Here is a 144,179-nt window from a genome sequence, read left to right as displayed (position 1 = left end):
GAGCCTTACTTCCTTGTGTTGTTGAGCTGTATGTGGGAGAGGGGTCAGAGAGGGAAAAATGCTGCTTGCTCAGTTCTCACCCCATTTTCAGTTCCTATAAGCAGATTTTGCCCTTTCAGGTGCTGATTCCTGTATAGGTGAGCTTGTGCAGGTTCTTGGATCCCATAGTCCCATAGGCCCCTCCTATATTTATTCTTAAACGTTTAAACTTTATTCACCTTCAACGTACTCTCCATTTGATGCATTACACATAACAAATGTTTTCTCCACTGCTCAAAATTTTTTAACTCATTGATTTTGATTTCTCTTAGTACTTCTGCCATTTTTGTTTCATCTCTTTCACATCAGCAGAATGTTTCTTTCTGAGAAATGTTTTCATCCAGGGAAACAACAAAATAGTTGCTCAGGGTGAGATCAAGTGAATAGGGAGTGTGGGGCAGAGGGATCATGTCATGTTTGATCAAAAACTGTTGCACACTCAGTGCAGTGTGGGCAGGTGTGCTCGTAAATCACCCATCATTAAATGGGCCAATGCATTGAAAGAGTTTTCCAAAAAAATTCACAGAAGCAGAATGCACACTTATACAACAATGCTAGCTAGTACACTGATACAGATGGGTTCCTAGAACTGTCACTTAGAGGGGGAAACCTGTACTACAAGGAGCCATCCCAAAAGATGATAATTCCACTTTTGGGCGATCTCCCCTTGTATGCTTAGAGTCCCAAACTTAGACCAACAAACTACACAATTTTCATCATTCATCATAACTTTACTAATAAGTAAAAGTACTACCAAGAGTGTTGGTAGAAGACGAAGAGACCTAATTCTTATCCTGGTATATACCCTATTCTCACCTTCCTCAGCCATTGGCTGTGAATCTATAACAGGGAAGGGAAAAGCCACTTGGGGGTTGATGTTGGTAACAGAGATCCTCAAGTGTGAGGATGCTCTAGATTAATTCACTTTGGTTTTCCATAGTAATATTTTTGGTCTAATAAAAGACATTTCCCTTCCTTTCAATTTGGCCATACTAGTCCCTTCATCTGAACAAAGGTTCACTATCCATACAGGACAGCCCTTCTAAAATATAGCACATTCTATTCTAAGGTGCAGGTGGGTTAACTACAGGCACATGCAGATTTGCTCTAAGAAGTTACTGGTATTGGTTTTTCAAATTACAGTCTCAGCTGTGTGAGAGAACAAAAAAATTTTCTTTCTTTCTTTCTTTCTTTCTTTATTTCTTTCTTTCTTTCTTTCTTTCTTTTGTTGAGGGCTGGAGGAAAGTCTCAGGCTACATGCTCCTATATTTTAGGAGAGAAGAGAACCACAATTTATTAATCATCAAATATTTTATGTGTGTTATTTCACATAATCCTCAAAACAGTCTGATGTAGTGGTATTTTTACAGTTCTGCAGAAGAAAAGATAGAAAACTAAAGAGGTAAATAGCTTGCCTGAATAATTCTGGTATTCAAACACGGGTCTGTACTGCTAAAAATCCTGTTTTATTGCTATTATGCCAAATGGCCTGAAAATTAAACAGCAGATATAAATTGTACATATCTTGGAACCATTCCCCATGAGCTGATAAAGTACAGGTAATGAAGACTACCTGATCAAGAAAACAGTCTGGTCCAAAGGAGAGAGTACACACAGGGGAAATAAATCCTTTAAGTTGGTCACTTAGGAGAAAGTGTCATGGCAGTGTGTATGCTACAAATAGGAGAGGGTCTATGGGTTGCCCATTAATTAAGGAACAAAGTTTACATGCTGGGTATGATGGGTTGAGTCCACAAACATGTGCTTCTTCGTCAAAAATTTCCATTGCACACAAGTCAGGAAAGGTATTCAGTAAGAATGGGAGTTTCTGCAAGTGGAGAGCTCAAAGTTCATTGCTTCATTCAGACCCTGTCCTGTCACTACCTGGCCTCTCCCCTATGTCTTCTCTTAATAGAAGGACACCAGCCCTATGGGCCCACTCTCCATGAATATGACTAGACCATAATTGCCAACACCCTATTTCCAAACAAGTTCATATTCACAGGTACCAGATGTTAGGGTTTCAACATATCTTATTGGGAAACAATTCAATCCATAACAAAGTATATTTCTAAAATTCATGAAATGCATCCATAGATCATAGTCCCCATGTTGCATGTATATCCTGATATGCCGAGAGATCATTTTAATAGTCTGTCAGTTCCATGTACTTCACTAGTATAAACATATTTTTAATTACTATACCTGGTTCTAAATAAAATTTAATGTATCATTATTTCTATTAATCAAGAAATATAAAATCATATTCTCCTGACTAAATTTACTAATATATTTAAAATAAATGAGAGGTAGTATTTTTCAAATATGACAGAATTCTTGAGATAAGTTTGTGAATATAAACAGACACACTGCAACCTTTTATATTATTGGATTGTGAAACAGTATAACACTATTATCAGTATGTTTCAAGTGCTTTTTGAACATCTTTATTTTTAAATGAAAATCAGCTTTTGAGCACATTCTAATTAATGTGTGTTCAAATTTTGAAGATTGTTATGTAAAAATTTTAATATAATGCCTAGCAGAATTCCTGGCTAGTAATCAGCCCAAAATAATAGTTAAACATTGCCTGCACTAATTTTGGAGTTAAAATTTTTAAAGTCTTTTTTATTATAGAGATAAAGTTTTAAACTGAATTCTAGTGGAAATAATTTGTTTCCTTTTTATTTTTTCCATTACCATTTAGCCCCCTTATATCCCTCTGTCCCCTACAATCACCACACTGTCATCCATGTCCTTTATCTTTTCTGTTCAATCCTTGTACCCCCTACACTCCCCACCTTAGCTGTCATCCTACTCCCTGAGTCTGGCTCCATTTTCTTGTTAGTTCAGTTTATTCATTTGATTCCACATATGAGTGAAATCATATGGTATTTGTCTTTCCCTCACTGGCTTATTTAATTTAGCATAATGTACTCCAGATCCAACCATACTGTCACAAAGGGTGAAATTTTCTTCTTTTTTATAGCTGAGTAGTATTCTATTGTGTAAAGATCCCATAGCTGTTTTATATACTCATTTACTGATAGACACTTGGGCTGCTTCTTTATCATTGCAATTGTAAATAATGCTTCAATGAACTTAGGGGTGTTTCTGTTCTTTCGAGTTAGTGTTTTAGATTCCATTGGATATATGATGAGGACTGTCCGGAAAAAAATCTAGCCATTGTTAATATAATGAGAACAGTTTATATGATATTGATGTAACATGACAGACAAAGAGAGTGGACTTGAATATGCATGCATTAACAATGACAACTTCACTATATTAGTCAGTGGGGGCAGTAGACACCATTAAGTGAGAATGTGTACTGTGTGGTCAATGCCTTCAAAATGACTGAGCAAGTAGAGCAAAGAATCTGTATCAAAGTTTGAATTAAGCTTGAACATTCCTCCATAGAAATTATGGATCATTAAGAAGTCAGTAGTTATGGGCAGCTGGTGATTGGAAACTTCATCATTACAATAAACCTGCTCATAAATCATGTCTCATGCAGAATTTTTTAATGAAACATCATATTACCCATGTGACTCAGCCCCGCTATGGCCAAGATTTTGTACCCTGCAACTTCTGGCTTTTCTCAAAACTAAAATCACCTTTCAAATGGAAGAGATTTCAGATCATTGCTGAGATTAGGGAAAATATGACAGGGCAGCTGATGACAATTGGGAAAACTATGTGAGGTCAGTTCCAAGATGTTTATTTTTAAGGGTACTGAAGTGTCATTGATCTAGGTACAATGTTTCTTGTACCTTGTAAGTTCTTCAATAAATGTCTCTATTTATCATATTACATGGCTGGTACTTTCTGCACATGCCACATATTCCCAGATGTGGAATCACTGGATCAAACAGAGGATCCAGAGGGAAAAAAGATGGTGGAGGAGTGAATGGGAGTCACGCTGACCTCCTCATTCCAAGATCAAACTGGAATTGCAACTAAAGAGTGGAGTAATCACCTGGAAAACAATTGAATTATAGTGGGAGAGGAGCCTTGGAGCCACGGACAGACAGTGGATTCGACTCTCACACATACCAACAGGTGAGAAGTGCGGTGGAGACTCAAGAGGGTGGGCTGGGTGCCCACGGGCACTAGCACCAGAGGGACATTGAAATGGCCAGTTAGCCCCCCCGCCCCCGAGAAGAATGGGGTCTGAATCATAAACAAGGACCTCTAAACGACAGCAGATAAAACCAAGAAATTGCAGACAAAACGCAACCCCGAAAAGCTTAGCAGTGATCTATGCCAGAGACAGGTGGCTGGGGATGCAAAGAGACATTTAAAGGGCCAACACAAAAATTGCAGTGGCAGCCACCCTCCTTGATCTCTGGGTAGAGGCAGCAGCAGGGTGGGCTGCTGCCTGGGAAAAGACTGGTGAGGAAAACTTTGTGAAGAGAACTGAGACAGCAGCCGATGGACCCTGGTGATAACTCACCTCCCACTCTGCAGCTGCCATCTTGTTCAGGCATAAGGGAATCAATTAACCTGCCTTTTGTGCACTCAGCACACAGCTTGTGTGAGTGTGAGCTGGGGGGCTGAGTGCAGACTGGCTGGGAGAGCCTTGAGGACAGACTGGAGATGGAGGCATTGGGGAAAGAATGGGAGGAGGAACCGGGGAGTCCCGACTCACTCCCCATTCTGTAGTCTCCATTGTGGGCTGGAAAGGCGCGCCCCCAAAGAGGCAGAAGTGGGGCGCGCATGAACCAGACGGCCTGTGATTGAAACGCAGTTCACACAAGGCGTGGATCCTTGGCCGAAGGGGTCACGGAACTGCCTGGAGACCCTTGAGGAGAGACTGGAAACAGAGGCTTTGAGAAAGAACGGGAGGAGGGGCAGGTAACTCCGACTCCTTCTCCTTTCCATAGTCTCCATTGTGCAGGAAGAGGTCACACCTCCAAAGAGCTAAAAGCCGAAAAGCACACATAGACACCCCAAAACCACCCAGTGCAGGTGTGCACACTTGTGCCGAGAAGCCTGCGAGGGTTGGCGAGCCTGTGTGTGCACGCACGCGGGCAGGAGAGGGCTCGCAAGGGCTGGCAAAGCCTCTCACAGATTGGCACCCATATCGCCTGCGAGGGAGTGCACAGAGCGGCAAGGGCAGGCGTAAATTGACCCGCACGGCCTGCAGTTGCAGAGCGGCTCACAGAATTAGTAGATCCCGGGCCAAAATGGTCACAGAGCTGCCCAGAGTCCCTGGAGGACAGACCGGAGACAGGATTAACCAGAGAGTCCTGGAGCTAACTTCCTCCCATTTCCGTAGTCTCCAATTAGCGAGGGCAAGCAACGCACCCAAAGAGACAAAAGCGGGGAAAAAACACAAAAGAAAACCCTAAACTAACCAGTGCCAGGGTACCTGCAGGCCAGTGGGGCCAGACGAGTACGTGAGGTCGCGAATAGGCCCCCTGGGCAGAGGCAAGCACGTGGAAGCCCAGGCTGGCGGGGGATACTGCCGCCGGGCAGTGCGCTAAAGGAGCTGGCACGAGAGTGCAGAGCAATCCAAAGAAATAGTCCATCCCTAAGGGAAGGGGTCACAGAACAGCCCCAAGCAGGAGTCAGACACAGACAGTAGACTCCTGGAGGCTGAAACAAATGACCCAAATCCATATAGGCTCAACAACTGAAATCTTCAGAGGGAGGCCCAGAAGAAAGGTAAAGTAAAAATTAAATAAATGAATAAATAAATAAAAAGACACACCTACTACCATAGAAGTTTAATCCACAAAGTCAGGATATCTAGACAGCCCAATTGAAGCAGAAGCAAAAATAAATAAATAAATAAGTAAATCACTTAACAAACTCTCACAAAAATGGGAAGAAAAAGAAGTTCCCCCCAATGAGTGGAAAACGGGACTCCCCACAGAGAGAGCTAAATGAAATAGAGGCAAGGGAACTATCAAATATTGAATTTAGAACAATGGTTCTAAGGAGGCTCAATGAGCTCAGCCAGCTCAAAGATAACTATGAGAAACTGCAGAGAAACTAACAGGATCTAACAACAAACTGTATAAACCTGGCAAAGGACATAGAAACTATCAAGAAGACACGAGAGGATATGAAGAACACAGTAGAAGGAATCCAAAGCAGGCTGGATGAAGCCAAGGATCAAATCAGTGATATGGAGGATAAGGTAGAAAGAAGCTCCCAGAAAGAACAAGAAATGGAAAAAAGGCTCAAAATAATGAAGAGGCATTTAGGGAAAGGCAGGACAACCTGAAACGCAATAATATCCATATAATATGGATACCAGAAGGAGAAGGAGAAGAACAAGGGATAGGGAACTCCCTTGCAAAAGTAATGATGGAAAATTTCCCTAATTTCAGGAGAGAAATGTTCTCATGGGTAGAGGAGGAGCAGAGGACCCCACTCAAGAGGGACTCAAGGAGGTCCACTCCAAGACACATCATCATTGAAATGGCAAATGTCAAAGACAAAGAGAGAATCCTCAAGGCAGCAAGGGAGAAAGAGAAAGTAACATACAAGGGGACTCCAATACACCTAGAAGCTGACTTCTCAACGGAAACACTACAAGCCAGAAGGGAATGGCAACAAATATTCTAAGACATGAAAAGCAAGGGCTTACAAACAAGGCTGCTGAACCCAGCAAGGCTCTCAATTAAAATAGAATGTGAAATAAGGAGTTTCCCAGACAAAAAAAGGCTAAAAGAATACATCTCTACCCAACCAGCACTCCAAATTATGCAAAGGAGACTGGTTTAAGCAGATGAAGGAAAAGAATGAGACAGAGAGGAACACAGATAAGAAGACTAAAGATGAGTAGGTTTCTATCAGTTATACCTTTCAATGTGAATGGACTAAATGCCCCAATCAAAAAAAACAGGTAGCTGAATGGATAAGAAAAGATGACCCATACAGATGCTGCCTACAAGAGACAGACCTCAGAGCAAGAGACCTACACAAATTGAAAGTAAAGGAAATGAAAAAAATATTCCAAGCAAATGGGCAAGAGAAAAAGGCCAGGATTGCCATACTTGTATCAGATAAAGTAGATTTCAAAATAAAGGTCATAAAAAGAGACCCAGAGGGGGACTTTATAATACTTAAAGGAAGAATCTATCAAGAAGACATCAACATTGTAAACTTATATGCTTCAAATATAGGAGCCCCCAAGTATATAAGGAAATTGTCGGACGACGTCAAAAAAGATAGAGATAGCAACACACTGATAGTAGGGGATTTCAACACCCCACTGTCAAATATGGACAGATCTTCCAAACAAAACATTAATAAACATATTGTGGAGCTGAATGACACACTGAATCAAAGAGACTTAACTGACATATACAGAACCTTACAACCGAAAAAAGAAAAATACACATTCTTTTCAAATGCTCATGGCAGTTTTTCAAAGATAGACCACATGATAGGACCCAAAGCAAACCTCAGAAAATTCAGGAAAATTGAAATAATACCAAACTTTTTCTCAGACCTCAAGGGCTTGAAACTGGAAATCAACCTCAAAGAGAAACTTCAAAAACTGCAAACTCATGGAGACTGAGCAGTACACTATTAAACAATGAATGGGTTAATAATGAGATAAGAGAAGACATCAAAAATTTCTGGAAACAAATGAAAATGAACAAACAGTCAAAACTTATGGGACACAGCAAAGGCAGTCATGAGAGAGAAGTTCATAGTAATACAGGATTACTTAAAAAGGATAAAAACATTTCAAATAAAAGACCTAACACTACAACTTCAGGAATTAGAGAAACAACAAATAACCCCAGAGCAAGTAAAAGGAAGGAAATAGTCAAGATTAGAGCAGAACTGAATGACATAGAGACAAAAAGAACAATTCAAAGGGTCAACTAATCCAGGAGCTGGTTCTTTGAAAAGATAAATAAAATTGACAAGCCTTTAAGCAGACTCATCAAGAAAAAAAGGGTGTGGACCCAAATTAATAATATCAGAAACGAAAGAGGAGAAATAACAACTGATACCGCAGAAATACAAACGATTGTCAGAAACTACTATGAACAATTATATGCCAAGAAATTTGAAAATCTTGATGAAATGGACAAATTTTTAGAAAAGTATAATCTTCCAGCACTGAAGGAGGAAGAAACAAGTAGCTTCACAGACCGATAACAGCTGGGGAAATTGAAGCAGTCATCAAGAAACTCCCAGCACACAAAAGCCCAGGGCCAGACGGTTTCCCAGGAGAATTTTACAAAACATTTAAGGAAGAGCTAACCTCTGTCCTTCTCAGACTATTCCAAAAAATCCAAGAGGAGGGAAGACTCCCAGACTCCTTCTATGAGGCCAGCATCACCCTAATCCCAAAACCAGATAAACACCCTGCAAAGAAAAAACTACCGGCCAATTTCGCTGATGAACATAGATGCTAAAATCCTCAACAAAATATTGGCAAACCGCCTCCAGCAATACATTCAAAAGATTATGCACCACGATCAAGTGGGATTCATCCCAGGGATGCAGGGATGGTTCAATATACGCAAATCAGTAAACGTGATACATCACATAAATAAAAGAAAAGACAAAACCACATGATCATCTCAATAGACACAGAAAAAGCATTGGATAAGGTACAGCACCCATTTATGGTCAAAACACTTAGCAAAATGGGAATAAACGGGGCATTCCTCAATGTAATAAAGGCTATATATGAAAAACCTAGAGCCAATATCATACTCAACGGGCAAAAACTGAAAGCTTTCCCACTAAATCAGGAACACGACAAGGATGTCCGCTCTCACCGCTTCTTTTCAACATCGTATTGGAAGTCCTAGCCACAGCGGTCAGACAAGCAAAGAAATAAGAGGCATCCAAATAGGAAAGGAGGAAGTAAAGCTATCATTGTTTGCAGATACATGATAGTGTACATAGAGAACCCTGTAGACTCTACCAAAACACTCCTCAACCTAATAAGTGAATTTGGCAAAACAGCGGGATATAAAGTCAACATTCAGAAATCAAAAGCATTTTTGTACACCAGCAATGAAATAGAAGAAGAAGAAATCAGAAAAAAAAATACCATTCAATATAGCATGAAGAAAAATAAGTACCTAGAAATAATTTAACCGAGGAGGTAAAAGACCTATATGCAGAAAACTATACAACATTGAAAAAAGAAATCAAGGAAGACACAAATAAATGGAAGCATATACCGTGCTCATGCATTGGAAGAATTAATATCATCAAAATGTCCATTCCACCCAAAGCAATTAATAGATTCAACGCAATCCTTATTAAGATACCAATGATGTATTTCACAGAAATAGAACAGACATTTCAAAAATTTATATGGAACCATAAATGACCCCAAAGAGCCGCAGCAATTTCGGGAAAGAAACAGAAAGTAGGAGGGATCACAATACTGGACATCTATCTATACTACAAAGCCACTATAGTCAAAACAATCTGGTACTGGCACAAGAACAGACCCATAGACCAGTGGAACAGAATAGAAAGCCCAGAAATAAGCCCAGGTCTCTATGGACATCTAATATTCGACAAAGGGGGCAGAAGCATAAAATGGAGCAGTAACAGCCTCTTCAACAAATGGTGTTGGGAGAGCTGGAGCACTACATGCAAAACATTGAAATTGGATCATCAGCTGACACCATACACAAAAATAAACTCCAGATGGATAAAAGACTTAAATATAAGTCGCAACACCATCAAAGTCCTAGAGAAGAACATTGGCAGGAAACTCTCAGATATCCCACGCAGCAATTTTTTCAGTGATATATCTCCTAGAGCAAGGGATATAAAGGAAGGAATAAACAAATGGGACCTTATCAAAATAAGATGTTTCTACATGGCAAAAGAAAACATCAGCAAAATGAAAAGGGAGCCAACCGTATGGGAAAATATATTCGCTAATGATACATCAGATCTCCAAGATATTTAAAGAACTCACTTCACTCCACTCCAGGACAACAAACAATCCAATCAAAAACTGGGAAAACGATCCAGGCAGACGCTTTTCCAGGAGAAGATACAGAGGGCCTAGAGATATTTGAAAGGATGCTCAGCATCACTAGCCATCAGAGAAATGCAGATCAAAACCACCATGAGGTACCACCTCACACTGGTCAGAATGGCCATCTTAAACTGATCAACAAGCAACAGGTGCTGGCAAGGCTGTGGAGAAAAGAGAACCCTAGTACACTGTTGGTGGGAATGCAGACTGGTGTAGCCATTGTGGAAAGCAGTGTGGAATTTCCTCAAAAAGCTGAAAATGGAACTGCCTTTTGATCCAGTGATTCCCCTGCTGGGACTATACCCTAAGAATCCCAAAACGCCAATACAAAAGAACCTCTGCACCCCAATGTTCATAGCAGCACAATTTACAATAGCCAAGTTTGGAAGCAACCTAAAATCTCATAAGTAGATGATTGGATCAAAATATTATGGTACATATACACAATGGAGTAGTATGTAGCAGAAAGAATAAAAAGAACTACTAAACTTCGTGACCACCTGGACGGAACTGGAGAGCATTATGCTATGCGAAATAAGCCAGGGAGTGAAAGACAAATGCCATATGATCTCACCTATAAGTGGGACCTAACCAACAATACAAAGACGTAAGGAAAAGAAGACCAGCAACATTGAAAGGAAAAGAAACCAACAGAGACAAGAGGGAAGGAGGGAAAGGGGGCGGGGAACAGGAAAGGAAGGGAAAGTCAAGGAACATATAGCAAGGACTCATGGACAAATCCAAAGTGGAAGAGATGAGGGAGGTAATGAGGGAGGTGGCATGGGAAAGTGGTTCGGGGTAGGCAGAGACAAATGTATTTGAAAAAATAAATAAAAAAATAAAATTAAATTAAATAGAAAACATTTAAATAAAGTTCTACAGTTTCAAAAAAACAGAAGATCCATTTTTAATTTTTTGAGGTGTTTTCATATTGCTTTCCACAGTGACTGCACCAATCTACATTCCCACCAACAGTGCAAAACCTTTTTATTATTGATCACTTGCTTAAACCTTTATAGCTACTTATAGTCAAAATACTACATGGTGTTTCAAGTATTCTCTTTTGTTTAGAAAAAAATATATATAGAAAGCTCAGCATTTATCTTCTCACCAATAACCAGACTTGTAGTTAATTGGAAATAAAACTGTTGAAATTTTTTAAACAAATGTACACAAGAAGCCAGAAACTTCAATGTTCCTGCACAGTGTAAGACAGATGTTTGCTGTTGCAAGGCCCTTGGACACTCATTTGACAGAAGCCAACATCAGCTAAGTTAAAGGTGCTTCCTTAATGTTCCATGATGCTAGAGCTCCCTTACAATGTGATACTATTAAAATATTGAGGTTGGGGGGAAATAAACCTAAGCATTTTTCCATAGCCAATTTCCATTAGACAGCTGTTCCAGAACATATTGTGTAATATCCTTAAAAGCTCTTTGCTTGGGGTGGGGAAGTGGAGGTGGAATTTAGATGAGTAAAAAAAACTGATATGAAAAGATGGGCAGATCTTGCTGATATTCAGAGATTTTGCTAGCTAATGATGATATTTGAATAAAGGGCTGTATTGGCAGACAATATTTTCAAGGTTGACACCATAGGAATCTAGAGAATATTTTCATTTTTTTAAACTAGCACACTATTTTCAATGGTCTGTAAATAAATGGCAAGTAATTCACAGGATTTTAAATGAGCTGATCTATGTACCACATGATGTGATTAGCATTAAAGTATTACAGCCTTCCATGTATGAAACAATTAGAATAAACCATGAACTTAGTTCTTTGAGGGTAAAGCAGGCCTAATACTTCATGCTGACCTGCTGTTTCCTGGTGTTTAGTATGCACTGCTGTGTGGGCCACCTGAAGAGCCAAGGAGCTCTGGCATCCAACAGCACAGTTTCCATTAGGGCATCAGATGAGTGTGTACATTAGTTTTGTAGCTGCCTATTGTCCAAAATTCCATGTAGTTTTAATTCACCTGAATCTTGACTCATAGGTTTATTGAAGGGACAGGTAGCTTTTAAGAATACCAAAATAGAAGAAGGTAATCTGCAAAACAGAAGTGTGTCCAGGCTGGGTGAATGATGTATTCTAATGTGGTTCATCCAGTATTTAGCCCCTGTCTTTAAATCAATGACTATCTGTGAACATATGGATGAATCTGTCATGTCAGGTGCTGCCAATAAAGAAGTGAGTAAAAAGGTAGGAACTTGAGTGAACTTTAAGTCAGGCTGTGACATCAACAAATAATCTCAAGAAACATAAAACTGCAACTCTGAGAAGTGCCAAAGAAGAGAAGTACTCAGAACAAGCTCACGTTTAATGGTGGGAGCTGGCTTCATCAGAGGAGTTGAAGAAATCATCCCTGAGGAAACATTACACAGAGATTCAAGTATATTAACCAGCAAGGTTGGGAAGGAAAATGTCATACAGAGAGAATGAAGAGCTTCTAAAACCAGATGCAAGTGAGTGAGCAAAACCAGTAAGAACCTCCTGGAGGTCCTGGCATAGTTCAGAGGCAGGGCGATAAGTCAGCACGTAATAACAGAAGTGACTCCATAGGAAGAAGTGAGAGATTCATTTTGTGGGTCACACCCAGACATGGCCAGCTCTGCCCTCTGTACAAATAAATCCAGGGGCATTCCAGGCTATCACATATAGAGGCCACAGAAGGAAATGTATGTTTCTTAGGGATCATGGAATATTAAAATAAGTAAATAAAGGCAAAAACCCATGAAAATAAAATTAAAATATTTTTAAGTCATAAAAAGATCTAAACAAATGGAGATACCAATCTTGCTGGAGGCTGTGAAAATCTATCACAATTGTTACACATGTGGCAACTCCTCCCACCACTGAGACACATATGGTCAGAGCTGTAGCAAAGGAGTAACCCTGTGGGCAGTTGTCCTGAACTAGGAACATAATATAAAGTTTAGAAATAGATCCTAGTGCCTGTGGAAACATCATAAATGATAGAGTTAAAGCACATGCTTAAAAATTCCAAGTATATTAAGAACTTAAAGTCATGTACTCAACTATTCACTCAATTAATATTTATTTAGAACCCATTATGGCTTTTTTAGCAACAGGGAATAAGTGACAGAAAAACTGATGAATCCTCTGTCTCATAGACCTCGAATCTATTGTGGGAGACAGACAATCATCAGAGACACAAGAAAATACCTGACATATGATATCACATAAGATACACAAAAGAATGTCAGATGAAGATTCATAGCATTCAGATAACCAGTTGGACCTTCCTGAGGATATACATCTAAGCTGAGGCCTGAATGAAGGACACGAACACTGAGAGCCTTTTGAGGATCTGAGAACATTTCAGCCAGAAGAAGCGGAAAATGCAAATGCCTGAGGTGCATTAGCTTGGCATATTTGCAGATCAGAAGGCAACATAGTGATCTGAGTCTGAGTCAAGTTGTAGCAGAGGCCAGGGAGAGGTTGAGAGGTGACATGGCCCTTCAGGAAGGACTTCCTACTACCTACTGCAAGAGCTAGGATTTTGTGCTAAATGTAAGAGGAAATCCCTGGAGGTTTTTGAACTGTGCTGGATATAATTTATGTGGATGCTCTGTGCAGGATAGATTGTGGAGAGAACAGTGGAAAAGGGGAAATTCATTTAGGGGACTATGAAAGCAAGGTGATAGCCTAGAAGCTAAGTGAAGAAATTCTTTCAAAAATGAGTGAGGGATCAATTCTGTTCAAGGCTTCTAATAGTTGATGAGGAGGAAAGTCTTACTGGAGTGGGTATTCAAGAAAGAAAGTAAATATAAAAGAATTAAACTGCAAATATTTCTAGAAGAAATATAAATAAATAGATATAGAAGCTATAATGGAAGATTGTTATATTTTAAAATATAAAAATAAAAAACAAAAACTTTTCAGAAGTATAATATAGCACACATCTAGTCAAAACAAAAACATTGAAAAAATATTTTCAGCATTAATACCTGTAATATAAAACGAAGAACTCAGAGGAATAGAGTCACACTGAAGGGACCCAACCCAGCATGGCTGGTGGGCATGAGGCTGTACAGAGTGAAGAGTTTGAACCCGAGTCTATAGCAAGAGAGCAGCAGGCTGGAGACTGGGCAATCAGGAGCCAAACACCTGAGATTTGCTGCAGCCAGACAGGTCCACTTACAGACAGATGAGCCCAACTCCCACCTGTGGGATTAGAGGCTCTTCAGATCAGCGAAGCCAGCCCCAGAAACCCCCTGCTAGGTGCATACCTTCAGGAGAAAGAAAAAAAAGCTCTGAAAGGGCCCTATACCAGACACTACCACCTACAGGGCCAGGTTCCTTGGACCCTGATCTACAGAAACCAATAGAGCAGAAAGATTAGAGACAGGTGCGACGAGGGGTGTTCAGGGTCCCACACAGTCTCAGCACCTAGACAGAGCTTCTATCTGCACCAAGCAGAAAAGAGCTGCCTATTTTATAGAGACTGGCCCCTCAAAAGAAACAGACAGCTAATTCATCAGAAACCATACATTATTAGAAAGAACCTGGGATGGACCAAGACACGTGGCAAGGGGACAGGGAAACATTGCCACCATCTTCCATGAAGACTGAAAAGTGCTACCTGGGTGTGACTCACAGTTCCCACCCTCATGCTTACACCAGAATCCCCCTCTGGAGACAAGTGGAGAATGTACTGGCAGTCCTCTTGGGTCATTATCTGAACCACTACTAGGCCATAGGATGATGGAAAGCTGGCGGGAAGAACAGTGGAGGCCAGCCAAATCTGAAGGAGAAAGCTACAAACTGTGGATCACTTGTAGTCTTGGACAGGCTGCCTAGGGCCAGACTAGGACACAAGTTGACATTACTGGAGCAGATCCAGAAAGAGAAGACTGTGTAAACATTGGATTCTACTGAGACTAATTCCACCAAGGTCTTTTTCATGATTCTTTTCTCTGCTGCATAGCTCTTCAACATTCATTTCTCTCCCTTCAAATTTGTGCCTATTATTTCACTAGTTTTTATATTTTAGTTTATTTAAAATATCATATTTTGCTGCTCTCTTCTCTTACTCCATTTTATCTATTTTCTTCCTTTTTATTTTTTGTTTTAAATTTTATTTTTCTCTTGTTATGGATTGTTTCTCTACCACATTCTTACTATTTCTCCCCCTCTAAATTATCAAAACCATTGATAATTTATGTCATTAGCCATTTCATACTATTTTTCCCATTCTTAAAATACCCTTATTCTCTCTCCACCTTTATCAATATTTGTTCATCAATTGTTGATATGGTGGTTGTCTTTGCATTTCTTCAATTTTATATATTTCCAGGTCTTCACTATTTTGGTATTTTAAATCTTAAAATTTACTGTTTCCCTCTCCTACTCTATTCTGCCTCCCTTCTGCCCTTTATTTTTTAATTTTTCTCTTTCATAACCTGGTTTTCATTCTGTACCCTTAGTATTCCTTCTCCCTCTATCTTCTCAAAATCACTTTACTTTCTGCTAGATATCTTATAAGCTTTTATTTCTTTCTTTTTTCCTTCTTATTCCCATTCCATCTATATCAATCCTTGATCAGTTGTTGTTGATATTAATGTGGTGGGTCTTTTCTTAAATGTGGTTCCTATTTCTACACTATATTTTTTAAAATTTTTGTTTAAACTTAATATTATATTCTCCCCTTTTCTTACTCCATTCAACCTTCTTGGTTCCCTCTTTTACTTATGATATAAATTTTATTTTCTCTCTTTTTTTTGCTTTGTTTCTATTCCCTTATCATTTCTCATACCTTGACCACCTTAAAATCATCTTTCTTTCAGTTAGTCATCTCAGAGTCATTTTTCCTTTCCTATACTAGTCTCAATCTCCTCACACCTTTATTAATATTTGTTCATTTGCTGTTGATAGTGTGGTTGTAGGTGGGAGTTATTTTGGGGGTGTGAGTTTTTTCATGGGTTGTTTGGTTTTCCTCTGTCAGTAGTGGTACAACAGCATACAAGACATAGTGGGTGGTGTGACTCATATAGTAAGAGGGAAGGACCCACTAAAGAATGACCTATCAACAACCAAAACAAATTACAAGAGAACCCACATGAACAGCATAAAGAGTATCCCAAGAGCATCCACCTCTGGAGATCAAGGGCTCTGCACCATTGAGTCCCAGAGGTCTGCTACCACAGAAAGTCATACCATGAACAGAGGGAGTCAAAGCAGATCAACATGTCAATATGCAGAAACAAATGACAGTCACCTAAAATGGGGAGACAAAGAAACAACCAAAAATTGAAAGGAAAGGAGGAATCCCTAGAAACCGAGCTAAATGAAATTGAGGCAAGTAAACAATCAGACATTGATTTCAGAATAATGGTTATAAAAATGCTCAAGGAGCTCAGTATCAACTACAGGGTCCTCAATGGAAGCTATAAGAAACTTACCGAAAACTATACCAGCAATACAAAAGACATAGAAACTATCAATGAGAGCCAGGAGGGAATGAAGAATACAATTTCTGAAATAAAGATTATATTACAATTATTAAAAACAAACTAGAAGAAGCAGAGGATCTAATCAGTGAGCTAGAGGACAAGACAGAAAACAATGCCCAGCTAGGGAAACAAATGAAAAAAGAATAAAAAAAGAACAAAGATAGTTTAAGGGAGCTGTAGGACAACATGAAACATAATAATATCTATATCATTGGGATACCACAAGGAGAAGAGGGGCAAGACATAGAAAACCTGTCAGAAAAAGTAATGACAGAAAACTTCCCTAACTTGATGGGGGGAAAAGTCACACATGTCCAGGAAGCACAGAAGGTCCCAATCAAGATCAACCCAAAGAGGTCTTCTCCATAATTAAAAAGGCAAAATTTAAAGATAAAGAGTGAATCTTAAAGGAGCAAGGCAGAAACAAGGAGTAACATACAAGGGTGCTCCAATAAGGTGATTTCTCAACAGAAACACTACAAGCAGAAGACAATGGCAAGAAATATTCCAAGTACTGAAAATAAAAGGCTGGCAGCCAAGACTACTCTACCCAAGAAGGCTCTGATTTAAAATGGAAGATGAAATAAGTAGTTTTCCATACAACATAAGGCTAAAAGAATGCACCTCCATCAAACCAGCATTGCAAGATATTCTAAAGGGACTGCTCTAAGAAGATGAAGAAAAATAATGAGAAAGAGACACAGGTACAAAGGGGGAAATGACAATTAATAAGTACTATTATTAATAAACTTAAATGTAAATGAATTAAATACTTCAATCAAAAGACATAAGGTAACTAAATGGATAAGAAAATGTGACCTGCACATATGCTGCCTACAAGAGACCCACCTCAGAACAAAAAATCTACACAGACTGAAAGCAAAGATATGGAAAAACATATTCCAAGCAAATAGATGTGAAAACAAACCTGGGGTAGCAGTACTTATATCAGACAAAATAGGTTTCAAAACAAAGGTCATAAAAAGAGGCAAAGGACACTACATAATACTTAAGGGAGTAATCCATCAAGAAGATAGAACCCTTGTAAATAAATATGCACTCAACAAAGGAGCACATAAATGTATAAGGAAAATCTTGGAGGACTTCACAAAGATATAGAGAACAACACACTGAAAGAAAGGGATTTTAACGTACAACTGTCAACAATAGATAGATCATTTAAGCAAAGAAACAAAAAGGACATACTATCATTGAACAACATTCTAGATCAAATGGTCTTAATTGTATTATATACATGACTTTTCAATCCAAAAAGGAAAAAACAAAACAAAACATTGTTTTCAAATGCACATGGAACATTTTCAATGACAGGCCACAAGGTAGAATTCAAAACAAGCCTCAACAAATTCAAGAAAACTAATATCATATCAAGCACCATCTCAGATGACATGGCTTGAAACTAGAAACCAACCTAAAGGAAAAAATTCAAAACATTCATGTACATGGAGGCTGAATAACATACTGTTAAAAATGAAGGAGTTAAGGACTTCAAGATATTGAGTGAGTGGAAGTCACATTGACCTCCTCCCAAACACAATTGGAATTACAACTAAATTGTGGAGAAATCACCTGGAAAACAACTGAACAGTAGTGAGAGAGAAGCCTTAAAACCTTGGACACACAGAGGAACTGGCTTTGGCATTACCTAACTGGTGAGGAGTGCGGTAGAGGTTTGAGAAGGTGGAATAGGCACCCACGGGTGCCAGAAGGACATTGAAATGGCCAGTTGAATTCCCCTGAGAAGAGTAGGCTCTACACCATAAGCTGGGATTACCAGCCTACAGCAACAGAGCCCAAAAAGGACACAGATAAGAGCCAACTGTGAAATGCAGCAGGGTGCCCTCTGGCAGAGACAGGTGGCTGGAGACACAAAAAGGCATTTAAAGGGCCAATGCAAACATTTGTAGTGGCAGCCACTTACCATAGACTCTGGAAAAGGCAGGGGCAGAGTAAGCAGGAGACACCTGAGGAGAGACTGGAGAGGGAGCCTTTGAGGAAAGAACTTAGAAAGTGGAGGGTAGGGTCCTGGTGATGACTCACACCCATTCTGAAGCTGCCATCTTGCTCAGGCAGACCACTCCCCTGAGCAGGAGCAGCATGAAAGGACACAATAGCCACGCCCTCAGTAAGTTAGCCTTGGCCCAATGTTGTGTAGGCATGGATACAGAGTAAAGAACTGAAGTCATAGATAGTATATGTCTGGCTAAAGAGGATGCAGAATGGTCTGGAGTTGCTTGAGGAAAGTCTGCGAGGAGGTGTTGGGACAAGAACTGACAGAGACTTTGGGGGTATCCCAGTGCTGACACCTCGCCCATACTGCAGCAGCCTTCTTGCACAGGCAGAACACTCCCCCAACAGCAACAGCATGAAAGGACAAAATAGCCCTGCCCAAAGAAGGGACTCTCCCCCACCCTGACTGCTGAGGACAGACTGACTAGATCAGTAACTACAGGAGACAGAAACAGACAGAAGATTCCTGGAAGTCTCTTAAAAACAGCCTAAGGTCAGCCTGTGTCAAGAGCTGACATCATCAGAAGCAGATATAGAAAGAAAAGGAAGGAAGGAAGGAAGGAAGGAAGGAAGGAAGGAAGGAAGGAAGGAAGGAAGGAAGGAAGGAAGGAGGGAGGGAGGGAGGGAGGGAGGGAGGGAGGGAGGGAGGGAGGGAGGGAGGGAGGGAGGGAGGGGGAGAGAAAGAAAGAAAGAAAGAAAGAAAGAAAGAAAGAAAGAAAGAAAGAAAGAAAGAAAGAAAGAAAGGAAGGAAGGAAGGAAGGAAGGAAGGAAGGAAGGAAGGAAGGAAGGAAGGAAGGAAGGAAGGAAGGAAGGAAAGAAAGAAAGAAAGAAAGAAAGAAAGAAAGAAAGAAAGAAAGAAAGAAAGAAAGAAAGAAAGAAAGGTCTCCTACCATAAAGCTCACATCTCAAAGTCAGGAGCTTAAGGCAGATCAATTTAAGAAGCATAAGCAAAAAGAAGAGTCTCAGAAATAATTAGAAGAAAAAGAAACACACCCCAATTGAAGGGAAAGGAGGGATCCCCACAAAGAAAACTAATGAAAAAGAGGCAAGTAAACTATCATATATTCAGTTCAAAAACAGTAAAATAAATGAGAATTACCAAAAACTACAGGGAAACTGAGGAAGTTACTGCCAACTATATAAGCATGAAAAGGACATAGACTTTATCAATAAGAGGCAAGAGAAAATGAAGGATACAATTTCTGAACTGAAGAACACAGTAGAAGGAATCAAAAGAAGGCTCAATGAAGCAGAGGATCAAAACAGTGAGCTGGAGGGTAAGGTAGAAAATACCTCCCAGAAAGAGCAAGAAAATGAAAAAAAGACTCAAAGGAAATGAACAGGTGTTGAGGGAAATGCAGGACAACCTGAAACATAATAATATCTGTATAATATGGACACCAGAAGGAGAAGAAGAACAAGGAATAGATAATCTGAAAAAGCCATGATGGAAAACTTCCTTAACTGGAGGAGAGAATATGTCACACAAGTCCAGGAAGCAAAGAGGGTCCCATTCAAGAGGAACTCAATGAGGCCCACTCCAAGACGCATCATCATTAAAAATGGCAAATATCAAAAATATAACAAACAGAGAATCCTAAAGGAAGCAAGGGAGAAAGAAGTAGTAACACATAAGTGAGCCCCAATACAGTTAGTAGCTGACGTCTCAACAACAACACTGCAAGCCAGAAGGGAATGGCAAGAAATATTCCAAGTAATGAAAAGGAAGGACCTGCAGACAAGACTGCTCTACCCAGCATGGCTCTCAATTAAAATAAAAGGGGAAGTAAGGAGTTTCTTAGACAAAAGAAGGCTAAAAGAATACATCTCCACCACACCAGCTCTACAAGATATGTGAAAGGGACTGCTTTAAGAATATGAATAAAAAAAGTGAGAAAGAGGATCACAGGTACAAAGATAAAACATGAATAAGTACCTATAAATAATAACTTTAAATTTAAATGGAATAAATGCCCAAATCAAAAGACACAGGATAGCTGAATGGATAATAAAACATGATCCACATATACGCTGCCTACAAGAGACCCACCTAAGAACAAAGAACCTACACAAAATGAAAGTAAAGAGATGGAAAAAAAAATCTTTAGAGAAAATGGATAAGGAGCAAAAGCAGGGGTAGCAATATTTATATCAGATAAAATAGACTTCAAAACAAAGGCATAAAAAGAGATACAGAAGGACACTTCACAATACCCAAAGGAAGAATCCATCAAGAAGACATAAACATGGTAAAATTCTATGCACCCTACATAGGATCACCCAAATATATAAGGAAAATCTTGAAGGACTTCATGAAAGATATAGATAGCAACACATTTACAGTAGGGAATTTTAACACCCCACTGTCAAAAATAGATCTTCCAAACAAAACATCAACAAGGATATTGTGGAAGTGAACGATGCATTACATCAAATGAACTACATATATAGCACCTTCCATCCCAAAGAAGCAAAATACATTCTTTTCAAATGCACAGGGAACATATTCAAACATAGACCACATGATAGGACACAAAACAAGATTCAAAAATATCAGGAAAATCAACATAATAACAAGCATTTTCTTGGACTACAAGAGCTTGAAATTAGAAAACCACCTCAGGGAAAAAAGTCAAAAACATTCAAACTCATGGAGTCTGAATGGTACACTATTAAATAATGAATGGGTTAATAATGAGATCAAAGGAGAAATTTAAAAAAGTTTCTGGAAACAAATTAAAATGAACACACAACAGTCCAAAACTTATGGGACACAGTTAAGGCAGCCTTGAGAGGGAAGTTCATAGCAATACAGGCCTACCTAAAAAAGATAGAAACATTTCAAATAAATGTCCTAACCCAAAAGCTTCAAGAACTGGAGAAACAACAACAAACAAAGCCAAGAGCAAGTAGAAGGAAGGAAATAATCAAGATCAGAGTAGAACTGAATGACATAGAGACTAAAAGAACAATTCAAAGGATAAACTAATCCAGAGCCAGTTCTTTGAAAAGAAAAACAAAAAGGACAAACCTTTAAGTGTATTCATCAAAAAAAAAAGGGAGAGGACTCAAGTAAATAATATCAGAAATGAAAGAAGAGACATAACAGATACCACAGAAATAAAAAGGTTGTAAGAAATTACTATGAACAATTATATCCCAAGAAATTTTAAAAACTTGATGAAATGGACAAATTTCTAAAAAGGTATAACCTCCCAACACTGAATGAAGATGCAGAAAGCCTGAACAGATCAATAATGGCTAGTGAAATTGAAGCAGTAATCAAAAACCTCGCAGCACATGAAAGCCCCAGATGGGAGAGTTTCACAGGAGAATTTTACAAAACTTTTAAGGAAGAGCCAACCCCTGTCCTTCTCAGACTATTCCAAAAAAAATTCAAGAAGAGGGAAGACTCCCAAACTCTTTCCATGAGTTCAGCATCATCTTGATCCCAAAACCAGATAAAGACACAACCAGGAAAGAAACCTACAGGCCAATATCACTGATGAACATAGGCGCTAAAATCCTCAACAAAATATTGGCAAACTGCCGCCAGCAATACATTAAAAGGTCATCCACCATTATTAAGTGAGATTCATCCAAGGGATGCAAGGATGGTCCAATATTTGTAAATCAATAAATATAATACATCAGAAAAACAAAAGTAAAGGCAGAAACCACACAATTATCTCAACAGATGTGGGGAAATCATTTGATAAGGTGCAGCACCCATTTATGATAAAAAAACACTCAGCAAAGTGGGAATAAAAGTGACATACCTCAACCTATTAAAGGCCATATTTCAAAAACCTGCAGCCAACCTCATACTCAATGGGCAAAACTGAAAGCTCTCCAACTAAGATTAGGAACAAATATGTACGTCCGCTTTCACTACTTCTATTCAACATAGTATTGGCAGCTCTAGCCAAAGCGATCAAACAAGAGAAAGAAATAAAAAGCATTCAAATTGGAAAGGAGGAAGTAAAATTGTCATTGTTTGCAGATGACATGATAGTATACATGGAAACCCCCTTAAAATCCACCAAAAAACTACTTGACCCAATTAATGGATTTGGCAAAACAGTATAATACAAAGTCAATATTCAGAAATCAAAGACATAGCAGAAGCAGATATCAAGAAAAAAATCCTATTTGCTATAGCAGCAAGAAAAACAAAGTACCTTGGAATAAATTAATGAAGGAGGGAAAGACCTATATGAAGAAAACTATACAACACTAAAGAAAGAAATTCAAGAAGACACAAAAAAAAATGGAAGCATAAACCATGTTCATGGACTGGAAAAATTAGCAACATCAAAACGTCCACACTACCAAAAGCAACTTATAGATTCAACGCAATCCTTATTTAAATAACAATGACATTTCACAGACAGAGGACAGACATTTAAACAATTTATATGTCACCATAAATGACCCTGAATAGCCTCAGCAATTTTGAGAAAGAAAAACAAAGTAGGAGGGAATCACAATATCTGTCATCAAACTACATTACAAAGCCACTATCAACAAAACAGCCTTGTACTGGCATAAGAACAGACACATAGATCAATGGAACAGAACAGAGAGCCCAGAAATACACCCATGTCTCTATGGTCAATTAATACTCAAGAAAGGGTACAGAATCATAAAATGGAGTAAAAATAGCCTCTTCAACTAACGGCATTCAGAAACCCGATCAGGGACATTCAAAAAGTTGAAATTTCACCACTAACTTATCCCACACACAAAAATAAACTCAAGATGGATAAAATACTTAAAGGTAAGTTGCAACACCATAAAAGTCCTAGAGGAGAACATTGGCAGGAAACTCTCGGATATCCCGCACCGCAATATTTTCACCAATATGTCCCCTATAGCAAGGGACAGTAAAGAAAAAAATAAACAAATGGGACTTCATCGAAATAAGAGACTTCTGCATAAAGATAACATCAGCAAAATTAAAAGGGAGCCAACCGTATGTGAAAATATATTTGCCAATGATACATCAGGCAGGGGTTTGATCTCTAAAATATATAAAGAACTCATGTGACTCTGCTCTAGGAAGACAAAGAATCCAATTAAAAAATGGGCCGAGGAACTGAACAGACATTTCTCCAAGGGGGGTGTACACAGGGCCCAGAGACATATGAAAGGCTGCTCATCATCAGGCATCTTCAGGGAAATGCAAGTTAAACCCACAGTGAGATACCACTTCACACAGGTCAGAATCGCCATCATTAATAAATCTACAAACAATGGGTGCTGGTGAAGCTGTGGAGAAAAGAGAACCCTAGTACATTGTTGGTGAGAATGAAGGCTGGTGCAGCCACTGTGGAAAACAGTTTGGAATTTCCTCAAAAAACTAAAAATGGAATTTCCTTTTGACACAGTGATTCCCCTGCTGGGTCTATACTCTAAGAATCCCAAAATACCAATTTAAAAGAAGCTATGCACCCCAATGTTCATAGCAGCACAATTTACAATAGCCAATTGTTGGAGGCAACCTAAATGCCCTTCAGTAAATGAGTGGATCAAAAAATGATGATACATTTACAGAATGGAAACTATTCAGCAGGAAGAAAGAAAGAGCTACTCCCCTTCGCTACAGCATGCAATGAAACTGGAGAGCATTATGCTAAGTGAAATAAGCCAAGCAGTGAAAGAGAAATACCATGTGATCTCACCTATAAGGAGAACCTTATCAACAAAACAAACATGCAAGAAAAATATAACCAGCAACATTGAAAGAAAAAGCAAACCAGCTGTAATCAGAGGGGAAGAAGGAAGAGGGAAACGGGGAAAATGAGGGGAACAGTCAAGTCAAGGAATATGTATAAAGGCCCATGGATAAGGCAAAGTTGGGAAAGATTCAGGATGGGAGGTGGTGTTGGATGGGACAGGGGAAAATGATGCAGGAAATGGGAGACAAACATATTTGAACAATAAATAAATAAAAGAAAAAATAATTAAAAAATAAAGAATGCAATATCTGAAATAAATAATTCACTAGAAGGAATAAACTGTAGGTTAGATGAAGCAGAGGATTGAATCAGCAATTTGGAAGACAAGGTAGGAAAAAACACCCAAGCAGAACAGCAAAAATAAATAAATAAATAAATAAAAATTTAAAAAATAGAGCTTAAGAAACCTTTGGGACAACATAAAGTTTAACAACATCTGCACCATGGAAATACCAGAGGGAAAAGAGAGTAAGCAAAGAATTAAGAACCTATATGAAGTAATAATGACTGAAACTTCCCTAGTCTGGTGAAGGAAAAAGACACACAAGCACAGGAATCTCAGAGAGTATCAAACAAGTTGGACCCAAAAAAGCCTACACCAGGACACATCATAATTAAATAGCAAGGAATAAACAAGGACAGAAACCTAAAAGCTGCAAAAGAAAAGTGGGTAGTTACTAACAAGGGAGCAACAATTAAGACTGTCATCTGATTTCTCATCAGAAACATTTCAGGCTAGAAGGGAGAGGTATGAAATATTCAAGGTGATTAAAAGCAAGGACCTACAACCAAGGCTGGTTTACCCAGCAAAGCTATCATTTAAAATCAAAGGAGAGCTGAGGGAGGGAAGGTGGGAGGGGGCAAGGGAAAGAGGGGGGGGGGAAGGCAGAGACAAATGTATTTAAAAAGTAAATAAATTAATTAAAAAAAAAACCCAAAAAAAAAAATCAAAGGAGAAATAAGGAGCTTCTGAGACCAAAAATAAATAAGTTAATTAATTAATTAATTAATTAATTTCAATTTATATTAATTTATACACATGAAAGGGTTAACATTTATTGCAAACCAGTACAGTAATAAATGTTAAAGGGCTTGCTTTAAGATAAAAAAAGAAGAATAAAAGTAGAGGAAAAAACAACAGAAGAAAATAATCTAACAAAATGAAACTAAATATGAATCTATCGATAATCGCCTTAAATGTAAATGGCTTAAATGCTACTATCAAAACACATATGGTAGCTGAATGGGTAAGAAAACAAGACCCACATATATGCTGCCTCCAAGAGATGCACCTCAGATCAAAAAGTACACACTGACTGAAAAGAAAGGGATGGAAAAAGATAGTTCATGCAAATGGAAAGGAAAAGATGCTGGGGTAGCAATACTTAGACAAAATAGACTTTAAAACACAGGCTATAGTAGGAGACAAAGACATTACAAAATGATAAAGGGAACAATCCATTAAGAGGATATAACTTTTGTAAACATTTATGTACCCAACAGGGGACATCTAAATATGTGAAGCAAATCTTGATGGATATAAAGGAGGTTACATAAATACAGTCATAGACAGGGACTTTAAGACCCCTTTGACTTCAATGGATAGATCTTCCAGAAATGAATTAAACAAAGAGACAGAAGCCTTAAAGGAAACGCTAGATCAACTGAATTTAATTGCCTACTTCAGACCATTTCACCCCAATGCATCAGAATATACATATATTTCAAATGAACATGGAACATTTTCTAGGATAGACCACATGTTAGGACACAATACAAGTCTCAATAAATTTAAGATTGAAATCGTATCAAGCAAATTCTCTGAACACAATGCTATGAAACTATAAATCTATCAAAACCTGAATAACATGTTATTAAACAATGAATGGGTCAACAACAAGATCAAGGAAAAAATTAAAAGTTACCTTTAAACAAATGAAAATGAGAACACAACAATCCAAAATCTGTGGGACACAGAGATAGCAATCCTAAGAGGAAAATTTATAGTCTTCCAGGCTTATCTTTAAAAGAGAGAGAGAGAGAAATCAAACAATCTAACTTTACACTTAAGGGAACTTAAAAAAGAACAACAAACAAAGCCCGAAGTGAGTATAAGGAAGGACCTAATAAAGATTAGAGAAGAAAAAAATTAAATAGAGTGTAAAAAAATTGCTGCAGTAGATCAATGAATCCAAGAGCTGGTTCTTTGAAAAGATAAACAAGATTGACAAACCTTTACCAAAACTCATCAAGAACAAAAGAGAGAAGACCCAAGTAAATAAAATCACAAATGAAATGAAAATAACAACTGACACCAAAGAAGTACAAAGAATTGTAAGAAAATATTCTGAACAACTATACACCAACGAACTGGACAAACTCGATAAAATGGATAAATTCCTAAAAACATACAATCCCCAAAAACTAAATGAGGAAGAATCAGAGAATCTGAAGAGACAGATTACACATAGTGAAATTTAAGCAATAATCAAAAAGCAAAAGTCCTGGGCCAGATCGCTTCACAGGTGAATTTTAACAAACATTCCAAGAACTAACACCTTTGCTTCTCAAAGTATTTCAAAAAATTCAAAAGGAGGGAAGTCTCCCAAGCTCATTTTATGATGCCAGGATTATCATAATTTCAAAAGAAGAAGAAGGGGAAGAAGAAGAGGAGGAAGAGGAAGAAAAGGAAGGAAGGAAGGAAGGAAGAAAAAGAAGAAAGAAAGGAAGGAAGGAAGGAAGGAAGGAAGGAAGGAAGGAAGGAAGGAAGGAAGGAAGGAAGGAAGGAAGGAAGGAAGAAAGAAAGAAAGAAAGAAAGAAAGAAAGAAAGAAAGAAAGAAAGAAAGAAAGAAAGAAAGAAAGAAAGAAAGAAAGAAAGAAAAAGAGAAAAAGGAAGGAGGGAAGGAAGAAAGGGAGGGAGGGAGGGAGGGAGGGAGGGAGGGAGGGAAAGTTAGTTACTGGCCAATATCCCTGATGAACATAGATACTAAAATTCTCAACAATATATTAGCAAACTGAATACAGTAATGCACCAAAAAGATCATACACCACCATCAAGTGGGGTTTATTCTGAAAATGTAAAGTTGGTACAACATTCACAGATGAGTAAATTTGACTCATCACATAAATAAAATGAAGGATAAAACCACATGATCATATCAATAGATGCAGGAAAAGCATTTGTAAAAATCCAGCACCTATATATGATTAAAAAAACTCTCAGCACAGTGAGAATAGAGGGAACTTACCTAAACATAAAAAAAAAAAAGCCATATATGACAAACCCACTGCCAGCATCTTACTCAATAGGCAAAAACTAAAAGCATTCTCCTTAACTGAGAACAAGACAGGGATATATGCTTTTACCTCTCTTATTCAATATAGTTCTGGAAGTTCTAGCCACAACAATCAGAGAAGAATAATAAATAAAAAGCATCCAGATTGGAAAGATAGAAGTAAAACTGTCTTTATTTGCAGATAACAAAATACTGTACAGAGGGAACCTCAAAGATTCCACCAAGGAACTACTGGAAATGATAAATGAATTCAGCAAAATAGCAGGATAAAAAAATTAATATCCAGAAATCAGCTGTATTTTTATATGCAAAAAATGAACTAAAAGAAAGGAAAAATAAGAAACCACCCCATTTACAATTACTTCAAAAAAGAATAAAATACCTAAGAATAAACCTAACCAAGGATGTAAAAGACCTCTACGCAGAAAATTATACAAAACTGAAGAAAGAAATTGTAGAAGTCACCAATAAGTGGGAATGAATACCATGTTCATGGATAGGAATAATTAACATAATAAAAATATCCATGCTACCTAAAGCAATCTATAGAGTCAATGTAATTCCTATCAAGATTCCAATGTTGTATTTCACAGAACTAGAAAAAGTATTCAAAAATGTATATGGAACCACAAAAGGCCCTGCATAGCAACAGCAATCCTAGGAAAGAATAAAAAAGTTGGAGGAATCACACTCCATGATATTAACTATAATATAAGATCACATTAATCAAAAAAACATTGCACTGACATAAAAACAGACACGCAGATCAATGGAACAGAATAGAGAGGCTAGAAATAACCTGCATCTTTGTTTTTTGTATTTTAAGTAATTGTTATTGTATTTTTTTACATTACCATTAAGTCCTTTATACCCTTCTCCCTCCAGCAATCACTACACTGTTGTCCATGTCCATAAGTCCTTTTTCCTTCTTGCCCAGTCACTACTCCACCAACATCCCCCCCCCACTAGCTGTCATCCTGCTCTCCATCTCTGAGTCTCTCTCCATTTTGAATGTTAGTTCAGCTTGTTCATGAGATTCCACATATGATTGAAACTGTATGGTATTTGTCTTTCTCTGACCAGCTTATTAAACTGAGCATAATGTTCTCCAGGTCCATCCATATTGTGCAAAGGGTAAAATTTTCTTAATATTTGCTGATACATCTGACAAGGAGTTAATATCCAAAATTTATAAAATATTTACAAGACTCAACACCAATAAAAAACAATAACCCAATTTAAAAAATTGGCAAAGGACCTGAATAGATATCTCTCCAAAGAAGACATAGAGATGGTAATAGACATGAAAATATGCTCAACATCACTAATCATCAGAGAACACAAATTAAAATCACCATGAGATACCATCTCACACCTGTAGGGGGCCTCTTTGAGTGATATCGGGGACTGCAGTCTCTCACAAGCTGGAGCCTGGGAGAGGAACCGTAAGACTTGGATGGAACACTGGTAATGCTGTTGATAAGCAGGACCCGATAATAGGTCCGAGGACCCCCAGGGGAAATCAGGCCTAGAAGTAAATTATACTCCTTGAAGCATGTTTTGTTTCTCCTTCAAGCTCTGTTAATCCTATACCAGATAACGAGCTCAAGGCTGGGGAGGAAATTTACAAAATTCCTGGACCCTGACCCACATCCCATCTGGCACCATAATGTTTGCTCAACTCAGACCATTGTCTGTGTGGTCCTGCCATTGTCTTCTTTGAACATCACCTATTCTCTGTAAGCTTAAATTACTGATGTAATTAGATTATCTATACATTCTTGCTCCCTGTCCCCCACCTGTAACCCTCTCAATAAAAGCCAGGGCATTCTCCTTGAGAGAAAATCACCTTCTCCTTTCCTTGACTTGCCAGTGGTGTCTAGAATGACTTTTTCTTCCATCCATGGTGAATTGGGGGACTTCGTGGGCCAGGCTCCCCCATACACACCTATCAGAATGGTTATCATCAATAAATCAACAAAAAGCAAGTGCTGGTGAGGATGAAGAAAAGGGAACCCTTTCGCACTGTTGGTGGGAATGTAGATTGGTGCAGCCATTATGCAAAACAGTATGGAGATACCTCAAAAAATTAAAAATGAATCTGCTTTTTGATCCAGTGATCCTACTTCTGGGAATATATCTGAAGGGACCCAAAACATTAATTTGAAAGTACATAAGCATGCCAACATTCATTGTGGCATTACTTACAACCACCAATATATGGAAGCAGCCCAAGTATCTGTCAATAAGTGAGTGCATAAAATAACTATGGAACATTTATGCAATGGAATACTATTTGGTTGTAAACTTACATCTTTTCTTTAAATATTTTATATATTTTATATATATTAAATATATATTTATTATCTATAAATATAAATATATAAATACATATAAATATAAATATTTATATTTATAGATAATATATATAAATGGAGATATATATATATGGAGAACATTATGCTAAATTAAATATGCCAGTTAGAGAAAGACAAATACCATATGATTTCACTCATACATGGAATCTTTATAAATATAAATATTTTATATATTTTATGTATATATTAAATATATATATCTATATATATATATATATTTAGAGACAGGGAAGAGAAAGAGAAAGAGAAGAAGAGAAACATCAATGTGTGGTTGCCTCTCAAGAACCCCCTAAAGGAGATCTGGCCTGCAACCCAGGTATGTACCCTGACTGGGAATTGAACTGGAGATCCTTTGGTTTGAAGGCTGGCACTTAATCCACAGAGCCACACCAGGCAGGGTTAAACCTACATCTTTATAGTCAGTTAATACTCTACACAGGCAGCAAGCACATACATTGGTGAAAGATAGTCTATTCAATAAATGGTGCTAGGAAGATTGGATAGATACACGCAGAAAAATGAGACTAGATCACCTTCGCATACCACATACAAGTATAAATTCAAAATGGATTAAAGATTTAAATATCAGACCCCAAAGCATAAAAATCCTAGAAGAAAACACAGGCAGCAAAACCTCGGACATAGCTTGTAACAATATTTTATCAGATACATCTCCCCAAGCAAAGGAAACAGAAGAAATAAACGAATGGGACTTCACCAAACTTAATGTATGTGCACAGTGAAAGTAAACATCAACAAAATAAAAAGAAAACCCACAGAATTGGAGAACATATTTACCAATGTATCTGATAAAGGGTTAATATCAAAAATTTAGAGCTTACAAAACTCAACACACACACACACACACACACACACACACACACAAACACACACACACAAAAACACGAACAACCCAATTAAAAAATTGGCAAAGGACCTAAATAGACATTTCACCAAAGAGGACATACAGATAGCCAATAGACATATGAAAACATACTCAACATTACTAATCATCAGAGAAATGCAAATAAAAACCGCAATGAGATATCACCTAATACCTATCAGAATGGCTATCATCAATAAATCAACAAAAAACAAGTACTGTCTTAGGATGTGAAGAACAGGGAACTCTATTGCACTGCTGGCGGTAATACGGATTGGTGAAACCACTGTGGAAGGCAGTATGGAGATACCTCAAAAAATTAAAAATGGATTCCAGCAATCCCACTTTGGGAATATAACTAAAGGAACCCAAAACACTAATTTGAAAGAACATAGGACCTCTATGTTTATTGCACCATTATTTACAATCACCACGATAAGGAAGCAACCCAAGTGTCCATCACTATATGACAACTATGGGACATTTATACAATGGAATACTACTTGACCATAAAAAAGAAGAAAGTTTTACCCCTTGTGACAGTATGGACGGAGCTGGAGAACATTATGCTAAATTAAATATGCCAGTTAGAGAAAGACAAATACCATATGATTTCACTCATACATGGAATCTAATGAACAAACTGAACTAACAAGCAAAATAGAGACAGACTCATAAATAACAGGATGACACCTAAGTGGGGGACAGTATAGGGTAGAGAGATTGAGCAAAAAGGAAAAAGGGCTCATGGACATAGACAACAGTGTGATGATTGTGGGGGAAGGATGGTATAAGGGGACTAAATGGTAATGGGAAAAATACAGTAAAAATTAATTAAAAAGAAATAAAGAACTCATAGGTATTATATGCATTTGAGAATGTGTTGCCATTATAAATGTATATATTTTAATTGCAAGATATAATGTTTAGATCATATATTTCTTATTCAAACCTTTGTGGGCATTGCTCTAATACCTGCTGGCTTTATGATGTTTCTATAGTGTAAGCAGATGTTAGTCTGACCTTTCTTCCTGAAGGCAATCTGCTTTTCTTGCTTAGAGATCCAGCAAATAATCATAACTTCATTTGGCATTTAGCAGTTATTATCAAATTATCCTGTGATTGTTGTATCTTTGGATCTTCTTTTGAGTCTGTAATTTTTTTTAATTTTTTATTGTTGCTCAACTACAGTTGTCCCTGTTTTTCCCCCATTACTCTCCCCTGCCCTACCCACCCCCTCAACTTCCACATTCAATACTCCCCCACAAATTGTCCTTTTCAATGGGTTCTTTACACATGTTCCTTGACTTGTTTGACTCGTTGACTTGTTCCTTCCCCTTCTTTCCCCCATTCCCCATTCCTCCCATTGCCCCCACTTTGGTCACTGTCGGTTTGTTCTTTATTTCCATGTCTCTGGTTCTATTTTGCTCACTTGTTTTTTCTGTTGATTAGGTTCCACTTACAGATGAGATCATGGTATTTGTCTTTCGCTGCCTGGCTTATTTCACTTAGCATAATATTCTCCAGTTCCATCCATGCTGTTGCGAAGGGTAGGAGTTCCTTCTTTCTTTCTGATGTATAGTATTTCCATTTCATAATTTTTAAGTAAGGTTTTCTTCTTCCATATCTTTTAATAGTATGTCTGTCTCACTTAACATTTCTCTCCTTCTGGGATACTACTGAGTATATTTATAGCCTTCATCATTCATATAATCACTTTCTTGCTACTGGGAGGCAATTCTCCAAGGATTTATCATATTTCTGCATGTATTTTTAAGCAGAGGTATTAATTTTCCTTTTGTTCCAGATGAACATGTATTATCACTATGCACTCTTATTTCTGGTTTTGGAGTTATGCTTACTTTTCTGTTTTAGATTATGGAGACATTGTTCACTAAAATCCTTTTCTGATGTCCATGGCTAGATTTTCTACATAGTCAGAAGTACAGAGCACATTCATAGCAAAAGAGAAATTCTGAAGGTTATATGGGAAATAAGAGTAAGCCAAATAACTGTGTCAAAACATTCTTATGGGAGAGAAATAGAAAATAATGTTGGAAAATATATTTGAGTTGTTTGTAAGAGAGAAGAGGGAGAATAGATTAAATAAAGTAATACATTGGATTTCCTGCTTGAGTAATGTGTTGAATGATAATACCAATCAGCACATTCAATATCAGAATCGGGAAACTGAGCAAAATTACTAACCCAACAATGAGAAATGCAAATAACATGTCCTGTAGGTCTGGCACCATAAGACTTGAAATGAAGAAGAAAATCACACAGATGGATACAAAGATTGGTCATATGTACATATCCCTAAATGTGAAAACATGACTCTCTAAAGCTATGGAATCTTAATAGCAATAACCACATGGCCCTGTTCAAATGAAGTTGCCAATCTACACCAAGGAGAGTACCAATGCAATTTCAAAGCAATCCGTTAGCAATGCAAATGCTACCTTGATTTTCCCAAAGTCAGGATAAACGAAATAAATGAGGCATCAAGCTTACAAGTGAGACACTAAGACTTCAAGAATCCTGCTTTGATTACTTTGAATGCAGAGAAAGGCAGCATAACACATTTTCTACTTAAAGAGAGTATGTTTATTCCACATGATGCTAGTCAGGGAAAATAGCCCTAATAATTTTGAATTGTTATAAAAGCTTGTATGCATTTGTCAGATTTATGTACTTGAGCCATAAAAGCCAAAAAGTCTTACAGAGCCATTTTATTAATTAAGCAACTTAGGTATAAACTCAGGAATAGAGAAATCCAGACTTCTCATACATCACAGTGTTATTGATGGAAGTGGAGTTTTTGCAGTATCACAAGGAAAAGAATTTCCTGAGACCTGAATGGGAGGATGGGGCTCTGTGATATGATTTATTGGTGATGTAAAATTAATGGGGTTCCTCTCCTGACTTTCCAATGTCCCATCTCCATTTGTCTCACCATGGGAAAAGTTCAGCCTTATCCTCAGCAAGGCCAAGATGAAAACCAGTGTCCAGAATCTCTGCTTCATATTACAGTCCAGTCCAGCATCTGGCTGGCTTGTCATGTTTTATCAGCTGCAGTCCATTGCTGAGCTGCAGTATTCAGGCTCCCTCCTGGAACTTGTGTGTGGAGTCCCAATGGCAATGGGTGATGTGGCCACTAAGACCACATAGTTATGGAGAGAGGATGCACAAGTGCTTAGGGCAAGTGTGAGTTCCAGAGAGAGAGAGAGAGAGAGAGAGAGAGAGTTTCTAGTTCCCCTGGGATTATAATAGCTTGGGCTTGGGACAGATGAGGTATTTTTTCAAAAGAACCAATCAACTTCCCAAATTTTCATGGGTTTTAGACGGGTTTTCACACCCTAATTGGACTGACAGGTCTCTTTAGTCTAGCATCTCTCTCTGCAACCCTCAACATCTGGTATCATAGTGGAGAAAGGGAGAAGTGTTAATCCCCTTGGCAGAGTACAATGCTGTGTTCCCCTGGAGTATGAAAAGCTATAGCTTCCTGGTGAAGCAAACAGTCTTACACTCCCCAGTATCTAGTTCTCTTTGCTCCCCTTTCCCAGCTAAATACTGATAATAACAAAAGTTGTACTCAAAAAAACCTCTCTCTGATTTTTTTCACCCTAGGATTTCCTTTTTAGCATTCCAGCTAAAAGACTTCTGCCTCAAATGGACACCTGAATACCTCTGCCCATCTCTTCTACCAACTAATGATGCAGCAACTTACACATACTTCTGTTGGGACATCACTTTACTTCATACTTATTTATTTACCTCTTTTTCCCCTGTTCTGTGATGTTTTCAAAGACAGAGATCATACATTATATATTTGTGCCACCAAACCTTTCATAGAAAAGATTTTAACCATTTCTACTCACAACCAAAATCAAGGCAAGAAAAGGGATGATCCTTAATTTGCAGGGGCAAGGGTGCATTTCAGTAAGATTTAATAGCTTTTTGGATGAAGTAGCAGTCAAAAAACATCCATGCTTATCTAAGACACCTTATCAAGGCCAAGAAAAACCTTTTGCAAAAAGGTACAGCAGACTTCTAGGCTAAAGTAGACAACACAAACTTTGCCCAATTACAACCTGTAGGTTCCCATCCCTAGGTTGCTAACTAGTTGCCATGAGACAGAATCACACTGAATCCATTATTCCATGTCCATTTCTGGCACTTTTGAAGAAATCTCACTTTTCACCCAAGGTACTGGTTCTGGTACATATGGATCATAAGTCCATTTAGGTAAAACTCCTTTATAGAGGTTCATCAGTACTATGTCCTGAGGTTTTACCTTCCCATCAAAACTGCACTTCATGTGACCATGAGTACCTACAGGTTCCTTGATGCGTCCTCCTGCAGTCCCACTTTGTTCTCAGTTCCACTAGTTTAAACCACAGCACATTTTGTCTGTTGAAGAACATGTAATGTACTACTGCCATCTTAGTAAAAATTTTGAAAGGATGACCACTCAGAACAACTCTCTTGATGACCATCCTGTCTGGATCCACTGACAATAGATGGTTTGTGGCAATGAGGCTGTGCATTCCATTGCTGTTCTGTTTGAAAGGCAGCACAGATGCAGGAGGAAAAGTGATTGGGGCATACACTGTCACCACCAGGGCTGTGTCAGCTGTCAAAAATCTCTGAAATTTATGTTTATCCACTGCAGTGCACTGAGAAAAAAAAGGGGAGGCTAGGAAGCTCCTGAACCCACAGTGGACAATCAACTCCTCTTTGGCTTTCACAGGTTCAGTGTTGTGGGGATGCTGACTTACTACCATATTCAGTACTGACATCTTCTGTTCATGAGGTAGTAAAGAAAAGGCAATCAAGGGTGCTCCTCATTTGAAATACTCAACCACAAATACAGATACTCAGAGACATGAAGTGTGACATACAAGCCAACCTCAGTTCCTTCAACCTCTTTTCCCTTGATTCCTTTAAAAATGCATTTCCTGGTATTAGTAAAGTTCTGAAACTGAAAGATCTGAGTATAATCTTGAGTAAGGTTTTCCTTAGGATCCCATGGAGAAGTGCAGAAGCTCTTGAGGCCTCTGTATTTCTGAAATCGAATTCTAGCAGCCACATCATGGGGTGTATCTACTTCATCTGGAAACATCTCTTCCAGTCTTTCTTGCCTGTATTTCTCCAGCATTTTTTCCTCAGCCTCTTCATCCACTTTCTTATCATACAAATCATCACAAACAGACTCTCCTATAGACATAGTTTCACATTCCTCCTCTTCTTCTTTTTCACTACTCTCATCCTGAGATTCCTCTTCCATGAAATCCTCATGTTCTATATGATCTCCTTCCCCACCACTTTCACCATCCTCATCCAAAATCCATTCAGCTTGGTAAGTGCATGTTCCTTTGGGAACCTTCTTTATCACCTTGGACTTTTCCTTTGAGAAGTCATTTGCCTTACTCAGGACCTCCTGAGGGGGCCAGGTATGCTCCCCCTCCATTGGATCTGGGATAACTTCTGTTTGCAAAGACTCTTGTTTACCAGGGTCTGCTTTCACTAAGACCTTAAGGTTTTCCTCCATATCAGTTACAGCATCTGTGGTAAAAATCTCCATTGACATGTCTGATTCTTTTGGGATTTGATCACTCAAGGATTTAAAGGGAAAGTGTCCATAGGGGTATCTGTCTGTTTCATCTGGAAATCACCATGTCCAATGATATGAAGCAAGCTATTTACATTTATAGTCTATCCACGAACACAGCCTGAGATTTTCACGGTCCCCACCAAGTTATTCTCTTCATTAGGCACAAAGTCATCATCATGAGCAAAAAGGTAGGCCCGCTGATCTCAAAAGGCATTTGGTTAGCCAGCTGCCTGAGCAGCATCCCTGACTCCTGTTGAGTGTCTAAAAAAAGAGTTTGTCATCTGGAAAGCACTTCTCCACAACTTTACTTAGCTTCTTTCTGGCATCTATCTGTTTCTTCAGTGGGAGGCTAGAAATCCTCTGGATTGCTAGTGTATAAGTAGGAAGGCCCTGGGCAAAGAGGCAGGAAAGTGTTTTCCCAATAATCCCCAGTATTGTCCCAGTCTTCTAGTGGATCAAGGAGGAACAGGATGGTATCAGATACTTTAGCCATGTCAAGTGGAGTGTGCAGATCCCCTGGCCTTGCAGATGTGAAAAAACACCAATGTTTTAAGGTGGGACATAACAGCATAAAGCTGTGGGTGCTTCCCCATTCATTCAAGTGTACTGTTCCAGTGTCCCTATCCTGAAGCAGCCAAAAGGTCTCTGGCAGGGAAATCCTGTTGTACAGGGGCATCACCAGTACCTGATGAGGAGGGCCATCCTTGTTTCCTAGCTGTCTCTTCTCTGCCAGAACTGCCTCCTTCTTCAGCTTTCGAAGCTGGCTGGTGCAGTGCCTCTGGTCTACTCTGCTGAGTTCTTTCCTCACCTTCTTACTTATGCTTTTCAGTGCTAGATGGCCCTTACTGTCCCATTGTGTGGATCCACAACCCCGATGCTGTCCATCTTTATGAGCTTTGTTCTGCTCCTTGAGCGGGCCAGAGTTGTGGGCTGCTATGCTGCCACTCAAGTGTACCAAGTCAGCACTGGATCCTTAATTTTTTTAAGTTTACTGACTTTCTATTGAACTCACGGTGGTTCTTATAAATTAGATAATGTAATGCTAGATAAGTATGTTAAAGGTTAATTGTCCAAATGGGATAAAGTAATAACTTCCATAGAAATAGAAACGATCATACATGTATATCAAATATTTTGTGTAACTAGTTATGAATGACAGGACCAAGTAGATGTTACAATTGATTCAAAAGAAAAGTCAAACAAGTAAGAATTTATATACAGAAAAATTTACTCAGTAAATAAATGTCAGAATGAATTTACAAATAAATGCAAAACTGGCTCTTTCCAATGGCAAGAAAGGAAAGAAAGTCAATGGGACATCCACCAGACAAATTTTATTCGCGTGTCTAAAAGCAAGAATTATTTTGCATTGTTTTAAGATAGTTCAAAGACAATGAAAGACTCACCACACATACCTTGGAAGGTGTGCTCTAATCTAAACAATGCATAGTCTCACAATGGGAACTTTGGTGATATTTTCTTGCTTATTCCAGATTTCCTTAAAATTATAAGTATCATCTTAAAAATGCAGTATGGGGATCTCATGTTCTTTGATCAAATGATCAACCAATAATTTTTAAAAAAATGGTTTTCTCAGTTTGGAAGAAAACATGTCTAACCTTAGAGTACAGTCAGTTAATAATACAACAATAACAAAAATGATCAAGTATGAGTATTCCAGAGATGTTAAGATGCTTCAGCATTAGCAAATCAATCAACATGATACACCACACGATCAAAATGAAGGATAAAGATCATATAGCCATCTCAATAGATGCATAAAAAGCATTTGTCAAAAGTCAATATCCATTTAAGATAAAACTCTCAACAAAGTGGGTATAAAGAGAAGGTATCTCATATAATGTAGGCCACATATGACAAGCCCACAACTAACAACTTATTCAACAGTGAAAAGCTGAAAACTTTGCCTTACATATCAGGAATAAGACCTCCACATTGGAAAGGAAGAAGTACAACTGCCGTTATTTGCAGATGACATGATATTATATATAGAAAACCCTGAAGATGCCACACAAAAAAAAAAACCTGTTAGAACTAAGAACAAATTCAATAAGTTGCAGGGGACAAAATCAATACACAAATATCTGTTGTGTTTCTATACGCTACTAGCAAACTAGCAGAGAGGGAAATTAAGAAAATAATCCCATTTACAATTGCATCAAAAAGAATAATATACTTATGAATAAATTTAACCAAGGAGATTAAAGACTTATACACTAAAAACCATAAGACATTAATGAAATAAATTGAAGAAGACACAAATAAGTTAAAATATATTCTGTGTTCATGGATTGAAAGAATTAATATTGTTAAAATGGTCATACTACCCAAAGCAATCTATGGATTCAATGCAATCCTTATCAAAATTCCAATAGCATTTTTCACAGAAATAGAAAAACACTATCCTAAATTTTGAATGGAACCACAAAGACCATGAGTGTAAAAGCAATCTTGAAAAAGAACAAAGCTAGAGGCATCACACACTCTGATTTCAAACAATATTGTAAATCTATAGTAATTAAAACAGTATGGTATTGACATTAAAACAGACACAAAGCTTACTGGAACAGAGTATAAAGCCAAGAAATAAGCAATCCCATGCATATATATTCAATTAATCTATGACAAGTGAGGTAAGAATACATAATGGGGAAAAGACAGTTTCCTCAATAACTGTGCTGGAAAAATGTATCAATCCCATGCAAAAGAATGGACCACTTACACAAAATTAACTAAAAATGGATTAAAGATATAATGTTAATACCTGAAATTTTAATAATCCTAGAAGAAAACATAGGTGGTAATCTCCTTGACACTAATCTTGGTGATGATTTTCACTTAAAGCAAAGACAACAAAAGCAAAATAAACAAGTAAGAATACATCAAATGAAAGAGCTTCTGCAGCAAATACTTAACAAAATATTTAACAAAGGGAATAGTTAACAAAATTAAAAGGTAACATCACTGAATGGGAGAAAAATATTTGAAAACCATTTATCGGTTAAGGGGCTAATATCCAAAATATACACTTACTGTGGTTATCATTTCAGAATGTGTACAAATATCAAATTATTATGTTGTATACTACTATAACATTATGTGTCAATTGTACATCAGAAAAGTTCATTTATAAACTTTGATCACACATCTATTTAACTCACTTGTTCTTAACTGTGACTGAATGACCATGAAAGTTTATGACACATTAAACAAAGCTTCTTTAATAACTTGTTTTTGATAAATGAGGCAAGTATTAAAATATCACAGAAGCAAAGAACCTAAAAAGTTAACCACATGGCCATGTTTTTTTCTTTCCTTTTTTACTGCTATGCTTTGTGTACTTTTAACTACTCATTTTTATTGTACAGTTTATTCTTAGATTGGATTTCTAGTTTTATTATCCTAAACATTTAGTAGAGATAATATTATTTTATTTGGCTAGTAAACCCAAGTAGAATAATGTTCATATTTAATGGGGATAACTCGAAGACATATCCATTTTTATTAAATCAACACTATTAAACTAATCTTGTGAGCATTTTACTCAAGTCACTTGTGAAATTGGAAACATTTGTGTTGGTTTCTATATTTCTAGTGGTCTTAGGAATATTTAATTTGTATAAGTAATCAACTATTTCTAAGCAAATTTGAATAGAACTCCTTTAAAAAGTATTATAAAATTGATTTTGTAAATCCATCTGAAGCTAGAAAAGATCATACATACATAACATACATGAATTAACATACACACATTTGCAAACTGAGACCTTAGAGCTTTCATTCTAAAATTATAGTCATGAGTCAGTAAAACATAGTAATATAAAAGTCACTGTTTTATCCAAATTGTGTTTCTGACAAAGTATGAAAGTTGAGTTTATCTACTCAGTAAGGACTAAAGCTTTTTATCAATATTTGTGGAGGAGACACAATTCTCTGTTACCTTGACATGTAATCTATGGAAACCACAGACCCGCTGAGGCTGAGAAGACAACCAGTGGCTGTGGGGATGTCTGCAAAGCTATCTCTGTGGATAAAATATTTGATTTTCAAGTAGTCTCTCTCATTTTGGGGGTTCCCAAGAACCTTACAAGCCCCAAATAGCGTGCAAGGTCCTAAAGTTCAAGTGACAGAAGGGCTGAAATAGCAGGAGACAAAGGAGAGGATGTGAAGGAGGATACAACAAATGGTCCAAGGAGACAGACTGACAGGAGGGCAGATGAGAACCCAGGTTGAGAGAAGGGAGAGGTTCAGAGGAGCTGGTGTATGGGGAGCTAAAGTTTTCAGAAGAGTCCACTGAAGCTCCAAATTATCCTTAGTACAACCATGCCCATAAAAAATGAAGCAGACAACATTGGAGCAACAGTCATCAGGGATGCTTGGACTAATGAGTTCTTAACCACAAGCAGCTTTGTACTTAGGAACAGAGAAATGTGGAATTCTGACAGCTTCAGTTACACAGCCTCACAGAGACACCTACCAAGAACTCTAGCCCAGCCTCTCTTTATTTGGGACTCTAACCAGATTCTAGCATGTGCTTAGAATGTTGAGAATCAAAATCTGTATCTACCAGCTGTAGTAGACATTTATCCAAAGCAATGGTTTAGGAGGCAAACTCACAGATGGATTCCTGATCACCAGTTATCAGTGGAAACAAAGGCTTCACAGGTGTACACTTTGGGTCCTGTTTGATTATCCAGAGACTTAGTGATGAATCTGACCCTATGCCACTCATGGTACAATGACTGTCAAAGAAAAACCAGACTAACAGTAGTGAAAACAGTAAAACCAGATTTTATTCAGGATGATTGCCAGAGAGGAGAAAGACCTCATAATATGCCAGACCCAATTCTGAATGCAGCATGGATAAGTGAGAATTTATGGCTGGGATGTGGGTGTGGGGAAGAGTCATTGGATAGAAAATTACTAAGAGAAAACATCTGAGGTACAGAGGATTCTGCCTAAACCAACATAACAGGATCTTTGCTGACACAGATCAGTTGCCCAGACATTACCCAAGGCATGGTGGAGGATAAGGGACCTGATAAGTTATGAAGGTGATGAGATATCAATAGAGGGGTTTTCTTGCTAACCTGACTCAAAAAGGTTCTTGCTAAAACTGGATTTCACAAAGAAGTGACAGATGGGCTAGGAGAAGGTTCAGGAGCCTGACTAAAATTTGTTCAAGCAAAGAATCCTTGTCAATGATATGATTAAAATACTTGCTATATCAAAATATCTATTACCATCATATTAGCCACATGCAATTATTAGAGAATTTTCTACTTAAGTCATAGGAGGTTTTAATAGCTTCACCCCCATGCAAGAATAGACAATCTCACACTTAGTCACCCTTAAATACCAACAGTGTTTATAACACGAAACAGAGTGGCATGGGGCTTGAGGTGTACTGTGGCAGGAAAGCTTTGCCCATATCTTGGGAGGAAAGCCAGACTTCCAATTCAAGCTTTACACTGACCTTCACAAATCCCTGCATAAGCTGTGATTTCCTGGCCTACAGGAGGAAGACATTTACCTGAGAACCTTTCTGCTGAAAGCATTAAATAGCTCTGTCATCATTCTAGACCTCTAACTGCAACTTCTGTAACCTGACCTAGAATAGCTGCTCTCAAGCTTGAACATCATCAGAAACTTCTCAAGTGTTTTTAAGCTTCTGATAGCAGGGACCCACCTCCAGAGTCACTGATTCAAGATGTCTGGGGCAAAACCAAGAAGGTACTTTTCTGATAAGTCCTAGGGATGCAGATATTGTTGGTCTGGGTGGACCAACACCTGGAGGACACCTACAATGTCGCAGCACACTAGGGCCATTCACCCAGTGAGGGACCACACGAATGCTCAGTTCTGGGTAGAGTGGAATCAAGCCCTGCCCAAGGGGTGAACTGAAATTTTGGTATTTCTTAAACTTTTTTATTGACAGTGATTTTAATTTGTAGGTTCCTAACCAGAAAGAGAATTCGGGCCAATAATGACATTAAGGATTGCTTTTTGGCTGGCATTTTGCCTTTCTTTTAAAGAATTATGAATTCTAAAGGGAAATGCCACATCAGGTTCTGAGTTGTTTATTGGCTTGGCTTTTCAGTGTAAAACTCTATTTTTAAATGGGTGGTGGCCAACCTCCATCTACAATATCACATAACAGACATACCCACATCTATATTTCTATTGATATCTCATGTAGAATATTTTGTTTTCAAAGAAAGTTGCATAATAAAAAGGATGAATTTTCCCTTTATTTGCTATTTTTTAAATTTATTTATTTTTATGCTATTACAAAGTCGGCTTTTGTACCTTTTAGGGTAAAGTCAGTTTGTTCTAATTATATTTATATAATAAAAGTTTCTCCCATTCCCCTAATGTTTCAACATTTTTATTGCTTCACAACTGGATATTTTTAGGGCCTAATGTGCAACTTCATGGTTCTGTGAGAAAATCAACTAATTGTGCAGACACACATTAAGACAGTGGGACCGTGGGCTGCCCTGTCCACACAACTTGACAGAAGCACCGTACCTGTGAGATAGCAAATATGACTTTTAAAATAATAATAATGGCAAACACATTTGCCTCATTATACAAATACTGTGGATTGTTTTTGTTGTCCTTTGTTCCATATTTTTAAGTATATTTCATTGATTATGCTACTACAGTTTTTTCATTTTTTTCTCCCCTTTATCTTCCTCCAACCTGCACCCCACACCCTCCAGCATTCCTCACCCCCTTAGTTCATATTCACGGGTTATACATAAAACATCTTAGGCTTTTCCATTTTCTATACTATTCTTAACCTTTCTGTCTATTTTGTGCCTATCAGTTATGCTTCTTATTCTCTGAATCTATTCCCCATTCCCTCTCCTCTTCCCCACTGATAACTTCCATTTGATCTCCATTTCTGTGATTCTGTTTCTGTTCTATTTGTTTGCTTAGTTTGTTTTTGTTTTTGTAGGTGTTGATAGTTGTGAATTTGTTGTCATTTTACTGTTCATAGCTTTGATCTTCTTTTTCTTAGATAAGTCCCTTTAACATTTCATATAATAAGGGCTTGGTGATGATGAACTCCCTTAACTTGACCTAAATGATAGCTTTGCTGGTTGGACTAATTTAGAATGCAGGTTCTTGCTTTTCAGGACTTTGAATACTTCTTTCCAGTCTCTTTGTTCCTGTAAAGTTTCTTTTGAGAAATCAGTTGAAAGTCTTACGGAAACTCCTTTGTAGGTAACTGTCTCTTTTTCTCTGGCTACTTTTAAGATTCTCTCTTTATCTTCAATCTTGGGTAATTTAATTACTGTGCCTCTTGGCATGTTTCTCCTTGAGTCCAACTTCTTTGGGACTCTCTGAGCTTCCTCAGCTTGCATGTCTAGTTCCTTTGCCAGATTTGCAAGTTTTCCTTCATTTTTTTTTCAAGTAAGTTTTCAATTTCTTCCTCTTCCCTTTCTCCTTCTCACACCCCTATGATTCGGATGTTGGGACATTTAAAGTTATCCCAGAGGCTCCTAAGCCTCTCCTCATTTTTTTTGAATTCTTGTCTCTTCATTCTGTTCTGGTTGAATGTTTATTTCTTACTTTTGTTCCAAATCATTGATCTGAGCCCTGGTCTCCTTCCTTTCACTGTTGGTTCCCTGCATATTTTTCTTTATTTCACTTTGCATAGCCTTCACTTCTTCCTTTATTCTGTGACTGTACTCAGTCATTTCTGTAAGCATCCTGATTGCCAGCCTTTTGAACTCTGCATCTGATAGGTTGGATATCTTCTCACCCCTTAGTTCTTTTTCTGGAGTTTTGACCTGTTCTTTCATTTCGGACACATTTCTTTGTCTCAGTGCACCTGTTACATTGTAAGAATCAGAGACTTCAGTACTCACCTAAGAGGGCAGGGCAACCCTTTTCACTGCATTGTATTGCTGCATGTGGGGGAGGGGTCAGAGAAGGAACAATGCTGCTTGCTTGGTTCTCTCCCTGCTTTCATTTCCCACAAGAAGACTGTGCCCTTTTAGGGCCTGCCCTGGTGCTGATTCACAGGTGGGTGGGTTTGTGTACATTTTAGGATCCTGTGGGCCCCTCCAATTGACTCTCCTGTGAAACTGGGAGTATCTCCCACTGCTGAAATCCCCAAAGGTTTTTACAGCCAGAGGTTTTGAGACTTTAGTTTCCTGTTCTGGAATCCTGGGTTGCATGATCTGTCTTGTTACCCAGTTGTTCCTCCCAGTTTATCCTCACACAAATGTAGGACCACCTGGCCTGCCAGCTGCCACCTCGCCTGCCCAGTCCACCAGTCCACTGCCTTGCCATGCATGCTCTCTGCCCCAGCTGCCCATGTCTGCCCCTCTTACCTGTCTGAATGAATGTTGCTTCATTAACTCCTTGTTTGTCGGACTTCCATACAGTGCAATATTCTGGCAGTTCTTGTTTTTTGTTTTTAAATTGGTTGTGCAAGGAAGCATAGCATATCGACCTACACTTCCATCTTGCCTAGAAGCCCTGTTCCTTAATAACTTCATGTAGGGATTAGTAAAAGTGCTATGGCCAATAAAACATGGGTTCTCTGCCTTAACTGCTATCTTGAAATAATGTCAACCTACAATTACCTATTAAAAAGCTTTGTATTTTTTTTTAGTTTTCTCTTAAAGATTCCAACCAAGCCTCCTCTTTGTGAAAAAGTGAAATTAGTAGATATTTATTTTTTTACAGGTAAGTTATAAAGTAATGGCAGGTGTTCTTCAGTCAAACTCACTGATTAAGAATTGTCAGGAAAATTACCAGGTTGGTCAGTTATCTAGATTGTGCAATGCATTCAAAATGCCATGCTGATAGTGGATGTTATTGTGTTCCCATTCTTTACCTGGAGTTTGGTTGACCTGGGGTATGATTAATAGCACAGCCATTTAATAGTCATTTTTAAGCTTCAGAACTATTGTGGTTATTGTCCCCTCTCCTTGTCATTAATAAAGGCCACCTGGACTTCCATTCCTTTTAACAAGGGAAGCAATTTTATTTTATTATCAATATGTTCCAGAAACAGCTCTACTAATACTAATGCTTGGACCAAAAGGTACTTGCGGTAATTATGGAAACTGTCTGAAGTTGCAAAATCAAAATATTTTCCCCAAGCTTTATAATATTCATTTCAGATACAAGTTCACCACTAGTAAATATGCAGTTAAGTGTTTTTACCAAATCAATGATTCTTTTTAATCTGAAACAAATAAAGTCAGTGAAATAACCCTTTGCTGTTTTCTGTTATTCTAACTAGTGTCCCAGTTGGAGCTAAACTGTATTACTATCCTAAAGTTCCCATCTTTCTGAAAATTTAAAGTAAACCTGGAAATAAGGAGAAAAAAATGAGCCGTATTTTGCTAGGTAATAATACTTAGTATCAGATTAATGTCCATACATTTGGTTACATCCACATAGTCCTCTAAAGACCAGCTGTTTGATTTTTTTGTCTTTTTTTATACTAAAACAGTTTTAGTATCAACAAATAGTAGAGGAACAATTAAAATAGCATCATTGTCACAATCAGATTAATGAGTATTAAAAATATTTGTAATATCAAGTATTGGTAACTCTGAAAGGAACTGGGTATTCATAGAAATTTTTTCTTTATCTTAAACCAGTCCCTTTAGCATATTTTGAAGGGCTGATTTTGTGGAGGTGTATTCTTTTAGTCTTCTTTTGTCCAGTAAACTCCTTATTTCACCTTCCATTTTAATTGAGAGCCTTGCTGGGTAAAGCAGTCTTGTCTGCAGGCCCTTCCTTTTCATTACTTGGAATATTTCTTGCTATTCCCTTCTGTCTTGCAGTGTTTCTGTTGAGAAGTCAGCTGCTATGTGTGAGGGCTCGCTTATATGTTACTACCTCTTTCTCCCTTGCTTGCTTTAGGATTCTCTGTTTGTCTTTGATATTTGCCATTTTAATGATGATATGTCTTGGAGTGGGCCTCATTGGGTTCCTCTTGAATGGGACCCTCTTTGCTTCCTGGACTTGTGTGACATTTTCTCTCCTCCAGTTAGGGAAGTTTTCCATCTGGCTTTTTCAAAGATTATCTATTCCTTGTTCCTCTTCTCCTTCTGGTATCCATATTATACAGATATTATTATGTTTCAGATTGTCCTGCATTTCCCTCAACACCTGTTCACTTTCTTTGGGTCTTTTTTTCATTTTCTTGCTCCTTCTGGGAGCTTTTTTCTACCTTGTCATCCAGCTCACTGATTCGGTCCTCAGCTTCATCTAGCCTGCTTTGGATTCCTTCTACTGTGTGCTTCAATTGAGAAATTGTATTCTTCATTTCTTATTCATTGTATTCTTATTAATAGCTTCTATGTCTTTTTTCATACTGATACAGTTTGCAGCAAGTTCCTTGTAGTTTCCCCGTAATTTTTGCTAATTCTCCCTGAGCTCACTGAGCACATTAAGCTTCCTTAGAACTGTTGTTTGGAACTCAATATCTGATAGTTTACTTGCATTTATTTCATTTAGTTCTCTGTGTGGGGATTCTTCCTTTCCCTTCAAGTGGGGTGTATTTCTTTGTCTTTCCATTATTTGTGAGACACTTCTTTATTGCTTCTGAATCTTCAATTGATCTGGCTGGATTTTCTGATTTGTGCTGTGAACCACTATGGTTGGAACTGCTGTTTTTACTTTCTGTATCTGTCTTTGATGATGTCAGATGTTGACCCTGTCTGACCTTAGGCAGTCTGTTCGAGACTTCCAGGAATCTACTGTTTGTGGCTATCTCTAGCTGTTAATCTAGTCACTCTGCACTCAGCAGGCCACCTGAGACAGCTCAGGGTGGGGCGGAGTCCCTCCTGGGAGCAGGATGATTGGGTCCTCTCATGCTGCTGTTATATGGGGGAAGAGTCCACACTAGGATCCCACTGGCTACTCTCTTCGTTCTCTCCCCAAAGCCTCTGTCCCCAGTCTCTCCTCAAGTGTTGGCAGACTTTTCCATGCCCCCTTTAGCCAGAGCTGTACTGTCTGTGGCTGACACTCTGCATTCAGCAGGCAGCTTAGACTGCACAGGGTGGGGTAGAATCCCACCTGGGGGTGGGGTTATTGGGTCCTTTGATGCTGGTGCCGCTCAGGGGCAGTGGTCTCTGTCTGAGCAAGATGGTCGATGCCTCAGGGGGGATGCCTCAAGATCTCACCAGCTATTCTCTCAGTTCTCTCCCCAAAGCCTCCCTCCCCAGTCTCTCCTCAGGTGTCTCTAGCCCACCCTGCCCCCACCTTTTCCAGAGACCAGAATAAGTGGCTGCAAATAAAAATTTAAGCTTTGGCCCTTTAAAAAGTTCTTTGTGTCTCCAGACACTTTTCTCTGGCAGAGCATCCCTGCTGCTTTTTACAGCTGGCTGTTTTTTGTGTACTTTTTGGGCTCTGGCGCTGTGGCTAGAGATCCCTGCTTTTGGTTTAGACCCCCCTCGTCTCAGGGTGACCCAACTGGCTGTTTCAATAATCTTCTGGTGCTGCTGCCCGTAGGCATCCCGCCTGCCTTCTCAGGTCTGTACCATACTCCTTACCAGTTAGATTGTGCTAAAACCGATTCTTCTGTCTCCGAGGTTACAAGGCTCCTCCATCGCTCTTGTTCAGTTATTTATTCCAAGAGATTTCTCCACAATTTAATTGTAATTACAGGTTGGTTCTTCGAGGAGGTCAGTGTGACTTCCACTCACTCCTCCGCCATCTTGATTCTATCAGCTTTTTTTTAATAATCTGAATTTTCTAAAGGTTAAATGTATGTTATATGGCACCAAACAAGGATTTTGTCTGTTTTTTCCATCATCTCAAGTCTTTTTATTTAAAAATCTATTTCTAGTCACAACGCTTCTGACATGGAAAGATGACAAGGGGTTTTCTCCCACATCAGGCAATTCTCCAACTCTCCAGACACCAGTTGGTAGTGTACAATTTACTTCAGTTCTGACTTCCTGGAGCTTCCCCCACAGGTTAGGGGCTCAGTCCTACTAATTGCTCAACTTCAAACATCAGTCACAAATCCTGAACTTCCTGTGCCCTGACCATCTGTCTATGAAATAGAGGTTACCAGAACCCCCTATTCAGGTTCCCTAACTTGTCAGAGTACCTCAGAGAACTCAGGGAAATGGCCTACTTCCTATTACCAAGGCTACAACTCATGAACAGCCAAATAGGAGAGATGCATAAGGTCAGGCAGGGGATGGACACAAAGCTCCCAAGGTCTTTTCTGGGCTAACCACCCTCCCAGCACTGCATGTGTTGATCAACCCAGAAGCTCTCTAATCCTGTATTTTAGGTTTTTATGGAGTCTCCATTACATAGGCAAGACTGAGTAAATCATTGAGTATTGGTGATCTTCACCCTCTGTTCCCTTCCTGGAGGTAAGGGAAGTGGGGCTAAAAATTCTAACCTTTTTCTCACATGGTTGGTTCCTCAAGCAGCCAGCCCCAATCCTGAAGCTCCCTAGCATCCCCCAAGGGTCACTCATTAGCATAAACTCAGGGGTTATTGAAAGGGGGGCTTATTATGAATAACAAAAGATGTTCTTCTCACCTCATGACTAACAAAATCCCAAAGATTTTAGAAGCTCTATTGCAGGAACCAGGAAAGGAGACCAAATTTCTTACTATACCACAGCATCACAAACCATTAAATATAACAATTAAGGCATATGTAGGCTAAAAATTCCAAGTTACTAGAAACCTAAATCTCAGAATTACATTTTAAGCAGCAACATATTAAGCCCTTTCAATCAAGTCTGATATGTTTATTATTCTCTTATCAATCAAGGGAGTTATAACTAATTTGATATCATATCACACCCATTATTCCAAAGGTAGCCACATTGAACTGATCAAATGGGCTTACAATCTTTCTTTTTATTATTATTACTATGAATATTATTGTTATTCTTTGTAATAAAGATATCCTGTGGACACTATGATGTATGACTAGGCTGAAGTTACACGCTAAGGCCTTAAGTGAGAATCAGAAAAATGAATTTGGAGCTGAGCACTGCTCTAAAAACTCTAGAGAGTTTTTAATTAATTTTTTTTAAGATTTTACTTATTTATCTTTATCTAGAGAGCTTTTAAAATGTGATGCTGTAATTCCAGTGTTTCATAGACAAAATATGTGTCTCTGATCTTGATTAGAACTGCAGCCTTTCATTACCCATTTAAATGTTCCTACAATCCATGATTATTTTCTATGATTCTGATTTGATAGGTCTGGAATGGGGCCCAAGAATTTATGTTTCTGAGAGCTCATCAAGTGATTCTTCTGTACATTCAAGTTGCAAACTATTTAATCAGCCAGGTGGAGAGGTGAAAGCCCCAAAAGGTAATGTGACATCTTGTGAAGTTGCCTGCAATTTCACTGTCACAATTTTCTTCCTCATAATTTCAACAATTCTCAGTCCTCAGTATTTAAATGGAAGTATTTTCAAGGAAAGTTGTGTCAACTAAAACACCCTAAGATTAAGGACAAGACTCAGCTTACAAAAATTGGAGTGTTAGATTCCTAGGAGAACAAAAATAATGAGACTAAATCTGCGTCCACTTGATCATGGGACTGGAGAGGCCAGTGACCCAAGAGGCTGGCAGCAGAGAGACCTGGCCCTATTAAAAGGGTATAAAGATAAATTTAGAGATGATGTAATCAAAGCTCTGGAAGTTTTAGTGACTTTCCCAAATTACACAACTTTGTGCCAGAGCTGTCTGTATAAACCCCAAGTCAAAACATCAAAACCCATATTCTTTCTACCATTTGGTGCTGAAACTGTCAAATTTCCAATTTTACCTACAACAGTACCCTGTAGTGGGAAAATATGCGTAAGGAAACTCATACTCAAAAAATTTTAAATAGCTCAAAAATATTTGATATTACATAGTTGTCAGAAATTCTCATAAGTGTCTTCAGCTCAGCTTCTTCTCATTTTTCCATCTTTCTTTCAATCAAATTTACTTTAAAATTGTAGCCCTACTACTTTGACAGCTTTATTTTTCATATTGTGGGTACTGTGTTTCAGACCATCATTGTCCCACCTGTATATCATAATTTAGAAAACTAAAACAAGAATAAAGGATTAAAATCTTCTTTCTTTGATTTTGGTTTGTTGTTTTTTAGCAGAATGTACTAGGTAATAACAATAACAGGACAAAATCCCTGAAAATGTCCATAGAACTCTTAGCCAGGATCTGACATGTGAACTGTTGGTAATGTAGCCTAATATTTCTTTTTCTTCCAAATTTCTTTCTCACAACTCTTCTCATATCTGTGACATTCTCATGTTATAGACTGAAGGTTTGTGTTCTTCAAAAATTCATACATTGAAACCCTACCACAATGTGATGGTGTTTGGGGATGGGGAGCCTTGAGAGGTCATTAGGATAAGATAAGGTAGTGAGACTGGCACCCACATGATTGGGGTTAGTGCCCTTGTAAGAGTCAGCAGAGGGCTGGCTCCCTCCCTCCACTCTTCCCAGTGTAAAGACAGAACCAGAGGTCAGCAGTCTGCCCCCAGCAGGAGCTCTATTCAGAGCTTAACTTTGCTGGTTCCCTGGTCTCAATGGAGCCAAGACTGCCTGCTGCTAGCCTCCTGAGTCCCTGGACTTTCTAGTCCCATGATTAGGTGGACATGGATTTAATGTCATTATCCCTGTTCTCCTAGGAATCTCACACTCTGAATTATGTACCCTTGGTCCTAGACCTTAATCTGATGGTGTTTTAGTTGACACGCCTTCCCTGAAAATACTTCCATTTAAAAACTGAAGGAAGAAGAGTCTCAAAGTTATGAGGAAGAAAATTGTGATAATGAAATTTCAGGCCCCATACCTATGAGAAATAAATGCATTGTGTGTTTTTTGTTGTTTTTTTATTTTTTTAATTTTATTTTAATTTATTTTTTCAAAGACATTTGTCTCTGCCAACCCCCCACCACTTTCCCTTGCTCCCTCCCTCCTTTCCTCCCTCAGCTCTTCCCCTTTGGTTTTGTCCATGAGTCCTTGCTATATGTTCCTTGACTTTTCCCTTCCCTTCCTTGTCCCCACCCCCCCTCCCTCCTTCCCTCTTGTCTCCGTTGATTTCTTTTCCTTTCAGTGTTGCTGGTCTTATTTTCCTTGCATCTTTGCATTGTTGGTTAGGTTCCACTTATAGGTGAGATCATATGATATTTGTCTTTCGACCCCTGGCTTATTTCGCTTAGCATAATGCACTCCAGATCCATCCATGCTGTTGCGAAGTTTAGTAGTTCTTTTTTTTTCTTTCTGCTACGTAGTATTCATTGTGTATATGTACCATAATTTTTGATCCAATCATCTACTGATGGGCATTTGGGTTGCTTCCAACATTTGGCTATTGTAAATTGTGCTGCTATGAACATTGGGGTGTATAGGTTCTTTTGTATTGGCGTTTTGGTGTTCTTAGGGTATAGTCCCAGCAGGGGAATCACTGGATCAAAAGGCAGTTCCATTTTCAGCTTTTTGAGGAAATTCCACACTGCTTTCCACAGTGGCTGCACCAGTCTGCATTCCCACCAACAGTGGACTAGGGTTCCCTTTTCTCCACAGCCTCGCCAGCACCTGTAGTTTGTTGATCTGTTTATGATGGCCATTCTGACCAGTGTGAGGTGGCACCTCATGGTGGTTTTGATCTGCATTTCTCTGATGGCTAGTGATGCTAAGCATCCTGTCAAATGCCTCTGGGCCCTCTGTATCTCCTCCTTGGAAAAGCGTCTGCCCAGGTCCTTTGCCCATTTTTGGATTGGATCATTTGTCTTCTTGGAGTGGAATGAAGTGAGTTCTTTAAATATCTTGGAGATCAAGCCTCTATCTGATGTATCATTAGCAAATATATTTTCCCATATGGTTGGCTCACTTTTCATTTTGCTGATGTTTTGTTTACAAACCACTCGTCTGTCATACACTGTTACCATGGCCTGAACTGGGACTCTTCGCTGGAGCAGCTCAGGGTCCCCTTGTAGTTTCTGAGCTTTCTCACAAAATACTTTAGCACATTGTCTGCCCTTCTACTTTCTGTGGTTTACAAATGCTGTCTTTCAAAATGAATCACAAACATCACTTCCCTACTCCTTTCACACGGAAGCATTCTCTTCCTCTCTTGAATGACATTTATAATTTCTATCCTATAGTTATTTTTGGACATTGTCTCTCCCATAGGACAATGTTTGCCCAATTGTCGGTTACTGCATGCACAAGTGACTGACTGATAAATGGATTATTGACCAAATAATTATATTCAGGATTCAATTTTAACTGGTTTCATTATTATTAAACATTTTTTTAATTTTTTATTTCTTTTTTGAAATTTTTCAAATACATTTGTTCCTCCATACGCACCACTACTTTCACTACCCCACCTACCTCTCTCAATCCTTCCCCAAGCTGACTTCATCCATGTGTCCTTCACACCTGTTCCTTCATCTGACCCTTCCCCTTCCCCTCCCTGCTACCTCTCTCCTTTCTGTCCCAGTTGGTTTCTTCATTGTTTCAAAGCTCCTGCTCATATTTTCCTTTCTTCTTTGCTTTGCTGATTAGGTTCCACTTATATGTGAGATCATAGGGTATTTGTCTTTCACTGCTTGGCTTATTTCACTTAGAATAATGCTCTCCAGTTCCATCCATGCTTTCACAAAGGGGACTAGCTCTTTCTTTCTTTCTACTACATAGCATTCCTTTGTGTAAATGTACCATAGTTTTTTCATCCACTCGTTTACTGATGGGCACATAGGATCCTTCAGCAGTTGGCTATTGTAAATTGTGCTGCTATGAATATTGGACTGCATAGGTTCTTTTGAATTGGTGTTTTGGGATTCTGAGAGTGTAATCTCAGCAGTGGAATTGCTGGGTCAAATAGCAGCTCCATTTTTAGCTTTTTGAGGAAATTCCAAACTATTTCCACAGTGGCTGCACCAGTCTGCATTCCAACCAACAGGGAGGGTACTAGGGCTTCATTTTCTCCACAACCTCGCCAGCACCTACTGTTTGTTGATTTATGTATAATGGCCATTCAGTCCTGTGTGAAGTGATATCTCATTGTGGTTTTAATTTGCATTTCTCTGATGGCTCGTGATGATGAGCAACCTTTCCTATGTCTCTGGGCCCTGTGTATGTCCTCCTTGGAGAAGTGTCTGTTCAGGTCCTTTGCCCATTTTTTAATTGAATTGTTTGTCCTTCTGGAGTGGAGTCATGTGAGTTCTTCATATATTTTGGAGATCAAACCCCTGTCAGAGGTATCATTCGCAAATATATTTTCCCATATGTATAGCTCCCTTTTCATTTCCCTGAGGTTGTCTTTAGCCATGCAGAAGCCTTTCCTTTTGATGAAGTCCCATTTGTTTTTGTTTTTTAAATTAATTTATTTATTTTTTCAAATACATTTGTCTCTGCCTACCCTCCACCACTTTCCCTTGCCCCCTCCTTCCCTCAACTCTTCCCCTTTGGTTTTGACCATGAGTCCTTGCTATATGTTCCTTGACTTTGCCATTTATTTATTTTATCCTTTATATCCATTGCTCTAGGGGACATAGTGAAAATATTGGTGCATGGATATCTGACAGTTTCTTCCAATGTTCTCCTCTAGGAATTTTATAATGTCATGACTTATATTTAAATCTTTTACCCATCTTGAATTTATTTTTGTGTATAATGTTAGTTGGTGGTCAAATTTTAATTTTTTGCATATAGTTGTCCAGCTCTCCCAACACCATTTGTTGAAGAGGCTATTTTTACTCCATTTTATGCTTCTGCACCCTTAGTCGAATATTAATAACCAAGAGACATGGGTTTATTTCTGGTCTTTTTTTCTATTCTATTAATCTATGTGTCTGTTCTTATACCAGTACCAGACTGTTTTAATTCCAGTCGCATTGAAATGTAGCTTGATGTCATGTATTGTGATCCCTCCTACTTTGGGTTCTTTTTTTTTTTTCCTCAAAATTGTTGTAACTATTCAGGGTCATTTATGGTTCCATATAAATTTTTTAAATGTTTGTTCTATGTCTGTGAAATGTGCCATTTGTATTTTAATAGAGATTGCATTGAATCTGTAAATTACTTTGGGTAGTATGCACATTTTGATGATGTTAATTCTTCCAATCTCTTAACACAGTATATGCCTCCATTCATTTGTGTCTTCCTTAATTTCATTCTTCAGTATTGTATAATTTTCTGTGTAAAGGCCTTTGCCTCCTTCATTAAGTTTATTCTTAGGTACTTTAATTTTCTTGTTGTTATAGCCAAGGGGATTTTTTTCCTGATTTCTGTTTCTGATATTTCATTGTTGGTGTACAAAAATACCTTCAATTTCTGAATATTGACTTTGTATCCTGCTTTTTTCCAAATTCATTTATTAGGTCAAGCAGTTTATTGGTGGAGTCTATGGATGGGGTTTTATATGTACATTATCATGATATCTGCAAACAATAACAGTGTTATGTCCTCCTTTCCAATTTGGATGCCTTTTATTTCTTTTTCTGTCTGATCAATGTGGCTAGAACTTTCAATATTTGTTGAATAGAGTGGTGAAAGCAGACATACTTGTATGTTCCCGATCTTAGTGAGAAACCTCTTAGTTTTTGCCCATTGAGTATGAGTTTGGCTGAAGGTTTTTCAAATATGGCCTTTATTATTTTAAGGTATGCCCCCTTTATTCCCAATCTGCTGATTGTTTTTATCATAAATGGGTGCTGCACCTTATGAAATGATTTTCCACATCTATTGATATGATCATATGATTTTTCTTTTTTTTAATTTCTTTTTTTTTAATTAATTTATTTACTTTTTAAATACATTTGTCTCTGCCTTTATGTGATGTGTTATGTTTACTGATTTGTGAATATTGACCTATCCTTGCATCCCTCGGATAAATCCCACTTGGTCATGGGGGACAATTTTTTACTATATTACTGGATGTGGTTTGCCAATATTTTGTTGAAGATTTTAAGCACCTATGTTCATCAGCAATATTGGCCTATAGTTTTCTTTCCTGGTAGTGTCTTTATCTAGTTTTGGGATTAGGATGCTGCTGGCCTCATGAAAGGAGTCTGGGAGTCTTCCCACTTCTTGGATTTTTTGGAATAGTCTGAGAAGGACAGGCCCTAGCTCTTCTTTCAAAGTTTTGTAAAATTCTCCTGTGAAACCATCTGCTCCAGGGTTTTTGTGTGCCAGAAGTTCTTTGATTACTGTTTCAATTTCCCCAGCTGTTATCAATCTGTTCAGGCTTTCTGCTTCTTCTTCATTCAGTGTTGGAAGGTAATATTTTTCTAGAAATTTGTGCATTTCATTGAGGTCTTCAAATTTCTTGGCATATAATTGTTCATAGTAATTTCTTATAATACTTTGCATTTCTGTGATCTCTGTTGTTATTTCTCCTCTTTCTTTCTGATATTAATTATTAGGGTCTTCTCCCTTTTTTTCTTGATGAAACTGCTCAAAGACTTGTCGATTTTATTTATCTTTTCAAAGAACAAGCTCCTGGATTTGTTGATCATTTGAATTCTTCTTTTTGTCTCTATGTCATTCAATTCTGCTCTGATCTTATTATTTCCTTCTTTCTTGCTCTGGGCTTTATTTGCTGTTGTTTCTCCTGTTCTTGAAGCTAGTGGGTTAGGTCGTTTATTAGAAATGTTTCTATCTTCTTTAGGTAGGCCTATATTGCTATGAACTTCCCTATCAAGAATGCCTTTCCTGTGTCCCATAGGTTTTAGACTGTTGTGTGTACATTTTCATTTGTTTCCAGAAACTTTTTGATTTCTTCTCTAATCTCATTATTGACTTATTCATTGTTTAATAACATGCTATTTAGTCTACATGAGTTTGAAAATTTTTGAGTTTTTCCCTGAGGTTGGTTTCTAGTTTCAAGCCCAGTAGTCTGACAAAATACTTGTTATGATTTTGATTTTCCTGAGTTTATTGAGGTTTGTTTTGTGTCCTATCATGTGGTCTATCTTTGAAAATATTCCACGTGCATTGCAAAAGAATGTTTATTTCACTTCTTTGAGATGAAAGGTTCTACATATGTCAGTTAAGTCTATTTGACTAATGTGTCATTCACTTCCACAATATCCCTGTTGAGGTTTGTTTGAAAGACCTGTCCATTGATGACAGTGCAGTGTTAAAATCCCCTACTATCAGTGTGTTAATGTCTATATCTTTCCTGATGTCCTCCAAGATTTTCTTTATATATTTGGGTGCTCCTATGTTTGGTGTATATATGTTTACAATGTTTATGTCTTCTTGATGGATTCTTCCTTTGAGTATTATGAAGTGTCCTTCTGGGTCTCTTTTTATGGCCTTTGTTTTGAAATCTATTTTGTCTGATATAAGTATTGCTACCCATGATTTTTTGCCCTGTCCATTTGCTTGAAATATTTTTTCCATCCCTTCACTTTCAGTCTGTGTAGGTTTTTTGTTCTTAGGTGGGTCTCTAGTAGGCAGTATATATGTGGTCATATTTTCTTGTCCATTCAGCTATCTTATGTCTTTTAATTGGGGCATTTAATCCATTGACTTTTAAAGTTATTATTGAAAGGTACTTATTCATTTTTCCCTTTTCCTCTGTGTTCCTCTCTTTCTCACTTTTTTTCTTCATCTTCTTAAAGCAGTCCCTTTAGAATATCTGTACTGCTGGCTTTGGTGGAGGTGTGTTCCTTTAGCCTTCTTTTGTCTGAGAAACTCCTTATTTTGCCTTCCATTTAAATTTAGAGACTTGCTGGGTAGAGTAGTCCTGGCTGCAGGGCCTTGCTTTCATGACTAGGAATATTTCTTGCCATTCCCTTCTGGCTTCCAGTGTTTCTGTTGAGAAGTCAGATGCTACCCATATTGGGGCTCCCTTATATGTTACTACCTCTTTCTCCCTTGCTTGCTTTCGGATTCTCTGTCTTTAATATTTGCCATTTTAATGATGATATGTCTTGGAGTGGGCCTCATTGAGTTCCTCTTGAATGGGACCCTCTGTGCTTCCTGGACTTTTGTGACTTTTTCTCTCCTTCTGTTAGGGAAGTTTTCCATCATTACTTTTTCAAACAGGTTCTCTATCCCTTCCTCATCCTCTTCTCCTCCTGGTATCCCTATTATGTGGATATTACTACATTTCAGGTTGTCCTGCATTTCCCTCAGCACCTGTTCACTCTCTTTGAGCCTTTTTTCATTTTCTTGCTCTTTCTGGGAGCTTTTTTCTACCTTGTCTTATAGCTCACTGATTCGATCCTCTGCTTCATCAAGCCTGCTTTTGATTCCTTCTACTGTGTTCTTCAATTCAGAAATGGCATTCTTCATTTCCTCGTACCTCTTATTGATAGTTTGTATGTCCTTTTTCATACCACTTTTTTTTTTCTTTTTATCTGCCTCTGATGATATCAGCTATTGACCCTATCTGACCTTAGGAAGTCTTTAAGAGACCTGCAGGAATCTGCTGTCTGTGTCTGTCTCCTCTAGTTGTTAATCTAGTCACTCTGCCCTCAGGAGTCAGGGCCAGGTAGCGTCCCTTCTGTGGGCGGGGCTACTATGTCCTTTCATGCTGCTGTCACTCAGGGGAGTAGTCTCCCTGAGCAATATGGCTGCTGCGGTGTGGGGGAGAAGTCAGCGCCAGGGTCTCCCAGGCTATTCCCTCAGTTCTCTCCCCAATACCTCTTTCTCCAGTCTATCCTCAAGCGACTCTAGACTACTCTGCATCCCCTTTAGCCAGGGATCTATTATGCATGACTGCCACTCTGTACCCAGCACCCAGGCCTGTTCAATGCCTGGCCTGGGCAGAGCCTCCTGGGGGCAGAGCTATTGGGTCCTTTCATGCTGCTGCCATTCAGGGGATTGTTCTGCCTGAGCAAGATGGCAACTGCATATTGGGCATTGAGTCAGCACCAGGACCCCACTCTCCACTTTCTCAGTTCTCTCCCCAAAGCCTCCTTCCCCAGTCTCTCCTCAGATGGCTCTGGTCCCCTCTGCCCTCCACATCCACCAGAGCCCAGGGTAAGTGGCTGCCACTACAAATTTTTGTATTGGCCCTTTAAATAGCTCTTTTCATCTCTAGCCACCTGTCTCTTGCAGAGAGCACCCTGCTGCTTTTCACAGATGGCTCTTATCTGTGTGCTTTTTGGACTCTTGTGCTGTAGGTTGAAGATTCCCTGCTTATGGTTTAGACCCTGCTTTTCTCAGGGGGATCCACTGGCCATTTCAATATCCCTCTGGCACTGCCACCCATGGTCTCCTCTGTCACCTTCTTGAGCCTCTACCATACTCCTTACCAGTTAGGTTGTGCTAAAGCTGATCCTTCTATCCTCCTGAGTTTTTAAGGCTCCTCTCTTGCTATAGTTCTGTTGTTTTCCAGATGATTTCTCCACAATTTAGTTGTAATTCCAGGTTGGTTCTGGGAGGAGGTCAGTGTGGCTTCCACTCACTCCTCTGCCATATTGAAGTTCCTATTATTAAACATTTTTGTATAAGCCCCATTTTCCATGCCCACACACAAAAAAAGACTGTTGCAAGTAAATAAATCTATACAATTTCTAACTATGCTTTTTAAATCTATTTTTGATGCGATTGCTATCAAGGTCACTAATATCTATTTATTGTTGAAGGCTATAAAGAAAAAAATGAGCAATTCTGTTCTCCCCCTGTTTACCTTGAATCAATATTTTCCAATTTCTTATTTCTTTATACACATTCCAATTTTATAAAAATGCAGAGATCCCTTAGTTGTAGCACTTTACTTAAGACAAAAGACTATTTTAATAAATATTGAAATGCAATAATCACCTTTTGTCATAATTCCATCTTCTCTAATTGTTATTTAAAAAAATAAAAGCATAACCAACTTTACTCAAAGAGAAAACTTGAGCCCTGGCTGAGTGGCTCAGTTGGTTGGAGCTTTGTCCTGTACACCATAATTTTACAGTTTAAATTCACAGTCAGGGAACATACCTAGATTTCTGATTTGATCTCATTCCAGTCGCTTATGGGAGGCAAGAGATAGGTGTTTCCCCAATGTTTCTCTCTCTCTCTCTTTTTCTTCCTCTTTCCCTCTAAAATCAATAAATGTATTTTTAAAATCTTGAAAAAATAGTTACTTAAAAACAAAAGAAATTAGAAGTTACCTGTGAAAAATTTTATGAGTTTTCATACTCAATCTATAGTTAAAGGAAATACGTTTTAACAAATTGTTCTTTTAATATTTAACAATCATAAAAGAAGGTAAAACTTTAAGTGTTTGTGGTTTTCCCATAAATATCTTACTTAGCAGAGAAATATCTTAATATTTCTAAGAAATTTTATGATAAAAGTGAATCTTTAAATATAAAATATTAAAATAATAAGGTAACACGGATATTTGATAATGTAACAGATTGAATCAAGGAAAAAAGCATCACTTCATTTCTTAAACAAAATGTTATTTCACTCTTCTGAGTTAGTAGAAAAAATACTGTGCTGTATAGTTAGTATTCTTTTACCAGTTTTCAGTTAAATTCAGATTAACCAACAGTGTGGTTGAGCATTTTGGCATACATTGGAATAAATCTAGTTTATAGTGTGGGCTAAAACTATAGTACTGTGACAGATCCTTCAATAATACTAATATATAATGAAGGAAACAACAGGCATTAAACAAATCAAAATGCCATTTTGTTTCTACATATTTTCTAAAGAAATAACCACAAAGTGAACAATAATTTAGCAAATCAGCAATGTTTAAAAACTCAGCATTTTAATACAGAAAACAATTAGAAGCATCCTGTGTTTCCAACTAAAAGGAATCTTTGAATTATGGCCAATCTGTATAATAGAACAATATACAAAGTGATATAAGATAACATAATGGCATAGAAAACTACTGATATTACATAAATTTTAAAATCAAATTCTAAATTATACCGTCATGATCATTTTAAAATAAAATAAAATATAATATAAAATAAAATAAAGCAATTCTCTATTTGTCAAGGTGCAAACGAAAATGTTGTAATGAAGAACCCCAAACACAATACTTCACAACAGAGAGAAGCTTACTTCTCACTGATGTAACATCCACATGGACCAGGACATGCAGTCAACTGGGCTGGGCCCCATCAAGTCCTCCAGGAACTGAGAAGTTTCTTCTGCCTTGACACTCCATCATATGACACATGCATGTGCACACATGTGCATAAACACGTGTGCATACATGCATACATATACACACATACACACTTTCCTAAACTGCTGTGGGCTGAGTGCAGGGATTCACAGGTACTTGACTAGTATCTCCACAGCTGACTAACTCAACATAATGTGCCCATCCGCAGCTTGGGAGTGGTGGTGTGTTCCTAAAAAGAAAACAAGGAAGGAGAGAATGAATTCTGGGAATATTTAGCTGTCTCTTCATAAAAATACAGTTATCTACATATCATATATTAAAAATATGTATGTCTGGATGATGAGATAATTAGTTATTTTTCTTTTTAAAAATTTTTAAGGTTTATTTTTTTTCATTTTTAGAGAGAAGAGAAGGGAGAGAGAAAGAGGGGGAGAGAAAATCAATGTGTGGTTGCCTCTGGCACACCCCAACCAAGGACTTGGCCCATAAACCAGGAATGTGCTCTGACTGGGAATTGAACCAATGACCCTTTGGTTTACAGGCCACCACTCAATCCACTGAGCCACACCAGCCAGGGCTAATTAGTTGTTTTTAAATTTTGTTTTGTATTAATTGTATTTTTCCTATTTTTCCAAATTCACTTTATAATATTGTACATTTCTATATCAATTCTTCTAAATTCCTTAAGACATCCTAGTATGTGTAAACAACTGTAACTGATTCACATGAGCTGTTGAAGAGTATGTTTTTATTAATTCAGTTTGCATATGTCTCTTACATCATGTTTGAGGATAAGTTTTCAAATCTTCACTTTCTATACTGATTTTTGCCTAATGAAAGAAATATATAATTTTTCCAGCAATGAAATATTTATTTCTATATTCAGAGACTATGTTGACTTTTCATATAAGTGTTTTATTGTTTTATATTTTAGTGAAATTATGCTCTACTTTGTCTGATATTAATATTGCTATCCCAGCTTTATTTTGTCGAGATTTGCCTAGCTCATCTTTTTTTATTTCTATACTTTCAATATTTCTGAAATATATTTTTTCATGTATTCCTCTTCTATATTATATAATTTAATTTTCTGTCTAATGTAAACTTCCAAATAAATTTACTTTTCTAATATTAATTTTTGCCTTCTATTTACCATATTTTGCTTATATTTTCTCCTTCTCTGAAATTGGTTTAATTGGTTTTCCTGTTTTTTTTAATCCTTCCAAACAACCCTATTCCTAAAAATTATGAACTCCATTTCTATTCTCATATTTAGTCTTTAAATAGCTAAAATAAAATTTTTAACATGGATACTTAACAAGATTTAAAATTAATCTACTTCTTGGAGTGGAGTCAAGTGAGTTCTTTATATATCTTGGAGATCAAACCTCTATCTGATGTATCATTAGCGAATATATTTTCCCATATGGTTGACTCCCTTTTCATTTTGCTGATGTTTCCTTTTGCCGTGCAGATCTGCTTCTTTTTCATTCAGTGTTGGAAGGTAATATTTTTCTAGAAATTTGTCCATTTCACCCAGGTTTTCAAAATTCTTGGCATATAATTGTTCATAGTGATTTTTTACAATCCTTTGTATTTCTGTGGTCTCAGTTATTTCTCCTCTTCCACTTCTGATATTATTTATTTGGGTTCTCTCCCTTTTTTTCTTGATGAAACTGCTTAAATTCTTGTCAATTTTGTTTATCTTTTCAAAGAACAAGTTCCTGGATTTTTTTGATCCTTTGAATTGCTCTTTTTGTCTCTATGTCATTCAGTTCTGCTCTGATATTATTTCCTTACTTCTCCTTGTTCTGAGATATGTTTTATTTTGTTGTTGTTTCTCCTGTTGTTGAAGCTGGAGAGTTAGTTCACTTATTTGAAATGTTTCTATCTTTTCTAGGTAGGCCTGTATTGTCATAAACGTCCCTCTCAGGACTGCCTTTTCTGTGTCCTATATGTTTGGACTGTTGTATGTTCATTTTTATTTGTTTCCAGAAGCTTCTTGATTTCTTCCCTGATCTCATTTTTGGCCCATTCATTGTATAAAGTGTGCTATTCAGTTTCGATGAGTTTGAATGTTTTTGAGTTTTTTCCTTGAGGTTGGTTTCCAGTTTCAAGCCCTTGTGGTGTGAGAAAATGCTTCTTATGACTTCAGATTTCTTGAATTTGTTGAGGCTTGCTTTTTGTCTTATCATGTGCTCTATCTTTGAAAATGTTCTGTGTGCATTTGAAAATAATGTGTATTTTGCTTCTTTGGGATGAAAGGTTTTATATATGTCAGTTAAGTCCATTTGATCTAATGTGTCATTCAGCTCCACAATATCCTCATAGCTGTTTTGTTTGGAAGATCTGTCCATTTTTGACAGTGGGGTGTTAAAATCCCTTAGTATCAGTGTGTTGCTGTCTATATCTTTCTTGAAGTCATCCAAGATTTTCCTTATATATTTGGGTGCTCCTATTTTGGGTGCATATATGATTACAATGTTTATGTCTTCTTGATGAATTCTTCCTTTGAGTAGTATAAAGTGTTTTTCTGGGTCTCTTTTTATGTCCTTTATTTTGAAATCTTTTTTGTGTGATATAAGTAGTGCTACCCCTGATTTTTTTCCCTGTCTATTTGCTTGGAATTTTTTTTTATCCCTTCACTTTCCATCTGTGTAGGTCCTTTGTTCTGAGGCGGGTCTCTTGTAAGCAGCATATGTGTGGGTCATGTTTTTTCATCCATTCAGTTACCATGTGTCTTTTGATTGTGGCACTTAATCCATTTACATTTAAAGATATTATCGATAGGTACTTATTCATTTTTTCCCTTTGCACCCGTGTTCTTCTCTTTCTCACTCTTGTTTTTCATCTTGTTAAAGTGGTCTCTTAAACATATTTTGTAGTGCTGGTTTGGTGGAATTGTATTATTTTAGCCTTTTTTGTCTGGGAAACTCCATATTTTGCCTTCCATTTTAATTGAAAGCCTTGCTGGGTAGAGTGGTCTTGGTGGCAGGCCTTTGCTTTCATTACTCCGAATATTTTTTGCCATTCCCTTCTGGCTTGTACTGTTTCTGTTGACAAGTCAGCTGCTAGCTGCATCAGGACACCCTTGTATGTTACTACCTATTTCTCCATTGTTGCCCTTAGGATTCTGTTTTTGTCTTTGACATTTGTCATTTTAATGATGATGTGTCTTGGAGTGGGCCTCTTTCAATTTATATTGGTTGGGACCCTCTGTGCTTCCTGGACTTGCATGACTTTTTCTCTCAACCAGTTAGTCATGTTTTCCATCATCACTTTTTCAAACAGTTTCTCTATCCCTTGCTCCTCTTCTGCTCTTTCTGGAATCCATATTATAAGGATATTATTACGTTTCAGGATGTCCTGAATTTCCCTGAATGCCTCTAAATGCCTCTTAGTTATTTCTGAGTCTTTTTTCATTTTCTTGCTCTTTCTCAGAGCTTTTTTCTACCTTGTCCTCCAGTTCACTGATTCAATCCTCTGCTTCATCGAGCCTGCTTTTTGATCCCTTCTACTTTGTTCTTCAATTCAGAAATTGTATTCTTCATTTCCTCTTGGCTTTTCTTGATAGTTTCTATGTTGATTTTCATGCTGATATTGTTTGCAATATGTTCCTCATTTTCTTTGTAGTTTTGGGTAATTCTTTCTGAGCTCACTGAGCTTCCTTATAACCATTGTATTGAACTCAATATCTGATTGTTTACTTGCCTCTGTTTTGTTTAGTTCCCTTTGTGGTGATTTTTCCCCTCCTTCAATTGGGGGTGTTTCTTTTCTTTCCCATTATTTTTGAGACTCTTATTTTTTCCTTCTGCTTATTAAATTGATCTGCCTTGATTTCATTACTTTGTGGTGTGAACTTCTATGGTAGGAGACTTTTGTTATAACAATGATAGCTTTACTGCCTCCTTTCTTATTTGAATGCCTTTTATTTCTTTTTCTTGTCTGACCACTGTGGCTAGGACTTCCAATAAAAGCAGTGAAAGTGGACATCATGTCGTGTTCCTGATCTTAGTGGAAAAGCTATTAGTTTTTGCCCATTGAGTATGATGTTAGCTCTAGGTTTTCCATATATGGCCATTATTATGTTGAGGACTGCCCCATGTATTTGCATTTTGCTGAGTGTTTTGATCATAAATCGGTGCTGTACATTATTGAATGCTTTTTCTGCATCTATGGAGATGATTATGTGGTTTTTGTCTTTTATTTATGTGATGTATTACGTTTATTGACTTGCATATATTGAACCATCCCTGCATCCCTGGGATGAATCCCACTTGATTGTGATGGATAGTCTCTTTATTGCTGGATGCACTTGGCCAAAATTTTGTTGAGAATTTTAGCATCTATGTTCCTCAGCAAAACTGGCCTGTAGTTTTCTTTCTTTGTAGGGTCTTTATCTGGTTTTGGGATTAGGGTGATGCTGGCCTCATAAAAGGAGTCTGGGAGTTTTCCTTCCTCTTAAATTTTTTGGAATAGTCTGAGAAGGACAAGTGTTAGCTCTTCCTTAAATGTTTTGTAAAATTCTCCTGGGAAATCGTCTGGCCCTGGGCTTTTGTGTGCTGGGAGTTTCTTGATTACTGCTTCAATTTCCCCAGCTGTTATCAGTCTGTTCAAGCTTTCTGTTTCTTCTTCCTTTAGTGTTGGAAGATTATACTTTTCTAGGAATTTTGTCCATTCATCCAGGTTTTCAAATTTCTTTGCATATAATTTTTCATAGCAGTTTTTGACAATCCTTTGTATTTCTGTGGTATCAGTTGTTATTTCTCCTCTTTCATTTCTTATATTATTAATTTGGGGCCTCTCTCTTTTTTTCTTGATGAATCTGCTTAAAGGCATATCAATTTTATTTATCTTTTCAAAGAACAAGCTCCTGGATAGGTTGACCCTTTGAACTGTTCTTTTTGTCTCTGTGTCATTCAGTTCTGCTCTAATCTTGACTATTTCCTTCCTTCTCCTTGCTCTGGGATGTATTTGTTGTTGTTTCTCCAGTTCTTGAAGTTGTAGTTATAAGTCTTTTATTTGAAATGTTTCTATCTTTTTTAGGTAAGCCTGTATTGCTATGAACTTCCCTCTCAGGACTGCCTTTGCTCTGTCCAATAGGTTTTGGACTGTTGTATGTTCATTTTCATTTGTTTCCAGAAATTTTTTGATTTCTTCTCTTATCTCATTATTGACCCATTCATTGTTTAATAGTCTACTGTTCAGTCTCCATGAGTTTGCAAGTTTTTGAACTTTCTCTTTGAGGTTGATTTCAAATTTCAATCCCTTGTGGTCCAAGAACAAGTTTGGAATTGTTTCAATTTTCCTGAATTTGTTGAGGCTTCCTTTGTGTCCTATCATGTGGTCTATCTTTGAAAAACTGCCATGAGCATTTGAAAAGAATGTGTATTTTTCTTCTTTGGGATGTAAGTTTCTATATATGTCAGTTAAGTCTCTTTGATTCAGTGTGTCATTCAGCGACACGATATGTTTATTAATGTTTTGTTTGGAAGATCTGTCCATTTTTGACAGTGGGGTGTTGAAATCCCCTACTATCAGTGTGTTGCTGTCTATACCTTTTTTGAAGTCATTCAACAATTTCCTTATAAACTTGGGGGCTCCTATATTGGGAGCATATAAGTTTACAAAGTTGATGTCTTCTTGATAGATTCTTCCTTTAAGTATGATAAAGTGCCCCTCCGGGTCTCTCTTTATGGCCTTTGCTTTGAAATCTACTTTGTCTGATACAAGTATGGCAATGCCAGCCTTTTTCTCATGTCCATTAGCTTGGAATATTATTTTCCATCCGTTTACTTTCAATCTGTGTAGGTGTTTTGCTCTGAGGTGGGTCTCTTGCAGGCAGCATATGTGTGGGTCATGTTTTCTTTTCCATTCAGCTACCCTGTGTCTTTTGATTGGGGCATTGAGTCCATTCACATTGAGAGATATTACTGATAGAAACTTACTCATCTTTTCTCTTTGTACTTGTGTTCCTCTCTGTCTCATTCTTTTCCTTCATCTTCTTAAACCAGTCCCTTTAGCATATCATGGAGTGCTGGTTGGGTAGAGATGTCTTCTTTTAGCCTTCTTTTGTCTGGGAAACTCCATATTTCCCATTCTATTTTAATTGAGAGCCTTGTTGGGTAGAGCAGCCTTGGATGTAGGCCCTTGCTTTTCATGACTTGGAATATTTGTTGCCATTCCCTTCTGGCTTGTAGTATTTCTGTTGAGAAGTCAGCTCCTAGGTGTATCGAGGTCCCCTTGTATATAACTTTCTCCTTCTCCCTTGCTGCTTTGAGGATTCTCTCTTTGTCTTTCATAGTTGCCATTTTAATGATGTTGTTCCTGGAGTGAACCTCCTTGGGTCCCTCTTGAGTGGGGTCCTCTGTGCCTCCTGGTATCATGACACCCTTTCTCTCCTCAAACTGGGGAAATTTTCCCATCATTACATTTTCAAAGAGGTTCTCTATCCCTTGCTCCTTTTCTTCTCCTTCTAGTATCCCTGTTATGAGGATAATACTGCATTTCAGGTTGTCCTGCATTTCCATAAATGCCTCTTCATTCTTTTTGAGTCTTTTTTCCATGTCTTGTTCTTTCTGGGAGCTTTTTTCTACCTTATCCTCCATCTCACTGATTCGATCCTGGGCTTCATCCAGCCTGCTTTGGATTCCTTCTACTGTGTTCTTCAATCCAGAAATTGTTTTCTTCATATCCTCTTGTGTCTTCTTGATAGTTTCTATGTCCTTTTCTAGGTTGATATAGTTTGCTGTAAGATCTTGATAGTTTCTCTAGATTGTCTCAACAGTTTCTCATAGTTCTCTTTGAGCTGGCTGAGCTCATTGAGCTTCCTTTGACCCATTGTTTTGAATTCAATATCTGATAGTTCTCTTGCCTCTATTTCATTTAGCACTCTCTGTGGGGAGTCCCCTTTTCCACTCATTTGGGGTGAACTTCTTTTTCTTCCTATTTTTGTGAGAGTCTGTTCAGTATTTTATTTATTTATTTGTTTGTTTGTTTGTTTTTGCTTCTGCTTCAAGTGTGCCATCTAGATTTCCTAACTTTGTGTATTAAACTCCTATAGTAGTAGACAGGTCTCTTTATTTATTTATTTATTTATTCTCTTTATTTTTCTTTCTGGGCCTGCCTCTGATGATGTCAGTTGTTGACCCTATATGACCTTGGGTCATTTGTTTCAGCTTTCCAGGAGTCTATTGTCTGTGTTCTGAGCACTCTTTTGGGCAGCTCTGTGTCCCCTCAGCCAAGGATCCACTATTTCTGTGGATCACTCTGCACTCTCCCACCAGCTCCTTGTGCGCCGTTCCCGGCCCAAAAGGATCCCAAGCTCCACAGGATCCCCTGCCCGCCTGGGCTCACACGTGCTTACCCCAACCCAGGGGGCTTATTTGTGACCTGGTGTACTTTTCTGGCCCCCCAGGCCAGCGGGCTCCACAGCACTGGTCAGGTTAGGGTCTTCTATTGTGGGCTTTCTCCACTTTTGGCTCTTTCAGTGAGTTGCCTGCCCTCACCAAATGGAGACTATGGAAATGGGAGGAAGTCAGCTCCAGGGCTCTCCAGTTAATCCTATCTCCAGTCTTTCCTCCAGGGACTCTGGGCATCTCTGTGACCCCTTCCACCCGGGATCCACTATTTCTGCGGACCACTCTGCACCCGCGCATGTCGGTTTTCGCCTGCCCTCGCCGATCTGCACACTCCCTCCCAGACTTCCTTGGTGCCAACCTGTGCAAGCCCTCGCCAGCCCACACTAGTCCACACACATGCTCACCAACCCTCGCTGGCCACTGGGCGCCAGTGTGCGCGCCTGCATTGGGTGGTTTGGGGCTGTCTATTGTGTGCTTTTCAGTTTTTGGCTCTTTGGGGGTGTGGCCTGTTCCTGCACAATGGAGACAATGGAAAGGAGAAGGAGTTGGGACTACCCATTCCTCCTCCTGTTCTTTCTCCAACGCCTCCATCTCTATTCTCTCCTCAAGACTCTCTGTGCAGCTGTGTGACTCCTTTGGCCAGGGATCCTCCATTTCTTCCAGCTTGTCTGTACTTAGTCCCCCAGCACACACCCACGCAAGGTGTGTGTGAAGCGCACAAAAGCCAGGTTAATTGATTCCCTTATGCCTGAGCGAGATGGTAGCTGCAGAGTGGGAGGTGAGTTATCACTTGGACTCCATCAGCCACCATCTCAGTTCTCTTCACAACGTTTTCCTCACCAATCTTTTCCCAGGCACCAGCCCACATTGCTGCTGCCTCTACCCAGAGATCAAGGGGGGTGGCTGCCACTGCATATTTTTGTGTTGGCCCTTTAAATGTCTCTTTGCATCCCCAGCTGCCTGTCTCTGGCAGAGAATGCCCCGAAGCTTTTCGGGGTTGTGTTTTGTCTGTGCGTTTTCCTGGTTTCAGGTGCTATAGTCTAGGGATCCCTGTTCTTCTCAAGGGGGATCCAACTTGCCATTTCAATGTCCCTCTGGTGCTGGTCCCCGTGGGCACCCAGTCCACCCTCTCAAGCCTCCACCGCACTTCTCACCCATTGGGATGTGTGAGAGTTGAATCCACTGTCTGTCTGTGGCTCCAAGGCTCCTCTCCCTCTATTGTTCCATTGTTTTCCAGGTGATTTCTCCACTATTTAGTCACAATTCCAGTTTGGTCTTGAGAGGAGGTCAGCATGACTCCCATTCACTCCTCCGCCATCTTAGCTCCTCCTCTCATTTATAATCTTATATTACAAACTGACCACATGATATTATCTTTTATAGGTAAAAGCCAGGACTTCTTTTCCTCTTTACATTTACCTTCAATGATGTCAAATAACAATCGAATGTTACTACTCTTCATATAGTATTTTACTCTCATGGTGTATTTGTTAAATTGGTAAAGTTCAAAGTTTTTTTAGGAAGGGAAATATTTATATTCAAGAGGTATCATTATCTCATAAAATGCTTTAGTGAACTAATGCCCTGTAGTTCAGTTATTGCCATTAAATTTCTGCAACACTTGTTAAAAATTAGAGTTAAGCAGAAAATATGTGCTAAGGGGAGAGAGGACTGTTCAATTTAATAGTTCCTTTCATACAACCAGAAACTTAGTCAATCCACCTCTTTTAATGAAGTTCATCCAGTCTAACACCAAAGGATTTGTTTGGTCAAGTTTTCCTACTATATTTGGAAAAATTAGAATATACTCTGAGAGTATGTTGTAATAGATAGCAAAGAAATTAACAGAGAAAAGTGAAACATCAACTGAAGTACAGCACATGACCTGCCAAATCCACCATGCCTATAGCCATCTACACACATAAGCAAAACTTAAACTGCCCAAAACTGAATATGAGCTTACAACTCAACCAACAGCAATCATCTACATGATGTCTCTCAGAGCTGATCTCTGATGAATCAGTATAAAAAGATGAAGAAATTATATAGAATGTTAAATGTTAGAGGTAATTCACAAATGTAAACAATGAAGAAATAAAACACCTGATTATAAAATCATTTCCATATTTGGGAAACAGAGTTTACAAATTAGAGAATATTTGAGATTCATCAGGCTGCACACCTTGACTATACAAAGGAGCCATGACTTTGAAATGATGTGAAAGAATCAGCCTGCAAACTTTGTATGTCTATTCCTTTACAAAAATTTGTGAGAATGCAGAAAAACATACTGATGTCTATTTATCTCAACAGTGACACAATCCAGATAGTTTATAGGCACTAAAATTATCTTCCCAAGATAGCTGCACAGATTGTCTTATCTGCCTCTGCAATCTGAGTTATGTGTTCTCAAAAATACTCTTTAGGATATTCTGGCTGACAGGAAAGTTGCCAACCTTTAAGGTAAAATTCGATGGAATAGTGCATGGATAAATACAGATTTTTAGGACATTCATTCACTTATCAAAAAAAAGAAATTGCACATTTTCAAGAAATCACTGTTGAAAGTGAGATATTTGGGAATCTTTGGAAGCTCCTGGCTAGAAAAAATTACATTACCAACCTTAATTCTATACAATATGAAATGAAGTGCATGCTTTGCACTTGTCCATTAATTTGATCATGAGGCCATATTGTGACTCCCATACAGAGGAAAACTGGAACTCACATTCTTATTCTTGGCAGCTGCTGAGAAACATTAGAACTGAGAACATTGTGACACAGTCTCTGGATGAGGCCAAGCTATATCTTTACATGGTAGATATATATTTAAACATATTTATATTTAATCATTCACAGATTTTTAATGTAATTTAATTTAATTTAATTTTCAAGAAATGTCACCTGCTGGATGTGCCATGACAGAGAAGAAACAAGCATAGCTATGCATGACAGGCAAAGTGTACACAGGCCATGGAGTCGAGAGTGGGCTCCATGGGGCTTTGTCACTTCCCACATGTGTTGTCTTAGGCAAGTCCTCTAAATTCATCTATCGTGGGGGGCGACGCATTGCAGGGAGCACCACGGTGGAGCACATGGCTTCTGGATCTGAGGGTTACTGTCTGGAGCCAGCTGAAGAGAGAGCAGGGATCTGAATCCTGCAGAGCCTGTCGGGGTTGTTACAGATGAGGGGAATAAACATGAGTCATCGCAAACACTTCTTTGTTTCCCAGGAAAAGGGATATGGCTCTTTCCTCTAGAAGAGAAGGTCCCAAACCCCCATGCCCAAAGGCTTTTATTGAGAACCATTTGTTCAGGGGTAAACAACAAAGCTCATCAATCAATGTCAAAAGGCTATGTTTACAGAAAACAAATAGAGATCATAGATAACAATTGGAGGAACACAAGAGATCTGCCTCAGGTCAGGGTCTATGAATAATGCAAATCTCCTTCCCAGTATGAGCTGGTTATCATACATTTTGAGGGAAGAACAAAGCATGCTTAGAGGAACTTACTTCTAGGCCTGATTGTCCCCAGGAACCACCGGATCCAGTTTAGGGCTGTACCTGCCTTTAGTATTGTTTCAAGCCTGAGCCAGGTGGGCAGGGCAGAACCACCAAGAGATAAGGTGATTTCTTTGATATAGAATGAGGACTCTGGCTATGTGTAAGCCAAGCCAAGGGGTGTGGGCCTCTTTGCTTTTTCTCTGTGTCCCCCAAGTCCTTGTCTGCTTCCCATACCGGCTGATGTCTGGCTTAGTTTGTCTCTCCTCATGAGAGAACTTACCTGTTATGGATCACTGATCATCACAGGATCAAGCAGGGCAATGCAAGGGGTCAGGGGTTGCGCCCCTGCCAGGGGGGACAGATTTTGTCTCCTCAGTGGCCTGTTTTCCCAAGGCCTCCTTGATAAGCTTCAACCTTGGGGTCCTCTTGCCTGTTGGCAAGGCTACAGTCCCTGAAACCAGGCAGGGCATTTCCCAACATTCATCAAGTTTTTTCTTTCTATCAGTGAAGTGGCAAGAATAGCACAGTTCTTTCATGGATGTTATGAGAGTTAAACTAGATCATAGCTGTATCAGGAGCATCGCATGGTGTCTGGTACAACCTCTTGGATGCATTTACTTGCAGTAAAGCATCCACCTGTGTTCGGTACACACACTAGGTTACACTGTGGCCAGGTCGCAAGTCCAGCAGGTGGAAAGGAAAAAGTCAGTATCAGGCTTGTTCTTCTAAAATTTGCTCAATGACAGATTATTGGAGGTTTTCTTTTTTTCATTGTTGTTCAAGTACAGTTGTCTCCATTTTCCCCCCACTATTCCCCCTGCCCGACACATCCCCACCTCTAACCCTTAATCCTACCCCTTTTGGCATTGTCCATGTGTCCTTTATTCATGTTTCTTGACAACCCTACCCCTATATTCCCCATTATCCCTCACCCCTCTCCCCTCAAGTTACTGTCAGTTTCTTCTTTATTTCAATATCTCTTTTTTTAATTAATTTATTCACTTTTTAAATACATTTGACTCTGCCTTCCCCCCACCTCTTTCCCTTGCCCCTCCCACCTTCCCTCCCTCAGCTCTTCCCCTTTAGTTTTGTCCATGAGTCCTTGCTATATGTTCCTTGACTTTCCCCTTCCCTTCCCTTTCCCTGCCCACCCTTCCATCTTGTCTCTGTTGATTTCTTTTCCTTTCAGTGTTGCTGGTCATATTTTCCTTGCTTCTTTGCATTGTTGGTTAGGTTTCGCTTATAGGTGAGATCATATAGTATTTGTCTTTCGCCCCCTGGCTTATTTCGCTTAGCATGATGCTCTCCAGTTCCATCCATGCTGTCGCAAAGTTTAGTACTTCTTTTTTTCTTTCTGGTGTGTAGTATTCCATTGTGTATATGTACCATAATTTTTTGATCCAGTCATCTACTGATGGGCATTTAGGTTGCTTCCAACACTTGGCTATTGTAAATTGTGCTGCTATGAACATTGGGGTGCATAGGTTCTTTTGTATTGGCGTTTTGGTGTTCTCAGGGTATAGTCCCAGCAGGGGAATCGCTGGATCAAAAGGCAGTTCCATTTTCAGCTTTCTGAGGAAATTCCACACTGCTTTCCATAGTGGCTGCACCAGTCTGCATTCCCACCAACAGTGGACTAGGGTTCCCTTTTCTCCACAGCCTCGCCAGCACCTGTTGTTTGTGGATCTGTTTATGATGGCCATTGTGACCGGTGTGAGGTGGTACCTCATGGTGATTTTGATCTGCATTTCTCTGATGGCTAGTGATGCAGAGCATCCTTTCAAATGCCTCTGGGCCCTCTGTATCTCCTCCTAGAAAAGCATCTGCCCAGGTCCTTTGCCCATTTTTTGATTGGATCGTTTGTCTTCTTGGAGTAAAGTCGAGTGAGTTCTTTGTATATCTTGGAGATCAAACCTCTATCTGATGTATCATTAGCAAATATATTTTCCCAAATGGTTGGCTCCCTTTTCATTTTGCTGATGTTTTCTTTAGCCGTGCAGAAGCTTCCTATTTTGATGAGGTCCCACTTGTTTATTCTTTCCTTTATGTCCCTTGCTTTAGGAGACATATCAGTGAAAAAATTGCTGCGTGGGATATCTGAGAGTTTCCTGCCAATGTTCTCCTCTAGGACTTTGATGGTGTTGCGACTTATATTTAAGTCTTTTATCCATCTGGAGTTTATTTTTGTGTATGGTGTCAGCTGATGATCCAATTTGAATTTTTTGCATGTAGCCGTCCAGCTCTCCCAACACCATTTGTTGAAGAGGCTGTTACTGCTCCATTTTATGCTTCTGCCCCCTTTGTCGAATATTAGATGTCCATAGAGACCTGGGCTTATTTCTGGGCTTTCTATTCTGTTCCACTGGTCTATGGGTCTGTTCTTGTGCCAGTACCAGATTGTTTTGAGTATAGTGGCTTTGTAGTAGAGTTTGATGTCCGGTATTGTGATCCCTCCTACTTTGTGTTTCTTTCTCAAAATTGCTGCAGCTATTTGAGGTCGTTTATGGTTCCATATAAATTTTTGAAATGTCTGTTCTATTTCTGTGAAATACATCATTGGTATCTTAATAAGGATTGCGTTGAATCTATAAAATGCTTTGGATAGTATGGACATTTTAAGGATATTAATTCTTCCAATCCATGTGCACGGTATATGCTTCCATTTATTTGTGTCTTCCTTAATTTCTTTTTTCAATGTTGTATAGTTTTCTGCATACAGGTCTTTTGTGTCTTTGGTTAAATATATCCCTAGGTACCTTATATTTTTTCATGCTATATCGAATGGTATATTTTTTCTGATTTCTTCTTCTTCTATTGCATTGCTGGTGTACAAAAACGCCTTTGATTTCTGAATGTTGACTTTGTATCCTGCTGTTTTGCCAAAGTCACTTATTAGGTTGAGGAGTTTTTTGGTAGAGTCTACAGGGTTCTCTATGGACACTATCATGTCATCTGCAAACAATGATAGTTTTACTTCCTCCTTTCCTATTTGGATGTCTTTTATCTCTTTCTCTTGTCTGACCGCTGTGGCTAGGACTTCCAATACGTTGTTGAAAAGAAGCGGTGAGAGCGGACATCCTTGTCGTGTTCCTGATCTTAGTGGGAAAGCTTTCAGTTTTTGCCCGTTGAGTATGATATTGGCTGTAGGTTTATCATATATGGCCTTTATTACGTTGAGGAATGCCCCATTTATTCCCATTTTGCTGAGTGTTTTGATCATAAATGGGTGCTGTACCTTGTCAAATGCTTTTTCTGCATCTATTGAGATGATCATGTGGTTTTTGTCTTTTCTTTGATTTATGTGGTGTATCACGTTTACTGATTTGCGTATATTGAACCATCCCTGCATCCCTGGGATGAATCCCACTTGATCGTGATGGATAATCTTTTGAATGTATTGCTGGATGCGGTTTGCCAATATTTTGTTGAGCATTTTAGCATCTATGTTCATCAGCGAAATTGGCCTGCAGTTTGCTTTCTTTGTAGGGTCTTTATCTGGTTTTGGGATCAGGGTGATGCTGGCCTCATAGAAGGAGTTTGGGAGTCTTCCCTCCTCTTGGATTTTTTGGAATAGTCTGAGAAGGACAGGGGTTAGCTCTTCCTTAAATGTTTTGTAACATTCTCCTGGGAAATCGTCTGGCCCTGGGCTTTTGTGTGCTGGGAGTTTCTTGATTACTGCTTCAATTTCCCCAGCTGTTATCGGTCTGTTCAAGCTTTCTGTTTCTTCCTCCTTCAGTGTTGGAAGATTATACTTTTCTAAAAATTTGTCCATTTCATCAAGATTTTCAAATTTCTTGGCATATAATTGTTCATAATAGTTTCTGATGATCATTTGTATTTCTGTGGTATCAGTTGTTATTTCTCCTCTTTCATTTCTGATATTATTAATTTGGGTCCTCTCCCTTTTTTTCTTGATGAGTCTGCTTAAAGGCTTGTCAACTTTATGAATCTTTTCAAAGAACGAGCTTCTGGATTGGTTGATCCTCTGAATTGTTCTTTTGTCTCTATGTCATTCAGTTCTGCTCTAATCTTGACTATTTCCTTCCTTCTACTTGCTCTGGGATTTATATGTTGTTGTTTCTCAATATCTCTTGTTATATGCTGCTTGCTTGTTTGTTCTGTTGATTAGGTTAGATTTATAGGTGAAGTCTTTTGACCTGGAAATTCCACTGCCGGGATTTTGCCCTAAGAACCCTGAAACTCCAATTCAAAAGAACCTATGGACTCCAATATTCATAGTAGCACAATTTACAATAGCCAAGTGTTGGAAGCAACCTAAGTGCCCATCAGTAAATGAGTGGATCAAAAAACTATGGCACATTTACACAATGGAATACTATGCATCAGAAACACAAACTAGAGGTACTACCCTTAGCAAAAGCATGGATGGATCTGGAGAGCATTATACTAAGTGAAATAAACCAGGCAGTAAAAGACAAATACCATATGATCTCACTGATAAGTGGAACCTAATCAGATTATTAGTTTGACTTTGCTGTTTGCATTGGCTGATTTGGAATGACCTCAGGAAATTAGCTGGATCAGTTCTTGGGAGCTGCATTAACAGTTCTGGGTTCCCGTCTGCCCCTTTCTAGATAAATAGGATGAAACCCAGCTGTTCATGTTGAATGCTAACAGTTCCTATTAATTGGAACACTTATCTAATGAGTTGTCAGAGACAAGGGCTACTCATCAGATCTGAGGAAGAGAAGAAACTTTCTTTCCCAAATGCAGTGTTGTATTAGAGCCTCAATACAGCCACAGGCAAATGTTAAAAATCCCAGCCTTACCAGGAATTCAGGGAACAGGCTGGATAAAAAGTCAATCTTATAATTTAATTCTTGGTAAAACATCCATATGAAATCAAACTCTAGTTTAAAAGTTCAACTCTTCAATAAAACATAAACTGTCATTATGATAGGCAGATTTTCTGAATCTGAAAGAATATTTATTTTTTAATTAATTAATTTATTTATTTTTTCAAATACATTTGCTCTACCTTCCCCCCACCACTTTCCCCTGCCCCCTCCCTCCTTCCCTCTCTCCCTCAACTCTTCCCCTTCGGTTTTGTCCATGAGTCCTTGCTATATGTTCCTTGACTTTCCCTCTTCCCTTCCTTTTCCCCCGCCACCCCTCCTTCCTTCCCTCTTGTCTCTACTGGATTCTGTTCCTTTCAGTGTTGCTGGTCTTATTTTCCTTGCATCTTTGTATTGTTGGTTAGGTTCCACGTATAGGTGAGATCATATGGTATTTGTCTTTTGCCCCCTGGCTTATTTCACTTAGCATAATGCTCTCGAGTTCCACCCATGCTGTCGAGAACTTTAATAGTTCTTTTTTTCTTTCTGCTGCATAGTATTCCATTGTGTATTTGTACCATGGTTTTCTGATACAGTCATCTACTGATGGGCATTTAGGTTGCTTCTAACACTTGGCTATTGTAAATTGAGCTGCTATGAACATTGGGGTGTATAGGTTCTTTTGTATTGGCTTTCAGGGATTCTTAGGGTATAGTCTCAGCAGAGGAATCACTGGATCAAAATGCAGTTCCATTTTCAGCTTTTTCAGGAAATTCCACACTGTTTTCCACAATGGCTGCCCCAGTCTGCATTCCCACCAACAGTGTACTAGGGTTCTCTTTTCTCCACAGCCTCACCAGCACCTGTTGTTTGTTCATCAGTTTATGATGGCCATTCTGGCCGGTGTGAGGTGGCACCTCATGGTGGTTTTGATCTGCATTTCTCTGATGGCTAGTGTTGCTGAGCATCCTTTCAAATGTCTCTGGGCCCTCTGTATCTCTTCCTTGGAAAAGCGTCTGCCCAGGTCTTTTGCCCATCTTTTGATTGGATCGTTTGTCTTCTTGGAATGGAGTCAAGTGAGTTTTTTATATATCTTGGAGATCAAACCTCTATCTGATGTATCATTAACAAATATATTTTCCCATAGGGTTGGCTCCCTTTTCATTTTGCTGATGTTTCCTTTAGCTGTACAGAAGCTTCTTATTTTGATGAGGTCCCACTTGTTTTTCTGAAAGAATTTTTTAAACTATGCTTTTAAAAAAAATATTGTGGTCACTTTATTTTGAATTAGAATGAGCGAGAGAACAATCAGCTTGTTTTTTCAGTGGAGGCAGTTAGGATATTTAAGTAAAATATCATATTTAGAGAATTCAATGAAAGTATCTTAAAATTAATAAACATCTTGGGTTGCAGAAGAATGGCATGTAAAAACTTTGGTGAGATTTAAGATGTTGCCCATTGCCAACTAAGATATCAGATTTCAAAATAAACACATTAAAAATAAAAAACATTCTTTCAAAATAGTGAGAATAAAAAACAATTGTATACAATCAAGACATGTAACAATGCAAAAAATTGCTCCTACTCAAGCAACCTCTGTGCCTGTCCTATTGTAGGCCTGTGAGTGGGGCAGCATTTCAACAGCTCTGACAAGCTTCCCAATTTGATTTCAATCCAAAATTTCAGCAGAACTGAGCACTTTAGAAAAAAGGAAAAAGGAATATCCAATGCAGATGTACACTGTACTGCTATTTAATATATAACAGCATGTTAGTCCTCATGGCAGTAGCCTACAAGATACCTGAATATTTCTGTTTCATCCCATAACAGATTATAAAGATCTAATATTCATAAGCAGTGTATTAAATTCATGTGTATTTGTAGTAATATAGTAGCATCTTTCCACAAATTTTTCCAAATCCAGCAGTAAGTTGTGGAGTCGGAGTGGTGATTTGCGAATCAATCATTAAGTACACAACAATGTAGCCCACAAACTACCAGACTATTTGAGAAAAATAAAAATATTGGAATAGCAGCACAATATCCTGACTCAGTCACTTAACAATGATAACTTCTTCTTTTGTTATTTCTAATTGATTCTCAGGACTCACAAACAAAATCTATGTATTCTGTTGTATTATTTTTTCAAAGAGTCCTATATGTATGAGGGAAGACACACACACACACACACACACACACACACACACACACACACAAAACCCTGAAATTAATTTATAAAAAATTGTGTATTTATTCTTATATGTTTAAACTTCAGTTACCTTCAAAGTACTCTCTATTTGATGCAATACACCTATCAAGACTTTTTTCCACTGCTCAAAACAGTTTTTGAACTTGACAATTTTGATGCCTTTTAATTCTGTTCTCTTTGTTTCTCCTCTTCCACATTATCGAAACATTTCCTTTTTAGGACTTTTCTCATCTGGAGAAACAAAATAAAGTAACTCAGGGTAAGATCAGGTGAATAGGAAAGGTAGGGCACAGGGATCACTCTGTTTTTGGTCAAAAACTGCTGAACAGTCAACATAGTCTGAGCAGGTGCTCTCATAAATCTCTCATCATGAATGGGTAAAGACATTGAAAGAGTCTTCAAAAAAATTCACTGAAGACAAACACAACCTCTCACAACAATGCTACCTGGTACAGATATGTTTGAGTCCCTAGAACAGTCACCTAGCTGGGGAATCCTGTGGTGCAAGGGGTCCACCCTCCAGAAGATAATTTCTGGTTTTTTTGGGTCCTGCTCATATATCACCACTAACATACACAATGATATAAAATTTTTGCTAATAAATATGTATGGAAAAATAAAGCCGGAAGAACAAGTGAGTTCAGTCAGCAAAAGATAACACTAGCTTTAGACAGAAAGTCCACAGAACACCAGATCAGTCACTTAGTAAACAGACAAGGTTAACCTCTCTATTCTTGACTTCTTTTTTACCTATAAAATAAGGCACATAAAGTAGCAATGGAATGTCAATAGGCCATTATTTTCACCTATGATTATCTCCCTAGGAAACTCAAGATGATTAATAAAATATTTAGAAACAATGTGAGTTCAATATAACAAAAAATAATTTCTTCATACACCAGAATGACCTTTCAGAAAAATATAAATAAAAAACCAATGGGCCAGAAGATTTCACAGGTGAATTTTACAAAACATTTAAGGAAGAGCTAACCCCTGTCCTTCTCAGACTATTCCAAAAAATCCAACAGGAGGGATGATTCCAGACTCTTCTCATGAGGACAGGATCACCCTAATACCAAAACCAGATAAACCCCTACAAAGAGAGAAAACTACAGGCCAATTTCGCTGAGGAACATAGATGCTAACATCCTCAACAAAATATTGGAAAACCACATCCACAATACATTAAAAAGATTATTCAACATGATCAAGTGGGATTCATCCCAGGGATGCAGAGATGGTTCAATATATGCAAGTCAATAAACGTAATACATCACATAAATAAAAGAAAAGACAAAAACCAGATGATCATCTCGGTAGATGCAGAAAAAGCATTCGATAAGGTACAGCACCAATTTCTGATCAAAAAACTCAGCAAAATGGGAATAAATGGGGTATTCCTCAATGTAATAAAGGCCATATATGAAAAACCTACAGCCAACATCATACTCAATGGGCAAAAACTAAAAGCTTTCCCACTAAGATGGGGAACATGACAAGGATGTCCGCTCTCACCACTTCCTTCAAACATTGTATTGGAAGTCCTAGCCAGTGTGGTCAGACAAGAAAAAAAAAATAAAAGACATACAAATAGGAAAGGAGGAAGTAAAACTATCATTGTTTGCAGATGACATGATAGTGTACATAGAAAACCCTGTAGGCTTCACCAAAGAACTACTCAACCTAATAAGTGAATTTGGCAAAACAGTGGGATACAAAGTCAATCTTCAGAAATAAAAGGCATTTTTGTATACCAACAATGAAATAGAAGAAGAAGAAATCAGAAAAAAAAATACCATTCAGTATAGCAACAAGAAAAATAAAGTCCTTAGGAATAAATTTAACCAAGGAGGTAAAAGACCTGTATGCAGAAAACTATACAACATTGAAGAAAGAAATTAAGGAAGACACAAATAATGGAAGCATACACTGTGCTCATGTATTGGAAGAAAAATATCATCAAAATGTTCATACTACCCTAAGCAATTTATAGATTCAATGCAATCCCTATTAAAATACCAATGACAAATATCGCAGAAATAGAACAGAGATTTCAAAAATGTATATGGAACCATGAACAAGCGCGAATAGCTGCAGCAATTTTGAGAAAGAAAATCAAAGTAGGAGGGATCACAATACCAGACATCAAACTATATTACAAAGCCACTATACTCAAAACAATCTGGTACTGGCACAAGAACAGACTCACAGACCAGTGGAACAGAATAGAAAGCCCAGAAATAAGCCCAGATCTATATGGGCAACTAATATTTGACAAAGGGGGCAGAGACATAAAGTAGAGTAGTAATAACCTCTTCAACAAATGCTGTTTGTAGATCTGGATGGCTACATGTAAAAAAATGAAATTTGATCATCAGCTGAAACCTTAAGAAAAAACAAACTCAAGATGGATAGAAGATGTAAATATAAGTCACAACACCATAAAAGTCCTAGAGGAGAAGATTGGCAGGAAACTCTCAGAGGGAGGGAGGGAGGGGGCAAGGGAAAGTGGTGGGGGGTAGGCAGAGACAAATGTATTTGAAAAAATAAATTTTAGAGCTGGAGAGAAAGATGGCGGAGAAGTGAAAGGGAGTCACGCTGACCTCCTCCCAAAACCAAACTGGAATTGCAACTAAATAATGGAGTAATCACCTGGAAAGCAGTGGAGCGATAGTGGGAGAGGAGCCTTGGTGCCACGGACAGTGGATTCTACTCTCACACATCCCAATGGGTGAGAAGTGCGGTGGACGCTCGAGAGGGTGGGCTGGGTGCGCACGGGCACTGGCACCAGAGGGACATTGAAACGACCAGTTAGCGTCCCCCCAAGAAGAACGGGGTCTGAATCATAAACAGGAACCCCTAAACTACAGCAGCTAAAGCCAAGAAAATACAGACAAAACGCAACCCAAAAAAGCTTAGGGGTGCTCTCTGCCAGAGACAGGTGGCTGGAGATGCAAAAGATATTTAAAGGGCAAATGCAAAAGTTGCAGCAGCAGCCACTCCCCTTGATCGCTGGGTAGAGGCGGCAGCAGGGTGGGCTGGTGCCTGGGAAAAGACTGGTGAGGAAAACTTTGTGAAGTGACCTGACACGGCGGCCAGTGGAGCCCGGGTGATAACGCACTTCCCACTCTGCAGCTACCATCTCGCTCAGGCATAAGGGAATCAATTAACCTGCCTTTTGTGCGCTCCGCACACAGCTTGTACGCATGTGAGCTACGGGGCTGAGTGCAGACTGGCTGGGAGAGCCTTGAGGAGAGACTGGAGATGGAGGCATTGGGGAAAGAATGGGAGGAGGAACCGGGGAGTCCCGACTCCCTCCCCGTTCGGTAGTCTCCATTGTGGGCTGGAAAGGCGCGACCCCAAAGAGGCAGAAGCGGAGCGTGCAAGAACCAGACTGCCTGCGATTGAAACGCAGTCCGCACAGGGGTTGGATCCTTGGCGGAAGGGGTCACAGAACTGCCCAGAGGCCCCTGAGGGGAGAGTAGAAACGGAGGCATTGGGGAAAGAACGGGAGGAGGAACCCGAGAGTCCTGACTCCCTCTCCTTGCCGTAGTCTACATTGCGCGGGAAGAGGCCACACCCCCAAAGAGCCAAAAGCTGAAAAGCAAACATAGACACCCCCAAAACACCCAAAGCAGGCGCGCACACTTGCGCCTAGTGACCGGCGAGGGTTGGCGAGCTTGTGTGTGAACCACACGGGCTGCCGAACACTTCCACCTGCCGGCAAGGCCTCACAGAGACTGGCACCCATACGGCCTGCGAGGGAGTGCACAGAGGGGCAAGGGCAGGCGTAAATTGACCTACCCACTGCGATTGCGGAGCGGCCCACAAAATAAGTACAGCTGCCCAGAGTCCCTGGAGGAGAGACTAGAAACAGGATTAACTGGAGAGTCCTAGAGCTGATTTCCTCCCATTTCCGTAGTCCCCATTTAGCGAGGGCAAGCAATGCACCCAAAGAGCCAAAAGCGGGGAAAACACACAACAGAAGACCCTAAACTGACCAGTGCCACGAAGCTCGCGTGCCAGGGAGGCCAGATGAGTAAGGGGGGTCGCGAATAAGCCCCCTGGTCTGGGGCAAGCACATGCGAGCCCAGGCAGGTGGGGGACCCTGCTGTGCAGGGAACGCGCTGAAGGAGCCCACGTGAGAGTGCAGAGAGATCCAAAAAAATAGCTCAGCCCTGACTGAAGGAGTCACAGAGCTGCTCCAAGCAGGAGTCAGACACAGGCATTAGACTCCTGAAAGACTCAAACAAACAACCCAAGGCCCTATAGGGTCAACAACTGACATCATCAGAGGCAAGCCCAGAAAGAAAAGTAAAGGACAAAAATACTTAACAGACTCTCACAAAAATGGGAAGAAAAAGAAGTTCCTCCCAAATGAGTGGAAAAGGGGACTCCCCACACAGAGAGCTCAATGAAATAGAGGCAAGGGAACTATCAGATATGGAATTCAAAACAATGGTTCTAAGGAAGCTCAATGAGCTCAGCCAGCTCAAAGATAACTATGAGAGACTGCAGAGAAACTATCAGGATCTTACAGCAAAATATATCAGCCTGGAAAAGGGCATAGAAACTATCAAGAAGACTCAAGAGGATATGAAGAATACCATTTCTGAATTGAAGAACACAGTAGAAGGAATCCAAAGCAGGCTGGATGAAGCTGAGGATCGAATCAGTTAGATGGAGGACAAGGTAGAAAAAAGCTCCCAGAAAGAACAAGAAATGGAAAAACAGCCCAAAAAGAATGAAGAAGCATTTAGGGAAATGCAGAACAACCTTAAATGTAATAATATCTGTATAATAGGGATACCAGAAGGAGAAGAAGAGGAGCAAAACTAGAGAACCTCCTTGAAAAAGTAATGATAGAAAATTTCCCTAATTTGAGGAGAGAAAGGCTCTCATGGATCCAGGAAGCACAGAGGACCCCACTCAAGAGGGACCCAAGGAGGTCCACTCCAGGACACATCATCATTAAAATGGCAATTGTCAAAGACAAAGAGAGAATCCTCAAGGCAGCAAGGGAGAAGGAGAAAGTAACATACAAGGGGGCCCCGATACGCCTAGGAGCTGACTTCTCAACAGAAACACTACAAGCCAGAAGGGAATGGCAACAAATATTCCAAGCCATGAAACAAGGACCTACAGCCAGGGCTGCTCTACCCAGCTAGGCTCTCCATTAAAATAGAAGGAGAAATACGGAGTTTCCCAGACAAAAGAAAGCTAAAAGAATACATCTGTACCAAACCAGCACTCCAAGATATGCTAAGGGGACTGGTTTAAGCAGATGAAGGAAAAGAATGAGACAGAGAGGAACACAAGTACAAAGAGAACAGATGAGTAAGTTTCTATCAGTAATATCTCTCAATGTGAATGGACTCAATGCCCCAATAAAAAGACACAGGGTAGCTGAATGGAAAAGAAAACATGATCCACACATATGCTGCCTGCAAGAGACCCACCTCAGAGCAAAACACCTACACAGATTGAAAGTAAACGGATGGAAAATAATATTCCAAGCTAATGGACATGAGAAAAAGGCTGGCGTTGCCAAACTTGTATCAGACAAAGTAGATTTCAAAGCAAAGGCCATAAAGAGAGACCCAGAGGGGCACTTTATCATACTTAAAGGAAGAATCTATCAAGAAGACATCAACATTGTAAATTTATATGCTCCCAATATAGGAGCCCCCAAGTTTATACGGAAATTGTTGGATGACTTCAAAAAAGATATAGACAGCAACACACTGATAGTAGGGGATTTCAACACCCCACTGTCAAAAATGGACAGATCTTCCAAACAAAACATTAATAAACATATCGTGTCGCTGAATGACACACTGAATCAAAGAGACTTAACTGGCATATATAGAAACTTACATCCCAAAGAAGAAAAATACACATTCTTTTCAAATGCTCATGGCAGTTTTTCAAAGATAGACCACATGATAGGACACAAAGGAAGCCTCAGTAAATTCAGGAAAATGGAAATAATACCAAACTTATTCTCAGACCACAAGGCCTTGAAACTGGAAATCAACCTCAAAGAGAAACTTCAAAAACTTGCAAACTCATGGAAACTGAACAGTACACTATTAAACAATGAATCGGTAAATAAGTAGATAAGAGAAGAAATCAAAAAATTTCTAGAAACAAATGAAAATGAACAAACAACTGTCCAAAACCTATGGGACACAGCGAAGGCGGTCCTGAGAGGGAAGTTCATAGCAATACAGGTTTACCTTAAAAAGATAGAAACATTTCAAATAAAAGACCTAACACTACAACTTGAAGAACTGGAGAAACAACAACAAATAAATCCCAGAGTAAGGAGAAGGAAGGAAATAGTTAAGATTAGAGCAGAACTGAATGACATAGAGACAAAAAGAACAATTCAGAGGATCAACCAATCCAGAAGCTCGTTCTATGAAAAGATTAATAAAATTGACAAGCCATTAAGCAGACTCATCAAGAAAAAAAGGGAGAGGACCCAAATTAATAACATCAGAAATGAAAGAGGAGAAATAACAACGGATACCACAGAAATACAAATGATCATCAGAAACTATTATGAACAATTATATGCCAAGAAATTTGAAAATCTTGATGAAATGGACAAATTTTCAGAAAAGTATAATCTTCCAACACTGAAGGAGGAAGAAACAGAAAGCTTGAACAGACCGATAACAGCTGGGGAAATTGAAGCAGTAATCAAGAAACTCCCAGCACACAAAAGCCCAGGGCCAGACGGTTTCCCAGGAGAATTCTACAAAACATTTAAGGAAGAGCTAACCTCTGTCCTTCTCAGACTATTCCAAAAAATCCAAGAGGAGGGAACACTCCCAGACTCCTTCTATGAGGTCAGCATCACCCTGATCCCAAAACCAGATAAAGACCCTACAAAGAAAGAAAACTACAGGCCAATTTCGCTGATGAACATAGATGCTAAAATCCACAACAAAATATTGGCAAACCGCATCCAGCAATACATTCAAAAGATTATCCATCATGATCAAGTGGGATTCATCCCAGGCATGCAGGGGTGGTTCAATATACGCAAATCAGTAAACGTGATACATCACATCCATAAAAGAAAAGAAGAAACCACATGATCATCTCAATAGATGCAGAAAAAGCATTTGAAAAGATACAGCACCCATTTATGATCAAAACACTCAGCAAAATGGAAATAAATGGGGCATTCCTCAACATAATAAAGGCCATATATGAAAAACCTACAGCCAATATCATACTCAATGGGGAAAAACTGAAAGCTTTCTCACTAAGTTCGGGAAAACGACAAGGATGTCCGCTCTCACCGCTTCTTTTCAACATCGTATTGGAAGTCCTAGCCACAGCGGTCAGACAAGAGAAAGAGATAAAAGACATCCAAATAGGAAAGGAGGAAGTAAAACTACCATTGTTTGCAGATGACATGATAGTGTAGAGAACTCTGTAGACTCTACCAAAAAACTCCTCAACCTAATAAGTGACTTTGGCAAAACAGCAGGATACAAAGTCAACATTCAGAAATCAAAGGCGTTTTTGTACACCAGCAATGCAATAGAAGAAGAAGAAATCAGAAATAATATACCATTCGATATAGCACGAAAAAAGATAAAGTACCTAGGGATATATTTAACCAAAGACACAAAAGACCTGTATGCAGAAAACTATACAACATTGAAAAAAGAAATTAAGGAAGACACAAATAAATGGAAGCATATACCGTGCACATGGATTGGAAGAATTAATATCCTTAAAATGTCCATACTACCCAAAGCAATTTATAGATTCAATGCAATCCCTATTAAGATACCAATGATGTATTTCACAGAAATAGAACAGACATTTCAAAAATTTATATGGAACCATAAACGACCCCGAATAGCCGCTGCAATTTTGAGAAAGAAACACAAAGTAGGAGGGATCACAATACCGGACATCAAACTCTACTACAAGCCACCATACTCAAAACAATCTGGTACTGACACAAGAACAGACCCATAGACCAGTGGAACAGAATAGAAAGCCCAGAAATAAGCCCAGGTCTCTATGGACATCTAATATTCGACAAAGGGGGCAGAAGCATAAAATGGAGCAGTAACAGCCTCTTCAACAAATGGTGTTGGGAGAGCTGGACGGCTACATGCAAAAAATTCAAATTGGATCATCAGCTGACACCATACACAAAAATAAACTCAAGATGGATAAAAGACTTAAATATAAGTCACAACACTATCAGAGTCCTAGAGGAGAACATTGGCAGGAAACTCTCAGATATCCCACGCAGCAATTTTTTCACTGATATGTCTCCTAAAGCAAGGGACTTAAAGGAAAGAATAAAGAAGTGGGACCTCATCAAAATAGGAAGCTTCTGCACAGCGAAAGAAAACATCAGCAAAATGAAAAGGGAGCCAACCGTATGGGAAAATATATTTGCTCATGATATATCAGATAGAGGTATGATCTCCAAGATATATAAAGAACTCACTCGACTCTACTCCAAGAAGACAAACGATCCAATCAAAAAATGGGCAAAGGACCTGGGCAGATGCTTTTCTAAGGAGGAGATACTAGGGCCCAGAGGCATTTGAAAGGATGTTCAGCATCACTAGCCATCAGAGAAATGCAGATCAAAACCACCATGAGGTACCACCTCACACCTGTCAGAATGGCCATCATAAACAGATCCACAAACAACAGGTGCTGGCGAGGCTGTGGAGAAAAGGGAACCCTAGTCCACTGTTGGTGGGAATGCAGACTGGTGCAGCCACTATGGAAAGCAGTGTGGAATTTCCTCAGAAAGCTGAAAATGGAACTGCCTTTTGATCCAGCGATTCCCCTGCTGGGATTATACCCTGAGAACACCAAAACGCCAATACAAAAGAACCTATGCACTCCAATGTTCATAGCAGCACAATTTACAATAGCCAAGTCTTGGAAGCAACCTAAATGCCCATTAGTAGATGATTGGATCAAAAAACTCTGGTACATATACACAATGGAATACTATGCAGCAGAAAGAAAAAAAGAAGTACTAAACTTTGCGACAGCATGGATGGAACCGGAGAGCATCATGCTAAGCGAAATAAGCCAGGGGGCAAAAGACAAATACCATATGATCTCACCTATAAGCGGAACCTAACCAACAATGCAAAGATGCAAGGAAAATATGACCAGCAACACTGAAATGAAAAGAAATCAACAGAGACAAGAGGGGGTGGGGGCAGGGAAAGGGAAGGGAAGGGGAAAGTCAAGGAACATATAGCAAGGACTCATGGACAAAACCAAAGGGGAAGAGCTGAGGGAGGGAAGGTGGGAGGGGGCAAGGGAACGAGGTGGGGGGGAGGCAGAGACAAATGTATTTAAAAAGTAAATAAATTAAAAAAATAAAAAAATAAAGAAAAGAAGACATTAATGAATAAGACATGAAGATCAAGGAAAGACTCAAACATAATAGAGATCGATTACTTTATTTTGCCAAATATAATATGCACCCACGTTTTTGGCCCAAATTTTCAGGAAAATATCTTTCATTTAACTTTTTAATTCAATTATTTATTTATTTATAATTAGAAACAAAGCCGATTATCATATTCCAGGGTATTATTTTGCATACAGATATCATCATTGCTTTCTAGAGTTACACTTGTAACTCATAAGCATAAGTAAAAGAATTAAAAAATTTCTATAGATTTGGAATTAGTACTACTCGTTTATAATGTGCATCCTTATTTTTTCCTCAAAAATTTCGGCAAAAATGTATGCATTATCAATGGCAAAACACAGTAGCTCCTTTCTATGTAGCTGCTATAGGACATGAAGCTCTCCACTTCTACTGTGCCCTCAAAAAAAAAATGTATGGGAAATGAAGAAGCCAAAGGACTTATATGCACAACCCATGGACATGAACTAAGAGAAGGGAGGGGATTGCTGGAGGGAAAGGGGATACTGTGGAGAGGGGAGGAAAGAAGGAAAAATTGTGACAAGTGTAATAGCATAATCAATAAAATATACTTAAAAAATGTACAATGGCATAAAAAAAGAAAAAATAAATTTTAAAAAAAGCATAAAAAAATAAGAAGCTTCTGCATGGCTAAAGAAAATATCAGCAAAATGAAAGGGAGTGAAACCTATGGGAAAATATATTTGCTAATGATACATCTGATAGAGGTTTAATCTCCAAGATATATAAAAAACTCACTCGACTCCACTCCCAGAAGGCAAACGATCCAATCAAAAAATGGGCAAAGGACCTCGGCAGACACTTTTCCAAGGAAGAGATACAGAGGGCCCAGAGAGATTTGAAAGGATGCTTGGCATCACCAGTCATCAGAGAAATGCTCATCAAAACCACAATGAGATACCACCTCACCATGGTCAGAATGGCCATTATAAACAGATCAACAAACAGGTGCTGGCGAGGCTGTGGAGAAATGGGAACACTAGTACACTGTTGGTGAGAATGCAGACTGGTGGCGCCATTGTGGAAAGTGTGTGGAATTTCCTGAAAAAGCTGAAAATGGAACTGCCTTTTGATCCAGTGATTCCCCTGGTGGGACTATACCCTAAGAATCCCCAAACACCAATTGAAAACACCCTATGCACCTCAATGTTCAAAGCAGCTCAATTTACAATAGCCAAGTGTTGAAAGCAACCTAAATGCCCATCAGTAGATGACTATATCAAAAAACTATGGTACCTATACACAATGGAATACTACACAGCAGAAAGATAAAAAGAACTACTAAAGTTCGCGACAGCATGGGTGGAACTCGAGAGCATTATGCTAAGCGAAATAAGCCAGGGGGCAAAAGACAAATACCATATGATCTCACCTGTACGTGGAACCTAACCAACAATACAAAAATGCAAGGAAAATAAGACCGGCAACACTGAAAGGAAAAGAATCCAGTAGAGACAAGCGGGAAAGAAGGAGAGGGGGCAGGAGAAAGGCAAGGTAAGGGGGAAAGTCAAGGAACATATAGCAAGGACTCATGGACAAAACCGAAGGGGAAGAGTTGAGGGAGGGGGCAAGGGAAAGTGGTGGTGGGAAGGCAGAGACAAATGTATTTATAAAAATAAATAAATAAATTGAAAAAAAAACAAAGTAGGGAAGGATTGAGGGAGGGAGATTGGGGAGAGGGCAGGGTAAAGTGGTGGGGGGAAGGCAGAGACAAATGTATTTGGAAAAATAAATTAATTAATTAAGAAAATATGTTAATCTAAGACATGAAAAACTAAATAAATAAATAATCATACCATCCCCAAAATGTCAGGATCTACAAATATACCTCATTAGAATTGTATGCACATGTGTGCACGTGCACTGTGTGTGAATTTCTTCCTTCCTAAAATAAAACCAGACATTGGAGATAATGAAAACAAGAAAACATAAAGTGTTTTCATTACTGTTTGAAAACATTATATCTGATAATGTCAATAATACATACTTATATTTTTTCTTTATTTTGTTTTTCTATTTGCCTCATTTCTTTTCATTTTTTTGTTGTTGTTCAGTTACAGTTGTCCCATTTTTCCCCATTACTCTACCCTGCACTAAACACACCTCACCTTCCACTTTCAATTTTTCCCCCTGTTGTCTTTGTCCATGGGTCCTTTACACATATTCCTTGACTTGGTCCTTCCCCCTCTTTCCCCTGTTATCTTCCTCCTAACTCCACTGAGGTCACTGTCAATTTGTTCTTCATTTCCATGTTGCTGGTTATATTTCACTCAGTGGATTGTTTTGTTGATTAGGTTCCACTTATAGGTCAGCTCATATGGTATTTGTCTTTCATGCCTGGCTTATTTCACTTAGCATAGTATCCTCTAGATATATCTTGCTTTCACAAAGGGTTGGAGTTCCTTCTTTCTTTCTGCTGCATAGTATTCCATTGTGTATATGTACCAGCTTTTTGATTTATTTCATTTACTGATGAGCACTTAAGTTGTTTCCAACACTTAGTTATTGGAAATAACACTGATGTGAACATGGGGATGCATAGATTCTTTGGAATTGATGTTTCAGGATTTGTGGGGTATAATCCCAGCAGTGGAATTCCAGTTCAAAAGACAGTTCCATTTCTAGTTTTTTCAGGAAATCCCATACTGTTTTCTGTAGTGGCTGCACCATTCTTCATTCAGACTGATACTGCACTAGGGTTCCCTTTTCTCCACAACCTCACCAACACTTGTTATTTGTTGATTTGTTTATGATAGCCATTCTGACCAGTGTGAAGTGCTATCTCATTATGGTTTTATTGGCATCTCTCTGATAGCTAGTGATGCTGACCATCCTTTCATATATCTCTGGGCCCACCCTGTGTCCTCCTTGGAGAAGTGGAGAAGTATTCATATCCTTTGCCCATTTTTGAATGGCATTATTTGTCTTGCTGGAGTGGAGTCATGTGAGTTCTTAATACATTTTGTAGATCAAACCCTTGTCTGAGATATCATTGGTAAATCTATTTTCCCATACCATTGGTTCCCTTTTCATTTTCCTGATGTTTTCTTTAGCCATACAGAAGCTGTTAAATTTGATGACGTCCTATTTGTTTATTCTTTCCTTTATGTCTCTTGCTCTATGGGACATATTGGTGAAAATATTGCTGCATGGAATATCCAACATTTTCCTGCCTATGTTCTCCTCTAGGACTTTCATGGTGTTGCTACTTATATGTAAGTCTTTCATCCCTACTGAGATTATCTTGATGTATGGTATAAATTGGTGGTTGAATTTCATATTTTTGCATGTAGTTGTCCAGCAATCCCAACACCATTTGTTGAATAGGCTATATTATCTCCATTTTATGCTCCTGCCCCCTTTGTGATTAATTAATTGATCATAGAGACATGGCTTTATTTCTCGGCTCTCTATTCTGTTCCATTGATCTATGTGTCCATTCTTCTGCCATTACCAGGCTATTTTGATTACAATGGCCTTATAATAAAGTTTAGTAACAAGCACTTTGATCCCTCCTACTTGGTTCTTCTTTCCAAAATTGCTGAGGCTATTTGTGGTTCTATGGTCCCATATACATTTTTGAAATTGAAATGTTTGTTGTGTATCTGAGAAATATGTCATCAGTACTTTAATAGGAATTGCATTGAATCTATAAATTGCTTTGGGTAGTATTGAAATTTTGATGATGTTAAATCTTCCAATCCACAAACATGTTATATGCTTCCATTTATCTGTGTCTTCCTTAATCTTTTTATTCAATGTTCTATAGTGTTCTGAGAAGAGGATTTCTAACACCTTGGTTAAGTTTATTTCTAGGTACTTTATTTTTCTTGTTTTAGCAAATGGGATTTTTTTCCTAATTACTCTTTCTGATATTTCATTTTTGGTGTACAAAAGTGCCTTCAATTTCAGAGTTGTTGGGAAATTCCCAGCCTGGTTTCAGAAGCTGTAACCTTGCCAACATGCTGGAGGGCCCCAAGGCTGGAGATAATCAGGAGGCCTTGGAGAAAAAGGCTCCTGAGGAAACTTGGCCTGTCCCCTCCTGGTAGGGGCATAGCCCCTGCCTCTCTGCTTTGCCATGGCTGGTCAATTAGCCCATGATGGGTAAGGGACCTCATGCTGAGGTTTTCAACCTAAGATAGGTGTTGGCCCAATTTTGGCAGCAGATGAGAAATTGGGGGGCATGGAGAAGGGGCAAAAAGGCCCCCACACTCCTTGGCTTGGCTTGGACATGGCCAGAGTCCTCATTGTAGCCAAGAAGCAGTCTCCTTATCTCTTGGTGGTTCCTTCCCCCACCTGGCTCAGGCTTGAAACATTGTGGGGAAAAAACAGCCCTAAATCAAATCTGGTGGATCCCGGGTAATTGGGCCTGAAAATAAATTCTATAGAGTGTGCTCTGTTCCTCCCTCAAATCTCTGGTCAGCTCATACTGCAACGGACATTCACATTATTTACATCCCTTCCCTTGTCAAGACATTTGATTTATTTACACCTTTTACCCTATATCTTTAAGGCACCTTTAAGTCTACTTCCCCCTTATCGATAGTCTCTATTGTTGATTCTTTTTCCCTCTCAGACCCATGTAAATTACTGATTTCCTGTCACTTGTTTTCCTAAAGATATCTATTCTCTGTGAAACTTATCTTGAGAATGTAATGAGTATACTTATACTTTCCTGTTATACCCCACTGATAAGATTTTCAATAAAAGCCTTAGAAGAAGAGGCAATGGGGCCTTTCTTGCAATACGGCCTTCTCTGGTAGGAGAGAATTGCCCCCATCTGCTCTCCTGGCAAACAGAGAAGTGTTTGTATGTTTGTGTGTGTCCCCCTCATCTGTGATGACCCCGGGATGGGCTCAGCGGGTTTCAGAGCCCTGCTCCCACCTCAGCTGGCCCCAAAAGATTTCCCTCAGGTTTCAGGGAGTACTGTGCTCTCTGCAGCACTCCCCTCAGCGGAGTGTCCCCTATAGCCAGCCACACAGATTTGACACAGACTATTGACATTTTATCCCACTGTTTTTCCAAATTCATTTAATAGGTTGAGTAATTTTATAGTGGAGTCAATAGGGCTTTCTATATACACTATCATGTCATCTGCAAACAATGACAGTTTTAAATCCTCCTTTCCAATTTTGATGCCTTTTTTTTCTTTTTTTTTTCTGATTGCTGGGCTAGAACTTCCAATACTATGTTGAACAGAAGTGGTGAAAGTGGACACCCTTGTCCTGGTCCTTATCTTAGTGAGACAGGTTTTAGTTCTTGCCCATTCCATTTGATGTTGGGTATAGGTTTCTCATATATGGCCTTTATTATATTGAGGCCCTCTGCTCCCCTTTTGCTGAGTGTTTTTATCATAAATGGTGCTGTACCTTATCAAATGCTTTTCCCGCATCTAATTGATGTGCTCATGTGATTTTTGTCTTTTGTATTCCTTATGTGATGTACTAGGTTCACTGATTTGCAAATATTTTACCATCATTACATTCCTAGGATAAATCCTACTTGACCATAGTGTATGATGTTTTTAATGTATTGCTGAATATGGTTTGCCAATATTTTGTTGAGGATTTTAGTGTCTATGTTCATCAGTGATGTTGGCCTGTAGTTTTCTTTCTTTTTTGTGTCTTTATCTGGTTTTGGGATTAGGATCATGCTAGCCTCATAAAAAGAGTTTGGGAGTCTTCCTTCTTGGATATTTATGGAACAGTTTAAGAAGAATAAGTGTTAGCTCTTCCTTAAAAGTTTTGTAAAATTCTCCTGTGAAACTGTCCTGTCCAGGGCCTTCATGTGCCAGGAGTTTTTTGATTACTGGTTCAATTTCACTAGCTATTATTGGTGTGTTCAGGCTTTCTGCCTCTTCTTGATTCAGTTTTGGAAGAGTAGATGTTTATAGAAATTAGTCCATTTCACCCAGGTTGTCAAATTTCTTGTAATGTGGTTGTTTGTAGTAATTTCTTATATTCTTTTGTATTTCCGTGCTATCAGCTATTATTTTTCCTCTTTCATTTATGATGTTATTTATTTGGGTCCTCTCCCTTTTCTTCTTGATGAGTCTGCTTAAAGGCTTGTCGATTTTTTTATCTTTTCAAAGAACCAGATCCTGGATTTATTGATTCTTTGAATTGTTCTTTTAGTCCCTATGTTCATTTATTTCTGCTCTGATCTTGATGATTTCCTTCCATTTACATTCCCTGGGGTTTATTTGTTGTTGTTACTCCAATTCTTGTAGATGTAAGGTTAGGTTGTTTATTTGAAATATTTCTATCTTTTTAGATAGACCTCCATACAAATACATTGCTATGACCTTCTCTCTCAGGACTGCCTTCGCTGTGCCCCATAGGTTTTGGACTGTTGTGTGTTCATTTTCATTTGTTTCTAGAATTGTTTTGATTTCTTCTGCGATCTCATTATTAACACATTAATTGTTTAAAGCATGCTCTTCACTGTCCACGAGTTTGAATGTTTTGTTTTTTCTTTCATGTTGGTTTCTAGTTCAAACCCTTGTGATCCCAGAAAACACTTGATATGATTTCAGTCCACTTGAATTTTTGCATCTCGTGTTGTGTCCTATCATGTGGTCTGTCTTTAAAATGTTCCATACGCATTTGAAAAGAATGTGCAATTTGCTTCTTTGGGGTGGAAGGTTCTGTATATATAAGTTAAGTCTACTTGATCTAGTGTGTTGTTCAGTTCCACAATATCCTTGTTGACATTTTGTTTGGCCAACCAATCCATTGTTGACTGTTGGTATTAAAATCCCCTAGCATAAGTGTGTTGCTGTCTATATCTTTCTTGAAGTCCTCCAAGATTTTCCTTACGTATTCGGGTGCTCCTATGTTGGATGCATATATGTTTACAGTGTTTATGTTTTCTTGATGGAGTCTTCCTTTGAGTATTATGAAGTGTCCCTCTGTGTCTCTTTTCATAGGTTTTGTTTTTAAATCTACTTTATCTGATATAAGTATTGCTACCCTGGCTCTTTTTTCCCTGTACAATTGCTTGGAATATTTTTTTCCAACCATTTACTTTCAGTATGTGTAGATCTTTTGTTCTGAGTCTCTTGTAGAGAGCATATGTGCAGGTCATGTTTTATTATCCATTCAGCTGCTCTATGTCTTTTGACTGGAACATTTAACCCATGTATATCAAAAGGTTTTTTTGATAAGTACTTATTCATTTTCATCCTTTGTACCTGTGTTCCTTCCTTCTTCATTTTTTTCTTCATTTTCTTAAAGCAGTCCCTTGAGCATATCTTGCAGTGCTAGTTTGGTGGTGGTGTATTCTTTTAGTCTTCTTTAATCTGGGAAACTCCTTATTTTGCCATCCATTTTAATTGAGAGACTTGCTGGGTAGAATGGTCTTGGTTGCAGTCCTTTGCTTTTCATTATTTGGAATTTTTCTTGCCATTCCCTTCTGGTTTGAGGTGTTTTGTTTAGAAATCAGCTGCTAGCATTATTGGAGTTCCCTTGTATGTTACTTCCTGTTTCTCCCTTGCTACCTTTAAGGTTCTCTCTTTGTCTTTGAGTTTTGCCATTGTAACTATGATATGGCTTGGAATGGGCCTCTTTGGGTTCATACTGATTGGGACTTTCTTGCTTTCTGAACTTGTATGGCATTTTCTCCCCCCCAATTAGGGAAGTCTTTTATCATTACTTTTTCAAAGTTTCCTTATCCTTTGCTCCTCTTCTCTTTCTGATTTCCCTATTATACAGACATTATTATGTTTCAGGTTGTCCTGCAGTTCTCTTAAAACTGTCTTTGTTCTTTCAGTCTTATTTCTTTTTCTTGCTCTTTCTAGGAGTTTTTTTCTAGCTTGTCCTCCAGCTCACTTGTTCAATCCTCTGCTTCATCTAGACTGTTTTGATACCTTCTACTGTATTCTTTAATCCTGAATTAGTATTCTTCATTTCCTCCTGGCTTTGATGACAGTTTCTACATCCTTTTAATGCTTATGTAGTTCACACAATGGTCCTTGTAGCTTCCCTGTAGCTTTTGGTAATTTTCACTGAATCCTTTGAGCTTCCTTGTAACCATTGTCTTGAACTCAATATCTGATAGTTTACTCCCCTGTATTCCATTAGCACTCTTTCTGAGGATTCTTCCTTTCTTTTCAATTGGGATTTGTTTCTCTGTCTTTCTATTTTTGGGGAGACTTTTTGCTTGCTTCTGCTTCTTAAATTATTCTTCTTTGATTCCCTTCCTTTGTGGTGTGAACTTTTATGGTAGGAGACTTGTGAGTTTAGTAGTGCAGTCTCTTGATCTCCTGAACTTGATGGCCTTGGGATTCATAAATAACAGCAATATGTCATTTATGTTGGCTCTCTGGATGTAATTGGGTTTTGATTGTTGTTTGGTTGTTCTTTGATAGGTCCTTCCCTCCAGCTGTTTGAATGAGGGTCACTTTGCCCACCATGTTTTGCATGCTTTGTGCAGGTGCTGCCAGAACAAAACCACAAAGCCCAGATAACAAACCCACACAAGCAAAAATAATTCCCACTCACCATTCCACTATCAACAGCAAAGGGACCAGTATTAATAAGGGTGTAATGAGATTGAGACTATTATAAGAAAGGAGATGAAATATGAGATGACCTACCAAAAGAAAAATGATTTTGAGCAGGTAGAGGGAGGAGCACTAATAAGAGTTCCCAGTGAAGTTCAGTTTTGCATTCAGTTCCTTTGAATGCAAAGACAGAAAGTAAAATGTACATCATAGATAAAAAAGGGAATGAAGAAGGCAGAATGGACTAATGGAAGAGATGCATTAGTATTAGGTTTAAACAAATAAAATAAAATAATAAAATAAAATAAAGTGAGAGAAAGGAAAAGAAAAAAAGTAAATAAGTAATAAAAGAAATAGGAACCAAATTGGAAAGAAAAGATCTACCACATCATTATCAACAACCAGTGAGGTAAAGTTAATATATGTGGCATGGGAATAAGAGAGAAAAAGAAAGAAAAGCATAAGAGAGGTATAGATGAAAGCAAAGTGATTTTGAGATGATAGAGGGAAAGGAAATACTAAGAATGAGGAATGAAAATCAGGCTAAGACAGGGAGAAATTAAAATTCGAGATAAAAAGGAAAAGAAAAAAAATAAAAAAAGAACAGAATGAAAGAGAAAAAAGAAGGAAAAAACAGAACAGGAAAGGGCAAAATTAAAATTTGATGTAAAAAAGAATAGGAGAGGAGAACATTGGAGATTTGAAATACAAAGTTAGTGAAGATGTAGCAATAAAATTAAAAAATGCAACAACAACTACCCTATCCACAACCAATGAGCAAAGACTGCTAAAATTAGAGAGAGAACTTGGGTATTTTAAGCATGGGAAAAAGAATGTGAGATGACAGTTGAAAAGAAAATTGGTTTTGAGAGGCTGGATGGGGATAAATAGTAAGACTGTGGAATGGAAGAAAGTCATAGCAAGAGAGAAAACAAAATTTAAAATGAAAAGAAGAGGAAAGAAGAAGTTAATATTGGGTAAGAGAAGAGAGGGGCAAAATATGTAAATTAAAATAAATTATAGTATAAAATCTAGTGACTTACTATGTACAAACTTGATGGACAAGAAATGAATGTTAAAAACCTATGCAGTAAAGAAAATATCACAAATCATGGAGAAGACCAAGGTGGAATTCCTCTTGGTCACTTCTGGTATTTACCACTATTTTTTCTTTCTGGATTCAACTCTGGCGATGACAGATGGTGGCCCCATCTGACCTTAGGCAGCTTGTTAGAGACCTCCAGGGATCTACTGTCTGTGGCTGACCCTTCAGTTGTTAACCTAGTCATTCTGCACTCAGCAGTCACACTTAAGCACCACAGGGTGGGACTGAATCCCTCCTGGGGTTGGAGCTATTGTTTCCGCTCTGGCTGCTGCAGATGATGGGGGATGGGGATTGTTCTGCCTGAGCAAGATGGCTGCTGTTATACAGGGCATGACTCAGTATCAGGATCCCAGCATCTACTTTTTCTGTTCTCTCCCAAAATTTTCCACCCCCAGCCTTTCTTCAAGTATTTCTAGTTCACTCTGCCCCAACCTTTGCCAGAGTCCAGGATAAAGAGCTGCAAATGAAAATTTAGATGTTGGTCCTTTAAATGGCTCTTTGCATCTCCAGCTGGCCATCTCTGACAGAGAGCAACCCTGCTGCTTTTCAGCACTGGATGTAATCTATGTACTTTTTGGGTTCTGGTGCTCTAGGCTAGGGATACCACCTTTAGATTTAGACCCCAAACTTCTCAGGGAGATCTAACCAGCACCTTAAGTATCTGGATGTAACTGGGTTTTGACTGTTTTGGGCCATTTCTTTCTGGATCCACTTCTGGTGATGTCAGACGGTCAGGCTCTGAGGCTTCAATTGCCTCCTTTGGCCACCCAGCCAGCCCTCTCATGTCTCCACTACACTCCCTACCAGTCAGGTTGTGCTGAAGCTGATTCTTCTGTCTGTCCAAGGTTGTAAGGTTTCTCTCTTGTTATTATTCAGTTGTCTGTTCCAGGTGAATTCTCCACAATTTAGTTCTAATTCCAGGTTGATCCTGGGAGGAGGTTAGTGTGCCTTCATCTCCCTCCTCTGCCATCTTGGATCTTTTGTTTTCTTTGTTTTGATTGTTTACACTATTACATGATTATATTCTTATGTAAAAACCCAAAGAAAAACTGATATACTCAGAAATACACCCAGAAGACCCCTGTATGACTCATCTACAACCACAGTTCTATCTTGTGCTCAGACTGTTTTATTTCTGCTCAGGACATTTGTGTACATATGTGTGTACCTATATCTACGTGTATCTTTGGTTTTTTTCATAAATAAATTTCCTTCACAACTTTCTCTGCAACTTGTGGTCTTGAATTTAACAATGTCTAGAAAGTCTTATTTTGTTGGCCTCCTTTCCTAAGGACTGCTCATTATTCCTAGTACAAATGACTTACAATGTATTTCCTTACATCCTGCAAGTGCTTGTGGTACCACTGACAAGTTGTCCATGGAAAATCCACCATCCTTGTTAGACTTCATTTCAGCTCTCTATCTACATTTAAGTATATTAAAACACTAGTGCTCGTCATTAGAAAAGCATCCTAGGACAGCAGGATGTACATTTCTGTTTATCCTTTTCATTTATTCACAGAGCTACACATTTATAGGGAAGAAGTATGTGACACCTGAAAACTAAAGCCAACAGAAAATCTAGTTTTCAGAGTTGCACATATAAAGAAAAACCAATATAATGATCCATTCCCTTTGAAAAAGCATTCATAAATTACCATTGATGGAAAGAGTCTCATTGCTAAAAAGATTAGAGTACATAATTTTAACCATTATAAACAGTGACTTTTCCCTAGTGTGTACATTTTCACATTTTATAAGTTCTTAAGCACTCCCTTCAGATTGAAAAAAAGACTTATTTTGGGTTTCTCTTGACAAAGTATCTCAGGACCTTCTTTTCATTTGTACCCAGAGGGAGATGATCCCCCAGCCCTAGGTAAGTGTCATCCTTTGAACTTAACATAGAAAACTCACTAAATAAGGATAATGTAGTAATTCACACCCAAATTCCAATGTCCCTATTTCCAGTCCACAGTTTACTCTAAATCTCATCCATACCAAAGAAAGGTATGGCAGTCCTACACTAATGACATATTCAAAGTTATATTTAGAGAACAGCAGTAGGTAAGGAAGGGAGAGAGAGCAAGTTTGGCAACTCTCTGCTGACTTTCTAACCTTCATCTGGGAAAAAACAAAGAAAAAAATCAGTCATTGGCCAGGAAAAAGTTGCCCTGGGTCACTCCCCAGGGAGCAGAAGTCATTGTAGTGGGACCTAGTATCACAGGTCCACTCAGACCTTGCTAAAAATTATACTGAAATAATAAATCTGTACTTAAACTTTTGTTGTGGTCACATTAATGTGAATCATAATACTTGTCATCTTGCCAAGATGGCATGACCAGAACTAAAAAATTAAATGTATATTAATTTCCCCCCCTTCCTCTCACTCATCTTTCCATTCATATTGTCATCTTTTCTTTTTTTTTTCACCCCTATTGCACAGGATTTCTCAACCTCAACTCTGCTGACATCAGGGCCAGCCCACTCTCTCTTTGGGGGCTGTCCTGATCACCCTCTCATTGGAGGTTGTCTTGAATACCCCAGGAACTTTAGCTGCTTCCTGGCCACTAGCTGCCTCCTCAAATCTGACCAAAAAATTGTCTCCAGATTGTATCAAACATACCAGGAAAATCACTGCTGCTGAAAACCACTGTTGCAGCATTTGCTAAGTACAATAGCAATCTAGTTCCCATCCACACTATCAATGCACCTCACCAGCATGTGTGGCCATCACTCTCCACCCTCTAGGTGGCATCTCTTTGGCCACTATCCTTGCCCTGCTCACTCCCATGAGTGGGAATACAGCACAACTACTAACAATGAAAATAATCACCAGTCCTTGATCTGAGTGCTGTAACACATCCTAACATAATCTCTTTGTTGCAGTTCTCCTGGGAAAAGAGAGGCAATAACAGTAACTGTAAAGGACTGTCAGGAGGACTGAATTACCTAACATATCCTAAGCTTTAGCTGAATATGGGGCTCACTGAATGCTACTTAAGTGTTAATGATCCTTACCTTCAATATTATTGTTATTTTAGCACTTTATTATTGAAGACTCTCAACGGCCCTAGTAAGCCCTAGAGCTGGAATGCAAATATGGATCTAATATGGAGACTGGGCTCATAATCATTTGTGTTGCCTAACAAGAACAGGCACTGAATATGACAAATTAAGAGCTACATCTCACAGATTTTAAGTACTCAGGCATCCAGGTTTTTAAGGAGTGAAAAGAAACAAGAGAAAGCAAACTTATAATATTTTATTTTAACCTAGTATATAAAAATATTATAATTTCAACATGTGATACATATAAAAATACTGAGATTAATTTTTCCTTTTTGTTTTACTAAGTCCTCAAAATTTTATGCTTATGGCTTATCTCAATCTGGATTAGCAACATTTCAAGTTCTCAGTAGCCCTGTGTAGCTGATTGCTACAGTGGACAGGACAGGGCTGATCACAGACAGATCAGGACACCACCTAGGTGATGTACACTGTGTCTGTTGCATGGCTAAAAATCTGGCTTCTCCATGAGATTGGCTCTTCCTCACTGAAGGTCCTATAGCTTGCAAGTCCCTGTACAGAACACACAGTCAGAAGTACTCTGTATTGATTGAATGGAATCATAATTCAAAGATGAATAAACACATGCATGAAAGAGTGAAATAAAATAAAAGCCAATTAGCAGTCTGCATGTTTTTTAACCTTTGAAAAGCAGACAAGTTTGAAAATCCAAAACCTCTATAATATGATTCCTTTGGCTGCTGAGAGCAGCATGTTGGAGCTGTAACAGGTGCACAATTCAGCCTCTTACTGTCAATCTCATAAAATCTTGAATATTTTTACATTAAAATGCATATTAATTTCTTATATATTCAAATACCACATGTAGAATTACATGACTGTACAAAAATTATAACTCTCTAGAGTATAGAATTTAAGTAAAATCTTCCTAGAAAATTTTATAGAAATATCACAAAAGAATGGACAACTGATATGATGACTAATCTGGATGGTGAGTGACAGAAGCTCAATAACATCCTGTTAGAAGTTAATGGAATAGTATCAGTTGTATGAGCTACTGGGAGTGCTGTTCCAGAGACACTTGGTTTTTCTTAAAATGTGGAGCCTGGACCAGACATAATATTTCAAATTATTTAATAAGCACAGGAAACAACATTATTAACTCACGTAATAGGCTTTGCATTGTCCTGTCAAAAAACTCTGTCAACATCCATCATACAGATGTCTATGAATCATTCTTTTCCAAGCTTCTACATACATATGTGTACATGGATACATATAAAATCAACTTCAACACAGTGTCACATGAGTTCCCAGTAGAACTTATCTTCTTAAGTCCAGATTTTAGGTCAAGATCCATTTTGATTCTGACACCTTCCACATTAGCTCACTTTCCTAGTTTTATGACAATGAAATCTGATTAGCTTATGTATATCTTCATCCAAATGTTTATATTAAACATACAAGGTTTAGGAGAAGTTCTGTGGAGTCACTAAGTGCAATGGTTCTCAGATTTCATGTACAAGAGTCTCCCTGGTAGCACCTCAAAAATGCAGGCATGTGGGCCTTTCCTCAGTTGTTCTGATTCAGTGGATCTGGAGGAGGGCCTATGAATAGAAATTTTTAAAAAGCACCTATAGAAATAAACAAAAAACACCAAATGAGAACAAGCAAAGGCTCTTTACCCATACTAGCTGTAGAAAGGCAGTCAGCATGTCTCTTGCACTTGGCAGAGACTTAAAGACTAGCAAAGGAACAGGAAGGATTTACAGTGGGGGAAATGAAGACTTCAGGTGTTATGGGCAAAATGTCTTTGTCCTCCCAAATAAGTGTGTTAAAATCCAAACCCCCAATGTGATGGATAAGGGTGTGGGGCCTTTGGCAGGAGTATAAGGTCATGAAAGTAGCGCCCCTATGATGTGATTAGTACCATTATAAAGAGACCCCATGGAGCTGCTGAGCACTTCCACGTGTGAGGACTTGGTGAAAACAGTGTCTATAAATCAGGATGAAGATTCTCAACAGACATCAGATATGCCAGAACCTTGGTCTTAAGAGCAACTCCCTTGAAGTCAGAATTTGAGTACCAGTCTTGCCACTTCCTTGCTGTGGACAAAGAACTTACTTATGCTTGCCCTGTGTCCTAGGCTGCAAATGCTGAAAATAATCTCTTCCCAGCTTGTCTCACATGGTTGTCTTGGGGACCAAATGAGATTATGGAAGCATCAGCATTCTGTATTCTCATTTCAAACTATACAAATGAGAGTTGCTATCATGACCATAACTATCAACAGGACAGTTCTTGACATGAATGAAAATCAAAGAAAAACTCTTTCTATAATTATAGAAACATTACATAATAAGTGATTTGCTACATTGATCAAATGATGTGAGTCTGCAAACCATCTATATGAGTATTAAAATGTGTACTTCCAGTTATGATAGTCAATTATAAAGTAAAAGACAAGAGAATTATAGTATAGTAACAAATTATTTACAAGTATTAAAAATTGTGAAAGTGGAGGGCATGATACCTCCTTTTCCTTACTTTTTGTAACTAAGAAATAGATAAAGAAATAAATCAGCAGAAAGATATTTTCTGTACAATCTTGTATTTTTCCTCTCTTGACTGGGACTTTTTTGTCCTACATGGTGGACCTGACTGCTCAGACTGGTAAGGAATGAGAGAAAGGGAGGGTGTTGGGATAAGAAGTAGACAGGGCTGTCTCAGCAGGTGGAGTGCATCGGGGGATATCATACCTTTCACACCTATCTACAGTCCCTCCCTATCTTATCACAGTCACTATCCTACTGTGTTTACTATACCTGATCCTTTAAAGTCAGAGGCCATACTATGTGATTGTCTACTTTACCCTAAGCCTTAAACAGAAGAAAAATTGATATTTTATAACAGGAACTTCAAGAAAGTGTGTTTTTAAATCCTACTAAGTAGCCAGTATACCAACAGATATCTGCTAGTTTAGACTGTGGCAGAGTTTAATCCTTCCTGTCATCTAACACCCAGCACCCCAGAGTCTGAGAGCTAGTGATCCCAGCTTCAACAGGACTTGCCAAGAGATGACTGAATAACATCAAAGACATGGGTGGCATAATGTACATGTCACCTAGGACCAAGGCCCTGAAAACTTTACAGCAAAGCAGAATGAGCTAGGCAGTGTCCGTGACTCAAATTATATAATTTCAATTTAAGGGCTAAATTATACAGAGAAAATATGGATATTAATGCAAATGATAAATTATGTAAATTGTACATACAAAATATATTCAAATTAAGTAAAAGATGAAAGTAGAAGTTACTAGATATGTCTTGGATTCAAAAGATAATGACAATATAGGGAAATGTTTAAAATAAAACTTCTGTGTGTTGTTTTAATACCAGAAGATTATATAAGGATCCAAGAATAGTTTTAGTCAGGTAAATTTCATTCATACCTCTTACCAAATATTAACTTTCTTAAGGTATATTTAGAAATTATGAATCTAAATATATGTAAATATTTTAATAGGATATAAGGAAGATATCATTCACAGATCATTTGGTTATCTCCTTAAAATATAACCTCTTTAAACTAAAATTTTAGGTTATTTTCACATGCACCCAGCCTCACCAGAGGAAACCACTAGCTGTGAAATTGCTGATAGCTCCAAAGAGGTTACCTAGGGCCAGTCACAGGCAGCATCTGACATAGGTCTGAAACAGAGTCCTTGCTAATTTCTCTAATACATAGAAACCAATACAACGAGGCAAACTGGGGAGGGAAAGAAACAAACACCCAATCAGAGCAGCAAAACAAAAAAAGAACAAAAAAATTAGGACCATTTCAGGCACTTTTCAGAAAATATGAACTGTAATAACATTAGCCTCAAAGAGGTATCAGAAAGACAGTTGAGAGAGCAAGGGATTAAGAATATACTTCAGAATAAAAGATGGTGGAGGAGTGAGTGGGAGTTGCACTGACCTCCTCCAAAGACCAAACTGGAATTGTGACTAAAGAGTGGAGAAATCACCTAGAAAATGGCAGAACGATAGATGGAGAGGAGCCTTGGAGCTGCGGACAGATAGTGGAATCAACTTTCACACATGCAAATGGGTGAGAAGTGCGGTGGAGGCTCAGGAAGGAGGGCTGGGTTCCCACGGGTACCAGCAACAGAGGGACAGTGAAGTGGCCAGTTGGATCCCCCTAGAATAACAGTGTCTGAATCATAAACAAGGACCCCTAGACTACAGCAGCTGAAACCAGGAAAACACACAGAAAAAATGCAACCCCAAAAAAGCTTAGGGGCGCTCTCTGCCAGAGACAGGTGGCTGGAGATTCAAAGAGACATTTAAAGGGCCAATGCAAAAATTTGCAGTAGCAGCTGCCTTCCTTGATGTCTGGGTAGATGTGGGAGCTGAGTGGGCCAGTACCTGAGGAAAGATTGGTGAGGAAAACTTTGTGATGAGAAGAGAGACAGTGGCCAGCGGAGCCCCGGTGATAACTCACCTCCACCTCCGCAGCTATCATATCGCTCAGCCATAAGTGAATCAATAAACGTGCCTTTTGCACACTCCACACACAGCTTGTGCACATGTGGGCTGGGCGCTGAGTGCAGAGTGCAGACTGGCTGGAAGAAATACAGGATCCCTGGCAAAAGGGAATACACAGTTGTATAGAGACCCTTGAGGAGAGACTGGAGATGGAGGCATTGGGGAAAGAACAGGAGGGTTAGTTAGGATTCCTGGAGCTGACTCCCTCCCCATCCTGTAGTCTCCATTCTGTGCAGGCAGGCCATGCCCCCAAGGAGGCAGTAGTGGGGCAAGAGCCGGTAGACACGTGATTACAACACAGTCCACAGAAATAGCAGATCCCTGGCTGAAGGGGTCACAGAGCTGCCCAGAGACCCTCGAGGAGAGACTGGAGACAGAGGCATTGTGGAGTCCCAGTTCAGAATCTTCCCCTGTCCACAATCCCCATCTTGCTCATGTGGACTACTCCCCTGAGTGACAGTGGTCTATAAAGGAATGATAATCCCGCCATCAAGAGGCACTGCTCTACCCTGTGGTGCTTAAGCCTGACAGATGAAGATAGAGTGACCAGATTGACAATCATAGGAGACAGACACAGACAGTAGACTCCTGGAAGGCTCAAAAAAACAGCCCAAGGTCATATATGGTCAACAACTGACATCATCAGAGACACACGCAGAAATGAGAGTAAATAAATAAATAAATAAATGCTGGACTACTACCATAGAAGTTTCATCCACGAAGTCAGGAAATCTAGACGGATCAATTGAAGCAGAAGCAAAAATTAATTACTTAATTAATTAATTAATAGACTCTCAAAAACGGAAAGAAAAAGAAGTTCCCCCCAAATGAGTGAAAAAGGGGAATCCCCACAGAGAGACCTAAATGAAATAGAGGCAAGGGAACTATCAGATATTGAATTCAAAACAATAGTTCTAAGGAAGGTCAATGAGCTCAGCCAGCTCAAAGAGAACTATGAGAAAGTGCAGAGAAACTATGGGGATCTTACAGCAAACTACAGCAACCTGGAAAACAACGTAGAAACTATCAAGAAGGCATGAGAGGATATGAAGAATACCATTTCTGAATTGAAGAACGCAGCAGAAGGAATCCAAAGCAGGCTGGATGAAGCACAGGATCGAATCAGTGAGATGGAGGATAAGGTAGAAAAAAGCTCCCAGAAAGAACAAGAAATGGAAAAAAGACTCAAAAAGTATGAAGAGGCATGTAGGGAAATACAGAACAACTTTAAATGCAATAATATTCGCATAATAGCAATACCAGAAGAAGAAGAGGAGCAAGGGATAGAGAACCTCTTTGAAAAAGGAATGATGGAAAATTTCCCCAATTTGAGGGGAGAAAAGGTCTCATGGATCCAGGAGGCACAGAGGACCCCACTCAAGAGGGACCCAAGGAGGTCCACTCCAAGACACATCATCATTACAATGGCAACTATCAAAGACAAAGAGGAAGCAACAGAGAAGGAGAAAGTAATATACAAAGGGGCCCCGACATGGCTAGGAGCTGACTTCTCAACAGAAGCACTGCAAGCCAGAAGGGAATGGCAACAAATCTTCCAAGTAATGAAAAGCAAGGGCCTACAACCAAGGCTGCTCTACCCAGCAAGGCTCTCAATTAAAATAAAAGGGGAAATAACAAGTTTCCCAGGCAAAAGAAGGCTAAAAGAATACCTCTCTACCAAACCAGCACTCCAAGATATGCTAAAGGGACTGGTTTAAGAAGATGAAGGAAAAGAGTGAGACAGAGAAAAACACATGAACAAAGAGAAAAAATGAATAGGATTCTATCACTAATAACTCTCAATGTAAATGGACCAAATGCACCAATCAAAAGACACAGGATTGCTGAACGGATAAGAAAACATGACCCACATATATGTTGCCTACAAGAGACCTACCTCAGAGCACAAGACCTACACAGACTGAAAGTAAAGGGATGGAAACAAGCATTCCAAGCAAATGGGCAAGAGAAGAAAGCAGGGGTTGCAATACTTATATCAGACAAAATAGGTTTCAAAACAAAGGCCATAAAAAGAGACCCAGAGGGACACTTTATAATACTTAAAGGAAGAATTTATCAAGACATAAACATTGTAAACTTATAAGCACACAACATAGGAGCACCCAAATATATAAAGAAAATCTTGGATGATGTCAAAAAAGATATACACAGCAACACACTGATAGTAAGGGATTACAACACCACAATGTCAAAAATGGACAGATCTTCCAAACAAAACATCCATAAGGACATTGTGAGGCTGAATGATGCACTGAATCAAATAGATTTAACTGACATATAGAACCTTACATCCCAAAGAAGAAAAATACACATTCTTTTCAAATACTCATGGAAGTTTTTCAAAGATAGACCACATTATAGGACACAAAGCAAGCCTCAGTGAATTCAGGAAAATGGAAATAATACCAAACTTGTTCTCAGACCACAAGGGCTTGAAATTGGACATCAACCTCAAAGAAAAACCTCAAAACCCTGCAAACTCATGTAGACTGAATAGTAGACGATTAAACAATGAATCGGTCAATAATGAGATAAGAGAAGAAATCAAAAAGTTTCTGGAAACAAATGAAAATGAACATACAACAGTCCAAAACCTAAGGGACACAGCAAAGGCTTTCCTGAGAGGGAAGTTTATAGCAGTACAGGCTTACCTAATAAAGAAAGAAACATTTCAAATAAACGACCTAACACTACAAATTCAAGACTGGAGAAACAACAACAAATACATCTCAGAGCAAGTAGAAGGAAGTAAATAGTCAAGATTAGAGCATAATTGAATAACATAGAGATGAAAAGAACAATTCAAAGGATCAACCAGTACAGGAGCTGGTTCTTTGGAAAAATAAATAAAATCTACAAGCCGTTAAGCAGACTCATCAAGAAAAAAGGGTAGAGGACCAGATAAATAATATCAGAAATGAAAGAGGAGCAATAACAACTGATACCACAGAAATACAAAGGACTGTAAGAAATTACTATGAACAATTATATGCCAAGAAATTTTTAGACCTCGATGAAATGGACAAATTTCTAGATAAGTCTAATCTTCTAACATTGAAGGAGATACAAGCAGAAAGCTTGAACAGACTGATAACAATGGAGGAAAACGAGACAGTAATCAAGAAACTCCTGGTACACAAAAGCCCTGGCCCAGATGGTTTTACAGGAGAATTTTACAAAACATTTAAGGAAGAGCTAACACTTGTCCTTATAAGACTATTCCAAATATCCAATTGAGGGAAGACTCCTGGACTCTTTTTATTAGGCCAGCATCACCCTAATCCCAAAATGAGATAAAGACCCTACAAAGAAAGAAAACTACAAGCCAATTTCACTGATGAACATAGATGCTAACATCTTCAACAAAATATTGGCAAACCACATCCAGCAATACATTAAAGTGACCATCAACCATGATCATGTGGGATTCATCCCAGGGATGCAGCGATGGTTCAATATAGGCAAGTGAATAAATGTTATACTTCACATAAATAAAAGAAAAGACAAAAAAACCACATGATCATCTTGATAGATGCAGAAAAACATTCATTCATGTACTGCACCAATTTATGATCAAAATATTCAGCAAAATGGGAATACATGGGGCATTCCTCAACATAATAAAGGCCATATATGAAAAATCTTCAGCCAACATCATACTCAACAGGCAAAAACAAAAAACTTTCCCACTAAGATCGAGAACACAACAAGGATGTCTGCTTTCACCACTTCCTTTCAACATCATATTGGAAGTCGTAGCCACAGTGTTCAGACAAGAAAAATAAATAAAAGACATCCAAATAGGAAAGGGAGAAGTAAAGCTCTCATTGTTGGCAGATGACATGATAGTGTACATAGAAAACCCTGCAGACTCTACAAAAAAACTCCTCAACCTAATAAATGAATTTGGCACAACAGCAAGATACAAACTCAATATTCAGAAATCAAAGGCATTTTTGTACACCAGCAATGAAATAGAAGAAGAAATCAGGAAAAAAAATACCATTCAATATAGCAACATGAAAAATAAAGTACCTAAGAATAAATTTAACCAAGGAGGTAAAAGACCCATATGCAGAAAACTGTACAACATTGAAGAAAGAAATTAAGGAAGACACAAATAAATGGAAGCATATACCGTACTCATGGATTGGAAGAATTAATATCATCAAAGTGTCCATACTACCCAAAGCAATTTATAGACTCATCGCAATTCCTAATAAAGTATCAATGACAAATGTCACAGAAATAGAACAGACATTTCAAATATTTATATGGAATCATAAATGCCCCCGAATGGCCGCAGCAATTTTGAGAAAGAAAAACAAAGTAGATGTTTTCTTTTGCCGTGCAGAAGCTTCTTATTTTAATGAGGTCCCACTTCTTTCATCTTTCCTTTATGTCCCTTGCTTTAGGAGACATATCAGTGAAAGAATTGCTGCGTGGGATATCTGAGAGTTTCCTGCCAATGTTCTCCTCTAGGACTTTGATGGTGTTGCAACTTATATTTAAGTCTTTTATCCATCTTGAGATTATTTTTGTGTATGGTGTCAGCTGATGATCCAATTTCCATTTTTTGCATGTAGCCGTCCAGCTCTCCCAACACCATTTGTTGAAGAGGCTCTTATTGCTCCATTTTATGCTTCTTCCCCCTTTGTCGAATATTAGATGTCCATAGAGACCTGGGCTTATTTCTGGGCTTTCTATTCTGTTCCAATGGTCTATGGGTCTGTTGTTGTGCCAGTACCAGATTGTTTTGAGTATAGTGGCTTTGTACTCGGAACCTAACCAACAATACAAAGATGCAAGGAAAATAAGACCCGCAACACTGAAAGGAAAAGAAATGAACAGAGACAAGAGGGAAGGAGAGTGGGGGAAAGGAAGGGAAGGGGAAAGTCAAGGAACATATAGCAAGGACTCGTGGACAAAACCAAAGGGGAAGAGCTGAGGGAGGGAAGGTGGGAGGGGTCAAAGGAAAGTGGTGGAGGGTAGGCAGAGACAAATGTATTTGAAAAAATAAATTAAAATAAAAAAATTTTAAAAAGATAGATCATTTAAAAATAACAAAAAAAAAAAAACAAAGTAGGAGGGATCACAATACTGGACATCAAATTATACTACAAAGCCACTATACTCAAAACAATCTGGTACTGGCACAAGAACTTATCCATAGTCCAGTGGAACAGAATAGAAAGCCCAGAAATAAGCCCAGTTCTACATGGACATCTAATATTTGACAAAGGGGGAAGCACTTTTTATGAAATATGCTTTTTTTTTTAAGTGCATAAAATGGAGCACTACTGGCCTCTTCAACAAATGATGTTGGGAGAGCTGGACGGCTACATGCAAAAAAATTGAAATTGGATCATCAGCTGACACCATACACAAAAATAATCTCAAGATGGATAAAAGACTTAAATATAAGTCGCAACACCATCAAAATCCTAGAGGAGAACATGGGCAGAAAACTCTCAGATATCCCACGCAGCAATTTTTTCACTGATATGTCTCCTAAAGCAAGGGACAGAAAGGAAAGAATAAACAAGTGGGACCTCATCAAAATAAAAAGCTTCTGCACAGCTAAAGAAAACATCAGCAAAATGAAAAGGGAGCCAACTCTATGGGAAAATATATTTGCTAATGATACATCAGTGGGAGGTTTGATCTCCAATATATATAAACAACTCACTCGACTCCACTCCAAGAAGACAAATGATCCAATGAAAAAATGGGCAAAGGACCTGGGCAGACACTTTTCCAGGGAGGAGATATAGAGGGCCCAGAGGCATTTGAAAGGATGCTCAGCATCACTAGCCATCAGAGAAATGCAGATCAAAACCACCATGAGGTACCACCTCACACCGGTCACAATGGCCATCATAAACAGATCAACAAACAACAGGTGCTGGCGAGGCTGTGGAGAAAAGGGAACACAAGTACACTGTTGGTGGGAATGCAGGCTGGTGCAGCCATTTTGGAAAGCACTGTGGAATTTCCTCAAAAAGCTGAAAATGGAACTGCCTTTTGATCCAGTGATTCCTGTGCTGGGACTATACCCTAAGAACCCCCAAACACCAATTCAAAAGAACCTATGCACCCCAATCTTCATAACAGCACAATTTACAATAGCCAAGTGTTGGAAGCAACTTAAATGCCCATCAGTATATGACTGTATCAAAAAATTATGGCACCTTTACATAATAGAACACTAAGGAGCAGAAAGAAAAATGAACTACTAAACTTCGCAACAGCATGTATGGAACTAGAGAGCATTATGCTAAGCGAAATAAGCAAGGGGGCGAAGGACTAATGCCATATGATCTCACCTATAAGTGAACCTAACCAACAATACAAAGATGCAAGGAAAATAAGACCAGCAACACTGAAAAGAAAAGAAACCAACAGAGACAAGAGGGAAAGATGGAAGCGGGGGTGGGGGGAAAGGAGGGACAGTGAAAGTCAAGGAACATATAACAAGGTCTCATGGACAAAACCTAAGCGGAAGAGTTGGTGGGGGAGACTGGCAAGTGAAAGTTGTGGAGGGTAGGCAGAGATAAATGTATTTCAAAAAATTTTTAAAAATAAATTAATTAATTAAAAAAAGAAAACTGATACAGACTATGATTTGTAATGTTCTTTCACTGTTAAACATGCATTTTGTAAACCCTACAACAAGTACCAAAAAAAAGTAGTGTGATATAGTTAACAGTCCAATGGTTGAGATAAAATGGAATATTAAATAACCTCAATGAACTCAATGCTTTGAGCCTTCTCCGATGGGAGGAGGCACTCTGCATCACTGGTTTTAGGACAAAGAACAGTGAGTGCCTGGCATGTAGGGTGTAGTGGGTAGTCTCTAAACCTGGATGGATGGATGGATGGATGGATGGATGGATGGATGGATGGATGGATGGAAGAATGGATGGATGGAAGGATCGATGGATGGATGAATGAAGAATTGTCAGGTCCATAATTTAAGTAATAAAAATCTAGAATCAAAAACATCTAGAAGAAGTCAGCTTTCAGACAATGAACAATATAAAGACTAATCAAAAGGGAAACCACCACTGAAGCATAGAAACCAGCAGAGGTTTGGGGTTTTATTATTTATACCAAATTTGTTTTGAAAATGGATTTAAGGCACCTGAGAACAGTTGAAAGACTACACCAATAATCCACAGGCAACATGGCTGTGGAAATAAAGATAGAAAATAAATAGTATATTATGTAAATGTAGGAGGATCCATTATAAATAGAAACAAGAACAAATTCCCTGCTTTTATGGATAGGCAATATGGGTTCTGGGCCCAACTCTGTTCACACTGGTTCTTTGTTCATAACACACAATGGGAAGAATGTTAAATGTCTGTATAATCATAAAAGTTGCACATTTAATTATTATATAATATGAAAGGTCAATAGCAGCATGGAAATAGAAACTGAGATTTGAAGAAAGTGGTTATATCTTCAAGGGTACAAAACAGCTTTTTAGCAGAATCAGCTAGGGGTTTATGAACTGTGCATTGCTCACATCAGCTACATGTAACTTCCTACACATCGCATTGTCTAATAGACAGTGGGGCACAAGATGAAGATGAGAGACAAAGGTACCTCATGGGATGTTCTGGGCACATAAGGACTCTCTGAGGCCTCACTGAGGTGTGGGGTGTACATTCTGTGGCCTCAGGGAAGCGTTTCTGGCACAGGGTCCTGCACAAGAATGAAAACTAATAAACTAAATGTTGGGAGAGCTCTGGTTTATTGTGGGTTCTACTGTCTGACATATTTTAATTCCTCTGGAATCTGAATCTGAGATTTTCACACTGTTTTGAAAACTGTCACAAATCTCAGACAAGAACCTACAATATCTCGAGGGAACATTGTTAAAGCATGGAGTATTTCCATGCCTGCACACTCCACACTGGACACAGACCTGTAGGAAATGCCACGATGTTCCATTCTGCCTTAGGTGCTTGGTCTCTCTCCAAACCAGTGAGTCTAGGGCACTGATGAAAATCCAGGAGCTGGGTGTTCCACCAAAAACAAAGTGACCTAATGGAATGTGAGCTTCTGAACCAAAGACAAGAGAAGACATCCTCTTTACTTTAAGCATCTTAAAGTACATTTGCCCAAGGATATCCTACTGGGACGTGAGCACACCCTTAGCCAGACTCTATAGAATACACACTGACTAACAAGCAGCTCCTCCATTTGCACCCAAGACATCGAGTTATAAATTGTGTAGTTTAAAAGCTGCAGTCACTTCTCCTAACTAGAGATCAAGGAAAGGTTACTAGGCACAAAATGAGATTCGTGATTCACTAATAATTAGCTAGTGGCTTCATTTTTAAGATGTTCCTTATCTAAAATGAAAAAGGGAAATAAATTTAGAGACACCACCAAATATAACATGGCTTGAGAGGTAAGAATCAAACAGTAACTACTATTCACAGTAATTCACTCCTCAGTTGTGTGCCAAGTACTGTGAAATATACAGGAGCACAAAGTTGGAGATGACATGATGCTTTCTCCCCACATTACCTCCTGTGTACAAGAGACACAGCAGGGCACATGTGTGAGGTCAGGACTGTGCTCACTGCTATGAGGGATGGCAGTGAGCAACAGCTTCATATAGAGTGAAACATGTGAGTTGGGGCCTGAAATATCTTTTAAATTACTTGTTTTATGGGCCAAGGAAATTCAGTGAGCAATCAGAACCATCCAGAGATGCACAAATTGGATAGGTGAGGCAGGTAACACTGAAGAGAGAGCCCTTTGAGGAGGCTGAATCAGTGAATTGACAAGGGTCCAAGTACAGAGGCCACATTAAACTCTAAGAGGGCCAATGGGAAACCCGTGAGGACATCAAAACAATTGAGCTAAGAGGATCAGAACTGTCTTAGATAGAATATCATCACAGCAGTTATGAATGAGCAACTGTAGGACCAAAAAATGAAATGAGATGAAAATCCCATTAAAATATTTATTGGTACAGTAGAAAAGGGGTGATAGGGGCCTGAAAAAATACAATTGTTGAAAGGATGAAAGGGGAGGGACTGGGAGTGGCCACATGACTGCCTTTCTCTGTCACACAGATGGCACTTGACCCAGCAGAGCAGAATCTCAGACATGTTGAAAAAGATGTTTTGATCCCTAAAATAATTAGATAAAAGGTCCAAGAGAGATATTCAAAACAAGTTTAAGATTTTATCAAATGCTGCAAAGAGTCTGGAATCCTTATGGTAGTAGAGTGCCAGAAAGAAAATTCTGCATTAAAAGACTATCTAACCACTTACTATAATGAGCTTGCCTATTATGTAGAATGCAAAATGGAATATCTGAAGGAAAGGGAAGAATTCAGAGACACTTGACTACCTACCAAGAAAAGGCTACAGAAGCTTCCAACATGCACGTAGGCAAATACTCAAATGATGCTCAGTAACTCTATTCATGGAAATCACAATTACCTAAAATAATGTACTCAAGAAAGCATGTTTGTTTTATCCTAAATTATGGAAATATTAATTTTAGCTGAAATAAAGATTTTTTACTTAAAAAAGGGAGAAGGGAAACCTTTAAATTTTGTGCAGTAAATAACAATTCTGAATTTTTTTAGTAATTGTGGTTAAGTTCCTATAAATTCCTAAATCTGTGGTTTCATTTTCTATAACCATTAAAAGTAGACTTTATTAACACAAATGAGATTAAAATTAAGTAATGATTATATTTATGTATAATAATTCAGGACAAAATTATTGACTATTTAAGATTAAATATTAAATTTGAAAATTTTCTCACAAAAATTTAGTTTTATTAGCTAATTCCAACGCTGTTGTGAAACACCCTGTCTGGTTTCAGGAACTGTGACCAAGGCAACAGCCAAGAGGGCACCAAGGCTGGAAATAATAATGGAGGCCTTGGGAAAACAGGCCACTGAGGAGACAAACCTGTCCCCCTGGCAGGGGTGCAGCCCCTGCCTTCCTCGCAGAACCTTGCTTGGCCCTGTGATGCTTGGTAGTTAATGACAGGTAAGATTCCTCAAGAGGAGGAAGAACCTAAGCCAGACACAGCCAGTATGGGCAGCAGGTCAAGGACTTAGGGAACATGGAGAAAGGGCAAAAAGGCCCACACCCCTCAGCTTGGCTTGGACATGTCTGGGGTCCTCATTCTCTCTGAAAGGACAAGTCTCCTTCTTTCTTGGTGGCTCCCTCCCCCCACCTGGCTCAGGCTCAAAACAATACTGGAAATACTCCTGTACTGGATCTGGTAGTTCCCAGGGGAAATCAGGCGTAGAAGTAAATTCTTTAAAACATGCTCTGTTTCTCCTTCAAAAGCTATGATACAGGGAATCAAGATGGCGGAGGAGTGAGTGGAAGTCACACGGACATCCACCCACAACCAACCTGGAATAACAACTAAATTGTGCAGAAATCACCTGCAACAAACAACTGAACAATAATGAGAGAGGAGCCTTTTAACCTTAGAGACAGAAAAATCAGCTTTAGCAAAATCTAACTAGTAAGGAGTGAATTACAAACTGGAGAAGGCAGTGGGTGGGGAGTGCCCACAGGTGACAGCACCAGGAGAATATTGAAATTTCCAGTTGGATCCACCTAAGAGGAGCAGGGTCTAAATGAGAAGCAGGGATCTCCAGCCTACAGCACCAGAGCCCAAAAAGTACACAGAAAACAACCAACTGCGAAAAGCAGGAGGGTCACTCTCTGCCAGAAACAGGCAGCTGGAGATGCAAAGAGCCTTTAAAATGGCGAATGCAAAATTTTTATTTGCAGTTATTCTGGTCTCTGGCAAAGGTAGGCACAGAATGGGCTACATACAGCTGAGGAATGATGGAGGAGGGAGGCTTTGGGGAGAGAACCAAGACAGGAGCTGGCTGGATCCTGGTGCTGAATCATCCCCCATGCGGCAGCAGCCATCTTGCTCAGACAGACACCACTCTTCCTGAGCGGCACCAATGTCAGAGGACCCATAGCGCTGTCCCCAAGTAGATTTCACTCCACCCTCTACTGTCCAAGCCGCCTTCTGAGTGCAGAGTGGCAGCCACAGACAGTAAATCCGTGGCTAAGTGGGTGCAGAGAGGTCTGGAGACACTTCAGGAGAGACTGGGGATGGAGACTTTGCGGAGAGAAGGAAGAGTACCCAGTGGGATACCAATGCCAACTCCTCCCCCATATGGCTGAAGCAAGTGAGGAACCAATAACCCTGCCTACAGAAGGGACTCTGCGCTGCCCTGAGCTGTCTAAGGTGGCCTAGTGAGTGCACAGTGACTATATTAAAAGCTGAAGGAGACAGCCACAAACAGTAGATACTAAAAGTCTCAAACAGACTGCCTAAGGTCAGACAGGGATGACATCTGACATCATCAGAGGCAGATCCAAAATGTAAAAACAGCAGACTCCTATCATAGAAGTTCACATCACAAAGTCAGTAAATCAAGACAGATCAACTTAAGAAGCAGAAGCATAAAAGAAGTCTCAAAAATAACAGGAAGACAAAAAAATACTCCCTACTCAAAGGAAAAGGAGGGATCCCCACAAAGAGAACTAAATGAAATAGGGCAAGTAAACTATCAGATATTGAATTTTAAACAACAGTTCTAAGGAAGCTCAACAAGTTCATTGAGTGCAGAGAGAATTACAAAAAACTACAGGAAAACTATGAGGAACTTACTGCAAACTATAACAACCTGGAAAAGGACATAGAAACTATCAATAAGACACAAGGGGATTGCTATGAACTTCCCTCTCAAGACTGCCTTTGCTGTGTTCATAGCAGCACAATTTACAATAGCCAAGTGTTAGAAGCAACCTAAATGCCCATCAGTGGATGATTGGATCAAAAAATTATGGTACATATACACAATGAAATACTACGCAGCAGAAAGGAAAAAAGAACTACTAAACTTTGCGACAGCATGGATGGAACTGGAGAGCATTATGCTAAGCGAAATAAGCCAGGGGGCGAAAGACAAATACCATATGATCTCACCTATAAGCAGAACCTAACCAACAATTCGAAGATGCAAGGAAAATATGACCAGCAACACTGAAAGGAAAAGAAATCAACAGAGACAAGAGGAAAGGAGGAAGGGTTGGGCAGGGAAAGGGAAGGGAAGGGGAAAGTCAAGGAACATATAGCAAGGACTCATGGACAAAACCAAAGGGGAAGAGCTGAAGGAGGGAAGGAGGGAGGGGGCAAGGGAAAGTGGTGGGGGGGAGGCAGAGACCAATGTATTTAAAAATAAAGAAAGAAAGAAAGAAATGCTTGGAAAAAAAAATACACAAGGGGAAATGAAGAATACCGTCTCTGCATTGAACAACATAGTAGAAGGAATCAAAAGCATGCTAGATGAAGCTGAGGACAGAATCAGTGAGCTAGATGACAAGGTAGAAAAAAGCTTCCAGAAAGAGCAAGAAATGGAAAAAAAGACTCAAAATAATGAAGAGGCATTTAGGGAACTGCAGGAAAACCTGAAAATAGTAATATCCATATAATAGGGATACAAGAAGGAGAAGAAGATGAAGAAGGGATAGAGAACTTGTTTGAAAAAGTCATGAGGGAAAGCTTCCTGAATTGGAGGAGAGAAAAAGTCACACAAGTCCAGGAAGCACAGAGGGTCCCATTCAAGAGGAACCCAATGAGGCCCACTCCAAGACACATCATCATTAAAATGGCAAATATCAGAGACAAACAGAGAATCCCAAAGCAAGCAAGGAAGAAAGAGGTAGTAACATATAAGGGAGCCCTCATACATAGCAGCTGACTTCTCAGCAGAAACACTGCAAGCCACAAGCAAGAAATATTCCAAGGAATGAAAAGCAGAGACCTACAACCAAGACTGCTCTACCCAGCAAGGCTCTCAATTAAAATGTAAGGTGAAATAAGAAGTTTCCATGACAAAAGAAGGCTAAAAGCATACACCTCCACCAAACAAGCACTGCAAAATATGCTAAAGGTACTGTTTTAAGAAAGTGAAGAAAAAGAGTCTATGAATACCAAATTCTTTCACAGTTGCCAATACTTGATATTACCAATATTTTTTAATATGCATTAATCTAATTGTAATGATGATGCATTATTTTAATTATTCATTTATTATTTGTTGAAACTAAACCTATTTTTGTATATTTCTTGCCTATATCTATTATTTCTAAAAATCTTTAAATGACTTTTTGATATTATTTATCCCTTTTTTTGATTAAATATTTCTAGAATTTTTTCTCTAAAAAAAAAATTAACCTTTTTTTAGATGTGTTGCAAATAGTTTTCTATTCTATTAGTTGTCATTTCAGTTTTTTATATGTATATTACTCTACACTCTTATTTAATATAATCATATTGTCAATATTTTACTTTATAGCTTTTGGGTTTGAATATTTTCCTTCACGGTAAGAAAAATATTATTTTGTATTTTCTCCTAAAGCTCCTTAGATTTTATATACTGATTTTTAACTCACGTGAATATTTCTTGTATAATGTGTGAAATAGGGTTCTATATTTGTTTTATTTCAATAGTGGTGCATGTACCTTATTTGTTGAATAAGCTTTATTTTAGCCATTGATTTGAAATATCAATCTAATCATATATTACATTGTTAGACAGATAAATACCTTTGTCTCTGCAATTCTCATTATATTTCATTGATCTGCTTCATTTTTTCTGTGTTGGTGTCACGTTCACTTAATTTCTGAGACTTTATAATCGTTTTAATTCTTTTAATATTTTATAATTTAATTTGACATTTAAAAAAATAAATAAGCTTACTCCTCCCAGTACTTGCGCGTGGGCCTAGGTGATGAGTGTGGTGCGACAGGCAGAGATAGTATATCCCTAGCCAAAGGGGACACAGGGCTGCCTACAGACATCCTTAAAGGAGACTGGAGACAGAGACAGTGGGGAGAGAACAGAGTAGCCGGGGATTCCCGGAGCTGACTCCTTCTCCATTCTGCAGTCCCCATTTTGCTCAGGCAGGCCACGCCTCCAAAGAGGCAGCAGCAGGAAAGCAAACAATTCCTGCCTTACTCCACCCAGGACTTGCATGTGGGCTTGGGTGCTGAGTGCTGTGCAGCTGGTAGAGATAGTACATCCCTGGCCAAAGGGAACACAGAGCAACCTAGAAACTCATGATGAGAGACTGGAGATGGAGGTGTTGGGGAAAAACTGGGGGAGTAGCAGGGGGCTTCCGGATACTGACCTCTTCCCCATTCCACAGTCTCCATTTTGTGCAGGCAGGCCACACCCCAAAAAAATGGAAAAGGAAATAATAGCACTGCCCTCAGGACAGTCCGGCCTGGACAGGAGTTGCACGCAGGCCTTAGTGCTGAGTGCAGAGCTGCCTGCAGATAGTGGACCCCAAGCTAAAAGGGACACAGAGATGCATAGAGAATCTTGAGGAGAGAATGGAGTTGGAGGCATTGGGAAGAGAACTAAGAGATTAGCCGGGGGAATTCCTGATGCTACCTCCTTCCAAATTCCAAGGTCTCCATCTTGCTCAGGCACGCCACTTTTCTGAATGGCATCAGCCTGTAAGGACACCATAGGCTTGCCCTATGGAGGCACTGCCCCCCCACTGTGGTCCTAAACCTGACAGCTGAGGACAGAGTGACTTCATTAAAAATTGCAGGAGACAGACACAGACAGTAGATTCCTGAAAGGCTCAAACAGACAGCCTAAGGTCAGACAGGGTAAACAACTGACATCATCAGAGGCAGACCCAAAATCAAAAGAAAGGAAAAAATAACTAAGTAAATAAATAAAAAGACCCGCCTACTACCATAGAAGTTTAATCCACAAAGTCAGGAAATCAAGGCTGATCAATTGAAGCAGAAGCAAAAAAGAGAAGGCTCTCACAGATAATGGGAAGGAAAAGAAACAACCCCCCAATTGAGGGGAAAAAGGGAATCCCCATAAAGAGAGCTAAATGAAATAGACGCAAATAAACGATCACATATGGAATTCAAAACAATGGCTCTAAGGAAGCTCAATGACGTCTTTGAGTGAGCTCAAAGAGAACTATGAGAAACTGCAGAGAAACCATCAGGATCTTACAACAAACTATATCAACCTAGAGAAGGACATAGAAAGTATCAAGAAGACACAAGAGGAAATGAAGAATACCATCTCTGAATTGAAGGGCACAGTAGAAGGAATCAAAAGCAGGCTAGATGAAGCTGAGGACAGAATCAGTGAGCTGGAAAACAAGGTAGAAAAAAGCTCCCAGAAAGAGCAAGAAATGGAAAAAAAAGACTAAAAAAGAATGAAGAGGCATTTAGGGAAATGCAGGACAACCTGAAATGCAATAATATCCATATAATACGGATACCAGAAGGAGAAGATGAGCAAGGGATAGAGAACCTGTTTGAAAAAGTAATGATGGAAAATATCCCCAATTTAAGAAGAGAAAAAGTCTCACAAGTCCAGGAAGCACACATGGCCCCATGCAAGAGGAACCCAATGAGGCCCACTCCAAGACACATCATCACTACAATGGCGAATATCAAAGACAAACAGAGAATCCTAAAGGAAGCAAAGGAAAAACAGGTAGTAACATACAAGGGAGACCAGATACTGCTAGCAGCTGTCTTCTCAACAGAAATATTACAAGCCAGAAGGAATGGCAAGAAATATTGCAAGTAATGAAAAGCAAAGACCTACAACCAAGACTGCTCTACCCAGCAAGGCTCTCAATTAAAATGAAAGGTGAAATAAGGAGTTTCCCAGACAAAAGGAGACTAAAATAATACATCTACACCAAACCAGCAATACAAGATATGCTAAAGGGACTGGTTTAAGAAGATGAAGAGTGAGAAAGAGAAAAACACGGTACAAAGTGGAAAAATAAGTTTCTATCAATAACAACTCTGAATGTAAATGGACTAAATGCCCCAATCAAAAGACATAGGATAGCTGAATGGATAAGTAAAAAAGACCTACACATATGCTGCATACAAGAGACCCACTTAATAACAAAGGACCTATACAGATTGAAATAAAAGGGGTAGAAAAAATATTCAAGAAAATGGGCAGGGAAAAAAATGCAGAGGTAGCAATACTTATATCAGACAAAATAGATTTCAAAACAGAGGCCATTAGAGGAGACCCAGAGGGATACTTTATAATACTCAAGGAAAGAATCCATCAAGGAGACATAAACATTTTTTTTAATTAATTTATTTACTTTTTAAATACATTTGTCTCTGCCTTCCCCCCACCTCTTTCCCTTGCCCCCTCCCACCTTCCCTCCCTCAGCTCTTCCCCTTTGGTTTTGTCCATGAGTCCTTGCTATATGTTCCTTGACTTTCCCCTTCCCTTCCCTTTCCCTGCCCCCCCTTCCCTCTTGTCTCTGTTGATTTCTTTTCCTTTCAGTGTTGCTGGTCGTATTTTCCTTGCTTCTTTGCATTGTTGGTTAGGTTCCGCTTATAGGTGAGATCATATGGTATTTGTCTTTCGCCCCCTGGCTTATTTCGCTTAGCATGATGCTCTCCAGTTCCATCCAGGTACCACCTTTTTTCTTGATGAGTCTGCTTAAAGGCTTGTCGATTTTGTTTATCTTTTAGAAGAACAAGCTCCTGGATATTTGGATCTATTTAATTGTTCTTTTAATCTCTACGTCATTCACTTCTGCTCTGATCTTGATTATTTCCTTCCTTCTACTTGCTCTGGGCTTTGTTTGTTGTTGTTTCTCCAGTCTTTGATGTTGTAGGGTTAGGTCATTTATTTGAAATATTTCTTTTTTTTTTTTAGATAGACCTGTTTTACTATGAACTTCCCTCTCAGGACCACCTTTGCTGTGTCCCATAGGTTTTGGACTGTTGTTTGTTCATTTTCATTTGTTTCCAGAAACTTTTTGATTTCTTCTCTTATCTCATTATTAACCCATTCATTGTTTATAATAGAGTGCTATTCAGTCTCCATGAGCTTGAAAGTTTGGGGGTTTTTCCTTCAGATTGGTTTCCACTTTCAAGGCTTTGTGGTCCGTGAAAATGCTTGTTAGTATTTCAATCTTCCTGAATTTGTTGAGGCTTATATTGTGTCCTATCATGTGGTCTATCTTGAAAATGATCCATGTGCATTTGAAAATAATGTGTATTTTGGTTCTTTGGGATGAAAGTTTCTACATATGTCAGTTAAGTCCATTTGATATAATGCGTCATTCAGTTCTGCAATATCCTTGTTGATGTTTTGTCAGGGAGATCTATCTATTTTTTATAGTGGGATATTAAAATCCCCTACTATCAATGTGTTGCTTTCTATATCTTTTTTGCAGTTCTCCAATATTTTTCCTATATATTTAGATGATCCTATGTTGGGTGCATATATGTTTATAACATTTATGTCTTCTTGATGGATTCTTCCTTTGAGTATTATAAAGTGTCCTTCTGAGTTTCTTTTTATGGCCTTTGTTTTGAAATCTATTTTGTCTATATAAGTATTGCTACCCCTGCTTTTTTTTCCCCTGTCCATTTGCTTGTAATATTTTTTTCCATCCCTTCACTTTCAGTCTGTGTAGGTCCTTTGTTCTGAACTGGGTCTCTTGTAGGCACCATATGTGTTGGTCATGTTTTGTTTTTTGTTTGTTTTGGTTTTTTTGTTTGTTTGTTTTATCCATTCAGCTATCCGTGTCTTTTGACTTGGGCATTTAACACATTTACATTCAGAGTTGTTATTGATAGAAACTTATTAATTTTCCCTTTCTTTCTGTGTTCTTCTCTTTCTCACTCTTTTTCTTCATCTTCTTAAACCAGTTCCTTTAGCATATCTTGTATTGCTGGTTTGATGGAGATGTATTATTTTAGTCTCTTTGGTCTGGGAAACTCCTTATTTCACCTTCCATTTTAATTGAGAACCTTGCTGGGTAGAGCAGTTTTGGTTGTAGGTCTTTGCTTTTCATTACTTGGAATATGTCTTGCCATTCCCTTGGCTTGTAATGTTTCTGTTGAGAAGTCAGCTGCTAGCTGTATTGGGGCTCCCTTGTATCTTACTATTTTTTCTCCCTTGTTTCCTTTAGGATTCTCTGTTTGTCTTTGATATTCGCCATTGTAGTGATGATGTGTCTTGGAGTGGTCCTCATTGGGTTTCTCTTGAATAGTACCCTCTGTGCTTCCTGGACTTGTGACACTCTTTTTCTCCTCCAATTAGTCAAGTTTTCCATCATTACTTTTTCAAAGTGGTTCTCTATCCCTTGCTCCTCATCTTCTCCTTCTGGTGTCTATTTTATGGATGTTATTATGTTTCAGGTTTCCTGCATTTCCCTAAATGCCTCTTCATTCTTTTTTAGTGTTTTTTCAGTTTCTTCCACTTTCTGGGAGCTTTTTTTCTACCTTGTCCTCCAGCTTGCTGATTTGATTCTCTGCTTCATCTAGTCTTCTTTTGATTCCTTCTACTGTGTTCTTCAATTCAGAAATTGTATTTCTCATTTTCTTGTCTCTTATTGATAGTTTCTATGTCCTTTTTCATGTTGATATAGTTTACAGTAAGTTCCTGATAGTTTACCTGTAGTTTCTCATAGTTCCCTTTGAGCTCACTGAGCTCATTGAGCTTCCTTAGAACCATTGTTTTGAATTCAGTATCTGAAAATTTACTTGCCTCAATTTCATTTAGCTCTCTCTGCGGGGTTTCCTCCTTTACCCTTATTGGGGGGTGTTTCTTTTCCCTCCCATTATTTATGAGACTCTTCTTTTTTTTCTGCTTGTTAAATTGATCTGTCTTGACTGCCTGACTCTGTGGTGTGAACTTCTATGGTAGTATATGTGTTTTTGGTTTTGTTTTTTGTTTGTTTTTTTTTTATCTAGGTGTGCCTCTGATGATGTCAGATGTTTACCTGGTGTGACCTTCGGCCATCTGAGACTTCCAAGAATCTCTTATCTGTTTCTGTCTCCTGCAATTATTAATCTAGTCACTCTGCTCTCAGCCATCAGGCTTAGGCACCACAGGGTGGGGCAGTGCCTCCTGAGGGTGGTGCTATGGTGTCCTTATAGGCTGCTGCCACTCAGGGGAGTGGTCTGCCTGAGCAAGATGGAAGCTGTGGAGTCGGGGAGCAGTCAGCACCAGGAGCCCCTGCAGCTATTGTCTCAGTTCTCTCCCCAACACCTCTGTCTCTAGTCTTTCTTCAAGCATCTTTGGCAGCTCTGTGTCCCTTTTAGCCAGGCATCTACTATCTGTGCCGGCTGCTCTGCACTCAGCATTCAGGCCTTAGTGAAACTCCTGGCTGGGGCAGAGTGTCCTGAGGGCAGGGCTATTTTGTCCTTTATGCCTGAGCAAGATGGAAGCTGCAGAGTAGAAGGGGAGTCATCACAGTGGCCCCACTGACCACTGTCTGAGTTCTCTGCCCAAAGTTTTCCTTACCAATCCATCCTCAGGGGGTTCCAGCCCACTCTGCCCCTGCCTCTTCCCAGAGATAATTGAAGGTGGCTGCCACTGCAAATTTTTGTGTTAGCCCTTTAAATGTCTCTGCATCTCCAGCCGCTTGTCTCTGGCAGAGAGCACCACTATGCTTTTCGCAGCTGTCTTGTGTCTGTGTGTTTTTTTGGGTTCTGATGCTGTAGGCTAGAGGTCCCTGCTTGTGATTCAGACCCTGTTCTTCTTAGGCATATCAACTGGCCATTTCAATATCCTTCTGGTGCTGGCATCCGTGGGTGCCCAGCCCACCCTCTTGAGCCTCCACTGCACTTCTCTCCCATTAGGTTGTGTGAAAGCCTATTCCACTGTCTGTCCAAGGCTCCAAGGCCCCTCTCTTACTATTGTTCCATTGTTTTCCAGGTGATTTCTCCATAATTTAGTTGCAATTCCTGTTTTGTCCTGGGTGGAGGTCAGTGTGACTTCCACTCACTCCTCCACCATATTCCCTCTCTTATTGTTAGTTTTTTTCAACCTATATTACCAACTTTGAAAGCAGAACTCATGTTTTTCTCACCAATTAAACGCTGCAGCAATGGATCATGTCACCAGCATGCCCACCTCCTTCCAGCGACATGACCTTCATGTGGGAATCCTGGATTATCTGCTATACAGAATAGGACTAAGAGCAGCAGTGTCTCTGGGTAAGGACATTATTAGATAATCCACATGAAGGCTTTGGCACACAGAAAATTCTCCATACACATTAGGAAAGTGAGGAGAAGGAAAAAGACAGAATCATTATAGTGATACTTTTATTAGAGTCTAAATAGGAAAAGGATAGAAGGATTTGGATTACTCAATTCTGACTGAGACACTAGAAGACAAAATAGAAAACTTAAGGATCCAAGTATGGTCCCATTTTAAGATGGACCAGGTAAGGGAGAACTATATGTTGACATAAAAAAATTGGTTTTGTGTCAAATTATTATATAATTATAGAACAAAAAGTCAAGAACAATGAGATAAACCATTTTAAAATTTATACACACTAGAAAAAGCAGGTTTCAAAGAATGTCAAAATAGTATATAAAGAGGAAAAAAGCTCATTTAAATCTGACTAGTAGAATGACAAAAATAAAATATCTAAAAGTGAAGATTTATCTATTGCAAAATACGGTGAGAAACTCAAAAGTTGTCAGGAAAAATTGGCTGAATTAGGGAAGAAAATATGTTAGAAAGAGAAAGTAGACAGCTCTGGTGATTTAGTGAATTGTCTTCAAAATCCAAGTTTACAGGAAGTATGGTAAACAAATCCAAGAGGATTATTGTGGAAAACAATGACACTGTGTTCAATGATGTTTTCAAAGCACTTCACCAGAGGAGTGGCCATCCTTTTGAAACTCCTCTGTCTGACTCACAGGTGTGTTTCCAATAAAGTTTGAAAGGGAGGGGACATGAGCAATGCTCTGATCAGTGGTTATTAACAGTTATTTTTTTAAAGGTGATATTAGATTTTAAATTCCTGGTGACTTTAACATTTTACAACGCCTTCTATCTGACTTATTGTGAGGAAGATACCAAGGTTTACAGAAACATGGGAATTTCATACACAGCGTGCACCATTAAGACACAAAGTTGGGCAAAATATTTACTTGTTATAAGAGCAATGACAAAGCATTAAGAAGTTCAGTGCCACTCAGGTATTACTTTGCTATGTTTGGGTCATAAAATTAATTTTCTCAGTGAACAAGTTGCTTCTTCAAATTGCTGCAAAAATTTGGTATATTAACCATCAACCATATTAAACTGTAATCTCTAGCCCTCTTTCTCTAAGATTTCATTCAGGTACTTTGCTTTCTATGAATTCAAAACCTTGCTTTGAATACTTTAATAGCTTTTTGACAATTGTGATTTTATATGAGAGAGAGAGAGAGTTTGTATATGATACCAATCTAATCTAAACAATGAATTTCTCTCTGCTAATAGTATATATTGTTTATGCCTGTTAGGAGAGAGTTCAGTTGTTAGGATTTGAATTTTTAACATATTCCTATCAAAATATCATAGTATGTAAGGGATGTGTAAAAGTTATATCACAGCCTAATACAATGGGCTGGACCTAGTACTGGCCATGCAGCTTTTCGCTGATTGAGGCTATAGGTTTCTGCATTATGTGGAAGCTGCTCAATAAAGCCCATTTACCTAATGTCACTTGTTCTACTAACATTGTACCTAATGATCATTCCTGACTAAACTGAAATCATTGACAATTTAGCCTTCATTTTCTGTGATTCCTGACAACACTGAACTGATGCACATTCATATACAGAGCTGCCCACAAATATACCCACTTGCCCAAAACAAAACTATATTAGAGTTTCATGTGAATTCAGTCTGAAAACTGATAAAGTTAATTCCAAAATAAAATGTTGTGAATTGCAAAGCAAACTGTATTATATTTTAATTCCATGAAATTTTTTTTTAATAATTTGTTTTATAACACACCATCTGTCAACTCCTTGAAAGTAGGGTTTAAGAAATATTTTGAAATTGCTTCAGAATGGGTTCTTTTTAACAAATGAGGGAAAATTAATTTTATTACATTTTCCACTCTTATCCAGCTTGCTTATGCCCCTGTACTAACCCTAACTAAACCTGTACACATGGGACATATAAAAGTGAACTGATCTCGATATGAGCTCTTTCACATGTGCATGTTTATATGTCAGGTATGGGTTTCACCTGGCTACAGGCCCTGCCTCTGTTTAACACTTAGTTGTGGCATGAGGTGAAAAATGGCCCTCTTCAGATTAAAGCCCACCTGCACCAGCCACAGAAAGGCATTAAAGGCTGTAAATTGAGAAGAAAGCCTCTTTGCCTCAGGAACCTTGGCAAAGTCAGAATTGTGAGTGGATAAAGTGACAATCAATGAGACACCTCAATGAGACACAAGGGCCTTCCAAAAATACAGGTGCTGGTGTCTTATGTTTGTTCATTTTAACTCAATTCTTTAAGATGAGAAAGGGTCTTCATGTTTGCAAGAGAATACATTAAATTAAATAGATTTGAAAGGGAAAGATCAGTTAATTCTGGCTGGCTTACTGTATGCACAACTATTAGATGTACAGCACATAAGGTAATTTAGTGGCTATGTATTTAGTCTATGCCCTAATTATATGCTATGAGTTTAACAGAAAAGGTCGTGATGAACCAGGCCCCAGGGATTATTCATACTGAGTATAGAAACCCAAGAAGGACAAAATGGTCTGCTCTCCAGCATTTAGACTCACCCATGCCTATGGTTCTTACCGTAAAAACAGAAGGACCCTGTCTTTGTGATAATCATAGCATTTATTCATTTATCAGTTCATTCCTTTATTTTTGGACAAGATACTCTGCTGAGTGATGTGACGGATATACCAGTACATTAAAGAACCTGTCAGCATAACAGAGTACAACAAACAAAAATGGGAAAGGTACAAAATTTACTATCTTTTCTTAGTACTAAACCTTCACTTGGGGCAGGGCCACAGAGCACAAATGTTATTTTTAAATAAAGAAAATTAATAAAATACAAAAATGTATTTCTCAAAGCTTTCAAATATGTTATTGTAACCAAAAACAAGTCCAGCTGCTTGCCACTACAAAAGCCAATACTTGAGAGGCAGGTGCTGATATAAAGGAAAGTGATTTTATTTAGATGCCAGCAATCTGGAAGATGGGCTACTCATATATCAAAGCCCATCTCCACATCTCAGTGGAGGCAGAGGTTTTTATAAAAAGGGACAAGGGAACCAAACAAAGAGGTCAAGAGAGGGGGTTGAAAAGTTTTCAACATGTAGACTAGCACAGTCCATTCCGATAAGGCAAGTGATGGTCCAGGGTGAATCATCCTGGTTTAGTCATACTGGCTTTACATCATGTCAGAAAATCTCCTGGAGCTGGGATGCTTGAAGGTCGGGATCTCAATATTTTGAAGCTAGTTCCTAGGATTCTTATACAAACATGCTGTTTTTCTATAAGCTACATATTATTCAGAGTCAGCACTTATAGAAACAATGTTAAAAGAATGGTGGTGAGGGTTACAATTTCCCACTGTTATAATTTTCCACTGCTATCTTTAAGTAGTATAAATATTTCCTGGTAAACATGCCCTCTTCATGAGACTTAGAAAGTAGTATTTACATATAAAAGCACAGCTCAGTTCATGTGGTAATTAATCTACTTGTACATTAAAAAAACAGTATTTCTCAAGTTCTGAACACTGTACCTTTTCTTTCATTAGGTGCCTTGTTCTAAAGCCTATTCACATGGTTAATTTGCTTGGCCATGCTTTTGGAAAAAAGCTCAGATGAACTTCCATTTTGCCAAAAATACAGATCTCTGATTCCAAATCCTAATTAACATTTAATACACCAATCTAGGTATGGAATTTTATTCTGAATTTTATATAATTTAGTTCTGCATTTAGAGATATTTTCTATTACACTGTTCAGTGTCCTGGATCTAAAGTTCCATGTGAGAAATTGTACAATTTTAAACCAGGGCAGGGGGAAGTCTCCCCAATAGAACTGAAATGTTTTCTCTTTAACAGTAAAGAGATTTTTCTTTTTGTTCTGAATGCTAAAGGCCTCAGAGCCAATCCTGAACTGCAGTCACAAACATATTAAGTGTCTAGTGGTTACACTGTCAAGCAGCTTCCATTTTTCTACTAGCTTGATCATCCATATCCATCTCTATTTTGTTTGTGGGGAGAGAAGGAAGCATAAATATATTTGATAAATTGAAATACAAAGGATAGTATACTATACATTCCACCAAAGTCATACAGTTTCAAAATGAATACATATGATTGCCCACCACTTTCAAAATAAATGACTAGCACATAACTCACTTGCAAGCCATGTCAAGTGAATATAAACACCTCATTTTATTTCTATGATTTCTATGTAAAGATGTTTAAGCAGAAAGCTGAGGATTTTACAGAACATTTCATTTGGTCTTAATGATTAATTTTTTACCACCTGCTGCACTGGTAGAGGAGAGAGCCAGCAGCAGCATCATATATATATCACTAGGTCAGCTGACCATGTATTAGAAAAACAAGCTTAAATATAAAAAAGAATAATCTCATTAACAAACAAAAAACTGAATGGTTTGCATCAGAGGTACCTTCCTGAAATAATCAGAAGAACCATTCATAAACTCACAGTTCTTAACAGAAGACACCCATTGACTAGACCTAATCAGGCCTTTTTAAAGGAACAAACAATAAATAGAGAAGTTAACTGAACACAGTCCATATGAATGTAAGTGCTTTCTATTTTTCTTGTGCCTTTCCCTCATTCCTATGAACTACAACACTGTGATAATAATGCAAGTAATAAATTCAAATAGAGTCAGCTATTCTAATAATATTGTACTTGATTTTTGGGAAAAAATATTATATAAGTTTACAATTTTGGCTACTAAAATAATGAAGCAAAAGGAGGTTGGTAGAAACTAAATAAAAAGATTTCATGTTTACTTTCGCCTTCTGGATAGAAGGCAAAAGAGAGGAATGGAGGACATCATGAGGAAACACAGCCATCCTGTCCCATTTCCACCCCTCTGCTGCAAAGCCGCTTAAGGATTGGGCTTCTTCCTGGGACAACAGACTCGGGACAGTCTTCCTTTCCCCTTATGGTTAATCATCCTAGACAAAGTCATTCCCTTGGCTCCTCCATGTGCCCACTATCCCTTCAAGAATGTCAGGGACAGCCATGACTGGTGTGGTTCAGTGCGTTAGGCTTCGTCCTGCAAACCAAAAGGTTGCCAGTTTGATTTCTAGTTAGGGCACATGCCTAGGTTGCAGGCCACATACATGGATGGGGGCATGCAAGAGACAACACATTGATGTTTCTCTTGTATATCAATGTTTCTCTCCCTCTCATTCTCCTTTTTTTTCCCCCTCTCTCTAAAACTAAATAAAATCTTTAAAAAAATCGTTGGAGACAAACACTCAAGAGGACCCTGACCAAATGATTTCTGTTGAGCTCCACCATGTAGTCCAGGCTATCTTTTGGGCTTGCGTTCTTTATTCCAGCCACTGTATTCTGACCTGTGGGTTGTAACAAGTCCATCATTCTGTGCTTGGGTTTCTGCATCCTGGAGGAAGAGAGCAGCTTCTCACCCCACATCTCTTCTCAATAACCATTGGTAACAATATGGCCAACATTTATGGAGCACAGTGCTTTATGAACAGATTCATTTAGCAAGATTAACTGTTTGCTACGTGTCAGGCAGTACTATCTGCTATGCACTGAGGGGTGGGGGGGAAGATGATTCAATCCAGACAAAAACCTCTGGTCCCATGGAGCCTAGTAGGAGTCACACAAAAATTACATAAACAAAGTAAGGAATATGTGGATACAAATGGGGAGAAATGCTCTGAAATAAATAGTTTAAGAGTCTAGCAAAGATTTTGCCCAGCCAGAGGAGTAAGGAAGGGCTTACAAGGAAGTGATGCACAGGCTGAGATATGAAAGATCAGGAGATTTAATTAGGCTTCAAGGACAGAAGATGTTGCAGACAGAGCAATCCATACCTTCAGGGAGCCTGTAATGACAGAGTCAGGGGAGGTGGTAGGGTTGATGGCCAGAGCTAGAATGCATAAGCTGAAACTAGGAGAAGGAAGGCCTGGGGTTATGTTAAGAATTTATGTATTCTTCCTTAGAGTAGTTGAAGTCATTGAAAGTTTTTAAGTAATGTAATACAGCTACATGGACTTTGAGATCTGGACCTTCCCAGGGTCAGGATACAAACCAGAGCTAGGTTGGAGGTAGAGAGAGCAATTAAGACACATCAATAGTCCAGGTGGTTGACGATGGTGTCCTAACCTAGTAATAGCTCACTATAGCAGAATTCGTGTGCCTGACAGAATATATCTAATTCACCCTCACAACCATCCTATGCATTAGAGACTGGAATGATCTTTACAGATTGGAAAGTGAGTTTTAGAGCTATGAAGGCCTTGCCAGGGTCACAGAGATAATACACAGATTCAAGCCTGGGCAGTAGGCGATCCAGCAATAAAACACACACTCCCATGCGGTGTTCCACATGGCTGCCTGGCAAGTGGTGGCAATGGAGTCAAAAAGAAGTTCACAGACTCAGGAGAAGTCTGGAAGCTGAAACCACAGGCCACACAATGGACTAGTTGTGGAGAGAGGAGCTGACACTGGTTATGGTGAGAAGGTACATCAGGGATGATATCTGAGGATCTGACTTTACACATGGATGAACAACAGCGCCATTCACTGAAATTGTGACCATTGAAAGTGGGCCAGGCTTTCTGAAGGTGGGGATGTCAAAGTTCATACTCTACAGTGGTCAGGATGGAGCTAGATCAGTGATAACTACTGCAACTGCGAAAGAGCCCAGCATGACCTGAACTCAACTTGTCATAGTGACTAGGGTCTACAGGGAGAAAAAGGAAACTAAGAGGGGTAAGTAGGGGCTCAGCAGGTGCAGAGAACGGAACAGGTGGCACAGGTCCATGGGACAACCTGGCTTTGTTAGTGTGTTTGCAAAGTTGGATCCCTTCTCCCTGGAGTCTGGGAGAGGAGCCTGTCGTGGGTGTGGACTGGAACAGCAATGCTTCTGGCAGCTCTGAGCTTTCTCAGGAGAGCACTTCGAAAGGAGAGAGCATTGTCCTAGGGATGTGGACTAGAGCTGGTAGAAACTGCTAGTGTTTTCTCAAGTCTTTAGGGGCTGAGGTTGAAGATTAGTATGAAAGGGGACACAGTCTTTGTTAGGGTTCAGAGGACCATGAGTTCAGTACTGAACATGCTGTGTTGGAGGAAGTTTTGAGACACCCAAAGAGGAGTATCAAGTAGGCAGTTGGATAGATGGGTCTGGATTCAAAAGGAAGACCTTGTTTGGAGACATAACTCAAAGTCCTTGGCATGAGGAAGGTAATGACAGTACTCACTCTGTAAACCTCTCCCTCCTACCTGGGATGAAACTCAGGCAGATCCTATAGCCCCTCCATCAGTGATGAAGAATAAAGTCACTGATAAGATTTAACACTAAACCCCATATGACAGTCAAATCTCCACACTCTCCAACTCAGACTGCCAGGGCCTTTCCCCCCTAACATAACCCTCCCTCTCTATCCACCGTCTGTGGCTGTCAATTATTCTGGGGAGACACCAGGGACACGACTGAAGCAGGGGACACGACTGAAGCAGCAGACACAATTGGACGCAGTTCAGGGCCTTTATTTCACTGATCATTTAACATTTCCACTCAAGTGTCAAGCACACACTCCAAACTTGGTCTGTACCACATCAGAATTGACCTTTTTAAACTGAAAATTCCAATCCTTTACTTTTCTGTCCACAGAAGGAAATGGCAGCACTGTTCCACCAGGTGTTTGAGACAAATATTTTAGAGCCACTTTTTCTCTTGACTCATTTCCAAACTATTAGCACATCCTGTCATCATCTTCAAAACACATCAATTCTCATAACTCACAGCAGTTATGGTCTATAAAGACCATGTAAATATTGAGTTAGCTAATATAAATCAGTACTTTTCAGGGAAAACTGTGTGAATTTGGTCACATTTTCATCAACCAATCAATACACAACCTCATTTTATGTATGTTTCTATTTGAACATACATTTGATAAGATATCACTGACTCATTGACATTGAATTCATGACCAGCAGTGCTCTCTCCTGCCTGAATAACCTTCTCTCACATGCATTTCCTCTGCAAGACCTGGCATAAATTTTCTTGGCTCAGAGACATGGGGTAGCAGCTCTACACAATACTTTAGATCATTTTGAACAGAAAATCACCGACAAAAAGCACAAAACTGAAAATGATGTGGCAGTAAATGTACCATGAAAAGGAGACTTGTCTAGGATACAAGAGCAGGATAAGAAAGCAGAGTGTCTTCTTGCTGGAACTAAGCTGGTCATGTGCACACCAAGCAACTCACATTTTCTGCCACTCTACATGTGCCTGTCTGTGAGTCACCATGAAAGAAGCACTGTGACTATTGATTTTGAAATCTAGATAATTTGAGGAAGAAGGCAAAACTGCAAATGTGGAATCTGTGAACACTGAGGTTTGACTGTGCATCCAAACCCAGCCATGTCTCATTATCACCCCTGACACAATCCCACACTGACACCACCACCTCATCTGCACTGACTCAAAGCTGCCTCCAGCATCACCCTCCCCTGACAGTCCAAAACCCACATGACTTTCTACACTCAAATCAAGACAGTGTTATTCCTCTGCCCCAAACCTTCCAGTGCCATTCAATGTCTTTGAAATAAAATCCAACATCGTTGCCACAACTCCCCAAGGTGCTGGATGCCCTGGCCTCACTCACACCACGCTATCCCTCCCTGCTCCATTCTAGTGGGCTTGTGCCCATCTCAGGGCTTCCGCACTTGCTTCGTCTGCTGATTAGGCTCTTTGCAGGCCTTGTCCTGTCACTTCCTTCAGATCTCAGTTCAGATACCTCTCTATAGGAGCAGGGCTTCCATGACTGCCCCATATGTAACCATACCCCAACCCTTCCTATACCTTCCTGTCCTCCTCTCCTTTTTCATTGCTGAGATCCCAGCATTGCAAACACATAGTATAATATAAGTGCACGATAAACACTTTCTAAAGGGGCAAGGACTCCCTGACTCTCACATGGGACATCTACATGGGATCCATGGAGATCTGTCCCCCAGCTACGCCTGGAGTCTCTGAGGCTGCCAATGCAGCACCTCCAGACCCTTACCTTCAGGAACCCCCTTCACCCCCAAGGCAGTCCCCTTACATGGAGGACAAGACCAGCCACCCTTCCTATATTGTTCACATCAGGTCACAGAAGACATGCACCTTATTCCAGCTATGAGATTATATTCCTTAAACATGTCAAGGTCATCAGAAGGCATCACATTGGCTCTTTCAAATTCAATATTTTGTTTTTACCACATCCCTCAGGCTATAACATACCACCCCTTACTTGATAATTTTTTATTGTTTTATTTTTATTGTTGTTCTGTTAGAGTTACCCAAATTTTCCCCCATGCTCTTAACTCCCCTGCTGAGACCCTTACTTCCACAGAAAATCCACACCCTGTTGTCCATGTCCATGGGTCATTTATACTTGTTTTTTAACTAGGCTCTTCCCGTTCTTCCCCCATTATCTCCACAACCTGGTCCCTGTCAGTTTGTTCCTTGTTTCCATGCCTCAGGTTCTATTTTGCTCGTTTGTTTTATTCTTTAGATTGCTCTTATAGGTGAGATCATATGGTATTTGTCTTTCACTGCCTAGTTTATTTTGCTTAGCATAATATGCTCCAGTTCCATCCATGCTGTTACTAAAGGTAGGAGTTCCTTCTTTCATTCTGCTGTGTAGTATTCCATTGTGTAAATGTACCACAGTTTTTCCACCCACTCATTTACTGATGGCACTTAGGCTATTTTCAGCAATTGGATACTGTAGGCAACACACCTATAAACATAGAGGTGAACAGGTTATTTTAAATTGGTATTTCATGATTCTTAAGGTATATTCCAGCAGTGGAATTGCTGGGTCAAAAAGCAGTTCAATTTTTAGTTTTTTGAGGAAATTCCACACTGTTTTCCACAGTGCCTGCACAAGTCACCATTCCCCCCAAAAGGGCACGAGGGTTCCATTTACTCTACAATCTCAGGCAGCACTTGTTGTTTGTTCACTTGTTAATGAAGGCCATTCTGACCTCTGTGAGGTGCTATCTCACTGCAGTTTTAATTTGCATCTCTCTGATGGCTACTGATGTTAAGTGCCCTTTCATATGCCTATGGGCACTCTGAATGACCTCCTTTGAGAAGTCAGGTCATTTGTCCATTTTTTAATTGGATTGTTTGTCTTGGTGGCATTGAGTTGTAATAGTTCTCTATATTTTGGAGACCAAACCCTTTTCTGAGGTATCGTTGGCAAATGTTTTCCTACATGGGTTCCCTTTTCATTTTTATTATTTTTTTTAGCAAGGAGAAGGTTTTTAATTAGATGTAGTCCCATTTGTTTATTCTTTCCTTTATTTCCCTTGCATTAGAGGATATATCAGCAAAATATTGCTACATGGGACATCTGAAATTTTACTGCATTTTACTCTAGCATTTTTATGGTGTCACAATTTAAGTATTTTACCAATTTTCAGTTTGTCCTGGTGTATGATAAGGGCTGATAGTCATTTCATTTTTTTTAAATGTACCATTCCAGGTCTCCAAGCACCATTTTTTGAAGAGACTATTTTTACTCCATTTCATGCTTCTTCCCCTTTCATCAAATATTAATTGACCATAGAGACATGGGTTTACTTCTGGGCTCTCGGTTCTGTTCCATTGATTTATGTGTCTGTCCTTATGCCAGTATCACACTGTTTTAATTAAGGTGGCCTTGTAACATAGTTTGATATCAGGTATTGTGATACCACCTACCTTGTCCTTCTTTCTCAATGCTACTGAGGCTATTTAGGGTCATTATTAGTTCCATATAAATGTTTGAAATATTTGTTCTAAATCTGTGAAATTTTAAATCTGTGGTGTTTTAATAAGGATTGCATTGAATCTATAGCTTGCTTTGAGTAGTGTAGACATTTTAATGATGTTAACACTTCCAGTCCATGAACATGGTATATGCTTCCATTTATTTGTGTTCTCCTTAATTTCTTTCTACAGTGTGGTGTAGTGTTCTGTGTATAGGTCTTTTACCTCCTTGGTTAGGTTTATTCCTAGGTACTTTATTTTTCTTGTTGCTATAGCAAAGGGGATTTTTTTCCTGATTTCTGCTTCTGAAATTTCATTTTTTGTATACAAAAGTGCCTTTGATTTCTGAATATTGACTTTGTATCCTGCTGCTTTGCGAAATTCACTTATTACATTGTTTTTTGTTTTGTTTTTTTTTGGTGGGGTGGAGTCTATAGGATTTTCTACACACACTATCATGTCATCTGCAAACAGTGACAATTTTACTTCCTCCTTCCCAATTTGGATACCTTTTATTTCTTTTTCTTGTCTGATTCCTAAGGCTAGAACTTTCAACACTGTGGTGAATAAAAGTGGTGAAAGCAGACATCCTTATCTCATTCCTGATCTTAAGGGGAAAGCTTTTAGTTTTTGCTTGTTGAATATGACGTTGGCTGTAGGTTTCTTGTATGTAGCCATTATTATGTTGAGGTAAGCTGCCACTATTCCCACTTGCTGAGCATTTTTATCATAACAGGTGCTATACTTTCAAATGTTTTTTCAGTGTCTATTGATATGTTCATGTGATTTTTGTCGTTCCTTTTGTTTATTTAGTGTATTACTTTTATCAATTTGCAAATATTATTCCTTTCTTGCATCCCTGGGATGACTCCCAGTTGGTCTTGGTGGATGATGTTTTTAATGTATTGCTGGATGCAGTTTGCCAATATTTTTTTGAGGATTTTAGAATCTACGTCAATCAGCAATATTGGCCTGTATTTTTCTTTCTTTGTTGTGTGTTTACCTGGTTGTGGAATCTTAATAATACTGACCTCATAAAAGGAGTTTGGGAGTCCTCCATACTCTTGGATTTCTTGTAAATAGTTTAAGAATGATAGGAGTTAGTACTTCCCTAAATGTTTGGTAAAATTCGCCTGTGAAGCTATCCAGTCCAGGACTTTTCTGTGCTGGGAATTTTTTGATTACTGCTTCAATTTCACCAGCTGTTATTGGTCTGTGCAGGTTTTCTGCTTCTTCTTATCTATCAGTTTTGGAAAATTATATTTCTAGATTGTTTCTAGAAATTTGTTCAGTTCACCCAGGTTTCCAAATTTCTTGGCATAAGGCTTTTCACAGTAATTTCTTACAATCTTTTAGTATTTCTATAGTATCGGTTATAATTACTCCTCATTCAATTCTGACTTTGTTTACTTGGGTCCTCTCTCTTCTTTTCTTGAGTCATATAGCTAAAGGCATGATGATTATGTTTATCTTTTCAAAGAATCAGCTCTTGGATTTATTGACCCTTTGAATTGTTCTTTTAGTCCCTATGTCATTTAATTCTCCTCTGATCTTGATTATTTCCTTCCTTCTACTCACTCTGATCTCTGCTTTGTTGTTCCTATATGTCTTGTAGATGTAGGTGTAGGTTGTTCATTTGAAATTTGTCTGTCTTATTTAAGTAGGCCTGTATTGTTATGAACTTCCCTCTCAGGACCGCCCTTGCTGTGTCCCATTGGTTTTGGACTGTTATGTGTTCATTTTGTTTCCAGAAATACTTTTCATTTCTGTATTGTTAACCCATTCATTATTTAATAGCATGCTATGCAGTCTCAATGGATTTTAATGTTTTTGTGTTTTTTCTCTGAGGTTGGTTTCTAGTTTCAAGTCATTATGATCCAAGAAGATGCTTGATATAATTTTTTCTTGTGTTTGTTGAGGCTTGTTTTGTCAATTACAATGTGGTCTATTTTTGAAAATCTTCTATGTGCACTTAAAAAGAGAGTATATTTTGCATCATTGAGTTGAAAGGTTCTGTATATATCATTTAAGTCCATATAATATAGGGTGTTGTCCACAATATCACTGTTGCTACTAACCCTGGAAGATCTATCCATTGTTGAGAGTCAGGTGTTTAAATCCAGTATGATGTGTGTGTTGCAGTTGATATCTTTTCTGAAGTCCTTCAAGATGTTCCTTATAATTGCAGTTGTTTCTATGTTTGGTGCATATATGTTCAAATGGATTATATATTTTTTTCTTTTTTCTTTTTTTTCTTTTTTAGTTTCTTTTCTTTCTTTCTTTCTTTATTTTTAAATACATTTGTCTCTGCCTCCCCCCCCCACCACTTTCCCTTGTCCCTCCCTCCTTCCCTCCCTCAGCTCTTCCCCTTTCGTTTTGTCCATGAGTTCTTGCTATATGTTCCTTGACTTCCCCCTTCCCTTCCCTTTCCATGCCCGTCCTTCCCTCCTTCCCTCTTGTCTCTGTTGATTTCTTTTCCTTTCAGTGTTGCTGGTCATATTTTCCTTGCATTTTTGTATTGTTGGTTAGGTTCCGCTTATAGGTGAGATCATATGGTATTTGTCTTTCGCCCCCTGGCTGATTTCGCTTAGCATAATGCTCTCCAGTTCCATCCATGCTGTCGCGAAGTTTAGTAGTTCTTTTTTCCTTTCTGCTGCATAGTATTCCATTGTGTATATCATATTTTTTTTAAAAAAAATGTTTTTATCTTTCCAATATTTTTGTCACCATCTAGCTGCCACCACTCTCCCGTGCCCCACTCACCCTCACTCCCCCCCTCAATCCTTCCCCACCTTGACTTCGACCATTTGTACTTCACAACTGTTCCTTCATCTGATCTTACCCCTACCCCACCACCCTAACTCCTCCCTCCCTCACTCCTGATTCTCTGTATCTTCTTTCTTTCAATGTTGCTAGTCATATTTTCCTTGCCTCCCTCCTTTACTGGCTATGTTCTGTTTATACGTGAGATCATATGATATTTGTCTTTCACCACCTGGCTTATTTCACTTAGCATAAAGCTCTGCATGCCCCTCCATGCTGTTGCAAAGGATAGTAGTTCTTTCTTTCTTTCTTCTGTGTAGTGTTCCATTGTGCAAATGTACCACAGCTTTTTGATCCACTTATTTACTGATGGGCACTCAGGTTGCTTCCAGCACTTGGCTAGTGTAAATTGTGCTGCTATGAACATTGTGGTGCATGGGTCCCTTTGAATTGGTGTTTTGGGATTGTTACAGTATAATCCCAGCAATGGAATCACTGGGTCAAAAGACAGTACCATTTTTAGCATTCTGAGGCAATTCCACACTGTTTTCCACAGTGGCTGCACCAGTCTGCATTCCCACCAACACTGTACAATGGTTCCTTTTTCTCCACAACTTCACCAGCACCTGTTCCTTGTTGATTTATTAATGATGGCCATTCTCACCGGTGTGAAGTGGTATCTCATCATGGTTTTAACTTGCATTTCTCTGATGGCTAGTGATGCTGAGCATCCTTTCCTATGTTTCTGGGTCCTCTGTATGTCCTCCTTGGAGGAGTGTCTCCACTTCTCCAAGGCCCTTTGACCATTTTTTAACTGGATTGTTTGCCCTCCTGGAGTGGAGATGTATGACTTCTTTATATATTTTGGAGATCAAACCCCTGTCCGAGGTATCATTCAAAAATATTTTTTCCCATACGTTTGGGTCCCTTTTCATTGTGCTGATGTTTTCTTTAGCCATGCAGAAGCTTCTTATTTTGATAAAGCCCCAATTGATTATTCTTTCCTTAATGTCCCTTGCTCTAGGGGACATATCAGTGAAAATATTGCTGCTTGGGATATCTCAGCGTTTCCTGCCTATGTTCTCTTCTAAGACTTTTATGGTGCATAGACTTACATTTAAGTCTTTTTTCCGTCTTGGATTTATGTTTCTGTATGGTGTAAGTTGGTGGTCAAATTTCAATATTTTGCATGTAGCTGTCCAGATCTCGCAATACCATTTGTTGAGGAGGCTATTTTTACTCCATTTTATACTTCTGCCCCTTTGGTCAAATATTAATTGACCATAGAGAAATGGATATATTTATGGGCTCTCTATTCTAGTCAACTTACCTATGTGTCTGTTCTTGTGCCAGTACCAGACCGTTTTTATTACAACGGTCTTATAATATTGTCTGATGTCAGGTATTGTAATCACTCCTGCTTTGTTTTTCTTTCTCAAAATTGCTGCAGCTATTCTGAGTTGTTTATGGTTCCATATAAATTTTTGAAGTGTTTCTTCTATGTCTGAGAAACAAGTCATGGAATTTTAATAATGATTGCATTGAATCTCTAAATTACTTTGGGTAGTATGGACATTTTGATGATGTAAATTCTTCCAATCCATGAATATGATATATGCTTCCATTTATTTGTGTCATCCTTAATTTCTTCCTTCAGTGTTGCATAGTGTTCTGAGTACAGCTCTTTTACCTCCTTGGTTAAGTTGATTCCTATACTTTATTTTTATTGTTGCTATAGCAAAGTATATTTGTTTCCTGATTATTGATTCTAATATTTCATTTCCCATGTACCAAAACATCTTTGATTTCTGAATATTGACTTTGAATCCGGCTGTTTTACCAAATTCATTTATTAGATCGAGTAGTTTTCTTGAGGGGTCTACAGGGTTTTGTATGTACACTATCATGTCCACTGTAAAATATGATAGTTTTACTTCCTCCTTTCCAATTACGATGCCATTTAGTCTTTTCATTTTTCATGTCTGATCATTGTGTCTAGAACTTCCAAAACTATGTTGAATAATACTGGGGAAATCGGAGATTCTTGTCTTGTTCCCGATCATAGTGGGAAAACTTTTAGGTTTTGCCCATTGAGTATGAGGTTAGCTGTAGGTTTTTCATACATGGTCTTTATTACGTTGAGATATGCCCCCTCAATACCCAATCTGCTGAGTGTTTTTATTACAAATGAGTGCTCTACCTTATCAAATGATTTTTCCACCTCTATTGATATGGTCATATGATTTTTCTCTTTCCCTTTCTTTATAAGATGTATCACATATATTGATTTGTGAATATTGAACCATCCTTCCATCCCTGGGATGAATCCCACTTTATCATAGTGGATGATCTTTTTAATGTATTGCTAGATGTGCTTTGCCAGTATTTTGTTGAGGATTTTAACTTCTATGTTCATCAGCGTTACGGAGTTGTAGTTTTCTTTCTTTGTTATATCTTTATCTGCTTTTGGAATTAGGATGATGCTGGCCTCATAAAAAAACATTGGAAGTCTTCGTTCTTCCTGGATTTTTTTGGAATAGTCTCAGAAGGATATTTAACTTCCTTAAATACTTTGTAAAATTCTCCTGTGAAGCCATTCCAGGGCTTTTGTGTGCCAGGAATTTTGATTAATGTTTCAATTTCCCCAGCAGTTATCAGTCCATTCAGGCTTTCTGCTTCTTCTTCACTTAGTGTTGGAAGGTTATATTTTTCTAGAAATTTGACCGTTTCATCAAGGTTTTCAAATTTCTTGGCATATAATTTTTCACAGTAATTTCTTACAATCCTTTGCATTTCTGTGGTATCTGTTATTATTTCTCCTCTTTCATTTCTGATATTATTTATTTGGGTCCTCTCCCTTTGTCTTGATGAGTCTGCTTAAAGGCTTGTCAATTTTATTTATCTTTTCAAAGAACCAGCTCCTGGATTGGTTGATCCTTTGAATTGTTCTTTTCGTTTCTATGTCATTCAGTTCTGCTCTGATCTTGATTATTTCCTTCCTTCCACTTGCTCTGGGGTTTGTTTGTTGTTGTTTCTCCAGTTCTTGAAGCTAGAGGGTTAGGTCATTTATTTGAAATGTTTCTATCTTTTATAGGTAGGCCTGTCTTGCTATGAACTTCCCTCTCAGGACTGCCTTCGCTGTGTTTCATAAGTTTTGGACTGTCGTGTGTTCATTTTCCTTTGTTTCCAGAAACTTTTTAATTACTTCTTTGATCTCATTATTGACCCATTCTCTGTTTAATAGCATGTTATTCAGTATCCGTGAGTTTGAAAGTTTCTGAGGTTTTTTCTTCCGGTTGGTTTCCAGTTTCAAGGCCTTATGGTATGAGAAAATGCTTGTTATGATTTCGATTTTCTTGAATTCGTTGAGGCTTATATTGTGTCCTATCATGTGGTTTATCTTTGAAAATGTTCTGTGTGCATTTGAAGAGAATGTGTATTTTTCTTCGTTGGGATGAAAGGTTCTGTATAGGTCAGTTAAGTCCATTTGATCAAAACCATCACTCAGTTCCACAATTTCCTTGTTGATGGTTTATTTAGAAGCTCTATCCATTTTTGACAGTGGGGTGTTAAAATCCCCTACTATCAGTGTGTTACTGTCTATATCTCTTTTGAAGTCCTCCAAGGTTTTCCTTATATAATTGGGTGTTTCTCTGTTGCATGCATATAAGTTTACAATGTTTATGTCTTCCTGTTGCATTCGTCCTTTGAATGTATAAAATGTCTTTCTGGGCCTTATTATGGCCTTTTGTTTTGAAATTTATTATGTGTGAAATCTATCACTACCCCAGCTTTTCTTTCCCTGTCCATTTGCTTGAAATATTTTTTTCCATCCCTTTACTTTCAGTCTGTATAGATCTTTTGTACTGAAGTGGGTCTCTTGTATGCAACACATGTGTGGGTCATGTTTTCTTATCCATTCAGCTATCCTGTTTGTTTTGATTGGGGCATTTAATCCATTTGCATTTAGAGTTATTATTCAAAGGTACTTATTCATTTTTTTTCATTTTGTATATGTTTCTCGCTTTCTCACTCTTTTTCCTCATCTTCTTAAAGCAGACTCTCTAGCATATATTGTAGTGTTGGATAGTCTGGGCAAATGATTTTAACCTTTTAACCTTCTTTTGTGTGGGAAACTCCTTCCTTTGTCCTCTATTTTAATTGAAGCCTTGCCGGGTAAAGTAGTCTTGGCTGTAGGCCCTTGCTTTTCATGACCTGGAATATTTCTTGTGATTCCATTCTCCCTTGTAGTGTTTTTGTTAAGAAGTCAGCTGCTAGCCCTATCAGGACTCCCGTGTATGTTACTACCTGTTTCTCCCTTGCTGCCTTTAGGATTCTCCCTTTGTCTTTGATATGTGCCATTTTAATGATGATGTGTCTTGGAGCGGGCCTCATTGGGTTCCTCTTGAGTGGGACCCTCTGTTCTTCCTGGACTTCTGTGACTTTTTCTCTCCTCCAATTAGGGAAGTTTTCCATCATTACTTTTTTAAACAAGTTCTTTATCCCTTGTTCCTCTTCTCCTTCTGGTATCTCTATTATATGGATATTACTAAGATTCCGGTCGTCCTGGAATTCCCTGAGTGGCTCTTCATTCTTTTAGAATCTTTTTTAGTTTGTTTTCTTGCTCTTTCTGGGAGCTTTTTCTACCTTGTCCTCCAGCAGTTCACTGATTCGTTCCTGTGCTTAATCTAGCCTGCTTTTGATTCCTTATACTGTGTTCTTTAATTCAGAAATTGTATTCTTCATTTCCTTTTGCTTCTTACTAATAGTTTCTACGTGTTTTTTTCATGCCCAAATAGTTTGCAATAAGTTCCGGGTAGTTTTCCTGTAGTTGTTTGTTATTCCCTTTGATCTCACTGAGCTCATTGAGCTCCTAAAATCAGTTCTTTTGAACTCAATATCTGATGGTTGACTTGCCTCTATTTCATTTAGTTTCTTTGTTGGGATTCCTCTTTTCCCTTTGCTTGTATGGTGTTTATCTCCCCATTATTTGTGATACTCTTCTTTTTTGCTTCCCCTTCTTAAATTGATATGTCTTGACTTCTTGATTTTGTCATGTAAACTTCTATGTCTGGAGACTGCTTTTTTTGTCTGTTTGTTTGTTTCTGGATCTGCCTCTGATGATGTCAGCTGTTGATCCCATCTGAACTTAGGCAGTCTTTAAGAGACTTACGGGGATCTTCAGTCTGAGCCTGTCTCCTCCATTTGTTAATCTTGTCACTCTGCTCTCAGCAGTCCTGGCTGGGGAGAGTCCCTCCAGTGGGCAGGGCTATTGGTCCTTTCAGTCTGCTCCCACTCAGGGGATTAGTCTGCCTCAGTATGATGGCTTCTGCCATACGGGGGAGGAGTCAGCACCAGGGTCACCCTGGCTACTCCCTCATTTCTCTCCCCAATGCCTCCATCTCCAGCCTTTCCTCAAGTGTCTCTAGACCACTCCATGTTCTCT

General features: G+C 38.8%; 2 pseudogenes; one reads left to right on the top strand and one right to left on the bottom strand.

Annotated features, from left to right (window-relative positions):
• Positions 1 to 34,987: 34,987 nt before the first annotated feature.
• LOC129088156 (pre-rRNA-processing protein TSR1 homolog) lies at positions 34,988 to 105,056 on the bottom strand (annotated as a pseudogene).
• A 9,126-nt stretch (positions 105,057 to 114,182) lies between these two features.
• Positions 114,183 to 114,503, top strand: LOC129088155 (COX assembly mitochondrial protein homolog; annotated as a pseudogene).
• Positions 114,504 to 144,179: the final 29,676 nt, after the last annotated feature.

Source organism: Pteronotus mesoamericanus, unplaced genomic scaffold (assembly GCF_021234165.1).
Source record: "Pteronotus mesoamericanus isolate MK-2021 breed Mesoamerican mustached bat unplaced genomic scaffold, CSHL_Meso_final scaffold_54, whole genome shotgun sequence".
NCBI classification, from domain to species: Eukaryota; Metazoa; Chordata; class Mammalia; order Chiroptera; family Mormoopidae; genus Pteronotus; species Pteronotus mesoamericanus.
This window is presented reverse-complemented; position numbering and strand designations above follow the sequence as displayed.